This window comes from Ictidomys tridecemlineatus, chromosome 8, assembly GCF_052094955.1.
Source record: "Ictidomys tridecemlineatus isolate mIctTri1 chromosome 8, mIctTri1.hap1, whole genome shotgun sequence".
NCBI lineage: Eukaryota > Metazoa > Chordata > Mammalia > Rodentia > Sciuridae > Ictidomys > Ictidomys tridecemlineatus.
In genome coordinates this window covers 16367331-16511509 of record NC_135484.1, presented here as the reverse complement: position 1 = coordinate 16511509, position 144179 = coordinate 16367331, and the positions used below count along the sequence as shown (strand labels likewise).

The following is a 144179-nucleotide window of genomic DNA, read 5'->3' as shown; positions in this document are numbered from 1 at the left end:
TGAAATCTCAATAACCAGGAAGGATTAACCACTGGAGAAGAGACTGAACTCAAATATCAAACCTAGAGCCCAGAGAAACTTTGTCCCAGGCCACTGTCTATTCTTGGACTCATTCATTTCTCCTAAAAGAAAACCCCACAAAGATTAATATTATCTTGAGAGAAAATAATGTAATAATGTGACCAAAAAACAGAACAAAATAATATATGTTCAGAATGTACAGTTTAGCACTTTGCTTTATCTAGGCTGTAGCAGCATTTTGGACTTCAGAGAAAGTTATCTCTCTGGGCAAGCCAGACAAGTCCTCCAGGCACAAGGCCCAGTCTCACTTTCCTCAGAGAGCCAGCTAAGGCTAATACCATATCACTCATCCATTTTTTATGAGTTAAAAAAATATTTTTTTAATTTAAAAAGAAAATGGGGGGTTGGGGCTACAGCTCAGTGGCAGAGCACTTGCCTAGCATGTTCAAGGCACTGGGTTCGATCCTCAGCACCACAAAAAATTAAATAAACAAATAAAGGAAGCATTAAGTTTGATTCTCAGCACTGCATATATATAAATTTAAAAATATAGTCCATTGACAACTAAGAATATATTGAAGGAAAAAAAAAAACCCCAAGATTGTACACTATATTGTATACTACCAGAGAAATGAAAAGCTGTGCTCTATTTGTGGGGCTGGGGATATAGTAGAGTGCTTGCCTTGCATGCACAAGGCTCTGGGTTCGGTCCCCAGCCCCCCTGCCCCGACAAGCTGTGCTCTATTTGTGTACAACAAACCAAAATACATTCTACTGTCATGTATAACTAATTAGAATTTTTTTAAAAAGGCGGGGGGGGGGGGCTCCTCTGGGAGGGTGACTTAAGAATTCATTGGATAATGATCCTGGGTTGGGAGCTTTGTATTTTCCAAGAACAAAAAAAACCCAGTCCAGTCACAGAGCATCAGATGAGGAGAAGAATGGTACTAGACGAAATATGACAGGTAATCAGACTATGGAGAAGAATTTGTAAGGAATTCAAAGTCAATGAAGGCAGAGTTAGAGTATCCTCTATAAAGGATTTAAACAGCAATCATCTATCTTATTATGGACTTGATTAATAAAACTTTGTTCATTGGAAATAGGTAGATTGATTCTACTATACATTCCTAATTAGTATCCTCAAATGACTCAGCATGACCAGGAAATTTTATTATTTCTTTGGTCTCCACTATTACCATCCTCAGTCTCCTGAAATTGTCTTCTTATTCCTCATTCATGACTTAAGCAAATGAATTGATTTTCTACTTCAGAGAAAGGAGAAGACATTAGAAAGTAACTCCCTTATCTTCCCTATGTAACACAGGCCTATCTAGGCCTATGAAAGCAGAATGATTTGCTCTTTGTAGCTGATCCCCCATCCTATGTTTTTGATCCTATCTCTCCTTGGCTTCTCAGGAACCTTAACTGATCCTTCTCCCTTGAATATTTAAATTCATCCTCTTAACTGAAGAGTATTCAGGATTTTGCTTTGTTTTGTTTTGTTTTAGTGGTGCTGGGGATTGAACCCAGCGCCTTGTGTATGCCAGGCAAGCACTCTACCAACTGAGCTATATGCCCAGCCCCTCCAGTTATCTTTTAAACATGTCTATGGGGTAGAGATAAAGAGTCTGTCTGGAAATTCTGTCTGCTCAAGTTTGTTGTGAACCTAAAATTGCTTTCAAAACTAAGATCTACTAAAAAAGAAAAAAAAAAAAGGAACATGTCAAAATAAATAAACAAATAAAGACAATTCTTTCTCCACTTCCATTCAGGCCTACCTCAAAATGTTTTCTAGAGCTGGTAGACAACTAATAGTAGTCCAACATCAGTTAAGTATAGAAGAATAAGAATTGAGGGGCTGGGGTTGTGGCTCAGTGGTAGAGCATTTGCCTAGCACGTGTGAGGCACTGGGTTCGTTTCTCAGCACCACATAGAAATAAATGAATAAAATAAAGGTCTATTAACTACTTAAAAAATATTTAAAAAAAAAAAAAAAAGAATAAGAATTGAACTTTTGTCAAACATGGGGCCCAAGCCTGTAATCCCAGTGATTTATGAGGCTGAGGCAGGAGGACCAAGAAAGTGTTCAAACCCAGCCTCAGCAACTTAGCGAGGCCCTAAGAAACTCATCGAGACCCTATCTCTAATAAAATATAAAAAAATGATTGGGGGGGCTGGGGCTGTAGCTCAGTAGTAGCACACTTACCTAGTATGTATAAGGCACTGGGTTCAATTCTCAGCACCACGTATAAATAAATAAGCATCTATCAACGATTAAAAAAATATTTTTAAAACGGGGGGGGGGTGTGGGGTGTGATGGGGATGTGGCTCTGTGGTTAAGAGCCCCTGAGTCCAATCCCTGGCACCAAAATAAATAAATAAATAAGTGATCGAACTTTTACAGAAATTTGATGGAGCAATCTGATGTCTATTAAGCCTTATAATAAAATATTTGGATTTATACTTTGTCATTTAAAATTTTAATTTTCCAATTCATTTTTATTGTATTTTATAAATTGATTAATTTATAATTAATTGGAAATTAAAGAAACCAAAGCTCTTCACCACAGATTATCTGCATCTTCTGATCTGTAGTCACACACTGTACCTCACCACAGATTATTTAGGAAGCACTACTCTTGCTGATGTCTTTCCTTATTCTCTTGTCACAGAAAAATTTCTCTAAGAGTTGCTATATATTGGCCAGGCATGGTGGTGCATGCCTGTAACTCAGGAGGTTGAGGCAGGAGGATCACGAGTTCAAAGACAGCCTTAGCAACTAAGTGAAGCCCTGTTGCTAAATAAAACCCAAAAAGGGCTGGAAATGAGGCTCAGTGGTTAAGTGCTTCTAGGTTCAAGCTCTTATACACCCTCCACAAAAAGTTGCTATATTTGTGTTCTTTTCTACCTCATATCATATTGATTCCTCAGCCCTCTTCAATCTGAATTATGTTCCTACTACTGGAGAAACAAGTTACCCTATAATTATGAATTATGACCTCTTCCAAAATCCATGTCGAAGCCCTAACCCCTCATTCCCCTTCAAATGGGACCACATATGATAATTAAGGTTAAATGATGTCACTAGGGTGGGCAATATGACCTCTGTTTCTATAAAAGAAAATCTGCACAAGTGTACTGGCACATGCCTGTGATCCCAGAGACTCTGGAGGCTGAGACAAAAGGATCACAAGTTTGAGGCTAACCTCAGCAACCTAGTGAGACCCTGTCTGAAAAGTAAGAACCAGGGGTTTAAGGTTGTGGCTCAGTAGTAAAGCACTTGTTTAACATGTGTGAGGCACTGGCTTTGATTCTCAGCACCGCATGTAAATAAATAAAATAAAGATCCATTGACAACTAAAAAATTTAAAAAGATAATAATAAAAAGTAAAAACTGGATGGAAGATGTGGCTTGATGGGTTCAATTACATACACACACATACATATACACACTTAAATAACAAATAAATTTATGCATGGTATTTTAAGTGAATAAAGTAGGATTCAGTAAGAGGCCCTTCCCTTTTGCCTCAGCCACAAGAATCAAAAATACCTGTGTATTATAGATTTACTCAGATTTCCCTTGAGAAAAGACTGGGAGCAACACATCAAAATGTGGAGTTACTAACAGTAATTAGTAATTACTACAGTAATTACTAATTACTGTTAGTAATTCTTATCCAAATATTCTATAATGAATACATTTTACTTTTTTATAGTACGAAAAAATATTTAAAAAAACTTGTATAATGTTATATTGGGAGGAAATGATTCATTTAGATTATGATACAACCAGTCAAGTAGTTTGCAGATTAGACTGCTGCTTATTAGAATTACCCTTTAATTTTTAAACATGAAAGTTTCACCCTCAAAGTAATTCTGGCATAACACTATAACTTTATAGTGTTAAAATTTCAGACTTTCATTTATTGGGCTGCTTTTAAAAATGTCTAAGACCAAAGACTTGACATACTTAAGTGTTTAAAAACTGTACCATAAAAGAGACTAGAAAAAAGGTTTGATGAATCACCTGGTTTCATGTTGGCATTAATAGGTCTAGCAGCTGCTGCAGCCATCTGCTCCCGCCGAGGATCTTGGTAACTCATTTTACTAATGAATTCAATCGCTGCTTCTATACTTCTGTTATTAGTTTTCTGAAGAGCTTGTATAACCATATCCTGATATAAAGTTTAAAAACAAAAAAGAAAAAAACTTTAAATCTTATAATTAATAAAAGAGAAAGAACACTGAGTTCTACCAGGGAAATTCCTAATTATAAATGACAAAGCCCCAGTTCTTAATATCAATATTCTATTTGCAACTATTAAAAACAAACAAACAAAAAAACTTGGCATTGTGCACATTAGGCACACACTGTGCCACTGAACTAAATCCCAAACTCCCCAAAACCCCAATCTCAAATTACTAAAGTTAAACAAAGAAAAACTTTAAAACGTTTCTTGAATATTTTCAGCTTTATATAACGTGTTACTGTTTCCTTCTAGGATTAACTTCTTCAGGGTACAATTATAACGCAATTTTGACTATTTTTCATTCTTATATAAACAGAGACTACCAGAATTTTTTTTTTTTAAAGCATCAATCAAAGTACTGGAAAAGACATTTTGTATCATTAAATATTTTATCAAGCAACTTTGCCACTATGTATACTAATAAAAGAACTACAAAGTTCTGGTTTTTATCCTCTTAAGAGGTTACATTTTCAGGAAATTATATTTGTAGGGGCAAAAAAAAAATAGGAAAAATGGTAAAGAAAATACTAAACTAAATATAATAATTATGTGATGAAGATTTTAAGAAGTTAGATAGTAAAGGGGGTGACTTATAGTGGGGCAAGGAGGGAGAGCATGGGAGGATTAGATTAATTCTAGATAGGGAAGAGGGGTGAGAGGGAAGGGGAGGGGGAAGGGGATTAGCAAGGATGGTGGAATGTGATGGTCATCATTATACAAAGTACATATATGAAAACTTGAATTGGGTATCAACATAACCTTATATACAAACATACCTTATATACAGAGATATGAAAAATTGTGGTATATATGTATATTAAAAATTATAATGCAAAAAAATGTTCATATATAACGGCATAAATTGACGTGAACATAACTTTATGTAGAGATACGAAAAATTGTGCTCTATATGTGTAATAAAGATTGTAATGCAAAAAAGAAGAAGTTAGATAGTGTGATGCAACAAACAGGATTTGGAATTAGACTGATCTGAGGTTGAATTCTAGCAACTCAACATTACTGTGTGAATTCTGGTAAGTTAACATTTCAGAATCTGTTTCTTCAACTATAAGAAGTTACAGGGTTGATGTGAGGAGTAAATAAGAAAATGCATAAAGCTCTTAAGTGCAGTGCCTAGAGCTCAAATGCTAGTTGTCTTCCTTTATTACTTATCCTTTATGTTAAATGTAAACCCAAATTATACACTAACATAAAGAAAATATGATGACATGCAGTTTTCAAGAGGGAGGCAACAACATATTTGTTCTGGAGGATTTAATATTTTCAAATGATATCTAAAAAATAGGAAATGGCTTAGAAAGACTAATGGGTGAACAGGCTGCCAACAGATGTTAACATCTTATGTAAAATGACTGGAAGATGAATGTGAGACCAAACAAAGAAGGATCTGGTAGAAACCTACTGACTATTTAAGATCCATTCTCCCTTTCTTGAGAAGGTTACGCTTCTTGTTTCTGGAATAATTTTGCTATCTCTCATTCAGGTACTGGTCCTTGCATCCTGTTTCCTAGGGAGCTAATACAATACCTGCACTAGAGAATGCTGCCACTAAGAAGTAAAAGTTGACACTAATAAAAAGTCCCTGGCTCTGATCTTTAACAGTCTAAGCCAACGACAGCTATTTAAAGTGAATTGTTATCTTGTTTAAAGAGTTGTTTTGATTTTTTTTTTCATTTTTAAACTAACAAAGAATTTTAATATTTAAATGTACAATGATGGTGGAGAGTTTTTGTTTTATTTACTATTTGAACTCAAATTGTTCTCTCTGTAATTTATTTTTTTATTAAATTAATTTTTATTGTTGGTTGTTCAAAACATTACATCACACTTTGATTCAAGTGGGTTATGAACTCCCATTTTTACTCCGTTTACAGATTGCAGAATCACATTGGTTACACATCCACCCTGATTTACATATTGCCAAACTAGTGTCTGTTGTATTCTGCTGCCTTTCCTATCCTCTACTATCCCCGCTCCCCTCCCCTCCCCTCCCCTCTTCTCTCTCTACCCAATCTACTGTAACTCATTTCTCCCCCTTGATTTTTGTTAAAAGTGACCAAACTCAATCCCTAACTGAAACAAAAGTACAATATGGTCACATTTAATGCCAATTAGATTTTGCAAATTTGTAATGAGATACAAAGAAACTAATAAGTCTCATTTTGTATGCAAATCTGAAAGAATACAAATCACCTAAAATTAGAATTCCTGAGGGAGTGCTTAATTTTAAAACTGGTTAAACCAAGCGTACTATAAATATGCTATTATCTATCACATGGCAATGCCACCTTCACTGGCAAGAAAATTGGCACCCATTGTCCTTTTTCAATATGTGGAAATCATATTCTTCTTAATTGCACTGGAATTTCTGCCTATATTTTTTATTAAGCTGGCAATTATTTAGTTATGTATTTTAGTATTAGGGATTTAACTCAGGAGCACTCTACCACTGAGATACATCCCAGCCCTTTTAATCTTTTTTAAATTTTGAGACAGGTTTTCACTAAGTTGCAGAGGCTGAACTTATAATCCTCATGCCTCAGCCTCCAAGCTGCTTGAATTGCAGGCATGCATGGCTTTTTTATCTTAATATTTATTGTTATGTTTTCAACTATTTTTTCCTTCTGTAACATCAACCAAGGTTCACTGAGTAGGGGTGTAGTGCCACTATAAGAGTATCCTCAACTCAATAATTCTGGAATAAAACTCTTATGTGACAGGAAAACATTAGTGTGACATAATTATGCCTGGTTTTCATGTTTATAACCCAAAATAAAATCCAGTAGACAGTGTGATGGCACATAACTATAATAATCCCAGTGACTTGGGAGACTGAGGATGATTTCAAGTGTGAGGCTAGTGTGAGCAATTTAGCAAGACTCTGCCTCAAAATAAAATAAAAAGGAGCTGGGATGTAGCTAAATTGTAAAATCCCTTGGTTCAACCCCTAATACCATGACCCCAAAAGAAAAACCAAAAAACTCCAGTGACTGTATATTGTGTGCATGCATCAATCCTATCAATCCTGTTTAACATTTATTCCCATAAGGAAATTAATCTTGAAATATTTGAGCTTTCAATTCTTAAGAGTTACCAGAAACACATTCTCAAAAAGAAGAAGGAAAAAAAAGAACCTGCCTTGAACTTGTCATAGTTAATAAAATAGAAACTGGCTAAGAATTTTGAAGTATTAAGTTAGGCTTTGAACAGTATAAATTCTACAATATAATGGGAAGTTACCAGAATAAGCAATTCAAGAAATTAGCAGAACAGACTGCTTTATCTTAAAAAAAAAAAAAAAAATCACAATACCTTTATTTTCACATTCTATAATACAAAGCAATTATTTTTTAATATTTTTAGTTACAGATGGACACAATACCTTCATTTTATTTACTTTTCATGTGGTGCTGAGGATTGAACCCAGTGCCTCACACATGCTAGGCAAAGGCTCTATCACTGAGCCACAACCCCAGTCAATGGGACATTAGGGCTGGAGATGTAGCTCAGTGGTAGAATGCTTACCTAGCAAGTGGAAGGTCCTAGGCAATCACCAGTACTGCAGAGGAAGAAAAAGAGAGAGAATAGGACATTGAACAATGCCTTGTATTTCTTAAAAGTATCTACATTAGAAAGGACTTTTAAGTCTTTTAAAGATTTGGTCCATGTATGGTATGACTTACTACCTAGCTGATGGGTTCACACAGCTATATGATGATTTATCTGATCTAACACATTGTCACTTAAGGGCTTTCATAGCTATATGATTTGATAAACTCTGTTTATCAATATATATGATAGGAAAGAATAAGATCAATGATTCTCTTTATTCTTTTCCCTTGGCTAAATAAGAAGAAAGTACTCTGGAGAACTGCCAGAAAAACATTATCCTAGTTACTTTCCTCTTCCTATCTCTATTTTCTGGTACAAATCTAACACTTTTATTTGTTTATTGAAATTTATTTATTTATTTATTTTATTTGGTGCTGAGGATTGAACCCAGGGCCTCACATGTGCAAGACAAGCACTCTACCACTGAGCTACAATCCCAGCTCCCAGATATAGTATTTTTAAAATACCCAAGTACAAATCCCAGCAGCTCATGAGGCTGAGGCAGGAGAATCGCAAGTCCAAAGCCAGCCTAAGCAACTCTGTGAGACTCTGTCTCTAAATAAAAAATAGGACTGGATATGTGGCTCAGTGGTTGAGTGTCTCTGAGTTTAATCCCTGTAACTCACCACCCCCACCAAATACCCAAGTACAAAATTGATAGAAAATGATTAGTTAAATATTAAATAAAATGAGCCAGAAAAATAAATCCCTTTTCCATCTAGTATAATTATAAATATCCCTTTTTATATTTAGGTTCTCATTTTAAAAATTAGTCATACACCACATTTAATATTTATGTTCATAAATATGACACACAGATGGTCTCTTTAGGTATAGGTGTATAGCAGCCACACCATCTAAGATTGTGTAAATATACTCTGTATTCACTCAAGGATGACATTGCCTAATGGTTCTCCCTTAAGTCTTATTGATGTATGACTGTATAGAGATATTTAGAAATGTGATCACTTAAATATTAATACTAGTGAAGAAATTTTAAGGGTAGTTATCTTTGTATAATGCAACTAAAGATCATTTTCAGTTCATTATTTTCTAATTTTTTTAAAATTTTGCTACAGGGGATTGATCTCGGGGGCACACAACCACTGAGCCACATCTCCAGCTCTATTTATATTTTATTTAGAGACAGGGTCTCACTGAGTGGCTTAGTGCCTTGCTTTTGCTGGGGCTGGCTTTGAATTTGTGATCCTCCTGCTTTAGCCTCCCGAGTCACTGGGATTATAGGCATGACCATCGTGCTTGGCTCATTATTTTCTAATTTTTAACATAATAGGTAATACATAATCAGGAAAAAAGCTACTATTTGCATTTTGTCACATTTTATATAGCCAAATTTTATGATTTCTGACACCTAAAATATTCATTCACAAGGTATGCTATCATAGGAAACAAATTTTATTATTAACCTAAACCAAACAGGATTAAATTTGCATGCCTTGAAAAAATTTCCATATAAAAATCTGGTGCAGTGGTGTATAACTGTTGTTCCAGTTACTCAGGAGATTGATGTGGGAGAATTCCAAGTTTGAGGTGAACATGGGCAACAAAGTAAGACCCCATCTCAAAAACATTCAGAATTAAGTTCTGAAGGTAAATATTAAAGAAAAACTTGATATAGTTAGTTTTAACTAAAATTTCAGTACTTTGGGGAAATTTGATTTGGGCCTAAAAGTGATGTGTACACACATAACTATGGTATCAAATCCATGATTACAATTCTTTCTCTTCCCAGGACCAGGGTGTGTGTGGTCCCAACTTATTAGGAGGCTGAAGCTAGAGGTTTGTTTGAGTCCCAGAGTTCAAGACCAGCCTGGACAATGTAGAAAGACCTCATCTCCAAACCAACCAACCAACCAACCCACAACTTTATCTCCCTACTATAAACTTAAATGTATATCCCTAGAGCTGTCATTTCTCCAACAGCCATTAAGCTCATCAAGTTCATGTTTCATATAATCTTTCCTCTAGTTCTCTTCAAATGCACATCTACTTTGACTTTATAACCTGGCCTTTTAAATTCTAGAAACTCCAGAATTCAGTGATAGGTAGCACAAAAGAAACTAAATAACCCTCATTTTGTTATAATAATTAATGAGATTGTAAACATAACATTCTTTGTTGCTGGAGTACAAAAATTTATTACAATTAAATTCACTTAAAAAAAATACTTCAACTTGAAAATACCTAAAGTATTTTGTACAAGGTAAGAATACCTTTTAACTCAAAAATTCTTACCTCATCAAATCCAGCAGCCTGCAAATCTTGAAACATTTGTGGATTAATTTCTGAAGTACTCCGAGAGGAAGAACTTGTTTCATTTGCAAATGGTAGTAGAGAGTTTCGAATTTCTTGCAAGGCTTTATGATATGTCCCAAATTTGGGTGTATTTCTCACTTGTCGAGGATCTTCAGTTGACACTTTATTCATGTTATGCTCAGCCTTAGCAGCATCAGATGGTTTGGATAAATTCCTAAGGGATTCCCGAATTTCTTGCAACATTTGTCTGCTGCTGCCAGTGTAATTACTGGCAGGAAAGGTCTTAGGCCTCATTTGTCTATATCCTTCTGGCTTTTCACTCCTCTTCATGAAAACATCTATATACGTAACCCACACAAAAGACTTTAAGAACTACTTGATAGATTCAGAGCTTTCTCTTGAGTAGAAGTAAAAATGATCCTTTGAGAAAAGTCCCCAGGAATATTAAAGTTCTTTAAAATTGAAGTAATTAACCCTATGAAAGAAAAATAAATTAATTAAAGCCATACAGTGAAATTTTTAAAAAGTACCATTTATGAGGGGGAACCCTCACTGAGTTAAGGGATCAGGTTATAGTTCTGGCTCCACTACGGATTACTGTAGGATCAGGACAAGTTACCTAACCTCTTATTTCCAAGTCTATAAAATAGATTTACCTTATTTACCTCCAGCAATAGTTACAATGAGTAAAAAAATAATAATTTAAAGAGAACTTTAATAAGCATATAAAACACATTCAAATGCAAAGGATTATAACCAAGTGATAATATACATGATACAATAGGCAACCTCTCATCAACTTCATCTAGTGTCTCTGATTTTAGGTTTAAAAATTAGACTTCAGTATAAGATTTTATTACAAGAAAGGGTATTGCTGTTTTAAAAGTTTTCAGCTGAGTGTGGAGGTACAAACCTGTAACCCCAGCAACTAGGGAGGTTGAGACAGAAGGATTCCAAGTCTGGAGCCAGTTTGGGCAACTTAATGAGATCCTATTCCAAAATAAAACTTTTAAAAGGGCCAGCAATGGGACTGGGGATGTGGCTCAAGCGGTAGTGCGCTCGCCTGGCATGGGTGCAGCCTGGGTTCGATCCTCAGCACCACATACAAACAAAGATGTTGTGTCTGCTGAAAACTAAAAATGTAAATAAAATATTTTTTAAAAAAAAAGGTTACAGATCAGGGCTGAGAATATAGCTTAGTCAGTAGAGTGCTTTTTAAAAAAATAAAAAAATAAAAAATAAAAGGGCCGGCAATATAGCTCAGTAGTAGAGCTCTTGCACAGCATACATTCAATCCCCCAAAGTACAAGAAAAAAAGTTACTTAAATCACTGATCCAGAAGACGCTTCAAAAAGAAATATTTGGGTTTATTCTCCAAAATGAGAGACAAGTAAGAGTATCAATAATGGGATATGGAAAGGATCGCTGAAGTCAACTTTTATTATTCCCCAGTTTGACATGTGTGTTTTCAACACAGTGAAAGAACAGTCATCTAAAGTCTACTTATATGTGCCCATTGATGGGAAAAATTAGTAACTCAAGAGAGCCAGCCAAGCACAGTATTGTATACCTGTTATACCAGCAACTCAGGGGCTAAGGCAGGAAGATTTCAAGTTCAAGATCAGCCTCAGCAACTTAGCAACGTGTTCAGCAACTTAGAGAGTCCCTGTCTCAAAAATAAAATGGGCTAGGGATATAGCTCAGTGGTAGAGCACCCCTAGGTTCAATCCTACTACCAAAAAAAAAAAAAAAAAGAGTGAGCCATCCCATTTGTGATTTGTAATAATTATTAGAAATGTGTTCTTCATGAGAAGCATCACGCAGATAGCCTGATCCTGATCAGTTTAAACAATCTTGCCTGTGTTCTTATCTTAATCACCCTAATACCTCTGGCTATTTCTACCTTGTAAGTGAACAAACTCAAATTCAGTTTTGGCAAAATAGTACAAAAATGGTATTGCTGGGATTTGAAACTCTGTCATTATCAACTACTGGGAGTCTATTTCCATCCTCACTGAATATAATTATCACCTACGTTTCATAAAGATGTCTATAGCCAGATATGTCATTTAGATCTCTGTCCTGTTTCTTCCTCCAAGAGCCTTTCTTTCCTTGGTCACCTGATTTACCCGGTGGCTCACCCTCCTCCACCTCTCCTACTGGGAATTGAACCCAGGGCCTCACTTTACCTACTGATCTATATCCCCATCTCTTTTTATTTTACTTCGAGACAGGTTCAGACTAAATCATCCACACTGACCTTGAACTTGTGATCCTCCTGCCTCAGTCTCCAGAATAGCTGAGATTACAGGTATGTGTCATCATGCCCAGCTGTTTCATTTTCTTGATAGTACTTATCACTATTTCTTATCACAAAATAGTTGTACTTGTTCACTTGTTAATTGTCCATTTCCCCTCACTTAAATAAAAGCTCCAATACAGGACTTTGTTTCATCACCATTGTCTGTGCATTACCTGTGAGAGAGCCTGGCAAACAGTGAGTATTTAATAAATGTATACACACATATTGAACGAATAAAATAAACACACACATCTTAAACATCCCCAGTTCCTTTAACTGTTCTTTCATTCAAATCATCTCTTTTGGATACAATCTTCTTTGTCAGAATTCTTCAGATGCTAGAAAGGCACAGCATTTAATAACAGAAAAGCAAAAAAAAAAAAAGGGATTCAGGTACTTATTCAATTCTTTAATTAGCACTGTGGACTTAGACACAATTTGCTGCAACTGATCCTTGAGATATAATGGCTGGAGTAACATCTATCTAATCAGCTGAACAAGAATTAAGAGGAGGGCTGGGGATGTGGCTCAAGCGGTAGCGCGCTCGCCTGGCATGCGTGCGGCCCGGGTTCGATCCTCAGCACCACATACCAACAAAGATGTTGTGTCCGCCGAAAACTAAAATAAATAAATATTAAAAACTCTCTCTCTCTCTCTTTCTCTCTCCCCCCTCTCTCTACTCTCTCTTTAAAAAAAAAGAAAAAGAAACAATACAATACAACTAAAGGTATACATAAACAAGCATGTGAAGAGGTAGAATGTTCCCTGAAACATTGTCTATGATAGCAAAAGAGGACTTCAATCTAGATGCTTATTAATGGAGGAGTATTCAAGTAATTCATAGTAAATCTACATAATATTTGAGTAAGTCAAAAAGAATGATGTACTTCTATCTAAATGTACTAATGTGAACAGACACCACAGTGTTTTTCTGTTGTTTTATTTTGGCAGTATTGGAAGTTGAATCCGGGGCCTTGCAAATACCAGGCAGGCACTGAATTATATCTCCAGTCCTGTTTTTGAGATAGGTTTTTACTACATTCTCCAGGATGGTCTTGAACTTTGGATTTGCCTACCTTAGCCTCTGAAGTAGCTGGGATTACAGGCATGTGCCACCATGTCCACCCACCATATTCTTTTTGTTATGTGGTACTAGGGGTTGAATCCAGGTTCTCCAGCATGGTAGGCAAGCTCTCTGTCATTGAGCTAAATCACCAGTCCCACAATGTATTTTAAGCAACAACAAAAGAACTTAGTTTCAAAAAGTTCACAACATTTTAAAAACTATGAATATAACAGACCTTAAAAAAAAAAAAAAAAAAAAGCAAGTTCCAGGCTGGAGTTGTGGCTCAGCGGTAGAGCGTTTGCCTTGCATGCATGAGGCACTGGGTTCAATCCTTGCACCACATAAAAATAAAAAACAAATAAAACAAACAAACAAAAAACAAACAAACAAAAAACAAGGTTTTGGGGCTGGGGTTGTAGCTCAGTGGCAGAGAGCTTGCCAGGCATGTATGAGGCACTGAGTTCAATCCTTAGTACCACATATAAAGGAACAAATAAAATAAAGTCATTCTGCCATCTACAACTACAAAAAAATTAAAAAATAAAAAAAGCAAGTTTCAAAACCTATGGAAAAAATAAATATATCTCATGTCCTAAAATACAGTGATGGTTGTACAACTCTGTAAATAAGCTGAAAACACTGAATTATATAATTTAAATAGGTAAATAGTATGGTATGTAAATATTTTTAATATCTAAATAATTATTATAGTAAAATACATAAAATTTCCTTCTTTAACCAATTTTTGTAATTTATACCTTACAGAATTGTTAAAAATAAACCCTTTATTTTTAAAAATTTATATTTTTAGAAATTTAATTATATTCCACATACACACAAATTTGTAACAGGACTGAAATAAGATGAAGCCCTATTAACAGACCACCAGAAGTAGTTTCTTAATAATGTTACATGAATTTGTAAATATTTTTGTGGTAAAATAGCTAAATTAGTTATGAATCATCAAGCAACATGACAAACAGCCCATATCTATCCATTTTTGTTAAAAAAAAAAGAACTTCGTCACTATCTTACAGAACACTAAAAATTATGCACATTCTATCCAGAATATAATCCAATCTAGTGATTCATCTCACATATGAAATCAGGACATATCTTGTACTTTTATGAAGGAAGATGGTCACTAATAATAATTTCTTTTCTAAGCCTTCCCATAATATAAATTTAATAATGATTAATTTTAAATATTTAAATTATTACATTTTATATCAATTATCAATTATTAAAAATAATTATTAATTAATTACTAAATAATTTTCTGGGATTAAAATTTAGTTCAAGGGCTGGGGATGTGGCTCAAGCGGTAGTGCGCTCGCCTGGCATGTGTGTGACCTGGGTTCGATCCTCAGCACCACATACAAACAAAGATGTTGTGTCCACGGAAAAAACTAAGAAATAAATATTAAAAAAAAACTCTCTCTCTAAAAATAAAATTTAGTTCAATAACACTTGCAGAATTCACTTGTGGCCTTTTCAGAAAGTAAAGATATTTTCTGTAGCTGCTGGAATTTGCCATTTTTCAAAGATTAAAGATTAACAGTAGTTGTGCAATCTCACGTTAATTCTCTCAGTATCTGGACTGCAATTCATTTATATTATATATGACTTTTTTTTGGGGGGGTGCTCTAGAGATCAAACCCAGGAGCTCTTTACCACTGAGGCACATCCCCAGCCCCTTTTTATATTTTATTTTGAGACAGGGTCTTGCTAAGTTGCTTAGGGCTTTGCTAAATTGCTGAGGCTGTGATCCTCCAACCTCACTCAGCCTCCTAAGTCACTGAGGTTACTGGCTTATGCTACCAGTACCCAGTTCAGGTATTCTTTTAATATTATACTTATTTGGGGTCTTAACCCTAAGTTAACCATCATTTTTATTGTTGTTGTGCTGTTCTAAGTTTTGCAAAAAAATAAACATAGTTTTGCTTCTTTTTCTTAAAAAAACAAAGAACTTCCTTTTCTCTAACATGGGACCTGGTTAATAGTAGGAACCACATTACTGCATTTGTTCATTTGTTGAACTCTATTAAATGCAGGTGACTCCTCCTTCTTTTTACTGCTGAGAAAATAGTTTTATTGGGGCTGGGGATGTAGCTTAGTACAACAGTGTGTGCTTAGCATGTCCACAGAGCACCACAGGGAGTGTGTAAGTTATTTATCTAATTATAAAAAGATGCAGGGCTGGGGCTGTAGCTCAGTGATAGAGTGCTTGCCTAGCATGTGTGAGGCAGTGGGTTTGATCCTCAGTACCACACAAAAATAAATAAAATAAAGATATTGTGTCCAACTACAATTAAAAAAATATTTTTTAAAAAAGATGCATTCTCCTGGGCACAGTGCCACATGTCTGTAATCCTAGGGTCTCATGAGGCTGAGACAGAAGGATTGCCAGTTCAAAGCCAGCTTCAGCAAAAGCGAGGTGCTAAGCAACTCAGTGAGACCCTGTCTCTAAATAAAATAAAATAAAAAGATGCATTCTTTTTTTCTTTTAAATATTTATTTTTAGTTGTAGTTGGACACAATACTTTTATTCCATTCATTCATTTTTATGTGGTGCTGAGGATCGAACCTAGGGCCCCACCCATGCTAAGCAAGCACTCTACCGCTGAACCACAATCCCAGCCCAAAAGATGCATTCTATTGAAATATTTATATATTATAAATATATAAAGTAGAAGTTTCTCACAATTCACCTCCCTCTACAGAGAATCATTATAGTGGGCTGGATAATGACCCCCCCACCAAATATCTACCTCTTAATTCCTGGAACTTGTAAATGTTACCCCATTTGAAAACAGGAACTCTGGAGATGTGATTAAATTAAGGATTTTGGTGTGGACTGGGGCCAAAAAAACCTCACTATAGAGAGGTTATCATGGATTATCACAATGAGACCTGTGTACAATTACAGATGTCCTTATGAGAGGCGAAAACCAATTTGGTATACACAGAAAAGGTGGCAATGTAAAGGAGGCAGAAAATGGAGTGATGTGACCAGAAGCCAAAGAATGCCCACAGAAGCTGAAGTGCCAAGAAACAGGTTCTCTCCCAGAGCCTTTGGAAGAAAAACCATCTTGGTAACACATTGGTTTTTGACTTCTGGTCTCCAGAAATATAAGAGGATGAATTATGTTGTTTTTTTGCCACCAAGTGTGTAGTGATTTTTTAAGTAAGCCACAAGAAACAAATATAATCACTATTAACACTGCATATTCTAACATGTACTGCTACTACCACTAACCAAAATGGAATCATAATACACAAAATATAATTTTATATAAACATAAATTTATAAGAAAAGAATGTAGTATTGCCCAAATTTGCCATATTTAATCTTTTTTCCCCAGAGCATTTTATGAGATTCATAAACCTCAAAAAATGCTGGATCAGAGAGATTTATTCCAGCTTTTTATCCTGTAACTCTGTACTTTAGTGAGTTAACGCCTAATAACATTCAAGTGCATATGGTCACAGAGATATCCGAGTTCTGGTGTGTGTATAATAGTGTGTTGCGGGTTTAAGTAAATGAAATAAATAAAAGAAATTTGATGTCTTTCTTTTTTTGTGGTGGATTAAACTCAGGGGACTCAACCACTAAGCCATATCCCCAGCTCACTGAGTTGCTTAGTGCCTTGTTTTTGCTGAGTCTGGCTTTGAACTCGGAATACTCCTGTCTCAGCCTCCCCAGCAGCTGGGATTACAAGCATGCACCACTGTGCCCAGCTTAAGAAATTATGTCTTTCATGTACGTGTTGAAATACTTGTAAATAAAACATAATGTCTGGAATTCATTTCAAAACAATATAGTTGAGGAGGATCATGAACTGAAATCAATTTCCAGGCATGTATGAGTTTGTCGGGATGAACCTAGCTACTACATAAAGCTCTAATTAAAAAAAAAAAAAAATTGGGATATAAATGAGACAAAAGTGGCCATGTGGTAAAGACTGTCCCTGCTGGGGAATAGACACATGAAGAGTCAATAAACTATTCTCTTTGCTTCTCTGTTTACATCAAATTTTCCCAAATAGAAAATTAAAAAAGAAAAGGAAATGACAGAAGAATTCTGGATCTTAGAATGGTTCTACTACAAATTCTTATTAAAATTCCAAATACAGGGCTGGATATGCAAACCCTGGTGAGATGTGACATGGTTCAATTCTAGAATGAGGCAAAAAGCCAGTGTCCTTTTCTAATACTTTTTCCTGTTTAGGTGACAATGCAGATCATATTTTAAGACAGTGGCTTCTTAATATTAAAGGAATGTCTCTTGACAATTACTGGATTTTGTGTGCAAAACAGAAATCTCTGTTAAGCCACTGATATTTGGGATTATTGTTAGTAATATTGTGGAAACAAAGACTGCCCAAATAAAAGCAAGCAACGGCTGTTTATTTGGAACATGCTATAGGAAGGAAGTCATCTACTACCACTTGCACTTGGTAGATTCAAAAACAGGCAGAAGAGGGGGAAAGCTTCACAGTGAAAAAAAGAGAAGACAAGGTATGATATATATATATATATATGTATGTGATATATAGAGTGATACATATATTGATTGCTACTGTACAGTATGTTATAGATTGCTCCCAAGGGGAAGTTGGAAGTAAGATAACTAGAAAGAGGACACCTTAATTGATTGATTTGAGAAGTTTATCTAGCTTTCTCTAATTGGTACTGAATTGGAAGTAGGGATAAAAATTAGGAAAGCTGGTAGATATAGACTAAATCCAGACTATTTGGATCTACTGCTATAAAGGATATAGGTCTGAGTTGTAGTTTTATATATGATCTGACCATTGTCATCTGTATATTTAGTTTCTTATTATTCTAATACAGATATTGGTACCCAGAAGTGAGGTGCTACAACAACAAAATCCTATGCAGTACTGGCTGAGTGATCAGGCTAAGAGCTGTAGGAAGCTGATACTGGATGCTGGGAAAATGGAGAACCTTGATTCACAGTGGCAAAATATTTGGGAAAGCTGTTGCCTATAATAACTGTTCTTATAATTCTATGAAGAGTCTGGAAAAAGCAATCTTAGAAGTATATATTGATTGCTATTGTACAGTTATGTGCCACATAAGAATGTTTCAGTCAGTGAAGGGCCACACATACAAAAGTAGTCCCAAGAGTGTATAATGAAGCTGAAAAATTCCTATCACCTCGTGACATCACAACACAATGTATCTCCCCCATGTCTGTGGTGATGCTGATGTAAATAAATCTACTGTGATGCCAGTAATATAAGACAGCACTTATAATTATGTACTACATAATACTTGATAAATGACATTACTGAGTTTTTACTATATTTTACTTATCATTAAAGTGTAACCTTTACTTATAGTAAAAAAAATTTACTATAAGTAAACAAATAAGTCAAAAAAGCAGCAGCTAATTTGAAAGCAGAAATACAAGGGAATAAAAGAGTTCAAAACTGAAATCTTTTCCAGGGTTAGAAAAGCAGCTTGTTGGGCTAGGGACATTGCTCAGTTGATAGAGTGCATGCCTCGCATGAAGGAGGCCCTGGGTTCAATCCCTAGCAACACACACACACACACACACACACACACACACACACACAAACACTCTCTCTCTCTTAATAAAAATATGCTGCAATAAAAATTCTTGAGCATTCCTTAAGATAAATTCCCAGAAGTAGAAATACTGGATCAAAGTGAATGCCTAGGACCAAGGGTATAGGTCAATGCCTAGGGCCAGGGGTTTAGGTCAATGGTATAGTGCTTATTTAGCATGTTTGAGATCTTGAGTTCAATCCCTAGCACTGTGCATAGCACAGCAAGGAAAAAAAAAAATATATATATATATATTTATATGTATATGCGTGTGTGTGTATTATGTGTTAAGAGAGTGTGCATTTAAAATTCTGATATTGGGCTGGGGATGTGGCTCAAGCGGCAGCGCGCTCGCCTGGCATGCGTGCGGCCCGGGTTCGATCCTCAGCACCACATACCAACAAAGATGTTGTGTCCGCCGAAAACTAAAAATAAATAAATATTAAGAATTCTCTCTCTCTCCTCTCTCACTCTCTCTTAAAAAAAATAAAATAAAATAAAATTCTGATATTTATTATTAGATTGCCTTCAAGGTGTACTCATCTATAATCCCATAAACAAGATATGGCCAATATTAAAATTATCAAATCTTAATAATCTTTATTACTATGACATGTCAAAATTCAAATTAATAATAAAGATGAATTTTAAAAGAATTCTTCAAAAAAGCCAAGTATGGTGGGACTTGCCTGTAATTCCAGTTATTCAGAAGGCTGAGGCAGGAGGATCTCAAGTTGGAAGCCAGCCTGGACCACATGAGTCCTTGTCTCAAATAAAAGAACTCTTTAAAGCAAAACAGCTACCTCTTTAACCAACAGTACAGTGGTGCCAGATCATTCTTCCTAATTAAAAGTTCTAATCATGTCACTTTCCCTATTACATAACATTAAATTACTCTTAACTTCAATTTAGTGGTTCTGGAGTTCTACCTGGTTATGTCTCCAGCTCTGCCACATACTAGCTGTCTGACCTCGGGCAAGCTGCTTAACCTGTGTGTCTTAGTTTCTCCATCTTCAAATATGGGCAAAATTAGGTTCTATCTCATAAGGTTGTTGTGAGCATTAAATACATGTCAAATGTTTAGAATAAGCACCTGACTCATAATAACTTAGTTATTATCTGCTTATGTCTGACATATATTTTCTGTGTATCTCCATACTTGTACCTTATACTCTAACCAAATTACTGGCTCTCAGATAATATACCTTTTGCTTTTCTACTGTCATGTTCTTACTCATCCTTTTTTTTTTTTTTTTTTGGTATTGACAATTGAGCCCACTGAGCTATATCTCCAGTTTTTTTTTTTTGTTTTTTTTTTTTTAAGACAGAGTCTTGATAAGTTGCTAGGGCCTCACTAAATTGCTGAGGCTGGACTTGAATTTGCAATCCTCCTGCCTCAGCCTCCAGAGTTATTGGGATTATAGGCATGTCCCACCTCACCCAGCACATCTTGTTTATTCTTATTGAAAGGGCCACTGCTATATTTGTCTTGTAGAAATTATATCCAATCTTCAAAACTTCATTCAAATGCCTCCCCTAACAGAAACTTTCATTGAATTTCGATCTACTATCCTCTGAAAACTACATTCTATTTGCATGATTCAAATAAAACGTGCTTTTGTCCTCTTCATATTCTTGTCCTATTTTTCTTACCTGGTCAGGGATTCTAGAGATAATGTGTCTTGAAGAACAGCTTGATTGATCTAGCTATATATTTAGGAAAAAAAATTATACGTACACATATTTTTTTAAATAGACAATGAAATGAATTAAAAGAGACCTACATAAAGTCATGTAGTTAGCTGGGTAATGCTAGGAATGGACTCCACATCTAATCCAGCCTCTTTTCATCATATCTACATCTTGAATTTTCTATGGGCAAAGAGTATGTTCACTTAGGCTTTTAAGGGACACTTACATTGTTTACACTGAATAGACAAAATTTCAATTGTTTTGAAGTTTAAGACCCTCTTCAAAAATACAACAATCAGTAAACCCAAATGCTTATTGTTTTCTTGTTGAATTTAGGAAAAAAAAAAACAGGTACTATTACATGATAAGATTTCAAAGTGTTACCTTGGTCTGAATTACGTTATTATGAGATCAGCAATGATAACTGGTTGTGTTTCTCAGCAGCAGCAGAGTCTTAGTTTTTCAAAGAGCAATATTCACAAATCTCTGAACATAAACATTTTCTTTCATTTACTTTCTAAGAACTAGCTGATGAAATCCCAGTTACTAGCAAGGCTGAAGCAGAAGAATTGCAAACATGAGGCTACCCAGAGCAACTTAACAAGACCTTCCTGCTAAGCTAAATAAAATAAATTCAATAAAATAAAAAGAGTGGGAATGTACCTCGTGGTAGAGAGCCCCTGGGTTCAATCCCTACTACCACCAAAAAAAAAAAAAAAAAAGGAAAACAATCAGTATATTTTTATCTTCATGCTGAAAAATGGTAATTTCTGGACAAAGTTGCTCAATGACTAACAGTGATGTAAAAAAAGTCACCTACTAATATAAATATCATATCTAAAATAATGAGAGGAGGGACTATTCCAAGATATGTACATAGAACATACACACAGAATATGTACACAGAACAAGGACCAACATTAAAAGCAAAACAAAAACTCTGCCTATAAATGAAGGCCATTTATCATACATTAAAAAATGTAGTGGAAGTACTTTTTTTTATTGTTTTGGAGACTAGCAAGGCATAATCAATCAACAGGCACAGAAAGAATGTGCCTTTCACAGTATGTGCTATGATCTAGTTTCTTGCAGTAACAGTTTATCAGAGGAACATAATGCTACTTAAAAATCAGTCAAATTTTTCCACCGCCTTAGGGAATCAATCTGTCTACTTATTTAAAGGTAAAAGAAAACCTTGGTAAGGCAATCACAAATGTTGGTATCTTAGTAGGCAACATGCATTCCGAATATAATTGTCCTACCTTTTCCTCCTCATGGAGGAAAAATGGATAAACATTTTCAACCTTCAATAAATAATTCATAAAGGTCTGACAAGTTTCAAAATCTCAGGCATTCAAGTGCATTTACAAAACTGGAGTGATAATATTATTTGTGTTACAGAGGATACTTAGGGCTCACTAACGATAAGTTCTAGACGATGACACACATTTTAAGTCATTCACATGAATCGAAAAATATTCACTTTGTTCCCTTAAAAATGACTTTTAATTGAAGAAGTCAGGGGATGGGATGAAACAAAATCACCCGAGAGTAATTCTTTGCGCTCCAAGTTATAATAAACAAAGTTCCCGAAATTGATATACACATTCCTATTCTATAACTCCACCGCCATCGCTCCCATGGCTTCGAACTATGAACAGTGACCTAACATTAAGGCGTAAGGGAGAGATTCCCACGATTTCAAGTTATACCCAAGGATCCGGGCCCTCCGCGGTCCAAAGAACTGCGGTAGCTCTTTCAACGCAACTTTCCTTCAGAACCACCCTTCTCTTTCCGCCCCTCGGAAGCGAGTTGGGGGTGGGGTGGGAGGGGACAGTTGCCTCGAGGCCGCCAGCACGGCAGGCTCTTCCCAGCCAGACCTGCACGTCCGAGGCCGAAATGCCTGGGGCTCTTCCTGCAGCACTCGGTGCGGCCAACCCTCGCTTCCCCAGGGCAGGGCTCAGCTCAGGTCAAAGCCAAGTCAGGCCCGGACCCGGCCGGCTCAGCCCGCCGGTCCGCAGCAGCCCCTGGACCCCCGCCAGCGGGGATGGGCGTGGGCCCCTGCGGCCACCGCCCCGGCCGAGAGGACTCCGGAGGAGAGAGTGAGCCCCACCCGCTACGGCAGCCCCGGACTTACCTGCAGGGGAGAGCGGGGCTCCTGGACAGCGGCCACGGGCCCGAGGGCAGGAGCCGAGGCGGCCGGAGCACGTCCCAGGGGCCCCGAGTGTCCCAGGTGGCGCAGGGCGGGGAGAGAGGCCGGTGGGCTGCCGCGGGCCGGCGCGGCCCGTCGCAGGGGTGGCGAGGACCTGGCTCTCCCCTTAGCACCAGGCCGCCGCCGCCGCCGCCGCCATTTTGCCTTCGACTCCGCGTCGCCGCGGCCGCACTCCGCTGCGATTTACCGGATGTGCGCATTTCCCGGCGTCGCTTGCGCGGGGGCCGAGGACTGGGGGCTTCTGACTGCCCGGCCGCGGGGAGAGAGCGCGCCGCCTGCGGCCTCCCTGCTCGGGCCGGTGGCCCGCCGCCCAGCGCGTGGGTGAGCGTCGCCCCACTACGCTCCGCCTGCCGCGCCCGCTGGACCCGCTCGCGAGCGCGGCCCACGACTCCCCGCCCGAGCTTGCTCGGCGTACGCAGTCGCTCCTTCAGCCAATCGAGCTCTGCATCCGGACGGAGAGAAGGGAGTCGCGTCCCCAGGAGCTCAATTCTCTGGAAGCGGCCGGGAGTGGCTCTCGGAAACCTCGCTGTGGACATCAGGATTCGAGATCCGAGGGCTTAAATAAAATCCGATTCTAGTCTAGTGAGCTTCGAGCACGTGTGTTTTCTGAACCAGCCAGACAGTGTCGCCAACCACGACCGACCGGTGACAGAGTTCAGGTGTGTCCGCCTCATCCTAGAAGAGGAGGTCATTATTGCCACAGTTGGAATAACGGGGGCCGTGTGAGAAGAGGGCTCTATTTCTTGTTAAACTGAATTGTAAGTCTGGGATGGAGTCATTTAGTTTGTGGTGTTGGAAGATAGTGCCCGTTCTTTGCAACTAAGAGCATCTTTGCCAATTTTGCTTCTTGAAAATAGATACTATTAGTACTTTCAGATATCTCCTTTTGACATATTTGTACTAGACTAACTATAAAAATTAAAGGCTACTTTTTATCAAGTTAAATTAATTACTGGCTACTGTATCCCTAAATTCAAATGTGAATACCTCTGTTAAAAAGATTCCACTTAAGCTGGGCTACGCTTGTAATCCCAGTGGCTCCAGAGGCTGAGGCGGGAGGATCACCAGTTCAAAGCCAGCCTCAGCAAAAGTGAGGCACTAACTAACTCACTGAGACCCTGTCTCTAAATAAAAATACAGAATAGGGCTGGGGATGTGGCTCAGTGACCTTGCGCCCCTGAGTTCAATCCCTGGTACCACCCCCACCCCTTCCAAAAAAAGAATTCCACTTCAGGCAGAACAAACCTGTAATCAGGAGGCTGAGTCCTGAAGGTCATAAATTCAAGGCCAGCCTGGACAATTTAGTGAGACCTGTTTCAAAATTTGAAAAAAACAAAAAGGGTTGTGGATGTAGCTCACTGGTAGAGCTCTTGCCCAACACTGCCAGGCCCTGGTTTCAATTGCCAGTATGGCAAGCAAGAAATAAATAAATAAAACATTTCAGCTAGGAGTTCACCTTATAAGTCCCTGGTTCAGTCTCTGGCACAAAAAAAACAAATTTAAAAATTCCCATACAATCACAGAGTTTGTAGGATGTAGCGGATATGGCTTCAGGAGTGTCATTAAGAAGCTTTCTTCAAAGAAAGAAAGGAGGACTAAGTAACCTGTAGTGTCACACTTGGCCCTAAAATTCTATGCTGTATGTAAGGGCTTACTTGCTCTGTTCAGAGGTTATTTAACTGGAAGGACACACTACCCCCAGAATCTTGTCACTGTTACCAACCCATGGAACTTTTTCACTTAAGCTCTCAAGCTCTGTAAACCTAAAGGAAAATATCTCCATAAACCATTGTCTTTGGGGAAATTCCTAGATAATTCAAGGAGCTCAGTAAATTGTTTAACACAGGTCTGGGAGGCTAGTATTTGTAAGGGGTGAGAAGAATGAGGAAAGAAGAAATGATTAGGAAATGTGCAGTTATAGTTCAGTCACTGGGTGGAGTACTTGCCTAGCATGTGTGAGGCACTGGGTTCTATCCTCAGCACCACCATAAAAATAAATAAATAAAACAGATATGTCCATCTACAATTTTAAAAAAAATTTTTTTTAAAGAGAGTGAGAGAGAGAGAGAATTTTTAATATTTATTTTTTAGTTCTGGGCGGACACAACATCTTTGTTGGTATGTGATGCTGAGGATCGAACCCAGGCCGCACGCATGCCAGGCGAGCGCGCTACCGCTTGAGCCACATCCCCAGCCCAACAATTAATTTTTTTTAAAAAATGATCAGGAAAGAACAGTTAAAATGCAAAGTTGTTGGGACTGTGGGTGCTGATGGTGATAAAAGGCCAGGGAAAGACTGGATGTTTGAAAATGGCATTGCATTTAAAGGTTTTTTATTATCATGATTAAAAAAACCCTTAATCCAGCCTTTGATGCATCAGAGGAATAGGAACTACAGTAGGGAGGTATAAAAGAAGTACATATGGAATTAGTCTGGAAATCAGTATGGCCTTGAGAACATAGGACCTCCCAGAAATTAATATAATCTTGGGGGAAGACTAGCACAGCTCACACAGAAGGAATGGAGAGTTATGCTGTACCTCCTTGAGGGCAGAAAATTTCAATAAATTACTTGGATTTCTGCTCTGACTTTACTTTGCCACTCCCTCCACTATTCGTATATTTATATCATTATGGACCCCGGATATTTTATACTTCAGTTATTTTTTGCTCGAATCATTCCAGTTTTGCCCATTAGTGGCTTTCATTTGGCTTCTGTATCTTTGTCATACACCACTACAAGATACTCCACGCTATTTCATATATCAGTCCCATCCTGGAATCATCACTTTCTAATGAGCCCTGGTTCTTTTTATTGGAGAATGGTATTTAAAACCAAATCTGGGTTCTAGTGGGCGACTGCTATTGGGTATCATTGCTTCTAGGATTTCTCTAAGGGACTTTTTTTTTGGTTGCTGTTTAGTTTTTGAGGTGCTGGAGCTCAATCTCAGACTTTGTGTTGACAAGAGATTTAAGTTTACTTTATCCTATGCAAGGGTTTGTCTTGTTGAAAATTGTTATTTTATAGTCTAGTATTAATTACAATTTAGCCTCATAAATCCATGACCTATACAAAAATTAACTTTGAGAGTAAATGCATCTTTAGGGAGGAGGGTGGTACCAGGGATTGAACCCAGAGGTGCTTAACCACTGAGCTACATCCTCAGCTGGTTTTTTATTTTGAGATGGTCTTGCTAAATTGCTGAAGCTGGCTTTGAACTTGGGTTCCTCCTAATTTAGCCTCCAGAGCAGCTGAGATTACATGTGTGCTCTGTGGTGCCCAGCTGAGTTAATGCATTTCTGATGGCTTTGAGTTGTGCTGGTCTATCACCTATTGTCTGCTAAAGTTGTCATGACAGTTTGGAATTGAGCACAAATTTGTTTTTGTTTTTCTTTCAGTACTGGGGATTAAACCCAGTGTCTCTCACATGCTAGGTAAGTACTCTACCACTGAACTACATCTCTAGCCCTCAACATTATTTTTTTTCAACTTTTTTTTTATAGTTGTAGATGAACAGCATGCTTTTATTTTATATATTTGTGTATGTGGTGCTAAGGATCCAACCCAGTGCCTCACACATGCTCGGCAAGTGCTCTGTCATTGAGCTCCAGCCCTGAACATTAATTTTTGATTATTGTTTTTTAACCTGATCATCTATCTATAGTTTTTCTACTTCCCCATATCCTGAGTGGTTCCCTGCCCTCTCTCTTTTTTTTTTTTTTTTTTTTTTTGGTACTGGGGATTTAACGCAGGGGCAATGAGCCATATCCTCATCCCTATTTTATATTTTATTTAGAGACAGGGTCTCACAGAGTTGCAGGCTGCCTTGCCATAGCTGAGGCTAACTTTGAACTCACATCTTCCCGCCTCAGTCTATGAGCCACTGGGATTACAGGTGTGTGCCACCTGCCCTTTTTTTTTTTTTTAACCTTTAATGTAGCAAATGTTACTAGAAATTGTTCCAATGCTGATGACTTTTAGAAACCAGCTTTCAGTTGTTCAACATTGCCAATTCACATTAATAATGGTTCAGGATACCAACTAAAAAGAGATCAAGGAATTGCATACCATATTTTGGTTCTCCTCAGGTTTCATATCTGTAAAACATGAGCACTATTACTGCTTTAGACCTTCTGTTAGCATGGGCTCCATATTCATACCATAGGCTTAAATGAAGGCTCGCCATAACATACTGAACTTGGTATGTTTATTATCTAAGATTCTGGAATGGATTATTGAAAGGATGTTTCCACCATATATTCACAAAGGTCAAGGAATTTTTCAGTTATTCCCAACTTTTGATAGGCTGATATTGCAGTTATTGTCTCAAAATAGCCTTATGAAAAAGATAAATGGAAAGACATGTCAATAAATTAGGTTTGTCCATAAATATTTTAATACTTGTAACCAAATACCAAAGGTTTATGTGTCACTGATAATTGAATCATGCAAAGGGCCCAAGAAATTTGGTTGATTTAGCATGTATCTCCTAACAGGATGAAAGTGTAGATGGCATGTTGGGCAACTCTGAAAGTAGCTTCTTTAGAAGAGGCAAAGGAGATTGTTCTTTCTTATGCTGAAATGAAATTTGTCTTAGAACAATAATAGGTATATAATAAGGATCAGAAACCATCTGCATTAACCCAAAAATATGGAAAATGTGCTTAGAAGTTCATATGTGAAAATTTAGGGATTTATGTTCAACTACTCAGCAATCTAATTTTCAAAAATTAAAATAAGCTGATACAGCGTTCCAAAAGAATACTGTACCCAGAACAAGGATGGCAAGGTTTCTGTCATACTCTCAGCAAGGCAGACACCTCATAGAAAAGTGTTTGTTTTTTGAAGTCACACTTAAAACAGGGAGTTAGGCAAACAAGTTATTTCTTAAAAGGAAAACAAGATTGTGAGTTCTGTTTAAGTATAGTGATTCACTGCTTACTATGGATCATACTGTTAAATATGCTAATGCAACAGAAGACATATCCCCTGTTCTTGTTGTGGCCCAGTAGGGGGAGACAGTCTGCTTAAATTATGCACAATGGGTTTTTGAAGCAGAGAACAATTTAGCTCAAATTGTCAGAAGTCAGTGAAGGCTTTCTGGAGGAAATATGACACCTAAAATATATCCTAAAGGAGTCCTAAAGTAGATTGAATCCAAGAAAAATTGGGAAGGGAACCCTGCCCACAAGGAACCACTAAAAGGATAAATTAGAAAGGTTCCTCCTGAAGAAGCTACAATACATAGTTTTGAATATCTGAACATTAAGTGATTTTTTATGGCTCTTGAGATAAGATTAAAGGAAGCAAATTTCAGTTCAGAATATAAAAACTCATTTTATTTAGTGAAAATCCACATTGAGGCATCCCAACATAATGAAAATTCAAATATAACAAAATTGGCAGTTGGCTTGTTTCATAACAGAATCACAATATCATTAACCCACAACCATTCTACCATTTTACAGGATTGTTTTGGATCTTACCCATAAACTGAAACTCTGTCACAATGCTGCATCAATTAGAGCTGTCCAAATGAGAAGCTGCACAGTGAAATGGGAAACTTTTTTTTGTACTGGGCAAAAAAAGATGCCTGTAATCCCAGCGTGCACTGTAGGGATTTTACCACTAAGCTAATCCCCAGCTTTTAAAAAAATTTTTTATTTTCAGACAGTCTCTTAAATTGCTGAGGCTGGTCTCCAACTTGCAATTTTTCTGCCACAACTTCCCAATGGCTGGGAATTACAAGCATAAGCTACTATGCTCATCTTGGGATATGTTTTTAAATATAAACTGGACAATAATTTGTTGCACTTGCTGCAGAGGGATGAGCACATTTAGATTGGAAATGGCCTCCAAGGTACCTTTCATCTGATATCCTGTAGCCTTCAAAAGAAAATGTGATTAATTCCATAAATAAATTGGTAAATTACCACATTATACTAAATAAAGCTTATGTTTCTTACTAATTGGCAGAACTTGGCGGGCATGGTGGTATGCATCCATAATCGCAGTTACTTAGGAGGCTGAGGTAGATACATACAAAAAGTAACAAAGAAAAATAAAAAATAAGGGGTTTGAATTTAAAGTAATTTGAGACATGTAATAGTCTAGCCTTTATCTGTTGATAAATCAACTATAAAAATGTTCATAAGACAATCTGGGAAATTTAAAACACTGCTTAAATATTTAACAGTATTAAAGAATAATTTATTAGAGGAATGATAATGGTATTGTGCTTTAAAAAAAAAAAGAGGGTTTTTGTTCTTAGGACACATACAGTAAATGATCAATAACACATTATCAGGAATTTGCTTTAAAATGGTCAAGCTGGATGCAGCAGTACATGCCTGTAATCCCAGCATGCACTGGAGGGCTAAGACAGGAAGATCCAAGTTCAAAGCCAGCCTCAGCAACAGCAAGGCACAAAATAGGGCTGGAGACATGGTTCAGTGGTCCAGTGCCCCTGAGTTCAATCCTTGGTACTTCCCCCCAAAAAAAATTAAAATAAAATGATCCAGAGCAGAGGTGGGGTGGTGGGGAGTGAATGACATCAGAAATGAAAATTGGGTGTGTTTCCTGATAAACCTGGGCTCATTAAATGATTTTATTTTTATGCTTAAAATGTATAAAAAAAATTTTCAGGGAGCTAGATGGGGAATTTACTGTCCTTAGTGTGCATAAAGCCCTAGGTTCAATCCTTAAGACTGCCCTCCAACCAATTCTTTTTCAGATGTATGTGAGTGTGGTACATTCAACATGGGTGCTTTTCCACTGAGCTACATCCCCAGTTTATTTTTTATTTTGAGACAGTCTTGCTAAGTTACACAGGCTGGCCTCAAACTTGGTACCCTACTACCTCAGTTTCTGGTAGCTGGGATTACAGGCGTCACTAAATAAATTCAAAATGTGATAATTACACATAAAACATGAAACCTCAAAATAGAGGGAAATATAGGTAAACATTTATATAAACTTAGGATATCCTTAGATAGCATGATGCAAAGGGCATAAAGTGTAAAGAAATCAATTGAATTGACCATATACAAAATGCCTAATTCTATAAAAAGCCCCATGAATAAAGCCAAAGCTAAATTAAAAGCTGCCTGTATCATAGGACCACAAGCAAAATATTCTTCATATATAAAAAGTTAAAAGGTTAAAAATTAATAAGATGCTAAATTGCCTCCAAAAATAAAAATGGCTAAGAATACAAACAAGAAATATAAATTAAATATAGTATAATCATAAACAGTGAAAGGTGTGAACATGGAATGTAATATGCCATTAAGTAAAATATACTATTATACATTTATACTTTAGAATATTTAGTAGTTCAAAATGATGATAATGTGCTTACTGCCAGAAAATGCGCATCCACAAAGATAACATGTATATTTTCATTTTTTTAAAAAAATTTATGGGGCTACAGGTACAGCTCAATGGTAGAGTGCCCAGCATGCACAATCCCTGGGTTCAGTCCCCAGCAACATCCACTGATCCACAGAAAATAATAATAAAAATATTTGAACACAACTATAAATTTGTTGTTTTGCTCTACTCACTTTTTCCTGAAAAAACTTATGAAAATTAATAAGAAAATGTTATAGGAATAAAAATTATAGGAACTCATTGGTGGTTTAATGTTAAATCCTACATCACTAAAAATGAACAGTTGCTTCCAGGAATTGTCAATAATATTCTGTTTGAAAGCAATGTTATTTATCAGTACAAGGATCCCTCTGATGTTCTTCCACATGTTCAAAATCTTATGCCATCAGCAATCTATCAGATTCTGTAACTGTTGTGGGAATACCTAAGTAACAAATGCCCAAATTGGGCATTGATATTAACAATAGTTTACTGATACGACCCCTGTAAATATCACATTTTTCAATAATAAAGTTTTGCACAGAAGTTGTAATTCAAAGGGCTAACTATATATTTAACTTGAAATATTATAATCCCAGTATTTTCATGAAAACAGTTGTCTGGTAACATATATTGCTTCTGCATCAGTTCCACAAACAAGACAAGGACCTAAAACATCCAAACTGTTCACAGACAGAGTCCTGCTGGGAAGCAAGCTTGTGATTTCAATACGGTCTTTCGCAGGATCAGTGCTGAGCCAGGAACTTATAAGAGATTGGTGAACGTTAGCCTGGTTACTAATGCTATGAGTCAAAAAAGTACCGGTTCTTCCTCCTGAAAGAAAAAGGAGGAAAAATTCAAGACTTCAAGACTAATTTTATGTTAGTATACACCTAAACCTCTACTGATATTTCAGAAAGATAATGAGAATTAATACAAGTTAATGAGAATTAACTTGTATTAATTCTCAGAATGACAGGCAGATAATTCCATGATCACATGTTGTCATTTTTTACCAAAGACTTATTCAGTATTATTAAATACTCAAATTTCCAGGGGAAAATATGGATACCTAACTTTAAATCATCATGTAAAGCAGATAGTTTATTTTCTTTCTGTTTTTTAATGGGAAGCAACAAAAACTTGAGGATAAGTAGAATAAATATGTAAATATATATAAATAAATAATAACAAATAAAAGCTCTTGGATAACAAATAAAATGTTCACAAAAAATTTCTGTTTGTTTTGTGTATATTTCTAAGTAAATATTTCCTAATGTATTTTTAAATGTTTCTATGATTCTAAGTATAATCAATTTGTTTTAGATCTTTTATTCTTACCCTTTTGAGATAAAGGAAACTTTAGAAGGAAAACTAAAAGGAAAACTTTAGAACATGACTAGATTATAAACATTCCTAACAGTGCTATGCACTTAATATAGAACTAAATGAGGCAAAGACAGAATATCAGCTATTATTTGCAATTTTCATTCTTTTCAACTTTCTTTCAGATCATAAAAGGGAAAATTTCATATACCATTCCATCAACACATAGGTGAGTATCTACTATGTGTCAGGCTCTATGTTAAGTGTTGGTAATGTAAGACAAAATCCTGAATCCTTAAATATTAGTAGGTTTAGGGGCTGGGTATGTATCTTAGAAGCAAAGCTCTTGAAGAGCACATGCCAGGCTCTGGGTTGGATCTCCAGCATCACAACTAATAATAATAATTTTAAAATTAATTTAAAATTAACCTATTAATTTTAAATCAAATGTACAATATTAAACCTTGTGGTCCTTTAAAGTCCAGCTCAACTTTCTTCTCTGAGAAATCTTTGAAGAAGCGCTAAATTCATGTTTCTTTCTTCCATCCCAGAATCCTCAGCACTGTGTTTAACATTACTATCTTGTTAGTTCCTTTTGCCATGATTTAACTTTCCATGCCCCTTCTCCATAACTAAATCCAAGACTTTCTCAAGAGGAGGTTGCATATTTTATGTTTGTTTTACCTTTTCACAGTATCTAATATCATGCTTTGCAATAGTAGAAAACAAAATATAATAAATAATTTTACTTCCAATCTAACCAAGGTTTCTAAAAAAGTAAGATTTCAAATATAACACAGTAGAAGTAGAGAAGGGAAATAAAATACAAGTACTTAACATATGCTTAGATAAAACTATTAAGTTCCTCCATAAATGAAGTTACAGACATGCATACATGTTACATACATTCCATACCTGTCCAGAATTTTTTGTGGGGAAGGTGCTGAGCAACTGAACCTAGGGGCTTGCGTATGTTAAATATAGGATCTACCAGTGAGTTACATCACTAGTCCCCTTATTCAGAATTTTTCTGGTGAAGTTTCAGAATTTTTTTCCATCATTTTATTGTTTATCTTGTTTTGTGCTCCCAAATATTACATTGCTTTTTTTTTTTTTTTGAATACAGTTCAAATTAATATACAAGTTAAATATCCTTATCTTCAATGCTTGGCTATAAAATATTTAGGATTTTGAATATTTTTAAAATTTTGGAATGTAATGAGCTATTTTAAGGTTAAAACCCAAGCCTAAACATGAAATTAATTTATGTTTCATATAAACCCCATTCATATAACCTGAAGAGAATTTTATATAATACTTTAAATGGGCCTGCATTTTTGGTACTGGGGATTGAATCCCAGAGAACTTAACCACTAAGCCACATCCTCAGCCCTTTTTATTTTTTCAGACAACTTTCTAAGTTGCTTAGGGCCTTCCTAAATTGCTGAGGCTGGCCTCACAAATGTTATTTCTGTCAGGTGGTATCTCCGACTACTCTAGAGTCGTTCCCCTCACTCTTCCTTTATCCTTTTATCAGTACATTTGGTCCAGCTACTTTCTTTTTTGCTTTCAGTCCCTTTTGCTGTGCTCTACTATGTATTGCAAACTCCATTTTCCAGGATCCCTTGCCATCTGCTTTCCAGATGGACCCTACCATGGGAGGCACTATGTGGGTGACTGGAAGGCGTAGGAGGAGAGAAGCAGCTCCCTTCCTGCTCCAGGATTTTGGCAACAGCAGCACTGGCAGCAGTTCCAGGCTGGGTTGAGGTGGCATTTTTTCCTGCTAATCCAGAATCAACTTTAACAGCATTTCCAATAATGTAGCACCAAAGGTATTAATGATTTCTGCTTTCTGGTTATCACCTTTTCTATTTGCACTACCAACACTCCTTGAATTCCCTTTTGTTTTTCCAGTCCTTCTAACACATGTGAAACTAACTCTTTCTATATTCTGGGTAGTTTGGATTTTTCTGACTGGGCTCTTATTGATATATATATATATTTTTTTTTTTTGAGGGGTTGCAGTTCTGGGAATTGAACCCAGGGGTGCTTTATCACTGAGCCATATCCTTAGTGCTTTTTATTTTTCATTTTGAGATAGGGTCTTGCTAAGTTGCTGAGGCTGGCCTCGAGCTTGTCATCCTCCTGCTTCAGCCTTCTGACTCACTGAAATTATAGGCATGCACATCCTGCCAGGCTATACTTCTTAAAAACTGTCAGCTAGATTTTGCTCTGTATGTATAGAAACATTTTTTTCCTGCTCACTATTGTAGGCCCTAACACATTTAGAGGATAGGCATTCAGTAAAGGTTTCTGAATGAATGAACAAATGAACTTTGGAACCATAGGTAAATCCTCAAAGCTTGGAAAAGGCAACACAAATAAATAAAAAACCTAGAATACAATTGCATAGTTCTTGGCTGAGCTTTACTCACTACTGATTTTAATCAGGAGACAGGTCTTTTTGAGCTAAGAAGAAACAATTTCTTTTTTTTTTCTTTCTTTTTTTTTTTTTTTGTAGTGCTGGGGATTGAACCCAGGGCTTTGTCATGTGAGGCAAGCAGTCTACCAACTGAGCTATATCCCTCAGTCCAGAAACAAATTTCTTAATACATAAAAGATCTATTTTCTTCTTGCATGTACCTTTCCTTACCAATATGATTATAAAAGAGCTGCCTATCCTACACCTGAGGGCCCAGTTACAGTCACTCACAAAGAATCTTGGTTGAAGATTCAGTGAAGTGAGCCAGCTAAGCATTTTTAGTCATCAGGAGTATGGTAATAAGTTGCTGACAGTCAGATTTCAGCCCTATGATATTCAAATTTACCCTAAAACAAGAAAATGAAAACATTTTTGTGAGAGACCAACATTGCACGTGACTAAGTCTCACTCCTTGCCGGGTGCTGAGGCACTCAGTCACAGAAATGTGGCAGAGCTTTCCCCATCCTTCTTGGGTTCGAGGGTTGGTGTCTCATGCATGGGTGTGTCTTGCTACAGCCCCATGAGTGAAGCTATGCTCACCTGTTCCTTTGTAATATAACCCCTTGCACTGTTTAGGGTAGAATCTTCCATGGAAGTGCCTTGTGTATGTCCCTTCTCTTATTGTATGTCCCCTTGGGTGTGGCCTACCCAGATGTCAGTCAACCTGCTGACAGTGGACATCATGAAGATAAGACTCAGCCCTCTGAAACCTGACCCCTTGCCTCATTTGAATAGCTTTCCTCAATAAAAGGGGTCAGCGCATGCACTCTCTCCCTTTTGCGAACCCTTAAAGTCAGAGGAGCCGTCACAGCGACCCCAAAGAAAAAGGTATTTGTGTCTCTTGTGTGGTTATTTTGCGCAGCCTAGTTCAACTGCAGTAACCCCTGAGCCTTTTAGTCATGAGAACAGAAACCCCGGCATATTTTGTCATTCATTAATGTTAAAAATATGAGAACATCAGGTTGGAGTTGTGGCTCAGTGGTAGAGTGCTTGCCTAGCACAGGTAAGGCCCTGGGTTTAATCCTCAGTACCACATAAAAATAAAGATATTAAAAAAATATATATGAGAATGTTCAATTTAGTATTTAAAGGCATACAATAACACAAGAATTTTCATTAACATGTTTTTGCCTGAAGCTGGGGTTGTAGCTTAATGGTTGAATGCTTACTAAGCACATGTGAGGCACTGGGTTAGATCCTTAGCACCACATAAAAATAAATAAATAAAGGTATTGTGTTCATTTACAACTAAAAGTAATATTTTACCTTAGCAGTAAAAAAGCTTAGAAACAACATTGCCAAATATATCCTTAAAATTCACCACAAAAAAAAAATCATAAAGGAAATTTTCATATAAGAAAAAAAAAAAAAGGCGTTTTTACCTTGGTGAAAGAGTGAGGACTTTTCAGGCACATCTGTGGAGGCATCCCAGTGCCATAAGGATCCATCTTCAGAACAAGTAAATAGATGATCTGGATTGGATGGGTGAAAATGAACTTCCCACACTAAAAGATAAAAACCAAGAAGTTTATTCCTCTGTAGATTGCCTGAACAAAACATTAAAACCCTATCTCCGACTTCTATCAAGCTCTATTACATACCTACAAACCTCAAGTATGTAGCCTCAAATCAAAGTCTTCAAAATTCAAGAGAATATAACTCCCTAAGGTTGAAATATGTACCAAGGAAAATAAAGTCAAGTAAATAACCTTGTGGACTGGGCCAGAAAATGAATAAAATTCCTCACTAAATCATTTAACCTATTATACTTTTTTATGAAAAAGAATAACAGTGATGGGCTGGGAATATAACTCGGTAGAGTGCTTGCTTTGCATGCATAAGGCACTGAATTCGATCCTCAACACCACATAAAATAAATAAAGGTTTATTAAAAAAAAAAAAAAAAAAAAGAAGAAGAGGGGCTGCGGATGTGGCTCAAGCGATATCGCACTTGCCTGGCATGCGTGCGGCCTGGGTTCGATCCTCAGCACCATATACAAAGAAAGATGTTGTGTCTGCCGAAAACTAAAAAATAAATATTAAAATTCTCTCTCTCGGGGCTGGGGAGGTGGCTCAAGCGGTAGCTCGCTCGCTTAGCATGCGTGCGGCCCGGGTTCGATCCTCAGCAGCACCATATACCAACAAAGATGTTGTGTCCGCCGAGAACTAAGAAAAAATAAATAAATGTTAAAATTCTAAAAAAAAAAAAAAAAAAAAAAAAAAATTCTCTCTCTCAAAAAAAAAAAAAAAAAAAAGAGAAGAAGAAGAACAATGGTGGGGGTAGGGGCAAAGAAGAGTGTGGACCTGAGTTAGAATGCTAGTCTACCATGCCCAAGGCCCTGGATTCAATCCCAATAAATTCAATCTCAAAACAGATTATCAAGTTGGGTTTGTAGCCTAGTTGGTAGAGAGAGAACTTGCCTCAAATGTATGAGGCACTGCATTCAATCCTCAGCACCACATAAAAATAAATAGAATTGTGACTATCTAAACTAAAAAAAAAAAAAAAAAAAAAAAGATTTCCTTTCAAAAGATGGTACTTTAAATGATTATGAGTCATATTAAGTAAGTATAATAATATGAAATGCAGGGCTGGGGTTGTGGCTCAGTGGTACAGTGCTTGGCTAGCACATGTGAGACCCTGGGTTCAATCCTCAGCACCATATGAAAATAAATAAATAAAATAAAGGTATTGTGTCCAACTACAACTAAAAATTAAATATTAAAAAAATAATAATATGAAATGCAGCCAGGTGTGATGGCACATAACAATAATATGAAATGCAGCCAGGTGTGATGGCCTATAATCCCAGTGGCTCCAGAGTCTTAAGGCAGGAGGATTACAAGTTCAAAAGCTGACTTAGCAATTTAGTGAGGCCCTAAGAACTTAGTGAAATCCTGTCTCAAAAGAAAAAAAGGGGGGGGGGGGCGGGTTGTGCAGGGATGTCACTCAGTGGTTAGGGTGCCCCTGGGTTCAATCCCTGTTTCCAAAAAAACAAAACAAACAACAACAACAAAAGTACGAACATAGGAAATACATTAAGAATGTCCACGGAGGTCTAGGGATATAGCTTAGTTGGTAGAGTGCTTATCTTGCATACACAAGGCCCTAGGTTCAATCCCCAGCACCACAAAAAATAAAATAAAATAAAAAAAGAATGACTATGGAAAATACTGAAAATACTAATTAAAAAAAAAAAAACTGGTAAATTCTCTTATTTTTTTTCCTGTCCTTAATAGATGGTTACATTACTGGAACGACTGAGAGAAGACCATAAAAGAAAGATAAATGCAAATCAATTTCTAAGAGGCAGAATTCAATATTGGCTTAAGTCAAGATTCGGGATACTTCTGGTCTACATCACAGAAATAGCAACTAGCTCCTAGCACACCAAAACTTGGAAATGTTCCAAAAGTTGGATCCAGTTTCAGATGGAGGAATTTCAAGAAGCCATATTGGGATTGCCACCCCACCCTTCACCCCAGCTCTAAACTTTAAGGGAACTTTGTGTACACAGACACCTGGGAGACAATGAATAGCCATGATTCCCCAGAAAGCTACATATAGCATGCAGGCAAAACTGTGAACAATGGTTCTGAATCTGAGATAGGTCACTTTGAAGAATCAGTATAGGAAGTATTTGAATTATGACATGAAAAGAATGACACAGATTTGTGAGGTGGCAACTAACCTTCATTCTGACAGTTATATACTGTCACAAAAAGGAGGGAGGGAGGAGGAGAGAGAGAGAAAGGGAGGGGGCAGGGGGAGAGGGGGGAGGGGGGTAGAGAGAGAGGGAGGGAGAGAAGAATGTTTTCTAGAGGTGTTCCCATAAAGTGAGAACTCTTTCATTAAAACAAAGTGGGAAAGTAAATAAATAAATATGACACACAATACCCTGTGTAGAGTCATGAGCAGATTGCCCAAATCTACATTTTTTTTCCAAAGAGAGAGTGAGAGAGGAGAGAGAGAGAACATCTTCGTTGGTATGTGGTGCTGAGGATCGAACCCGGGTCGCACGTATACCAGGCGAGCGCGCTACCGCTTGAGCCACATCCCCAGCCCCCTAAATCTACATTTTTTATGCATTTATTTTCAAATTAGAAAAAAAAAACCCTATAATACATTTCATTTCATTACTAGTTAGGAGGTAGGATAAATTCAAAGCAAAACATTAAAAGCCACTGCAGTTGTGTGTACATTGCTTAACTAGGCTGCCAATTAAAGAGGGCTGGAAAGTAGAGAAAAAAGGGTCAGGGGATATACCTCAGTGCTGGAGTGCTCTTGCCTAGCATGTGTGAGGCCAGGCCCAAGGTTTGATGTCCAGCACCACAAAAGAAAAAAAAAAAAAAAAAGCCAGGCTTGGTGGTGCAACCCTATAACCCCACTGACCTGGGAGACTGAGGCAGGAAGATCACAAGTTCAAAACCAGGTTCAGCAACTTAGTGAGGCCCTAAACAACTAGGGAGACCCTACCTCAAAATAAAAATAAATAGGGCTGGGGAGGTATCTCAATGCTTAAGTGTCCCTGGACTCAATTCTTGGTACCAAAAAAATAGATAAATAATTTTTTTTTTTTTTTAAAAAGGGAGATCAATCTGAAAGCTTGTGAGTCTTCCACCAGGTTAGCCCAAATCAGAATGTCTGAGGGCATATCTTATTCCTCTTTTATCCTTTTGTGTTCTTAGGCAGAGTTATATAACCTGGGAGAGGCAAACAACTTCCTATCCTTTTATTTGCTGGATGTTTTTCTTTTCTTTTTTTTATGAGGGGGAGGGGGATATCAGGGATTGAACACATAGGGACTTTATCAGGAAGCCACATCTGCAGCCATTTTTTTGTGTATTATTTAGAGACAGGGTCTTGCTGAATTGCTTAGGGACTCGCTAAGTTGCTAAGCTGGCTCTGAACTTTCGATCCTCCTGCCCTAGCCTCCCAAGCTGCTGGGATTACAGGTATGTGCCACAACACCTGGCTATTTGATTCTTGAACATAAAGTCATTTCTTTCCAAGGTAATAATGTGACTACTTTTTTTTTTTTTTTTTTTTTTTGTACTGGGAATTGAATCTAGGGGTGATTTACCACTACACTACATCCTGAGAACTTGATAATTTTTGAGACAGGGTCTCACTAAGTTGCTTAGGGTCTTGCTAAATTGCTGAGGCTGGCCTCAAACTTGCAAATCTTCCTGCCTTAGCTTCCTGAGTCCCTGGGATTACAGATGTACAGCAATGCTCCTGGCAATAATGTGAAACTTATTTTAACAGTGAAGTTGCAATATTAACTTTCTCGTATTTTTATTCAAGCAGAATCTAATAGAAACTTTTTGAACCAGAATTTTTAAATATAATCTATTTTATTATGACAACAGCTATGTATTGTTCTTATTTTTAAAAAAAGATGCAATGATAAATTGAGAAGCACAAAAGATTAGTACATATGAAAAACAACAGTCTCTATTTGATTAGGAAAAAAGGCATTCTTACACACTTAATGACAATATAACCTATTTTTATGTAGGTTTGACAACATGCATTATAGCTTTAAAATTATGCAAAAGTTTTAGCCAATCAATTCTACCTTTAAAAAATTATCCTAAGCAGGGTAAGGGTTGTGGCTCAGAGGTAGAGTGCTCACCTAGCAAGTGTGAGGCACTGGGTTTGATCCTCAGCACCACATAAAAATAAAAAAGATACTGTGTCTACCTGTAACTGAAAAATAAATGTTAAAAAAAAAAATTATCCTAAGAAAATAAATGCATATGCTGGGATTGTGGCTCAGCAGTTGGGCACTGGCCTTGCATGCCTGAGGCACTGCATTGGAATCTCAGTACCATATAAAAAACATAAATGGATAAAATAAAGATATTATGTCCATCTACAACTAAAAAATAATTTTAAGAAAAGAGAGAAAAAGAAATGCATAGGGCTGGGGCTGTAGCTCAGTGGGAAAGTGCTTGCCTCGCATGTGTGAGGCACTGGGTTCAATCCACAGCACCACATAAAAATAAATAAAGATACTGTGTGGTCATCTACAACTAAACAAATATTTTAAAAAAAAGAAAGAAAGAAATGCATAGATAAATACCTAAAGATATTTCCTATGGTTTTGGAGCTTAAATATGCCTCGGGCTGGGGATGAGGCTCAGTGGTAGAGTCCTTACCTACCACTATGTATAATACCACTATGTATAAGGCCTCAGGTCCAATCCCCAGTAATCCCCACCCACTAACATTCACATAGCTTACATGTCAAAATATAAGGGTATTAAAGTTTTACAATTCAGACATTAAAACCTATGACATAAAATGATCTATGTGTACCATTATGCCAAGGTGCTTATGTCATATAACTCATATAATAAATACTTTCGATATCTCCATAATACTTACTTTCAGCCTCATGAGCCTTCAGCAAAGATACAGGCATAGTACCTTGTCTAACATCCCAAATACTCAGCATTCCATCCTGGCCACCAGTAGCTACAACATGCTGCTGGTTGGGATGTCTGTCAACACAGTGAAGTGGCACTCGATCACCAGTCCTTTTGTGGGAAATACAAATATATCAAATACAAGGTAAAGTACAATTCTGTGTAACCCAACAAACATTTTATTCTAATAACTACAATACTATGCTAGTTAAGTGGCTTAATGATGCCAAGCTGGGTATGGTGGTGCCTACTTGCCAGAGACTTGGGAGGCTGACGTAGGGAATCTTGATGTAGGGAATCACAAGTTTGATGCCAGCCTCAGCAATTTAGTGAGATCCTGACTCAAAATTAAAAGGTAAAAATGGCAGGGCATGTGGCTCAGTGGTAAAACACCCCTGGGTTCAATCCCACTGCTAAGACTGGGGATACAGCTAGTGAGAGAGTACTTGCCTAGCATACATAGACCCTAAGTTCAACCCCCAGTACCACAAAACCAAAAAATAATAATGCCAAAAAAGTAAAGAGATTAAATGTATTTATAAATGTTAAAAAAAGCTCATTTTTACATTTATATGTAATTTTAAAATATGTAATTTTACATTTCAATTTACAATTATAGGCCAAAAGTATTCATTCTCTCTTCAATGTGGAAATGGAGAAACAAGATAATCTGATGGTAAAATGGACAAAACCCATTTCCATTTTTAGGGTTTTAAGAAAATATCAACTATACTCAAATATTCCTTATTCCTATTTTATTTAATGCTTATTTTAAATAACTTTTATTCAGTCTGACAGACTCCATTTTCTTTAAGAGAGAAGTGAATGTTACACACCTAGAAATGGGAATTTCTGCTCAGAAAAATGTTTTGGATTATATTTTCCACCTATAACATCTAGAGTGTATTTTATCCTTTATTGATAAAATCATTTGATAAACAGAAATAAGTTCTCCATTAAATAATAAAAACTTCAGGGCTGGGGATGTGGCTCAAGTGGTAGCGCGCTCGCCTGGCATGCGTGCGGCCCGGGTTCGATCCTCAGCACCACATACAAAAACAAAGATGTTGTGTTCACCGAAAACTAAAAAAAAAAAAAACATTAAAAAATTCTTAAAATAATAATAATAATAATAAAAACTTCAAAAAGATGAAGACTCTGAATCAATTCAGCAAATATTTACTAAATAAAGCATGAGAGTGTCAAGTCCACCACATAATTCTTTCTTTGTCAAATTTAATTAGGAATCACTACCTCAAATGCAATGGAGAACACTACACTAAGTGAATTAAGGCAGACTCAGAAAATAAAGGGTTGAATATTTTCTCCCATATGTGGAAGCTAGATCAAAGTAAGGGGGAAAAAGGGGTAATGGCTCAGATATAAGGATTCAGGAAAGATCAATGGGTTAGAAGGAAAGGAACAGAAAAGGGGAGGAAACATGGAGTGAACAGGACAAAACTATACAATGTGAATATATAAATAAACCACAATGAATTTCACCTCTATGTATATCTATAAAGCACCAATTAAAAATAAATAAATAGAAAGCGAAGAGGATGTAGCTTAGTGGTAGTGCTCCCCTGGGTTCAATCCTAGTACTGAAGGAAAAAAAGGGTTTTTAAAGACAGCTGTCATAACCAATTGGACAAATTGATTTTGCATTGCATTACTGAAATAACAAATCAAAACTTACAATGATAATATCTGAGAAGGTTCATTTCCTTGTTGTCTGAAGTCCCATATTTTTAACTGTCCAATTGAATTAACTGTAAGTATCTCAGGAGTTCGAAGGAAGGTTACAGCATGGAGTGTACTGCTATCTGCATTGTCTACAAATTTATAAAATGGCAGTGTGTTTAATAGATCCCTTTTTTCATGAAAATCTTAAATTGCATTGCATCTATTTATCAAAATATTACAAATGAAGTTTCCAATCAGTCACAATTTGACTTCTATGGAAAAATGCACAGTAGTGTACGCATTCAGGCAAATTCTCCTCAGAGAGAAAAATATCACGCATGGGACATCTGAATTGTTTTCTAAATGGAGAGCTGAGTTTTCAGGTACTCCTTTTTGTATTTCCCCTCAAGACTGTTACCCTGAAGATAGTGATAACGAAAGCTCAACCTTAGGCTGACTTCCCCATAGCCGTGGAAGTGACTTCTCCAGTTGTCAAGGCAGTGCATGCACATTGGGGTTACCTTCACCTTTTTTCTTTAAGTTGTAACAAAATATCGACTTATGTTCTTTAATTTTACCATTCCTTTAAATAAAAAAGTCTGGTACCAACCCCCCACCTCAAAAAAATTGTTACCATGCATTTCTGAGATAAATGTTCAAGCTCCTCTATATTCAATCTTATTTCCCACTAGTCCTTGATGCAAAGCTCTATGGGTCCAAAACCCACTGATCCAACAGAGCTACTCTGACCTTGTATTATACTGCTGACACATCTCAAATCTATTCACCCTCATCAGCTTCCTCTTTCGCCACAAAGTCCTTCCTCATTGTTATAAAGGTCCTTTTCTTAAGTGTCCTGGAGGGTTTAGAATTTATAGAACATAACTTAATGTATACTTTCTTTGAGTCTTATTTTGTGCCACTCCTTCACACTGCCATCAGGCAACAGTCCTTAACTAGCAGCAAATGATATAACTCAAAACTAAAAATCATAATAAACAACACAGAAAACTGATTCCTGGCTCAACCCCTAGAGATTCTGGTCCAAAAGATCTAGGGCAATGGACTATTAGAAATCTCAGCAGACAAGTCTGTGTGAAGCATAGTTTAGAAATGCTACACTAGACTAATCATTCTAAAGCATGACACAGAGAATATCGCTCCACTGCACAAAAACTTACAATGGCACCTTAATTTTTCACCACCAAAATGGTTCTGCATTCAAGATTCTTTGCAAACTGGTCCCAATTTACCTTTTGGATTTCATCTTTCAATCTTTCCTATAAAATACTAATGTCAGGACAAACTTTTTTTTTGTCATTTCCTGTATAGCTTCACCCTGTCTCCATGCTGTTGCCAATGTCTGGTATTATCATTTTTTAGTATTACTTATCATCTACAACCTAGATTAAGTTGTCATCTCCTTCCTGATTCTTTATCTAATAAAGAATCCCTTCTAGCTGGTCCCCCAAAATAACAAAAGAATCCATCTCTTTCTCCTCTGTAGTCAGTCACTCACTCTGTCCTCATGGATATGCTGCCTTTGACCAAGGGATTCTGCCTGTATGTTTTTAATACTCCTCAAACACTTCATCCTGTACTTACTCTGCATTTTTAGTGTTCAATTACTATATGATAGAAAAAATAAATATAATGATTTTTCTTACCTATTGTTCTTACAGCTTCCTTGTGATCAACCCTGAAGAGATTTATTCGACCATCCTCTCCAACTGTGACAATTTCTGGGTTGTCACACACAATGCCTGTACATGGGGCACTGCTATAAGAAGGACTGCCAGGCCCCGTGTGGTAGTGGGCTGCTGTCCACTGCTGGTTGACTGACAGAGTCTAAGTATTAGAAATGAGGATACTTTTTAATCAAAGACCAAGCATTTTTCCTTAAGAGTATTTTAAAATTCTATCTTGACTTTTCTAGAAAAAGAATAACTCTTTTTTTCATTTGTACTTTAGATTAGTAATGTCTAAAAACTACTAGAAGCTCCGTACACAATGAATTAGACTCACAAAAAATGTTGTCCAATAATGTGACATATTCATCTTAAAGCAAAGTAATCATTTTTAGATATCAAGCAGTTCAATGTTCAAAAGCAGCTATTTAAATTCTTCTTTTTTCCCCTTGGTATTGAGTACTAACTCAGGATCTTATATAGGGTAGATAAGCACTTTGAGTCAGGGTCTTACTAAGTTGCCCACTAAGTTACATCCTGAGATCTTTTTGTTTTTTACTTTGAGACAGGGTCTTGCTAAGTTTCCTGAGTAGCTGTGATTATAGGCATATAACATTGTGCCCTGTTTACTCATTAAATTCTTTTGGGAATGATCTTCTATTTAAGAGCCCCTGAATTTTATTCTTAAATAAATCTCTTCAACTTTAAAAAAATGACTTCATTAAGAAATACTGAGGCTGGGGTTATGGCTCAATGGTAGAGTGGTTGCCTCACACATGTGAGGCACTAGGTTTGATCCTCAGCACCACATAAAAATGAATATACAAAGATACTGTGTCCGTCTCTAACTAAAAAATATTAAAAAAAAAAAAAAAGAAACACTTAACAGGCACGTACTACTGCTTCTGGCTGCTATTATTTATTCTTTGTGAAAATACTTTTACTTATATAGCAGTTTTGACTCCATTCAAAAAATACTTAACTGGGTTTTACATTTACTACTTCATTGCCAAGGGTGGTCTCCAACTCCTGGGCTCAATAGATCCTCCCACCTCAGTCTCCTGAGTAGCTAGAGCTAGATACAGACACATGTCACTACACCCAGCTCCCTTCACGTTTTAACAATGTTTTATTTCTGTTATTATTAAACTCAATCTTGTTTAAGCCTTCTTAAAAATAACTAAAATACAAACTTTTTTTTCAAATAAAAGTTCTTTACCTGGTTATTTGGATGATGGAGAAAAACTGTTACACATCCTGTTGATGAAGCAGCTACAATTCTTTCCTGGTCAAAAAACTAAACAAAAAGTTCCAGCTTGTTATAAATCCAGAAACAGTAGTAGGGAGAAAGCCTATTATTCAACTCAATTAGTAACAGACTCTACCATAAGCAAAGAGCCTATGAATTCTAAGCAAATGAAATATGTTAATAAATCTAACAGTCAATACTGCTTTATATGTAAAAATATTTTCACAAAGAATAAATAATAATAGCCAGAAGCAGTAGCACATGCCTGTAATCCCAGTGACTGGAAAGGCCGAGGCAGAAGGATCTTGAGTTCAAGGCCAGTCTCAGCAATGTAGTGATACACTACCTCAAAATAAAAAATAATTAAACAAAACAAAACAAAAAAGCTAGGGATGTCACTCAGTGATAAAGCACCCCAGGGTTCAATCCTCACTACAAAAAAAGAGTAAGTAATAATGTTTTCCTAAGCTCACTCACCTAAAATATATGCAATTTTGGACCACAGCAATGCAACTTTAGAAAAGTATCATTCCTAAGGTTAGTACTGTTTCTATAGAGTAAATAAAAGAAATGAAGTAATGAAGAACCGGATTTGAAAACTCTCTCTCTTTTTTTCTTTTTTTTGAGACAGTGTCTCTGTATTGCCAGACTGATCTCAACCTTCTGGGCTCAAGCACTCCTCCTGCTTCAGCCTTCCAAGTAGCTGGGATTCAAACATCTACCACCACATCCAACTTTGAAAACTTAATTTCAAACTCCAATTACTGGGGCTGGGGATGTGTGTGGCTCAAGCGGTAGCGCGCTCGCCTGGTATGCGTGCGACCCAGGTTCGATCCTCAGCACCACATACCAACAAAGATGTTGTGTCCGCCGAGAACTGAAAAATAAATATTAAAAATTCTCTCTCTCTCTCTCTCTCCCCTCTCTCACTCTCTCTTAAAAAAAAAAAAACAAAAAAAAAAAACTCCAATTACTATGGGTTTTGAGATACTTTTTAGGGAACTCAAGTTCACAGGTTAGGGATGTGGCTCAGTGGTAGAGCTCTTGTCTGACATGCAGGAGGCCTTGATTCTGATGCCCAGCAAACACACACACACACACACACACACAAAGAGAGAGAGAGAGAGAGAGAGAGAGAGAGAGAGAGAGAGAGAGAGAGAATGAATTTAAGTTCTCTAAGTCTTCCTAACACTTTAAAACAGGAGTACTGCCAGGTGCAGTGGTGCACGCCTGTAATCCCAGTGGCACCTCTGGAGGCTGAGACAGGAGGATACAGAGTTCAAAGCCAGTCTCAGCAAAAGTGAATCACTAAGCAAATCACTGAGATCCTGTCTCTAAATAAAATAAAAAATAGGACTGGGGATGTGGCTCAGTGGTTCAGTGACCCTGAGGTCAATCCCCTATATCCACACCAACCAACCAACCAACAAACAAACAAAAAACACAGGAGTACTAATAATTCAAAAGTCAGGGCTGGGGACGTGGCTCAAGCGGTAGTGCGCTCGCCTGGCATGCATGCGGCCTGGGTTCGATCCTCAGCACCACATACAAACAAAGATGTTGTGTCCGCTAAAAAATTAAAAATAAATATTAAAAATTAAAAAAATAATAATAATTCAAGTCAATTCCATATGAACGTTCCTGCACATTATTTGCCACATAATATATGCTTCAAAGATTGTAGTCTCAGCTTTTTTATTGATAAAGAGAAATAACAAGCTAGACATGGTGACACAGGCCTGCAATCCCAATTGCTTGGGACACTAAGGCAGGAGGATATTACTTATGTATTGTTTGGCGATATCTACTGTCCAACAGTCCAGGAACCTGTGCTTTTGGTTCCTTCTGTACTATTGGTAATGTCTGTAATAGCCTTCCATCCCTCTCTACTTCTCAGAGAGAGACAGCCTCAGTAAATTTGTGAGGACTTAGGCAACTAGGCATGACCCTCCCTGTCTCTAAATAAAATACTAAAAAAAGGGGGATGTGGCTTAGTGGTAAAGCACCCCTGGGTTCCATCCCTGGTACCTAAAAAAAAAAAAAAAAAAAGGGCAAAGAAAAAAAAGCAGAAATAACAATACCTGAGGGATGGGGATATAGCTAACTGGTAGAGCACTTGCCTAACATGTGCAAGAGCCTAGATTCAATCCCAAGCACCTTACTGCAACAAACACACAAAACATAAACCAATGCTTGATATGTGGAAATGCAATGAAAATTATGTTAACTTATATAAAGCTCCAAAACATTCCTTGGTGCATAGATTAATTTTTAAAAACTAGGATTAAATCTACAATCTCTTTCCCAGTTCTGATCCTGCCACCAAGTGGCTAAATGTGCTGACAAATCATATTTACTAGGAGTGTGACTAGACAAAATTTTAAGATCCCATGCATCTCTAGATATATTATTTTCAGTTTTTAAAGTTATCTTTTGGGTACAATACAGATTTACCTGTAAATCCATGACATCACCATGGTGTTTGATATCACACAATAATTGATGGTCTCCTTCAAATCCTCCATCAGAGTCCAAATTTCCAAAATCTCCAATAGACCACAATGAAACATAATTTTCCTGCAAAGATAGCGTAAACGTCAACTAGAGGAAAGTAAAATCCGTATTACTTTCAGCCAATCTTGATTCAGAAGAACCTCACACGAATGGTATGGTAGGTAAGAATTTAAAAACACAAGGAGATACGAAGCTCAACCATTAATGGCTGTGAACTACAGGCAACAGAACCGCGACGAGGGTTCAGGGGACAGAGAAGGGCGAGAGGAGCTAGAAGGTGAGAGTTCGCGCTCGGCCGGCCCAGGACACCCAAGAGGAAAAGAAAGAAGGTACGGGCTCCGCTTCCCGGGAACAGCGGCACCTCATTGTCCCAAGAACCGGTAGCGAAGGTCTCTGCGGTCTGCAGGCTTCCCGGGGGCACTGGTCGCCAGCGGGTTTTGCTGATTTTCTGAGACACAAACTTGGCATAAATTTCCTCCATGCTGAAGGCGACCACGGCAAACAGTGCAAGAAGCACAACGCGCGCCTTCCAGCCCCGCCCCTTCCACGGAGCCTGATTGGATGAGATCTCAGAGGGAGACGGTGGCTGCAGAGAGCCAATCTTTACCGGAACCTTCTGTGAGCGTAGCTAGCATCTGAACTGAAGGAACCCTTCACAGAAGTGGCTTTAAACAAAGGTGAACGGACCTACGCCCTTGTGCAGTAAGACCAGCACAAAACCTGCAAAATCAATATAGGAACATTGAGACAATGTACTTTTGCAATAATTGCAAAGTATGTAACAAAGAGCTAAAATAAAAACAATGCAGAGAAATCACCTTGTATCACAACTAAGCATTCAGTTGCACATCGCTGCATATAGAAAACAATTCAAAATCCTTAAGTTCTCATAGAAGTACCTCGACTAACATTTAATCGTATTATCTTCCTCTTTTTCTCCCAGATTCTTTGCTTCAAAATTAATACACATAATGTCAGAGCCTAGAGTTGGAATTCTGAAGACTCTAATTTTAGTTTGACACTCATTTCCTTCCTGCCTAACTTTGCTCAATTTAGTTATGTATTGTTTGGCGATATCTACTGTCCAACAGTCCAGGAACCTGTGCTTTTGATTCCTTCTGTGCTATTGGTAATGTCTGTAATAGCCTTCCATCCCTCTCTACTTCTCAGAATCCTGCCCATTCTGCAAGGATAGGTTCCTTCCTTATTCCTTTTTCATGATGATACCAGCCAATGATGATATAGATAAACACAGTGCTTGCACTTGCTATCTAGACCATTAATGGCACTTATATTCTGCCCTGTTAGATTTCTTTTGATGTAGACCCCACCCCCAGCCCAACCAGAATGTAAATCCTACTGACTTAGTCATGTTATTTTTGCACTAAGGATTGAACCTAAAGGCACTTTAGTCCTGAACTACATTCCTGGCCTTTTTTTTTTTTTTTTTTAAGGTAGAGTCTTGCTAAGTTGCTTAGGGCCTTGCTAAGTTGTTGAGGTTGGCTTTGAATTTTCAACTCTTTTGCCTCAGCTTCCTGAGTCACTGGGATGGCCTGTGCCACCATGCCCAGAGACTTATTCATATTGCAAATTTTCTTATACTATATATACTTACAACCGCATGTTGGTTGCTTCCCCACCTTCATCCTGCTCCCAACTTGTTGCATTACTGGGGGTTGAATCTAGGAATCATCTACCACCAAACTACATCTCTACCCTTTTTTTTTTTTTTGAGACAGGTACTGCCTCAGCCTCCCAACATCTGGAATGACAGACAAGCATCACTACACCGAGATCTTGGTTTTATTTTATTTATTCATTTATTTATTTTGGTACCAGGGATTGAACCCAGGAGCACTTAACCACTGAACCACATCCCCACCCCCCTTTCAAAATTTTGAGACACAGTCTCATCAAGTTGCTTAGGGCATTGCTAAATTGCTGTGGCTGGCTTTGAACTTGAGATCCTCCTGCCTCAGCCACCTGAATTGCTGGGATTACGGGTGTGAGCCCCAACATCCAGCCCTGATTTTGATATTGGTAGTGTATGGAAGCACTGCATGTAAATGTATTCCATCTATATCAGTTCTGGAAAGCATTATCAAGTTCCTACTAAGAACTCAAATTACTGAACCAGGTTCATTTTGTCTGCCATGCAGTATGCCAAATCATCAACATGATGAGTTTTGTAAAAGGGGATTTACTCCTTAGGTAAGTTCCAGGAGGTGGAAAAGCCTCCTGGATTGGAGTTATTTATAGGTTGAGATGGGGGAAGGTGATTGGGTCAAACTTCATCCATTTCCAGTTTTGGCCACCCATCACAGATGTTATCTGTATTCAACTAAAAGCAAGTAATGAAGAGCTGGTGAACCAGGTTTAGTGTAGAAGAGCAAGTGACTAAAAGCAGGTGAAGTCTGGAGGGTTTAATCAGCAACTAAGTTTCATTTATGATCACAGAATTCTATAAAATAATAATATATATTTTTAATTGGGAACAAGTTGAGTGTCACATGTGACAAAATCTGATACAAAAGAGAATTGGGAAGTTGCTGTCCGCATAGTAGTATAGATGTCTGGACTTAGCCATTTCTTTCTTAAAAGTGTACTGGAATAATGGATGGCTCTATTCTGTCAGTATCAGTGATAATTAGGACTCAGCAATATGGATGCGACAGGCAATGTTCCCTGTCAGCTTTTCACTCATGGTCCTGCAGAACTGATAGCAATAAAAGTTGGTGCCCAATCTAAGAGTGGAATTTGTGAGGCTTAATTAGCTGAAAAGTCACACTTGCATTGGGAGAACAACACATTCACCACAGGAAACCGAGGTATTTTTTTTTTAACAAATTATATCTCTTCACGTTTGTTTTGTTCTAAAGGCGCATTCTCCCCCACTCTCCCCCCATGTGATGGCATTCTTACACTCTGTATTTGCGCTTTAGAGTGAAGAACAAATCGGGGTCCTAAAGTCTCTGTTTAACCAAACAGTGACGTGCTTGTCACTAAGCTAGAGGCTGGTGTACACGATGAGAGGGGCTTTGCCCTTGGGCTCCATTAAGATTATTTTTTCGGCTCCATCCTTGGGAGCCTGGACTCCAACCGACCTAAATATGAGTCAACAAGGTTGGGTGAGACAGGACGGAGGAAGCCCACCGTCTAACAATCTGGACAGCTATAGGAGCAGACTGGCCGCTTGCAACAGCTGACCCGGCGGCGACGGCGGAGCCACCTGCAGTCGCGGTACAGATCGGCCCTGCTAGCCCGCCGCCACACATGGTGACAGGAGCCACAGGCAGGAACGCGACCCACAGCTCTGGGGACCATCGGCCCGGCCGCAGGGCGAAGTCAGCAAGGGCACGCGGCGGCGGTGGTGCTGACTCAGCACAACCTCCCCGGGGTCGCCCAGCAGCAGCAGCAGCCACCCGCAAGCGCCACAGGGCAACGGGCCTCCCCCGCCTCCGGCCCCACCCGGCCGCACCCGAGGGCGCGCGGCGTCACAGAGCGCATGCGTGCCGCGGGGGATGCCGGGAGCGCGCAGTGGCGGCAGCGACGGCGACGGCAGTAATATCGGCGGCAACAGCGAGGACGGGAGCGGGGCGGTGGCCGTGTGGGAGGTGGTCTCACTCTTGGGAAAGCTGCTGGGCACCGTCGCCGCGCTGAAGGTGGTTCTGTACCTGCTCCGGGTGTGCTTAGCGATGGCCTGGAAATCCGGCGGCGCCAGCCACTCGGAGCTTATCCACAATCTCCGCAGTAAGTGCCACCCCCGCCCGGTGTGGGCCAGCTTGGGTAGCCTGGGCCTGGACTGGGTCCCCCGAGCCGTCCGGAACGTTCTGTCTTCACCCCCGCGCCTGTTGGAGGGCTTCGGTGCTTGGTTGCACCGGTATTCCGGAACGGCGTGCGCTTGCGATCGCCTCCCCCGGGACCTGTCACTCGTCGGCGACGTGGACGGGAAGGGGAGAGATCAAACTGGGGCTGGCTGGTGGTGGGGCAGGGGCAGTCGTCTCCCAGCGGGGCCAGGGTGCGGCGCAGCTGGTGGGGCTGTCACTGGAGCCCGCGGTCGGGCAGGCGAGGGGCGTGACTTGGGGGTGGGGAGGTGTGGGCCTGGGTTCCTAGGGGCTGGGCGGGCTGGGACCGAGGATTCTGCACCCTCGCCCCCCGCTTTTTCTCACCTTCCTCCTCTTTGATAGCCCTCAAGCTTTCTCTTATTCTGCCTCCCCCGCCCTCGGCTTTTTCCTTTGGAGGGAGATGCCACCATCTGATACCGGCGAGGGGAGGGAGAGGAAGATGAGAGAGTATTGCCATTGCGGATACTCGGAGAAATTTCTCGGGCGGCTGTCCACTGGAAAGCTCCGTGAGGGGCGAAAGAAGAGAGGATGAGGGGACACTGTTCCTAAGAGACTTGTATTTCTGGCACCTTTATAAGTCCTGAATCCAGGAAACGGTTGTGCCTGTGGAATGTGTTTTTTTTTTTCTACCATAGGTTTAAAAAACCTTGTATGAAAGTTTCCTTCTGTCTTTCATTCTTTACCTGATGATAATTTTAGGGCGGGGTGAGTGTTGTGTCACATTCTTTATTTTTAATATTTTTCTCCATCTCACTAAATAGTTTAGGGCCTTAATAAGTTGCAGAGGCTAGTCTGGAACTCGCGATTCTCCTGCTGCAGTCTCTCAAGTCACTGGAGAGACCAAGCAGGGGCCGGCTGGTGGTGGGGCATGGGTCATTGCACCCGGATACTCTATAGTTGTTTTTTTTTTTTTTTTTTCATTTTTGTTACACTAGGAATTGAATCCGGGACGGTTCATCACTGAGCCACATCTCCAGTCCTTTTTTATTTTTTATTTTAAGACCGGGTCCTCCTCTAAGTTGCTGAGACTGGCTTTGCACTGGAGTTCCTCCTGCCTCAGCCTTCCTGGTCTCTAGGATTACAGGCGTGCAGCCTCCGCAGCGCCCAGCTCACTATCATATTCTGGAAGGGTGACCGGAAGGACTGCAGTCCATACTAATCTCATTATGGTCAGAATTTACAGCTCTTTCTGCCACTAACTTTGCAAATAAACATATCTTGCCAGGTGGCAGTTTTAATTGTCCTGTTTTTCAGCTTTTCAAGAATTTGTCTTGTCTCTCAATTCCATTTGTAATTCCCTTGAGGGCTGAAATCATTAGGGGAAAAAAATTGTATCTGCAAAGAAAGTATTCATTCTCCCCCCCCCAAACCCCAAGTGTTGCTATAAGCCTCAATCTATACTAGGCATGCAGAAGTGAATGACAGAAATAAGACTGGTTGGTACTTAATATATTAATTATTTGACTTTTAAAAAACAATACTTAGAATGTTGAAATTGTGTCCTTAGTATTAGAGTAATAAAGAGTGTTTAGATGTCAAAATTTAGATGGGTGCAGTGGCACTCACCTGTAATCCCAGGGACTGGCGAGATTTAGGCAGGAAGATCACTACAGCCTCAGCAAGATACTATTTCAAAATTAAAAAAATATATATAATATATATTTATATTTATGTTTATATTTTAAAGGACTGGCTGTAGTAGAACTCCCCTGAGTTTGATTCCCAGTACCACAAAAATTTTTTAAATAGATGTCAAATTTTTGTTAACCATTGCCACCATTCACTTTATGGAAGGATATTTGGAAGCTGATGTTTATGTACTCAGGCAATAGTATGAAGTATGATTTAGCTTCTCATTACACTTAAGTTCAATATGTTGTAAATATTTTCAATGTTGTAAACATTTCTGTTGCTTTTACACTACACAAAATTCTGTACATGAATTGTGACTAAGTAGTTTTCCACCACTACGGTATCAAAGTAAACACTTGGCTGTAGCAGAAATTTGTCATCTACTGGGCACTTAAAGTCTCTCCTTTTTGAGACAAATTTGTGGTAAACCAAGATGAGATCTTTTCCCAGTGATTTCATTTTAATGTATTACATAGTGTTCTTAGCTGAAACTTCTAAGGATGTTTTTCTGTCAGAAAATTAAATAAGGAATATTTAACATACTTGGAAGTCGATATTGCAAATAATAGTTTTCTGCTAAATCTATGACTGGTAAGAGGAAATTAGGAGTATTTAAATTGTTTAGTTTCTTTTGTAACAATTATGCAACTTTAGTTTTAACTTCTTTTTTGTTTGTTTTTGGTGGTGCCAGGGATTGGACCCAGGGCCTGTGCATGCTAGGCAAGCATTCTACCAACTGAGCTTTATCCCCAGCCCCTAGTTTTAACTTCTTGCTGAGGTAATTCTTGTTAATCGATTTTTATTTATTAGTTTATTACAAAAGTAATATTTGCCCATGTGAAAATTACAATTTGAAAATATTTCCTTCTTCATGTTTCCCCTATGTGTATTTTTTCTAAATTAAAGTGTTTTTTTTTCCCCCCTTCCATACAGAGGATTGAAGTTGGGGCCTTGTGCATGTTAGGCAAGTGTTCTGTCACTGAGCTAGGCTCTTATTCTCTAAATTAAAAGCATTTAATTGTAACCTTAGGAAAAGATGGAAATGTGATTATGCTGTGGTTTAAAGTTTTAATGTTTTTTTAAAAGATATCAAGTTCACAATTTATTCAAATGTAATATTATAACTTATTAAAGTGTATACTGAGTTTTTTGGTTTGTTTGTTTGTTTTTGTATTAGAAGACATCATAATAGCTGGGTGCAGTGGTGCATGCCTGTAACCCCAGCAACTCCAAAGGCTGAGGCAGGAGGATCGCTAATGCAAAGCCAGTCTTAGCAAAAGCAAGCACTAAGCAACTCAGTGAGACCCTGACTCTAATTAAAATGCAAAATAGGGCTGGGGATGTGGCTGAATGTTCTAGTGCCCCTGAATTCAGTCTCTGGCACTCCTCCCCCAAAAAAGAAGGCCTCATAGGGATATGATTGTATCTGATTTCATAGTTGATAGATCATTTATAGTCTATAGCAGTAGATTTCTTGTCATCCAATGGCTTATTTTCTGTTAGAACAATGACTCTAAAACTTGAACATGATTTAGAATTCTCCAGGATCACCTGGGGAGCTTGGTAAAATAGATGGCTAGGGCTTGAGAGTTGATATTTCTAAAAAAATTCCTAAGTGGGGTTGGTACTGGGATCATGTTTTGAGAACCATAGATATAGACTATAGAACTGGAAATTACAAGGTTGTATTCTGCCAATATCTCAGCTAAATCAGTTTTATGCATTAAAGTGAAGTTTTAGAAAAATTTTATAGCAGTTCTACCCTATAGAATTCTCTGTGGTGTTCTGTATTTATGAGGTCCAGGATGGTAACTTCTAGCTACTCATGGCCCTAAGCATTTGAAATGTGGTTAGAACAACTGACAAATGGACTTATATCTTATTTAATTAACTGCAGTAACTATATGTAGCCAGTAGTTATCATGTTGGACAGTTCAGGTCTATAAAAATGTAACAGTTTTTTTATGGATTGTAGATTGATAAAATGTGCTCATGAAACAAATTAGCTTAATTTATAACAACTGTGAGCCTGCTTAACCCAGGAAATATGACTGTTGAATACTTATATTAGAGGTTTTTTTCCCTAGTTTTATTGAGGTAACTTCAAGAGTACATGAGGTGGACATCTAAATCAGAAGTTTTATAGAAAGTTAACTCTTAACTAATAGATTTTTTTTCTTTTTGAGACAAGGTCTCTCTAAATTACTGAGGCTGGCTTTGAATTTGCAATCCTCCTGCCTCAGCCTCCCAAGTTGCTAGGATTACAGAGTTGTATTATAGATATAAGCCACCATACCTGGCTGAACCTAATAGATTTTAAATACTATAGGCACTTTAAAGCAATGCAAACAATTGTTTCAAATGCTTTTTTTTTTTTTTTGTACTAGGGATTGAACTCAGGGGTACTCAGCCACTGAGCCACATCCCCAGCCCTATTTTTGTATTTTATTTAGAGACAGGGTCTCACTGCGTTGCTGAGGCTGGCTTTGAATTGGTGATCCTCCTGTCTCAACCTCCTGAGCAGCTGGGATTACAGGTGTGCACCAGCATACCGGGCACTAAATGCTAATTTTTTACCTGTTGATATTTGTAAAAAAAATTATCTACTACCCTAATGCATCAATTGTTTTTACTTGTTTCTTATGCATCCTTGATTGTGTCGTTTTGCATATCAGTCAAGTACTATTTGAGTGCCCTCTTTCTTTTTTTTTAAATTGGGGTCTCACAATGTTTCCAGGCTTGCCTCTGACCCCTGGGTTTAAGCTATCCTCTTGTCTCAGCCTCCTGAGAATCAGGTACCACCACACCCAGCTAAGTACCTTTTATATTCTAGGCACTGTGGGGATATAGCAGTGAACAAACAAACATTCACTTGCTTTTGTATCTACTTACAGTAGGAGCAGCCAAGTAAAATGTATAGTGTGTCATATAATGCATCATAATTGGCAACACAGGGAAGGATGGAGATTATGGGATAGTGGGTTTATAGTTGTAGGGGAGAGAATTCTCATTAAAGTGTCATTTGAGCAAAGATTTGGTGGAGGGAAAGGGACAAGGCATGCAGGTAGAGCTAAGAGACAAGCTTTCCATACAGAAGACATAGCACGTGCTAGACTTTTATCTGGGGAATTGGAGACAAGAAAATGACACTTTTGTGTGCACCTGGGATAAATATAACCAGCTAGTAAAATCCTAAGAAATTGGAGCTTGCTTTGTTTGTTTAGTGGTGCTGAGATTTGACCTAGGGTCTCAGACATACTAGGCAAGTGCTTCACTTCTTACTATAACCCCAGTCCCATGAAGTCATGAAATCTCATTTAGAATCTAGAAAATATGCTACTTAAATTTAACTTAACTAAAACTAAATGAAATAAAAGATTCTGTTCTTCAGAAATACCAGCCACATTTCAAGAGCTCAGAAGGCCCAAGAAGGTAGTAGATACCCTACTGGACAGTACAGATATAGAATATATCCCTATCATAGAAACTTCTTTAGGATTTCACTAGGTCTAGATACTTGGTTGTGTTGTATTTCATTTAATGTGATCTTTGGCTGTATGAGGGGTGAAAGGCTCCATTGTACTATTATACATATTTTTATTTGTGTTGTTTTTTGCTCTTGATGACATGCTTTAAGGGTAACAATCAAAAAACCAAAGATTATTACACAAGATGATGAAGATAAAAAGAGAATCAGCATTTTATATGATGCTTTATCAGGATTGAAGCTGTTTGGTTTAGCAGAGAGGTTTTAGTAAACAATGGTGTTTAAATATTTAAAGAAATGTTGTGTAGAAAAGGGTCAAACCAGGACAAATGGGAGGCAGATTTTGGCTCATTATTAGGAAGAATTCACAAAGCTATCCTAACAATCAAAGAGTTGGCTTTGAACATAGTGTTTTCTGTCATTGAATACACTGAAGCAAAGAGTGGTTGAACATTTCACTATAAGGGATATTGTAGATGGGATTTTTTTCATCAGATTTGAATATACACTAAATCTCAAGGATGATTTCAAATCAGATTCTGTGGTTTTTTTAAAGTAATAATATTATGGATTGCATACTGACTGCTTATAGGGGGTAGTATGTTATGTTTTAGGATCAGTCCACAGAAGTTAATAGTTTGCCGCTAACTTCCTTTTTTTTTTTTGGTACTGATGATTTAACCCAAGGACAATTTACCACTAAGCTACAAACTAGCCCTTTTATTTTTTTTATTTTGAGACAAGGTCTCACTAAGTTGCTTAGGGCCTCACTATATTTCTGAGGCTGGCCTTGAACTTGCCTCAGCCTCAGCCTCCTGCCTCCTGCCTCCTGCCTTAGCCTCCTCAGCCACTGGGATTATAGGCGTGTACCACTGTGCCTGGCATTTGACTCTAACTTCTAATGTTACCTACATTTTAGAGTTTTGGATAAGATGAAAAGGAATCCATGGAACATATCCTTCTCCTTTGAGAGGCAGCATCAAAACAAACTTTACTTGTATCTATCAATTAAAGGTGATTAAAGAATAGAAGATGTATGATATGGTTTTTTTAATCACATAAAATTCTTCTTTGATTGTACTATGAACTTAAATCTCAGCCCTTTATACTTTTTTTGCTTGATGTGTCTGGAGCTTTACCATGGTGCCTACTCATTCTAGATGTGTAGTAAAAGTTGAATGTTTGTTAACTTCTCATTATGGATAGTTGAGAAGAAATATAGGATAAATGATTAATAACTATTAAGTCTTTTAAATTAATATAATAAGGTATACTTCTATTGAGTTATAATATTGTAACAAGTTTTAAAAATAGTTTCTGTGTGTTTTGAAAACCATCTGCTTCATTCCAGCACTGGCCCTCTCCTCTTCATTTCTGCTGGTGTTCCTTCCATTCTACTCTCCTAGATCAAAAGTCTTGGAATAATTATTGATTTTTTCGGTAATTAAACTAACTCAGTAGTTCTTACAAATGTCTTTCATGTCCATTCACTTATTTTCATTGGTACCATCTGTGTTAGTCAGTTTACATCACTGTAACAAATGCTTCAGATGATCAACTTATAAAGATAAGAGGTTTGTTTGGCTCACAATTTTAGAGGTTTCATTCCATGATCAGTTGGTCCTGCTGCTTTATATATCTGGCGAGACTACACATCATAGCAAAAGAGCTTCTTGAAGCATAGCTGCTCTCCTCATGGTCGAGAAGTGAAAGAGGAAGAAACTGGGATCCCATAGTCTCTTTCAGGAACATACCAATGACCTCTTACTAGGCCCCACCTCTTAAAGTTCCTACCACTTCTACTAGTACCAAGCTGCAGACCGAGCCTTTTAACACATGGGTCTTTTGGGGGCATTCCAGACCCAAACTATAGCCTTCTGTCCCTGGCCCCCAAAGATTCATGTCTATCCCACCATCTAATCATTGTGCTCTCATTTTTCTTCCCAGTTCTCACAGTAACTTTGACTAAAAGCAGATAGTAGTACTCATGCCATAGCCTGAATGCTTTGCTGCCTTGAAATTTCCTCTGTCAGATAAACTAGTCTGTCACCTTTAAGCTCAGCCTCCCATAAAGTCTCAGGGCATGGATGAAATCAGGTAAATTCCTTGACACAGTATCGTAAGGATGACCGATTCCCAATAGAATGCTTGTTTCCATCTGAAGACTCATCAGCATTGCCTTTACTGTCTGTATTCCTGTGAGCATTCAGGTGTTCTGAATCTCCATGAGTCATCTGTTAGACTCTGCTTACAGCATTTTAGGCTTTCTCTAGGTTATTTCTCCAGACTTCCAGATTGTTTCTGGAAGTCAATTCCGAAAGGCTTCTCTACATATTGTCTCAGGTATAGCTAGAGTCAGTAGCCCCACTTTGCAGTACCAATGTTCTGTGCTAATCAGCCTTTTGTCATTAAACTCCTGAGATAATACACTTAAGAAAGGTTTATTTTGATTCATAGTTTTGGAGTTTTCATTTCATGATCGATTGGTCTTGCTGCTTTGGGCCTATGGTGAGGCAGCACATCATGACAGAAGTCTGTGGTAGAACAAGCTGACCAGCTCATGACCAAGAAGTGGAAAAGCTGGTTGGGGAGGAAGGAAGAGACCAGGGTCCCATGGTGTTCTTCAAGAACATGTCCCCAATGACCTGAGTCACTAGGCACCGCATCCTAATAGTTTGCATCACTTCCCAGTACTGCTACAGGCTGGGGACATATGAGCCTTTTGGGGGAACAGGCCAGATCCAAACTGTAGTACCATCCCAGTCTAGGTTCCTAGTTCATGCTTAGAGTGATGCAGCTGTCTGGTTGTCATAGTTTTTAACTTACCTCACTTAGGTTCACTCTGCCCCTTTTACTAATTTTCTTAGCATACTGTTTTATGTCACATTAGTTTTCTTCTCAGGTTTCCAGGTGCTTTCTGTATCAAGTGTAAACCTCAGGCTTAGTTTTCAGACCTCTTTAGTGTCTTATATGACCTACTCCCGTGTTCTATCTCCACTCTATTCTCATATTCCTTCTTATATGTAGTGCACTAGGGTACATGTCCAACTGCTGTAACAAAGACCCCAAAACAGTGACATAAACAAAATAAATATTTCTTTCCAATAACAACCCACATGTAAGCATTTCAGGGCTGATACAGTATTTTCATGGTGTTGATCTGGCTTCTTCTCTTTTGTTGTGCTTTTCTTTCCCACATCTGCAAAGTTGAAGATAGTTTATCTCCACCATTTCCACAGTCCAACCCATAGGGAGGAAAACAGAAGAAAGAGCAGAACACCCACTTGTTTTAAGGGCATGATCTGGAAGTTGCATGCGTAATTTCTGCCTGTGTTCCATTGAGAAGAACTTAATTGTAAGCTTACACGTAATTACAGGGAGGCTAGAGAAATGCCTCCAGTTAAAATTCTGTCACTGGAAGGAAACGGAGTCCTTGCTTCATATTGCTAAGCATAGAGGGTGTGTGTGTATATGTGTGTGTGTGTGTGTGTGTGTGTTTGCACATGGGTGTTTATACATATTACATACTCTATGATAGGGACCTCTGTCTCTCTGCAGGTTTTAGGAGATGTTAGGAGCATTGAAAAGGTAAAATTTCAGTTATGTATGTGCATAGTTAAAAGATAATAAAAAGCAATAGTTGCTTATCCTGTTCCTCCCTACCTCAAATTCATTGCCTAGAGTGAGCCACTTGTAACTGTTTTTGATTCTTTAGGTGATTTTTTTTTTTTTTTTTAACCTGAAGACTTGCTATGTTGCCCAAATGTCTTCATCCAACTCCTGGGCTCAAGTGATCATCCTACCTCAGCCTCTACAGTGCTGGGATTGGAGGCACACAACACTGAGCCAAGTTTACTATTTCTTGTTCTATCAACTTTAGACATCATCTGCTGACCCTCCTTCCAAGATGGATAAGTATTACACAGTACAAACCCCTCTTCCCCTACATTGTTATATCATAATTTTTTGCTTCCTTATTTGTGGCTACTATTTTTTTTTTTAATGGCAGTGGGATTGAACCCAGGGGCTCTGCTATATTTATTGCTTTTTTTTTTTTTTTTGGTACCATGGATTGAACCCAGGGACACTTAACCATTGAGCCACATCCCCAACTCTTTTTATTTTTTTGAGACAGGGTGTTGCCAAGTTACCTAGGGCCTTGCTAACACTGAGACTGGCTTAGAACTTGTGATTCTCCTGCCTCAGTCTCCTGAGCCACTGGGATTACAGGCATGTGCCACTGCACCCAGCTTGCGTCTATGTTTGGAATTTGTTTTTTCTTCTGCACATTGATCCCAGAGTCTTAGGCATGCTTGCAAGTACTCTACCACTGAGCATCCTAAGCCCTACTTGTGTAACTCTTGAGTTATTTACTTTTGTTTCTTGTTCCATAATGTATGAACAGGCATTAACTCTTAATCTTAACCCTTCTACTTTTTAAGGGCAGTAGGGAACTCCCTCTGTCATTTTCCAGTTCACTAGCAATTCTTTTACAAAAGTTGATAGCATTTATATTTTATTCTGAGCAGTAAATAAATATTCTGCACTTTGCTAATTTTAAAAAGTTGAGAAGCAGTAACCATTGTTAATATTTATGACTGTTAACACTGCTGAGCTTGTAATCTTACAGGTTTTGAAGTAAACTGCCCCTCTGTTTGCAGATAGCATAATCTTTTACACAGGAAATCTAGTGGAGCCCACATTCTTTGTGTCTCATGTCACATATATCTCTGCTATTGAAGAGGAATGTCAAAAGCTTTTCCTTTTTTTAAAACACTTTATCAGTTGCTTGAAACCCTGCCATGTTTTAGTTTTCTAATTTTTCCCCCTGAAATTTGGCTTATCCACTGAGATAACAGGCATGCACCACCAAGTTCAACTGCCTCTCAAGTTGGATAGAGAAACCTTAGGAACACACTGGTTTTTTTTTTTCAGACATTTAATTATTTGGTTTATGGTTTGGATTCTGTTATATGTGCCTTTTTGAATCCTACTACTCATTTATACCAGTTGTATATTTGGACCATTATCCATTACTATAACAATTTAATTAGGGTCCTCAGAACCTAGGGCTACAAACAGATTGCAAATGGGTGGTTCTCAAGCTGTCAGTATTTCTGAAAGCCTAATGATATTGCACAATTACCTCTAATTTGGCTATACATGCAAAGTAAAACATCAAATTACTTTATTGTTTGATAGAAACATTTGAGGGGAATAATAGTTATATATATATATATATATATATATATATATATATATATATATATATATATATCATAGATGACCCAAAACAGGAAAATGATTTAACAACTTAGTAAGTGTAATCTTCTTTGATTTAGGCATCTTTCAAAACATGGGGTCATGGGTTAAAAAATATATATAAAAACAACCTTGTGATGAAATTTTGGAAGACACACAGTGATGGCCCAATAGAGCTCCTCCTCCTCCATCATCATCATCATCATCATCAATCATCATCATCATCATCCCAGTACCAAAAAAAAAAAAAGATTTAATCAGACTGAATTTTATCAATTTTTATTTTATATTTTGATACTGGGGATTGAACCCAGAGACAATCAATGAATCACATGTCCATCCCTTTTTTGTATTTATTTAGAGACAGGGTCTCACTGTGTTACTTGGGGCCTCACTGAATTGCTGAGGCTAGTTTTGAACTTAGGATCCTCCTACTTCAGCCTCCCAAGCATCTGGGATTACAGGAATGTGCCACTGCATCTGGCTTTTTTTTTTTTTTTAATTGTTGACTTGTGCTTTATTTTCTGAAAATGCTCATTGCTCTTAAGAAACTTAATAGTTACTTTTTTTTTCTTTCCTTAGTACTGGGGATTAAACCCAGGGCCTTGCACATAGTAGGCAAGCATTTTTCCACTGAGCTACACCCTCATAAAAAATCAAGACAGGGTCTCACTGAATTGTTCAGACTGGCCTGGTACTTGTGATCTTCTTGCCTTAGCCTCTTTAGTAGCTGGTATTATAGGTATGAACCACCATGTCCAGATGTTTTTGGTCTCTCTGAATTTGTTGATTCTAGACATTTCATTAAATAGAATCATATATGTTCTTTTATAACTGACTTATTTCACTTAGCATAATCTTTTTGAAAGTTTACCATGTTGTAGCATAAATTAACCTTTTTTTTTTTTTTTTTTTTTTGGTAGCGGGGATTGAGCCTGGGGCACTCTACTACTTAGCTATATCTCCTTTTTATTTTGAGATAAGGCCTCTCTAAGTTGCCCAGTCTGGCTTTGAATTTATAATCCTTAGAACTTAGTTTATACAACCTTTACCAGAGGCCATTCATCTTTTGATGAATATTTCCACCTTCTGCTTATTCTCTTTTTTGTGGTTCTGAGGATTGAACTCATGCCCTCATGCATGCTAGGCCAGCACTTTACAGTAAGGTACATCCCTAGTTCACCTTTTGCTTTGTTTTTTTCTAAATTATGTTGCCGGGACCATTCATGTACAAATTTACATGTGGTCATATGTTTTCACTTCTCTGTATGTCTAGGAGTGGAACTATTGAGTCATATGGTGACTGTCTTTAGCAATTTGAGAAGCTGTTTTTCCAATGTTACTGCTCCATTTTATATTCCTACTAGAAGTGCATGAGGGTTCCAGTTTCATCACATTCTTGCCAACACATTTTATTTAAGAGACAGGGTCTTCTTATATTGTCCAGATTGGCCTTGAACTCCTGGGCTAAAGTAGTCCTGGGACTACAGGTTCCTACCACCACTTCTGGTGTATTATCTGACTGTTTATTATAGCTAGCCTAGCAAATAGGAAATGATATCGCATTGTGGTTTTAACTTGCATTTTCTTTTCACTAATGATGTCTAGCTTTCATGTGCATATTGGCTTTTTGCATTTCTTCTTCAGAGAAATATCTGGTTAGATCCTTAGCATGTTTCTTAATTTGGGTTATTTGTCTTTTAATATTGAATTGTAAGTGTTTCTTACATGTTCTAGCTGTAAGCACCCTCTTAAATATATGAGTCACAAATATTTTTTCCCACTATATGAGTGATCTTTTCACTTGCTTGCTTTCTTTGTTTTTAATTTTTTGGTACTGGGGTTTGAACCCAGGGATGCTTTACCACTGAGATACATCTCCAGTCCTTTATTTTTATTATATTCTTTTTGAGACAGTGTCTTCCTCAGTGCTTAGGGCCTTGCTAAGTTGCTGATGTTGACCTCAAACCTGCAACCTCCTGCCTTAGCCTCCTGAGTTGCTGAGATAATAGGCATGCAGATCTTTTGCTTTCTTGAGTAGTATCTGTTGAAGTACAAATTTTTAATTTTGATGCTTTTGTTGCCACATGTAAGAATTCATTGCCAAATCTAAGTTTGTGAAGATTTACTCCAGTATTTTCTTCTATGAGTGTTATTGGTTTAGGTCTTATATTTAGGTCTTCAATAAATTTTTAATTAATTTTTGTATATGGTATGAGGAAAAAGTTGAACATCATTTATTTGCATGTGGCTCTTTGTCCCAGCACTATTTGTTGAAAAAGATTATTTATTATTGAGTAGTTTTGACACCCTTTATTGACCCACTGACTTTTTTTAACACAATAATCTGTTTTAAAAATTTATTTATTTATTAAACTGTATTCTATTTATATGCAATGCTGAGAATCAAACCTAGTGCCTCACAGTATATACTCTAGGCAAATGCTTTGCCACTGAACCACAACCCTAGCTCCTGACCCACTGACTTCCCCCCATCCCATTACTGGTGATTGAACCTGAACCTAGGGATGCTTCACTGAGTACATCCCCATCCTTTTTTATTTTCTATTTTGAGACTCACTGAGTTACCAAGCCTGGCTTCACATTTGTGATCCTTCTATCTCAGCCTCCAGAGTAGCTAGAGTTGTAGGAGTGTGCTTCTGTACCAGGCTCTTAGAAACTTAAACTTGAATCCCCATTTTTGCTGTCTGTGATCACAGGTGTTCAACTGTAGCAATAGTACTTTTTATTCTATTTATAGATAATTTAAAGTCTGGATATTCTGTCTTTTAGTAATGTGATGGTGTAGATTCTGTGTGGTTTTGTTTGAGCTCCTTCTTGATCTATGTTTAGGTATTTTGAGCAACTCTGTGGAGAAGTTCAGATTCTGGTGACTGCTATTACCTTCGAGATTGAAAGTGCTGTAATTGATGAATAAGTTGTGTTAGTTTGTATAGCATTTTAGACTTCCCATGATTCTTTTCCTGAAGAAGTCTCATATAAAACAGTCATTCATAATGTAGTCAAACTAATCAAAGCATGTTTTGATTGAATGTTTTCATTCATTTTTGAATTGTTAAAGTCATGTTCATTTGTTTTTTCTTAACAGATTTTAAATCTGTGATGACAGAATCTAGGCTATCTTATTTATTATAATCATACTATAAGCATGTTGTGTTGTGTCTGATATGTCATTGTCAGCTAGCATATTGAAAAAGTCAATGAGAGCATTAATTATTTGCATGGTACCATGAGGATTATTGAAGTTTAACATTTATTAAATCTCAAAGAACTAAATGTTGGGGAAGCCAGATGAGATATATATATATATTTTATATTCTTGAAAATTTTACTGCTTTTGGACTCTATAGCAATATCAGCCAGGTTTTTATCCTGCCTCTGTTGTGGTTCCTTTCCATTTGCTTTCATATCTCAAGTGTTGGCTTTCATTTTTCTTCTGTATGTATTCTTCCCTGGATACTTTAACTTCACTTTCATTACTTCAGTTGCCATCTATCTAAACAGAAACTTATACCTCTATCCTAGATCTCTTTCCTGAGCTCCAGATCCATGTGCCCAGCCCGTTGCTGAATACTTTCACTTTGTATAACCTTAGCCCCTAACTGAATTATTTTCCTATTTCTCCTCAACTCTGATCCTTCTTCAGAGTTTCTTAAATCATTGGATGACTTTATCTCTACCATTACCTCCACTCTCACCACCACCTTCTACTTTTCCCCATCCTGACTGGTGTTATTAAAGACCAGGTTACACTAGTCCAGTCCTACAGTACAGCCAGAGTAATAAATCTAAAATACATATGATGTCACTCTTTGCTTAAAATATTTGCCCTATTCATTTCAGAAAATGGAATCATCAAGACAGATAAAGTATTTGAAGTAATGCTGGCTACAGACCGCTCGCACTATGCAAAATGTAACCCATATATGGATTCTCCACAATCAATAGGTAAGCTTTAGATTTCTGAAAATGTCACATTTTCTTTTACTCTAATTTTTGTAAGACTGGGACACATGTATTTATAATCATATTGCCAACTTGAGTTTTATGACTCGGTAACTCTCATAATCTCAAACAAATCCATTTTAATGAAATTATATATCTTTTTCTGATTTTTCCCCCAATGTATATTGGTAATAAAGAATGAAAAAAAATATTTAGAATTTTTTAATGAAAAAGAAAACTTTTAATGAAAATTTAGTTGTAGCTGAGTACTGTTTTCTCCAGGGGCATTAATGTTGAGTTTTCTTTCATTTTAGCCTTAATTTTTAAAATCAATAATTAAGAAAATAAGTGTAATTAATTTATTAGTGACTTTTCTGCTTTACTTTCCTGAATATTTTGGCTTGTGTTTGTTTTTAGAAAGTTCCATATTTAACTCCTTCTCCTGAAGCAGGTTTTGCTGAACTGCTGAGCCTTGGCAGTGGGCGCCTTTGAGGCTTAGAAGTGCCTCAGGATTCTCTCGGCCAGCTGCCATTCTGTCTTCTTTTGAAGCATGTGACAGTCAGCAAGAAGATCCTGGGGAGCTTCTGAACCCCGAAGGCACCTGCTACCACCGCTCAGTGAAAATTGCTTCAGAGGCAGAGCAGGTAAATAAGTTTTGAGAAAGTAACACTGGAAGAAAAGAAACTAAGAGCCAAAAATGAATATGAATTAACATTAGGTGATAATACAGAAAGTAAATTGGAATGGTTTATTAGTCTCTTAAACTACTTTGATTATCTAGGATTTGTTTGTTTGTTTGTTTGCAGTGCAGAGGATCAGACCCAGAGCCTTGTGCCTATTAGGCCTAGACAGGAGCTTTACCACTAAGCTTTATCTCTACCCTAGTTATTTTTCAGTTGGTTTAAATTTGAAATAATTTAGTTTTTCAAAATTTTTTGCATATGTATTATATATAGAAGTCTTTTTTTTTAAAAAAAAAAAAGGGTAAATTTAGCTGGGGGCACAGTGGAACATGCCTGTAATCCCAGGTTCTTGTGAGTTGAGGCAGGAGGATCGAAAGTTCAAAGCCAGCCTCAGCAAAAGCAAGGCACTAAACAACTCAGTGAGACCCTGTCTCTAAATAAAGTATAAAATAAGGCTGTGGCTCAGTAGCCCAGAGCCCTTGAGTTCAATCTCCAGTACCCCCCACCACCAAAAAAGTAAATCTAAAGGAAAAATTAAGTATAAACTCTATCAATTCTCAGCTTACTGAAAAAACAATAAAGAAGCTGGGCACTGTTGTGCATACCTGTAATCCCAGTGGCCCAGGAATCTGAGGTAGGAGGATCTCAAGTTCAAGGACAGTCTCAGCAACTTACTGAGGCCCTAAGCAACTAAGCAAGATCCTGTCTCAAAATAAAAAGGGCTGGGGATGTGACTAAGTGGTTAAGTTCCCCTGGGTTCAATCCCCCCCGTACCAAAAAGAAAAGAAAGAAACAAACAAAAACAACAACCAAAAAAAAAAAAAAACTACAAAAGAAATAATTTTTAGAAATAACTTTTAGAGGGGCTGTGGCTGTGGCTCAGTGGTAGAGTGCTTGCCTAGTATGTATGAGGCACTGGGTTCGATTATCAGCACCATGTATAAGTAAATGAATAATAAATAAAGATCTACTCATCTAAAAAAAAATTTTTTTAAAAAAGAAATACTTTTAGAAATAGTGTGATCTCTTTTGCTAGATGAGCCTTTTCTCATGATAATATTATCTGATTTTAACTGCTATGTATCAGTACAAATGTTGGGTTTTGTTTTGCTTATTCTAAAAATAAAAAATAATTTTTGTGAAAAAGAACGTATGGATGTTAGAAAAGGAACTACATGAAATATTTGGTTATGTTTTCACAACTGAATGTATCAGTGGTTCTCTTCTTGTTTTTGCAGGTTTCCAAGCAACAATCAGTGCTCCACACATGGTAAGTTGACTTTGTTCATTTAGTTACCAATGGATCACATTTTTCTCTGCCATTATTTTCTTAGGGGAAAAAGCTTTAAAAAGTTTTTTTTTTTTTTTTTAAAGAGTAAGAGAGAGAGAGAGAGAAGGAGAAAGAGAGAATTTTTTTAATATTTATTTTTTAGTTTTCGGCAGATACAACATCTTTGTTTGTATGTGGTGCTGAGGATCGAAACCGGGCCGCACGCATGCCAGGCGAGCGCGCTACCACTTGAGCCATATCCCCAGCCCTTTAAAAAGTTTTTAAAAAATGTTTAAATTTACTTTGTCTTCTGTGAATTATGTATTATTGTATTATTGTAATTATTATTTTATTCATGATATCTAAAAGGAGCTCTTCTTGGTAGAATCTTTCATATTAAGTTTTTTGCATCTCTCATTAGTATCTATGACATTCACACTAACTTAACTGGTTATTTAGTGATGAGTTCATTAAGGGAGAGAATAATTGAATAGTACAGTGGGCATGTTCTAGAAATCTCAAGTTGAGTATTTCACATTTTATTTGGAAAAAATCACTACGGAATGGTTAAGTATAGCAACTATGAAGCCGTGTAATCTTGAGAAGGAACTGTTTTAGTGATCTGGCTCTTTTAATCTGTTGGGAATTTTCTTGAGTTTTAAATGTCAGTTGTTTGAATGAGTACTCTGTTGGATTTTGGTAGAGAAAACAATAGCTTTTCTGATTCTCTTCAATTATTTGGGTTGGAGAAGCTTTTTTTTTTTTAATTTTTGCAGTGCTAGGGATCAAACCCAGGACCTGGTGTATGCTGAATAGACTCTCTACCACCACTGAGATACACCCCATCCTTGGAGAAGCTCTTAAATTTTATCCTAAATAAATTTTACATATACATTTATGAACTGATAATAATACTTTAAAAAGTATATTTATTTCTAAAAATTGTATTGAGATGACTTTTTATGACAAAAACACAGAAGCCATTAAAAAAATAGTGTATTTTTTTTTTTTTAGATTCATGGACCTTTATTTTATTCATTTATTTATATGTGGTGCTGAGAATCGAATCCAGTGTCTTACACATGCTAGGCAAGTGCTCTACCACTGAGTAGAGACTCAGCCCCAAATTAGTGTATTTTTGCAACACAAAAATTTAGGATTTTTGCTGAGTGCAGTTACTCCTACCTATAGCCTCAGCAACTCAGAAGGCAGAGACAGGAGGATTGCAAGTTCATGGTGAGCCTCAGTATCTTAGCAAGACCTTGTCTCAAAATAAAAAATAAAAAGGGCTGCAGATGGGACTGGGGTTGTAGCTCAGCGGTAGATCTCTTGCCTAGCACATGCGAGGCCCTGGGTTCAATCCTCAGCACCACATAAAATTAAATAAATAAAATAAAGGCATTGTGTCCAACTACACCTAAAAAAAAAAAAAAAAAAAGGAGAGAAAGAAAGAAAGAAATTCTATCCTATTAGAAGTCATTTCTCATCCCCTGCTCTGTACATGTCCTGGCAACCACTAATGTAGTTTCTGTTTCTGAAGATTTTCCAATTCTGGACACTTGATAAAGATGAAATAATACAATATGTGGCCTTTTGTGACTGACTTTTTATATTTAGCTTAATGTTTTCAAATTTATCCATGTTGTAATATATATCATTACTTTGTTCTTTTTATGGCTGAATAATATTCCATTGTGTAGGTATACCACATTTTGTTTATCCACTGATGGATTGTTTCCACGTTTTGATTATTCTGAATAATGCTGCTGTGGACATTCATGTACAAGTTTTTATCTAATTGTATATTTTCATTTCTCTTGGTTGCATACCTAGGAATGAAATTGCTAAGTCATATGTTAACTGTGTTTTAACATTTTGAGGAACTATTCGTCTGTTTCCCAAAGTGGCTATACCATTTTTGCAATCCCACCAGCAATGTATGAGGGTTCCAAATTTTTTCTTCCTTGTCCACATTGTTATTTTCTATATTGTTTATTTTGTCCATCCTACTGACTATGATACAGTATCTTGTGATTTTTATTTGTATTTCCCTAATGATTAGTGTTGACCATCTTTTCATATGATTATTGGCTATTTATCTCATCTTAGAAGTCTATTCAAATCTCTTACTCATTTTTTTCATTTTTTAAAATTTTAACTTGTTATATATAACAGCAGAATATATTACAATTCATATTACACATATAGAGCATAATTTTTCATATCTCTCTACACAAAATAGAGTCACACCATTTGTGTCTTCATACATGTACTTAGGGTAATGATGTCCATCTCATTCCATTGTCTTTCCTACCCCCATGTCTCCTCCCTTTTTCCCCCTTGCCCTATCTAGAGTTCATCTAATCCTCTATTGCCCGCTACTCCACCACCACATTATGAATCAGCATCCTTAAATCAGAGAAAGCATTCGGCATTTGGTTTTTTGGGGATTGGCTGACTTCACCTAGTATTTTATTCTCCAATCTGTCCATTTACCTGCAAATGCCATGATTTTATTCTCTTTTAATGCTGAATAATATTCCTATGTGTGTGTGTGTGTGTGTGTGTGTGTGTATCACATTTTCTTTATCTACTGAAGGGCATCTAGGTTGGTTCCACAGTTTAGCTATTATGAATTGTGCTGCTATAAACATTGATGTGGCTGTGTCCCTGTAGTATGCTGTTCTCTTATCCATTTTTTAAGTTTGTTGTCTTTGGTTTTTAAAAGATTTAAGATTTTTTAAAATATTGGTAGAATATATGTAGCATGAAATTGATCTTTACCATTTTTTAAGTGTTAAGTAGTATTAAGTATATCGATGTTGTTGTGCAACCGATATTTGTTATCTTGCAAAATGAAAACTCTGTGCCCACTCAAAAACAATTCCTCATTTTACCATTCTCCCTATTTTCTTCGTTCCCCAGACTCTGGCAACCACCATTCTATTTTTGGTCTTAATGAATTTGATTACTCTTGGTACTCACATAAGTGCTCATATAAGTGAAATTATACAGTACCCGTCTTTTTAAAATATTTTTTATTTGTCAATGTATCTTTATTTTATTTATTGATATGCAGTGCTGAGAATCGAACCCAGTGCCTCACACATGCTAGGCAAGCGCTCTGCCACTGAGCCCCAGCCCCTTGTCTTTTTATGACTGGCTTATTTCACTTGTATAATATCTTTAATGTCCATCCATGTCATAGCTGGGTCATAATATCTTCCTAAAAAGGATACATTTGTAATCATGCACAGTTTGAATAACCTTGACTTTTAATAAGCAAAACGTATTTATGTGTGTATATAGTCACATAGTGCATCTGAATTTATGTCTGTATATGTTCATATGCAAATAGTAAGCAAACAGTGTCCTTTGGTGTTTGCTAAACCAGAATGGTAGTAGGATATGATAGTATTAATTGTATTGTATAGACAAGCAGTAGTGATCTTTCTTTTTCTTTTTTTTAAACCAGTGCTGGGGATCAAGCTGAGGGCCTGTACCTGCTAGGCATATGCTCTGCTAGGAGCTACACCTCTGGCCATATACTGTTGTGATTTTGTATTATTTATTCCATAAGTCTTAGAGTTATTAAAAGCAGAAAGTGAGGAATCAAAGAGAAATGAATCTGCATATAATGAACCCTAAAGTCACAGGCTTGGAAGTAACTGTAGTCCCTGTGATACTTTCCAAAGTCCTAGTTAAAAAAAAAAAAAAAAAAGTGATGTGCATGGTAGGCAGGATATTGAAAGCAACATGTTAATATGTTAAAACAGCATCCTGGTAGCAGTAAGTACACTGAGCATTAAATTTGGGGCCCTAAATACTATTGCTCAGTAAAAGACTAGAGCTGCTTGGAGAAGTGCCTGACACCAGTAAGTGAGGTTGTACTCAAATGGTAATACATTGATGTTAGAAGGCATAGAAGCAGGAGAGCCTCCAAGAGACCAAATTTAAAACCATTTGAGAATCAAAAAGAATATTGAAGATAACAGGCATAATACCAGTGAAAAATGCAAGACAAGGAAAAAACCAAAAGCTCTTTTTACAGATAAATGCCAGTTAATATATGTGGAAGGAATAAGGGAATTTTACAATCATTATTTTGTAATCATCAGTGTAATAATTGAATTAGACAGAGATCACCAAAGAATCTGAAATCATTAAGAGGAAGACTGTTGGGAATAAAAATATTCAAGTACTATCAAATTACTACTCCACATATTATTTATTAATTACAAAGAGAAAAATATTCTGTGAAAAATAATGTGATCCGTAAGTCACATTTACTCAGTGGTTGAGCCTCACATGTCTAGTAGTGAGATGGCCCAACATCATGCTCTTCCTCGTGTGTTACAGTGGGAGGGTCACACGAGAGCTGTGTAATGGTGATGTTAGAAGTCTTTGATCTGAATCTAACACTCAGGAAATAGACCCATCTCCAATGTGGGGTGTTATATGAAGGGACAACTGAACAGGACTCCTTTAAGGAGTGAATGTTCTGAAGAATTAGTGAAGTGGTGGCAGGTGGAGGAGAGTTGAGGGGAGAGTGTTCTGCATTGACCAATTCAGTGTATGAACCTAGAATAGATTGGGGAAAGATGTCTAAAGAACATGTGAGAGATGATTAAGAAAATTTTTGTGGTGAGTATGTTGGATAATACTGTTTTGCTTTTGGTACTGGGGATTGAAACCAGGGGCACTTTACCACTGACTTACATCCCCAGCACTTTTTATTATTATTTTTCAAGATAGGGTCTCACTAAGTTGCTGAGGCTAGCCTCAAACTCATGATCCTCCTGCCTTAGCATCCCAAGTCTCAGGGATTATAGGCAAGAGCATGATCGAAGGCCTTGGCATTTTAAATTTGAATGGAACTTGTAATAGTAATTTAGCACACTCCCTGTTAAAAAGAAACAAGGGTGGGGCTGTGGCTCATTGGTAGAGCACTTGCCTGGCATGTGTGAGGCACTGGTTTGATTCTCAGCACTGCATATAAATAAATAAAATAAAAATAGGTCAACAACTAAAATATATATACATATACACATATATATGTAATTTATATATAATATATATGTATATAATATATATATGTAAATTATATATATATAAACATCCTGCACAAGTGTAGTACTGAAAAAAAGAAGAGGAAAAAATTCCAGAGTTTCTTTTGAAGTTTTATTGGGGCAGTACTGCCTATAGAATCTTGTACCTTGAGTCTCTTCTGTTTCTTTGATTTCTAGATTCAAGAAAGCTAGTTATAAGAGTTATTTTGGTTTTTGATTTATTGTATTTTCTTATACAATACTTACTATCTAATTAAATAGAAATTGTTTAAGCTTTCAGGGGCACTGAAATAACATTACTTCAATCCTAAATACTTTAATATAAATATCAAGGATTTTAATAACACACTCCACAATGCCATTTTACCTAGTAATGTTTCTTGATATTAAACCCAGTCCAGGTTTATATGTTGCCATGTATTTAAAAATTTTTGGGTTGGTGGGGCGGGCTGGGGTTGTGGCTCAGAGGTAGAGCACTTGTCTAGCATGTGTGAGGCCCTGGGTTCAATCCTAAGCATCACATAAAAATAAAATAAATATATTTAAAAAAATTTTTTTTTACTATTAATTTGGGAATGGGATGGGGATTTTTTTCCCTTGTAATTCCTTTTTTTATCTTTTGACTTTGTATTTTAATTAAATTATTAAATTTTAATAATTCATACAATGAGTATCTAAAATTACTGAAATGTAATAATTCTAATCCGAGTTTTCTTGTATAGAAATTCCTTATGTAGAAATAAGTATATATAAGTATGTTTTCATTATGTTAATTTAAGATAATGGTAGAAAGACTGGTTTAAAAAAAATGGCAACTTTGTATACCATGGTATATAAGAGTCTTGAAAACATTTGGATTGTTTTTTCTTGGCAGCATGCATATGCACTAGAACTTCTATTTGATCAATTACATGAAGGAGCTAAAGCTCTTGATGTAGGATCTGGAAGTGGAATCCTTACTGCATGTTTTGCACGTATGGTAAGAACTTTATTTTTTATTCTGATCCTAACAGAAGTATATTATATGATTATATTTTTTTTTCACCAGTGGATTTGATTTCTTTGCTTTTTGTTCCATTAACATAGCATCTGGAATATGTATCTCTTAGGATTTTTGTTTTTGTTGTTGTTTTTACAAGTAACAGAACATTTAACCAAACTGGCAGAATTGAAAGGAAATTTACTTTGGTTATATAATGGAAAGTTGAGGGGTATATCTGGCTTCTTGTGTGGGTGGATTTAAAAGAAGACCAGATGTAACTGACAATGGGTTTCTCTCTGGTTCTTGCTTTGCCTTTGTTTCCTCCATATGTTAGCTTCATTATCAGATAGTACCCCCAGTGACCCCAAAATGGCAGCTGGGAGCTCCCAAACTACATTTTTCCAAGTTTACATCTGGCAGAAAGGAGTAAAGTCAATTCAGTTTTCAGATACTCCTACAGGTTTATTAGAAATGAAGGTAGAGCTTCTTTTATAATAGGGAAAAAATGCCTTGTTTATGGTTCTTCAGCTTTAGGGTTTTTTGTTTTGTTTTGTTTTGTTTTAATTAGTTATACATGACAGTATAATGTATTTATGCACTTTGATATACATAGATGGGATATAATATTTCATTTTTCTGAGTGTACATGTTGCAGAATCATATTGGTCATGCAGTCACATATTCACATAAAGTAATAATGTCTGTTTTATTCAGTCTTTCCTATCCCCATATCCCCTCCTCTTCTCTCCCATCACTTCCCTCTACCTAATTTAAGGTTGTACTTCAGCTTTTATTACCATATTTTTTCTGATAAATGCCTGTACACAGTGTAAGTTGTGGTTCCTTTAAAGCACCATAAAGAATCATCAGTGCTTAGATAATCAAATCAGATTGGTTATATGAAATCTTGTGGCCAGAGACTAGGTAGAAGATTTGGGTCTTGTTGAAATGAGGATTTATGGATCTGTCTTGAACTAGATTCTGTGTAACTTGCCATAAGTTTATAATCATCAGATCCACTAGAATGTGAGCTCCAGGGAGATGGGAATTTTGTCTGAATTTTTTTTCTTTTTTTTCTTTTTTTTTAAAGAGAGAGTGAGAGAGGAGAGAGAGAGAGAGAGAATTTTTAATATTTATTTTTTAGTTCTCGGCGGACAGAACATCTTTGTTGGTATGTGGTGCTGAGGATCGAACCCGGGCTGCACGCATGCCGCGCGAGCGCCCTAAGGCTTGAGCCACATCCCCAGCCCCTGAATTTTTTTTTTCATTGGTGTATCCTAAGCATCTAGAATCGTACTTGGCACATAATGAGATCTTGTATATTTTTCAGATGTTGTTTTGTGGAGTCGTGTTCTTGCTATGAGATATTAGAGATTTTTGTTCAAAAGGTTAGAAATAGCACTTAATTAGTGACGTGTTATCTATACTTGACATGTTAATGGTTTTAAAGGAATATTCATTTTTTAAATATTTTTATTACTTGTTTGTTAATGAACCAAAAAAATTATATGTGATGCTAAGAATTGAACCCAGGGCCTCTCACATGCTAGGCAAGTGCTCTATCACTGAGCCACAAACCCAGCCCCAGGAATATTCATTTTTTTAAATATTTATTTTTTAGTTGTAGTTGGACATAATACCTTTATTTCAAGTATTTATTTTTATGAAGTGCTAAGAATCCAACCCAGGGTCTCACATATGCGAGGTGAGCACTATACCGCTGAGCCACAACTCCAGCCCCAGGAATATTCATTTTAAAAGTTTAAATTTGAATACCTTCTTTTAAAATGATGTCAATGTTTTTCACACATGCTAAATAGTGTTTTAAGTGCTTTTTCTGTATTATTTTTCTAATCCTCATATCCTTTATAGGATATATACTCCTTTCTTTCTCATAGTCAAGGAACCTGATTCATAGAATGAGAGGTTTATTTGTTAAAGTTACGTAGTTTTAAGTGGTGAAATGTAGATAAGAACCCAGGTTCCTATCTGACTTCACAGGCTTTGTTCAGTTAAATGTTTTTACAGGTAATATTGATACTCAAGTCCTTTTCATATTTTTATGTGTTTTACACTTTCCACTAAGAGCAGTAGAATCAGGTGCAGGAATCCCTTCTTAGAAAATTTCTATATAAATTTTAATATTTAAAGTTATACTTTTAGGTTAATTTAAGTAAAAATTATTATAGTACCATTAAATATTGGTAGTTAAATCTTACTTCAAAATTCTGGATTTAAAAATTAGATATCCAGCCAGGCACAGTGGCACACACCTGTAATCCCAGCAGCTTGGGAGGCTGAGGCAGGAAGATTACTTTCAAAGCTAGCCTCAGCAACTTATCGAGGCCCTAAGCAACTTAGTGAGACCCTGACTCTAATAAAACATAAAAAAGGTGTGGGGATGTGGCTCAGTGGTTAAGTGCCCCTGGTTTAATCCCTGGTACCAAAAAGAAGAAAAATTTAAATTTTCTAATATTATCAGCTTTTGTAATTTATTCCAGCTTCTTTATTGATTAAATATAATTTCTCAGTGAGGTTCGTAGTTGAGAAAGTTGATGTGACGAATAGTTTATAATAAACTGAATGTTGAATAATCTAATTGGAGGATTAGTTCATTTTTGGTTTCTCAATGCAGATTATGACTTTAAGGAAACATTTCAGCGATACTTTAGAAATACAAATGTTACCCAATGAGCTGTTGAATTATTTTCTCTTTTCTAGGTTGGATGTAATGGAAAAGTCATAGGAATTGATCACATTAAAGAGCTAGTAGATGAATCAATAAATAATGTCAGAAAAGATGATCCAACACTTTTGACTTCAGGGAGAGTACAACTGGTTGGTGGGTATCAGAAAAGTTTTTAATTTCTTTTCCAGAGGATTTTTTTAAAAATACTTTTTTTAGTTGTACATAGATACAATGTATTTATTTATTTTAGGTGGTACTGAATATAAGATCCAGTGACTCACACATGCTGGGCAACTGTTCTACCACCAAGCCACAACCCCAACCCAATATATTCACTTTTCTTAAACTAAGAAAACAATTACTTTTTGGAGATTTTAATTAATTAATTAATTAATTATTTTTCTTTTTTTTTAATGAATAGCATTTTATTTTTTTATTTTTTTTTAATTGTTGGTTGTTCAAAACATTACATAGTTCTTGATATATCATATTTCATACTTTGATTTGCAATCTGTATACAGGGTAAAAAATGGGAGTTCATAACCAACTTTATTTTTTATTTATAAGTCTTTTTCCTTTTTAAATTTTTTTTAAACCAGGGATTGAACTCAGGGGCATTTAACTCCTGATCCATGTCCCCAGCCCTTGTTTGGGAGAGAGGGGCGGGAAACTGGGGATTGAACTCAGGGGCATTTGACCACTAAGCTACATCCACAGCCCTATTTTGAATTTTATTTAGATACAAGGTCTTGCTAAGTTGCTTAGGACCTCCCCAAGTTGCTGAGGCTGGCTTTGAGATCCTCCTGCCTCAGCCTCTCTACTGCTGGGATTACAGGTGTGTGCTACCGCACCCAGCCTGATTTACAAATCTAAAGACTAGCCCTTTGTTGGTTTATGTATATCATAATCCCCCCCCATCATGATGTGCTTTTTTGTCTTATTGGTCCCCTTTTAATAAATAAAAATTCTTAATTTTTATTTATTAAAAGGGGACCAATAAGATGAAGGTAGTAAAACTTACCAGTGTTTCCGGTGCTTTCTTTCTAAGGCTATCTGAAATCATGAAGATAAATCCTTCTATTATTATTTATTATTTTAGCTCTTCCTGTTTGGGTCTTTGATCTTCCTGACATTGATTTTTGTGTATTTGTGAGGGTAGGGATCCAATTATATTATTTTTCATATCAACTATTGCGGTTTCATTTATTCAAAAATCTATGTTGATTCCCCTACTTAAACCTCCTGTACTTTAATTCTTTATGCCAGGTTTGATGTAAACAGATTTTTGATGCACAACTTGTTTCTCTTTCAGTGGGAGATGGAAGAATGGGATATGCTGCAGAAGCGCCTTACGATGCAATTCATGTTGGAGCTGCAGCCCCAGTTGTGCCACAGGCAGTAAGTTGGGATTTTTTTTCCTATTTGTATGTTTTATTCAACTAGAAATCTAAAAGTTTTATATAGAAATGGCTTCTGGATGATGCTCAAAATATGCTGAAACTTTCATTTTGTGCATTTTGTTTACAATTAGCTGAAATTCTTTTTATTTTCCTCTCCATGTGTAAATAGTGGTATACATGACATGAAAATTACTAAACTATAGCATATGGATATCTTATTTGAAGCAGTGTTTAATCCAGGAAAAAACTAGGACAAAAGTAGACTGGGAAAATCCCTCAGGATTCATGACATGATAATCAGTTTGGTGTTTTCTTAAATACCAGACTAGCAAGATTATGTTTGGCTCAGAAGAGATACCAGAAGATACTCGTCATACATTATATCCTCAAAAAACATTCTAGAAGTATATTTAATAGAGAAGTGAATCCTATGATAGCATAGCATATATATATGTATGTACATATATGTATATACAGACACATATACATGATAGAAAAAAGAATCTTGGGTTAGATTTACTGAAATACCAGGTTTCTATTACACATAGGTTTTATGTAATTCTTGGTTGGATAACCAGGGTCGAAAGGTTTTATCCACTCTCAATCTAGAAAGGGTTGTTTTGTTTTTTCATGTGTATTTTATTGAATCTAAGGGAACTTTACCACTGAGCTACATCCAGCCCTTTTTTCCTTTCTTTTATTTTTTTTGGTATGGTGCCTGGGATTGAACCCAGGGTTTTATACATGTTTAGCAAGCGTTCTACCAACAGCTATATTCCCAATCCCTTTTTTCTTTTAATACAGGGTTTCAATAAAGCTGGCTTCAAACTTACCATCCACGTGCCTCAGCCTCCTGAGTCAGTGAGATTTACAGGCATATGCCACTGCACTTGTCTCATATTTAGATTATTTAGAAGATGAAAATTGGGGCCAGGGTTGTAGCTTAGTATAGTAGAGTCCTTGCATAGCCTTGCTCTGGTTCCATACCCCACCCCCCCACCCCCCCAAAAAAATGGTGAACACTGGGGGATTTATTCTGGTCATTGATTTACTGCTTACTGACTGAATGACTTTAGGAAAATCACTTAATCTTTCTGGGTATTATCTGTTTAAAAAAAGTACTAAACCAGTGATTTTAACACATTTTAATTGAAATATTTATATATGTAGAAATTATACGTTGTAAATGAATAGTGCAAGAGTTTTAACATGAACAAATGAAAATTTTTTAACTATTCTTTTAATATATTGGCAGCCTCCAGTGAAGAGTTAAAATCTCAAATAGAATTATGTGTAAATGAACGGGATGGGTATAGTGCTCATCTTTCACATTAAGACCTGAAATGATCTTGAAGGACAGTTCTAGATTTAGCTCAATGTGAATTTAATTGTTGTAGCACTTGAAGTAGTATAGGAATCTGTAGACATCTGATTAAACTTAAGAGATGTGCTAAAGGGGCTTTCCAGTTTTAAGTGAGCAGAGTAAAATGTTTATGCTTCCCCTGAAATACCACCTAAAACAACTAGGAAAACAAACAGAAACACAAATTCCATACTCCTTTAAACAGAAGATCATAGCCTGCAATATGGACTCCGTACTGTATGTGATAGAAACAGATGTAGTTATAGCTGACTCAGAAAGGTAGAGGAAGCAGAAACCAAGCAGATTACAGAGAAGACTATCAATGCAGAAGCAGTTTGCTCTGCACAGTCTGAAAAGGTTTAGGAATTGGATCCATTGGGACGTTGGATATCAGAGGAAGCGTAAGTCTGAAAAGAAGGTTTGCAGGGCTGGGGTTGTGGCTCAGCAGTATAATACTCGCCTATTACATGTGAGGCCCTGGGTTCGATCTTTAGCACCACATAAAAATAAATAAAATAAAGGTATTGTATCCAACTACAACTAAAAAATAAATATTAAAAAAAAGAAGGTTTGCTGCTGAAAACTCTTGAGAAACAGCTCCCAGCCCTAAGTAAGAAATTTCACCAAAACAGAAAAAACATAATTCTATAATTTGGAAAGATCTACCGAAAGCCCCACTAATGAATTTTTAAAATAAGAAAGAAGAACCACAATATCATCACAGATTTCAGAATAAAAAGAAGATTCTAAAAGTTTCCAGAAAAACAAAACCAGATACCTGTTAAGGATTGGCCAAGCAAAAAGACTTCAGACTACAAAATAACAGTGTTAGAATCAACATGTCAGAGAAGCAAACCATCATATTTGGAGCTAAAAATGATTTCCAACCGTGACATCTCTTTGAACCCATTATCACCAAATGAATAGAATAAAAAATGGCTTTAGACTTGGAAAGCTCAATCTGTCTCACATTTTATGCACTATTTCACAAAATGCTTCTGGAGGAAGTGCTTTAATAATTTCATCAAAAGATGAGGAAATGATGGAAGAGAGAGACAGTAGGGAAAACCAAAGAGAGAAAGCCATAGGATCTGAGAAGTAGAGTATCTTGGTCAGAGGTAATAGGAGTTCCCAGGATTATTGTACAGGCAAGTCCCAGTAGATTTAGACCTTTCTACAGACAAGACCAAAAAAAGCACCTCTTAGAAGTGAAATTTTCATCAAGAAGTTGTTGAAGAATAGAAAGATATAGAGACAGTTACAAATTAAGTAAATGAAAAAGAAAAGACTTCAATTTTAGTTAGAGGGAAAATAAAACTATTATATAAGAAAGGAAGCAATCACTGGGTACCTCATGGCTCAGGAAGAAACTGTATGTACACATAACTCAAAATGGCTTTAAAGAAAAATTATGATTGGTTAAATTGGAGGAAGGAAATAGACTGTATATTAAATCTCAATCCTTATCTAGCATGTATTTTGAAATATAAAGGTAAATACTAGAAGACCAGACTAAAAGGATTTAAAATGACTGGATTTAGGGAATAAGACTGGGTCTGGGGAGAAACCATCTGTGTTTTTACTATAAGTTTTAAAATTTAGTATTTCTTTGATAAACTTAAAATGAAAAAATTAAAATAGACTTTTGTCAACCAAAGTTTAATTGAGGGCACCTTCCCTGGGGTAATTCTATCTAAAGTCAGTCTTCTTTATTGTTTTTGAATAATGGTGATCTGTAAGGCTATAGTCAGATGGTAACATATGATTTAAATATTTTCCACCTAAAGGAGCTTTTCAGTTCTTCCTTGATAGAGATGTCCTCATTCTAATGCAACAGAACTCTAGCCCTACCTGCCCTCCTAATGGTGCCAGTAATCCTAAATTCAGTCGTGTCACTACAGCTTCCTTATCTTTGCTGCAATGATGCCCTAGATTCTACAATAATAGGACAGGATTTCTTGCTGATTTTTCTATACTTAATACCCCCTTCCAACTCACAAAGATCTGAAACAGGCATACAATCAGAATTTTCGGCTTTGTCCTTGGCCTTCTCAAGAGGCTAGCTCTATTATGTGGTTCAGTTCAGACATGTTGAGCACTGCAGTTGTACCAGGTGCTGTTAGGTGCTGGGCCAGAGGCACAGTCCCTATCCTCAAGGAACTTGTAGTTTAGTAGGGGAGGCTGAGAGGTAAATGAGTGAGTTGTGTCGTGGTAAAACACTCCAAGTATGTATAATTAGCCCCTCTGTATCTGCCAGTTCTGCATTCTCAGATTCAGCCAACCATAGAGAGAAGAGAAAATATTTGGGGAAAATAATGTAAACTGCTAAAAATCAAAACTTGAGTTTGCTGTATCCCAAGTACTATTCTGAATCCATGCAAATGAAGTGGTATGTGGGCCTTGGGTTAGGTATTATAAGTAATTTAGAGATGATTTAAAGTATATGGGAGAAGCTGAGCATGGTGGCACACACCTGCAATCGCAGCTACTTGAGAGGCTAAGTCAGGCCAGCGTGGCAACAAAACCATGTCTCAAAGAAAATATTTTAAAAGTGAGATAAAATATAAGAGAGGTTGTACATCGGTTATATGCAAATACTGTGCCATTTTATATAAGGGGCTTGAGTAATGTGGTTTGATATACATGAGATGTTCTGAAACTAATCCTGAAGGATGCATGCTAAATAAAGCTCACTTCTGCTTTCTGCACACTGAACATTGCTTATAGTGATGTCAAATTACTGTTAACATAAACTCAAGTGCTTATTTTTTTTTTCTTTTAGCTAATAGACCAGTTAAAGCCTGGTGGAAGATTGATATTGCCAGTTGGTCCTGCAGGTGGAAATCAAATGTTGGAGCAGTACGACAAGCTACAAGATGGCAGTGTCAAAATGAAACCTCTTATGGGAGTGATATATGTGCCTTTAACAGATAAAGAGAAGCAGTGGTCCAGGTGGAAGTGATTTTCTCTTCTGCTCTTACTTCTTCCACACATGCAAGGTGAAAGGGTGTGGATTTTAAGACTATTAGAGTACAGAAGCAGTTTTTTTGATTGCCACCTTCATGCTACTCCATTAAAACATCAAAAAATCATTACATTAAACGTGAAAAAGTTTGCATGGTCTGCCCTTCTTTTGGTTTATCTCATATCTTTGGAAGCGATGGGTGAGACTTGATTGGCACATGGTGTTTCTTCTTTCTTTTTATTTTTTTTAAGAGATGTTCAACCCCAGCTCAGTACTTTCTAAGGATATTTTATTCATTATCTGCCATTCTGTTTCTATATGTGTAGATCATTTATACATATATAAAACATATATAGCTGCTGTGTGGGCATGGAAACAGAGGCTTTGGTCTGGAAAAAGAGGACCATCATTTCCTGCCTCATTCACTCTCTGTTGCACTGTTGCAAAAAGAAAGGAGAAAAATATAGTTATCTCAGTTTTTGAAAGTGTCAGAATTCCAGAGAGGACATTCTAAGTTTTGGCTTGATTTCCTTCTTTCATTCAATTCATAGATGTATGAGAGCCTGTGTCTGTTTCACATCCAGCCATCATTTCAGATTCACCATTGAGTGAAGTTTTCACTGTTCTGTATACTAGACCAGCCAATTTTTAAGCTATTCTGGCTATATTCCTGGGGAGGGGAAGGATTCGATAGAAGCTGTTCAGTAAATGCCCAAGTCTCACAAACCCACCCAGAGGCCAGCCCCATACAGGGCAACCGTCTTCATGGCATGTGTGAAGTTCATTGTGAAGATAATACCTGCTTTTGTTCAGTCGTGTTTTTTGGTTTTGTTTGGTTTTGGCATTATTGGGGATTAAACCGAGGACCTCTTGCATGCTAGGCAAACACTCTACCACTGATCCATACTGCCAGCCCATTTTAAATTTTATTTTGAGACAGGATTTACTGAGTTGCCTGGCTGGCCTTGAACTTTGTAGCTGGGCTACAGACATGCTCCCACAGTAGCTGGCCCTGCTTTTAATTTATGTTACAGAAAAATCTGAATATTCTGTTTGAGGCCAAAACTTTTCCTTCTCTTCACCTTTCTTCCCTCCCTCCTCCCTTTGGTGAGAGGGAATGCAACTAGTACATGGGAGTGCCATTAACTGAATGCTTGAAGTTGAACTCCAGCTTATAAGGAAGGCTTTACATTTTCCTTGTCTTAGAATCTATTTTCAGTTGACAAAAATATTCTGTTTTTAAGATAACTGTTTTCTTAGTAAGTAAATGATAATTTAACCTCGGTAGACCTCGATTTGTTTTCTATAAAGAAAGCCATTTTTTTAATGAATGTTTAATTGCAAAAATGATAATGAATCTAACTCAGTTGTTAAAATAGTGTTTTAACTAAATTCAACTTGGCCTTTTCTTAGATATCTTACTAAAAATTATATTTTATCCTCTCCTTTTATAGCTTAGCTGCTTCCTTTGAATTCTGTTCTGGATTATGGCTATTTCTTAGAAAAATAATTTTAAAAACTACCAGTCTTTTTGGTTAGCATCGGATGTAGTTATTAACAGCTAATAACAACCTGCCTTCGCTTTGCTTCAAGTATGCTTAGAAAATTATATAATTGTATAAACATTACCATTGTTTATAAAAGGGACAGCTATTTTACTGAAATAACTGAAATTTGATATCAAGTAAAAGATCAGATTTATAAATTTAAAATGTTTCAATTTATAAAGTATTGAGCACATCTGACCTAAAATTTAATGAGGAATGAATTACAAAAAAGCATTTTATCTTTATAACCAGAGGTGGATTTACCATGAAGCTAATGTAGTTGAAGCTCCTGGGCCCTCGCTTGTTAAGGTCCTTCCTGGCCCCAGCCCTAATTCTATATATGTATTTTTTTAAAAAAATACATTTATTTATTTATTTATTTAAAAAACTGCATGTTTTAATTTGGGAAATGAGAAAGTGTTCACAAGCAACCCAGAACAGGTGCTAGCAAATTCATTCCCCCATCAGTCACACTTGTGGCAGAAGTTCAGGATCTGCAGAATCACTTTGTCTAGTACCTCCTGAGATGCTCTTTCAACTGAGGTATGGTAGTTACTGGCACTCATGACAACGAAGGGGCAGTTTCAAGAGCTCAGACATCCCATCTCAAACAGTCACTCTTGATTTATTTTTAAATGATGCTGCTGAGGATTGAATCCAGTGCCTCACATGCTAGGCAAGTGCTCAGCCGCTGAGCTGCAGCCCCAGCCCCTATGTATACACTGTTTTCTTTTTTCTTCATAAAGAGGTTCCCCTCCCCTCCCTTCCCTATCCACTCCTCTCCTTTTCCTTTATGTAGTCTCCCTGTGTTGTCCAGTCTTGCCTCAAATTCAGTTTCCTTCTGCCTCATCCTCCCAAGTAGCTGGGATTACAGATGTATGCCACTGTACTTGACTAAGGACTGACTTCTTCCCCACCCCCCTCCCCAGGTAACACATATGTATTTCAATGGCAGATTTTTATATGTTAGTGCTAAGGACATTCTGAATAACATTCATGAATTTAAGTTTTTACCCACTATGGAAGGCACTGAGTTCCAGGACTCTTTCATTCTAACATTGAAGCTTATAGAGCTTATAGTCACATAATCCAAACCAAGACCATGATCAACAGGCAGTTACAGTGTATGGTAGGAAGACTCAGCAGAGAGTAACTGAAGTGTTTAAACCAGGCAGTGAAGTTATCTGAGTTATATTCCAGAAAAACAAGTCTGGCTGTTACATAGAAAGTAAATTGGAAAGGGACAAAACTAGTCAGAAACAGATGTTCATAGCAATTCAGGGGTGAAATGAGATGGCCTGAATCAAGGTAATGGTAGTAAGGATAAAAAGAAGTGAATTGATAGCTACAATATCAACACTATTTTCTAAATGCCCATCTCACATTTGAAAATTGTTACAAAGTTTTTTGGTCAGCTTCTTGCCAGGCTATATGATTTCTGTTGTTTGCTCAGGTTTAATTAATAATTCATCATAGTGTCTTTCTGACACATCACCGGCGTGTCCTCTTCCTTTCCAGGGCTAGTTTCCAGGGCTAGTTGCAGTGCTTGGATGATGGTGAGACCCAATTTTTGCCAAGGAAATATGACAAACTCTATTTTAAAAATAAATTGTACACCTGTAATCCAGTGGCTTGAGAGGCTGAGGCAGAAGGATCACAGGTTCAAAGCCAGCCTCAGCAACTTAGCAAGGGCCTAAGCAACTTAGCAAGAACCCGTCTCACAAAAATTTTTTAAAAAGGTGGGGCTGGGGATATGACTCAGTAGTTTAATCCCTGGTACAAAAAAAAAAATAAACATAAATTGAAACAACTATAGGCATATTGAATTTTTGTATCAAATAGAGCTCCAAAAGTGAATAGGCTTGTGTCTCCTTATACTTGGAAAAATGTTGCTTGTAATTTTTGGGATACTAATAGAAGGAGAGAGAAATACAGATCTACAGGCCCGTAGATCTAGAATCTGTGGTCATGATGGTAGATATGTAAAAGTTGTGTTAATTACTTAAGGAATTTAATACTTTTTAAATATGCATTTTAAGTAAGTATGTAGGAATCAATATTTTGTTCCTCTCCTGGTAAATGTTTTAATAGTCCCAGAGTCAATGCAATAAGTCCATCTCTGATTTATGAAACTGAGGAATGCATCAAGGTTATCCTTCTGTAATCATTTTATTTATTGATGTCTTCTTAAAGTGCACACATAAATGAAAAAGATGTTGTGATGAATTGTGCTTTTTTGTTTCGTTTGGTGCTGGGGACGGAAACCAGGACCTTACGCATGCTAGGCAAGCACACTGTCACTGAGCTGCAGCCCCATCCCTGAACTGCACATTTCTTAAGATTGAGAGTATAAGTCCTAGAATATATATAGTCCTTTTTTATTTCTCCACATATCCTATAGCATTATGACATTTAAAAAATATTTCTCATAATAACTTCATACAAAGTTTATATTACCTTAGAAAATTCATTAAATTTTTAGGAAACATTCCTAGATTTTGATTGTTATTTCCTGATATACCTTTTTATTTGCTCTTAATAAAGAATAAGACTAGCCTGGCCCAGTGGCACATGCCTGTAATCCCTTTGGCTTGGAAGGCTGAGATAGGAAGATCATGGGTTCAAAGCCAGCCTCAGCAATAGCAAGGCACTGAGCAGCTCAGTGAGACTCTGTCTCTAAATAAAATACAATATAGGGCTGGGGATGTGGCTTGGTGGTTGAGTGTTCCTGATTTCAATCCCCAGTATCCCCCCAAAAAACATTTTTTTAAAAAAGAAAATGACTAGATATTTAGGGTGAAGTAATTTAAACCTAATGTAATAAATTTATACAGTTATTAATATATTTAGCACATATTTGGTTATACTCTTTTTTTCTTTTAATTTTTTTTTTTTTTTGAGATGGTAGTCACACTGTTGACAAGGCTGGTAGGCTGGTAATGTACTCCAGGCTTTAGTAATCATCCTGCCTCAGCCTCTTGACAGTTGGTAATATAGGCATATACTGCCACACACAGCTCAGTACTTTTTTTTTTTTTTACTGTAAATGACCCATGCATATAAGTCAAATTTCCATAAAGAAATTTATAGCTATGCAGAATTTTTAACATTGAGTTTTTTGTTTTTTGATTTTTTTTTCTGGTGCTGGGGATTGAATCCAGGGCCTTGTGCATGCAAGGCAAGCTCTCTACCAGCTGGGCTATATCCCCAACCCATTAGGAAAAATTTAATAGCTTAACATTGCATATGGATTTTGGAGTATTGGGATATGACATGCTCTGGCAACAAATATTTTGGCTTTTCCTGGTACCCTAAATTTTAAAATTTGGTTCTATAAATCTAATTTCCTTTCCTTTATTAAATAATTTTTTTTAAAGAGAGAGTGAGAGAGAGGGGATATATATATATATATATATATGAGAGAGAGAGAGAGAGAATTTTTTTAATATTTATTTTTCAGTTCTCGATGGACACAACATCTTTGTTGGTATGTGGTGCTGAGGATCGAACTCGGGTCGCACGCATACCGCTTGAGCCACATCCCCAGCCCTAAATAATTTTTTTTAAAATAAAGAAAATTATTTGGGGACTGGGGATGTGGCTCAAGCGGTAGCGCGCTCGCCGGGCATGCGTGCGGCCCGGGTTCGATCCTCAGCACCACATACCAACAAAGATGTTGTGTCCGCTGAGAACTAAAAAATAAATATTAAAAATTCTCTCTCTCTCTCTCTCTCCTCTCTCACTCTCTCTTTAAAAAAAAAAAAGAAAATTATTTGGAAACAGTAAATACTAAGTTATTGCTGGGACCTTAGAATTTATATTATCTTTAATGTCTGTAACAGGTAAATAAAATACAAATTATTTTTTTAAATATAGTATGCTGGGGCTAGGGTTGGGGCTCAGCAGTAGAGTGCTCACCTAGCACGTGGGAGGCCCTGGGTTTGATCCTCAGCACCATATAAAATAAATAAATAAATAAAATAAAGGTTTTTTTATCCAACTTCAACTAAAAAAAAACATATAGTATGTTGAATGAGAGTGTAGTCAGTGGTAGAGCACTTGTCTAGCATGTATGTGGCTTGGGTTCAATATCCAGCACTGAAAAAAAAATCATATTTTATAAAGCACAGTTAATTTATTTTAGTTGGTAAACAGAACAGTTTGCAAGTGAACTTTTTGTATACTAACTATTTTAATGTTAGTATGAATCTTAAGTAAAAGCTGTTTTGTGAGAATTATAAGCTGTTATTAGGACATGTTATAAGAGAGACAGAATTAGTATATCATGTAAAAGATAATCCAATACTGGTCAGGCCCCGTGGCACATGCCTGCAATCCCAGCAACTTGGGAGGCTGAGACAAGAAGAAATTCTTAAAAGTTGAGGTCAATCACAGCAAATTAGCAAGACTCTGTCTCAAAAATAAAAAGGGCTCTGATGTGGTTCAGAGGTTAAGCGCCCTTGGGTTCAGTCCCCACCCCCACAAGTAAATAAAGGCAGCTTATGGGAGTAGTTATTTTTAAGATATTTTCTTGTACTATTTATAAAATTTAGTTTAAAAACCAAATAGACCATTTAGCCTATGAAATATAAACTGTTCAACTTCCCTTCAAATTCATTTTAGCAATTTTTTCAAAACTAAACTTCTGAATGTCCAGAGTCACTGACCATTTATTTCCATTTTTCCACTTGTGCCTTCTGACCCCTCTTCATTTGTTATACATGTGTATGTAAGGGTTTTTTTCCCTGAATCATTTGAGATGTAATTGCAAAGAGAATGTTTCTTTACCCCCTAAAGTACTTGAGTGTTTAACATTGTTTTTGTCACTCAGATTATTCTCAAATATGAGGTTTTCAGGCTTTTCTTGATGTTTTATTTTTTTACTTTGAATAATTTTATTGAGGTAGAATTTATATACCATTCAATTTATTTTAGACTGCATTTTTATTCCTTCCTTCCTCTCACTGGCAGTTGCTGGCACAGTGCTCCACCTGGCTGAGTGAATGGCTTCTTTTGGAGCTGATAAAGCTGCCTTATGAAGTCAGCTGACAGGTATACTATACCTACAGATGATGCACTTTCTCCCAGAGAGTTTGGGTTGATATTGACCCACTCTGGAATTGCTAACAGACATTCTAAGCAAAAGACCACACTTTTGTCCACTTTTGTGAATGTAACAATAAAAAAATTCTGAATACTCAAATTGTTATTTTATGACAAATAGCATTAGTAAAATGATCCTAGATCTAGAAGTCATAATTTTTCTGAATTTTTTATCTTGAAGGAAGAAATCTATCTTTAGAAGTAAAGATAAAGAACTCAGGCTCTTTAGGCTTTGTACTTCATTTTGGAGTAGCATGAAAGATGTTTGAAATGACTGACTTCCATTTTTGCTTTGACTTGGTCGTGTTTGTGCTTTTATTTCTTTTACTACATTGCTTGGGGATCGGTGCATTTTTGCTGACTTGAGTGTTGTATCTAAACTATTAGAAAGCCAAATTTTATAGTATGTGACTTGTACTTAACCATTTTTGTTCTCTTTTCTCCCCCTAGGGATGAGCTGTAAAGCAACATCAGCTTGACCAGTCTATAATATTGCAGTGGATCGCTCATCTCAGTCCTTAAAGCTTTTTGAAAACCAATAGCATCACAGCTTGTTTTGGACTTTGTTACACTGTTATTTTCAGCATGAAATTTGTGGTTTTGTAGGGTCTTCTAATTCTTCAAAGAGGCACAGAGCCAAATGGTAGAGGAAGGATACAAAGTATAAATCTGTGTGTTATTACTTAACATGCCCACGTTTTACTTTAAAATATTAAAAGAAGGGTTTCTGCAAAATGAAACAGTTAGTTTGTGAATTGATTTTGAGGAGTGAATTTTCTTTTCTTGGACACTTAATTCTATTCTGATATTAATTTATGAGATTTCTTTTGTGCATCAGATAACACCACCATTCACAAGTTAAGATTCTTGGTATTTGGATGTCTATTAGAGACTACTAAGAAAATAGAGATGAGCTTTCTTTTTAAAGCTTTTGATGTGGTATCATAGAATAGCATGTTGTAGATACAATCAGCTGCTTTGTTACCTTAAAACTAGGCATTGTAAATACTGAAACTTAAGAAGATGGCAGGTAATGTCCTATCAACGCTCAGTTGTTCAGATTGGACATAACTGACATAGTTCCCCCCACCCTTTCTCTCCTCTCCCCATCTCCCTCTCCCTCTCTCTCTAAAACCAATAGGAGACTTGTAGTTCAGTATTGTTTTTTCTGTTTCTAGTTTGCTGCTGATAATGTATATGAATCTAACATGCTGTGTAAGCTGTGTGCTGGATTCTGCACAGCTTATGCAGTGCTGCTTTGCCAAATAAAGTTAAAAGCAAAAGAGGCATTGGTGGTGTTTGACTCTAGAAGGGAGAATGTTAGGTCTACAAGATCCAGAATGTTGATTGAGACCAAGAAGGAAAAATTGCTTCTCTGATTTGTGAAATCTGAATAGGTAAATAGCACCAATTCTTCTGTACATTGTGGAATGTGACTATATTTCTTTAAGGCAAGAACCACATTGTATTCACCATTTCTCTCTGTTGGTCTAACCCAGGGCTCATCTTGCAGTATTTAGAAAATAAATGCCAAATCAGTGAGTGGGTGAATGAATTGACTGAATTGTCAGGGAGGAATACAGTGGAGGGTAAACGTACTAAAACCCACCTCTCATATATAGATTTATTAATATAGTGCCTATGAAATGTGTTTCTAAGAAAGTGCCGGCTTTTGGGGATCTTGTTTACATGTTGTAGTTTATAGATATATTTATAAGATCTTGGTTTTCTTAGTGTTCTAGAACTTGAGAAACTATTACAAGCTCTAGAATGAGCAGAACCAGAATGTCCAGCAGTGCCCTCTTGTGTGTAAAGTATGCATACTTTTGCCAAGGAGATCCTGAGTGAGCATGTGACTCACCCTTCCCTACTCTTAAAATGTTTATTACTGCTTTAAAAAATGGCTTTTAAAAATTATTCATACATCTTTTCACAAGTGTCTCCTCTTGGCTAAGGCTTTAGACAAGGAATCTAGCATTATTTGATGCCCCAAAATGTAATTTTACCATTGTCTTCGGTTTACTGTTGTCTGTCACTTCTAAGCCCTTGGCTATGGAAACCTTCACGTCCAGGACTCAGTGTTACGTGAGGTGTTTGCTAGTCTATATCATATCCATTATACCTACATTTTATTCTATATAAATTTCTGTGTTAGGTTTTGGGGATAGAAAAAGACCCTTACTATCAAGAAGTCTGCAGTCTAATTGCAGAGACAGTTTATGATAAGACAAAACTACTACCCAGATGGTACAGACCAGTGCATTTAAGCATTGTTCAAGCATCTTGGACTTTGTACTTTTAAGAATTAAAATTTCACGGTGTTGAATAAATAGGATGAATTTTGAGGGAGTATTACTAAATAGGTAGCCATGGGAATAGTAGATTTTAACTAGGTCTTAGAACTTTTTTCTTTAAGAGAGCTGAATTATATATGTATGTAGTCAACATATAAGAAATGTCTCGTTAATCTTTAGTCATAATTTGGCATTTTATTTTTCCTTAATAAAAATGATGTATTGTGGAGGGCAACAATGAAAATATTTCAAAAAGTTCCAGTGTAATGAGATATGTTGAAACAAAATTTTGTCTATTTTTCTAACCTTATTAAAGACAAAATTCGCTGCCAAAACTTATGTAATAATTAACTGGGTGCAGTGGCACACACTTTTAATCCTAGTGACTTGGTTGGCTTAGGCAGGAGGGTCACAAGTTTAATGTCAGCCTCAGCAACTTAGCGAGGCTCTACCAAACTTAGTGAGATGCTGTCTGTAAGTAAGAAATAGAAAAAGGACTGGGATGTGGCTCAGTGGTAAAGCACTCCTGAGTTCAATCATCAGTACCAAAAAAAAAAAAAGTAATAAAAAGCATGAGTTTCTATTGAGGGCTTTAACTCTTTCCCAGAAGAAAATGACATGTGGAGGAAAATAATTTATTACTATTGTTCATGGAAATATTCAAAATCCCATTGCCCTAATTCTAGAAAATGTCATTGTTTAAAATTTAAAAAGGCAATGAAACTTTTTAAATTGGCTACAATGTACCTATATTAAAGCATCTTAAAAATGCAATGATTCTAAAATAGGATTTTCTTTTGTAATAAATGAATTGTCATGAATTCTTCAAAGCTATTCTTGGTATGTGATTATTAGCCAGGAAATAACTCCTTTTTTGTTTATCTTATTAGAAAGGTAAGCATTTTTTGGTTTTCAATTAAATGTTAACAAATTTTCCAGTAGTTTGGCATGCCACTCAAAGAACTCATGTGAATATGGTAACTAATATTAAAAATGAATAATAAACATGGGAAGTTTTAAAAATAAAGTTCTAAGTGTGGTTCAGTGGACCAATAACTTATTTTAGGTAAGTGCTAAAATTCTTGAGGCATATAATTCATTATTATTCTGCAGCTCACTCTGTCCTTGAACTATATTCAGTAAAACAAGTGAGTTCTGATTGAATTTCACTTGTCTCTGGATTTCTTAGAGCATTTTTCAGAAAGATAACAGTGTTTTGTCCCTGCTATACATTAAAGGGTGGCTCAAATAGAGTGCCACTGAAACAATCCCTCTTGAAGAAAACTGGCTCAAGAAAGTTTGTGTTTGTATATTGTAATAAAATAAAAAGAAATCAAGTCCAATAATTTTCTTATTATTAATTCTTATACTCTCATTACTACAATGGTAGTTGTTGGTTCCCCCCCCCCTTGGGCTTCATTTTTTTTTAACTGACTTTGTGTTTGGGCCAGGACTCTTTATGAAGTGTCCCCTTGCTTGGTGGGAGAGAAAATTATCACTGCATTCATGGTGCTGTGCTGGGCTAGTGAATCCCTGAGAGTCTGCGATGTTTTCTCTCCTTCCCTTGTTCCCTCCCTTCCTTCTCTTTCAACATGAGGGGACACTCAGGGACCGCTTCATTTGAAGGATTCATTCTCACTTTGGTGGTATCCCAGTAGGATAGGGATCACAGGAAAACCACTTTTTGTCCAAAGGTCAGTTAATGGCAGTGCTGAAGACATTGTGTGAGAGGGCAGCAGTCCAGGGGTGTGGGGTACGTGGGGACCTTTGGGTTTGAATTTCCATACCCTGAATACTTTGTGGATCACATCACATAAAATGATTTGCTGCCACTATTTGTTTATATAGGATTTTTCTCCCCATTGTAACTATCTGATCAGGATTTTGCCTAGAAATTACATTTTAAATCAAAGGGACTGCACATGTGAACACTTATATCAGCTTGAAATTGGTTTTGAAAAAAGATATTTTCTGGGGAAAAGAGCTCTCATTTCTTTAGGACCTTGGCCCCTGTGAGCAATTAGGAGGTGGGACACAGTTGGATAAAGCAAGCCAGGGAGGCACAGGTGGGGATTTGAGAATTTTTAATATTTATTTTTTAGTTTTTCGGCAGACACAACATCTTTGTTTGTATGTGGTGCTGAGGATCGAACCCAGGCCGCATGCATGCCAGGCGAGCGAGCGCGCTACCGCTTGAGCCACATCCCCAGCCCCAGGTGGGGATTTGAGCAAAGGTCAGACTTGCTGGGTCATCTACTGATACTAGCTAAAAAAAAAAAAAGAAAAAAAAAGTGCCCTCAGACTGGATAGTCCATAGTTCTGATTTCTTTATTCTTCAGTACACAAACCTCTGAATAATAAATACATTTAGAGACAGATAGTTTTCTGAGTCCCTAGTTTCACCTGTGGAACTGTTCTTTAAATGTTAAGAACAACACTTTTTGATTTATTTGAATCATTGGATCTTTAGTCATGTGTATGTACACATGCTATACTCTGCTACACGCCAGTCCCAAAGAAAACACTTTTTTAAAAGACCTTTATATTCAAACTTTCTATTTTTTTTTTTTTTTTGGTAAATGTTACCTTTCCATTAAATTATTTTGAGACATTTCCTAAATTTAATATAACTTTATAAGAAGATGCTTAAGTGAAATAATGTTTATTTCTTTCATGTGTTTTTGCATTTATGCCATACAAGAATAAAAAACTTATATGATTCAAGAATTAAAATAAGTAGGAACGAAAACACACTGATACCTAAATAAATATAGAAGGCTCGATTCTAACCATTCAATCCATTCATGAAGACATCTAGCCTTATTTTCAATAATTGGTGGTTTCATATTTAGCCACTGAAGTAGCTATAACTTAAAATATTCTCTTTATCTGAAGAATGTACATTTCACTAGGGCAAAAGAGCTAGGAAAATGGGGCCAGGAGCCAAGAAGTTCACAACATGTTTAAAAAGCCAGTGAGATGAGGACATCTATGAACGACATACTAAGCTTTTCCTCTTTATTTGGCTTGAGCGGTTATTTGTCAGAAATTCTCATTCAACTTTAATACAAAAAAAAAAAAAAAAGCTGTAGAAAACAAATTATTAGAGTAGTTCTGCTAGGAAAAAAGTGGTATAATCCCCAAAACAAGATGTGAAATTGGGGATGATGTAATTTAACAGTGACCCTAAATTACAGCAGTTCTAGCTCAGATTCTTGAATACATCATATTAAGGAATGTAATTGATATGATGTTTAGGGAGGATCTGTAGGTAGGCTGCTTGTATTCCAGGCACATGTTTCTGTGTGGTGGGTGAGTTTCCATAGGAGAGATTGAGTTAAAGTCATCAACAAGGTCTGAACAGCCAAAGTGAGGGACGGATGGAAATGTGCATCTCTGGGTTGATGGAAAATATACTAAACAAAACAGTCATCAGTGACTGAAAGAGGGTGTTGATACACATGATGGGGGATTGTGGGGCCAAATCCCAGGTTTCAGAGTCACTCAGAGAAAGATGAAGAAATTCTCTTGTCTTTCTATGGAAAAGACCATATTTGGTACTCAGGTGACATTAAACACATAAATGCTTTTGGAAGGCTGGAGAAGTAGCTGTTGTCTACTTGTACTGAGCATGAAGATAAAGTAAATGTCAAGTTTTTTAGGAAGATGGTTTCAGTGGGCCTTAGGAAACAAGATGTGAAATATAAGGACATGGTGTGAGAAGTGAATTGTAGACATCTTCTTTCCCTTTAAAATTATTTTTGAATTATCTTAAACGCAGAACTCCTTCAATCAGATAATCACAGGTAAGGTGACTTTAAAAAGTCCTATTCAGTCCATCTGTTGATAAAAATACTTTGTACACTTTCCTTTTCCCTAACCCCAAATATTTTATATGACTTTAAGCAAGTCACTTTTCTCCAACCCTCAATTTCCCTTTTTGTAAAATGGGGTTGAAATGATTAAACCCAAACACTATAGCAACTTACAGACTATAATAAATGATTTTCAAAAGGCTTAAGAATAAAATACAATTTATTAAAGGAATATTGTTTATGTAATATGGGACATTATGGGACATCTTAAGTAAATCAGTACTATAGCAATCCTAAATTATTATTAATTTCTACATGTATAAAAGGTTTGGTGATAGATGCATGCGTTGTCAGTTTTATTGGGTATGGCTATAGGTGACGTCCTTCTGTATAAAGACACTGCACAGCATCACAGGGAGTACACACATATTAAATTCATTCACACAGTCCATTTCTCTTAAACTGCCACTGAAATTTAAATCATTGCTCAACTCTTAAACATTCTACAAAAACATGAGTTTCTCAGGAAACAAAAATGATTATTGGTTTTTCTAGATCTTTCCACTTGCTAATGTGTTTTGATATATTTCCCACCCAAATTAAGTCCTTTTTAAAAATAAACTACTAGACTCTAGAGTATTTTTCAAGTGTTTTAAAAGATTTGTCTTATGGTAAAAAATATATATATATATAAATAGGAACATCATGTAAGCATAGACAGGCACTGCATCACACATTCCTCTCAGTGGGATAATTATTCTAGAGTGTATCTAATCCTGGCATTAAATGTGTATGAAATAATTTGTCTTTAAATACCTACAGATTTAGAAAGGAAAGATAGAATGCCAGTTTTCTCTAAGGATGAATTTGTGCAAACTGCTTTCTACTCTGGAACACATGAGCCTGGCCCTAGCTGACTGACGTCATAATAATATTGGATAGCATTTTCAAAATGGAAGAAAAAAACCTGGCTTGTTCCATTAGATCAAATGACCTGCTGTCACTTAAACATGGTGACATTTTTATAAAAGCTGTACCCCCAAATCCATTTAACATCCTGTTGTTTTTCTTTCATCAAAAAATACTCATCTTGAAAACTGGTGACTGTATGAATGGGCTACTGTGCTGGACCATGGAACAGTGGTGAGCAGAAATCACAAAGTATTAATTATCCACCTGTTGATAAAAATACTTTGTACACAATGTTTAGAGTTGACCTCGGGTAAGTTTCTGTTAATTTTTTTGGCCACCAGAATTACTTCCACCTTGATTTCCTATCTCACTTCATAACCATCTTAGAGGTGTTTTTAATCCAAAGTCTAGCTTTTTTTTTTTCCCCTCTGAAGATCAGCCTAAGATCAACTACATTACATGTCAAAGGCATTGGGAAGAACCCACCTTCCTCTCTCCTCAGGCTTCACCTGTTCTAAAGATTTGTAAATTGTATATATATCTGCCATAGGTAACATTTCATTGAGAGTATAAACTTCCTTGAAATCCATCCTAAGGAACATGTTTTTCAGAGTAAAAGAAAAATGGGGCATTGGAGATTAAAGAAGACTAGCGCCACAGGAAGCTATTCCTAAAGTGACCCAGTACTATCAGGGCCCAGTGGGCCACATCTCAAAAGCTAAGGGTGATGCCACCACTCTGAGGCCATCTTTGGGGATACTGACAAAACTGCCTCAGCTGACTACAAATTTCTATTTCTAGGGACAATTTAGTAAATCAGATCTGTAAAAGTCTTTAATCACATGAATTTCTCTCTATTGAAATATTTCATGTACTTAAGGACAATCTTTCTATAGTAAATAAAGGTTTGTGATTTGCCAATTAAAAACAAAAGAGGCTGTAAATACTAGAACCTAATAAAAGAATAAATTGTACATGAAACACATTCTTCCCCTAAGTGCTTACATTTGCTACAGATACATCCCATTTATGAGGTAATCAGATTCCTCAGATGTAATGGGACGAGCTTTCTTCAGTTTCTGTTTCACCAGGCGCAGCCGGCAAGCAACCATGAGAAGCAGCAGAGCAGTGATGGCCAAACCCAATGCCAGGGGTAGCACTGCACCTGTGGAGGGTTAGAAACAAACAGGGCGATGAGCAACAGCGATAGCTACTGTTGATAGCACAATGAGTGCTTTGCATGCACTAGTTAATCTGAACAGTTCAAGTTAGTATTGCCATCATTCTGCACATTAACTAAGGTGCACAGAGGTTAAGTAATTTTTCCTAAGAGTGTTTGACTTGTATGCTGAGGATCTATCGATCTAAGTCTCAAATCCAGACTTTTTAACTACATCTACCAGGTTACTACTAAATCTGTATCTTTGGTTACAGACATTGCAGTAAGGTCACCCTCAAATCCCCCTGTGAGAGATATTCCAATTATAGAAAATGTTTTCACATATACATTTCACACATGATCATTCCCTCTTCAGCATGGATTAACTTCTACTTTCTGGTTCTGGTTAGGGCTTTCCTGAGTCAAGGGAATTTACCCTCAGCTAGGTAGAACTGTGTTTTTTTTTTTTTCTTGGTACTGGAGATTGAACATAGGGATTCTCTACCACTGAGCTAAATCCCATGTCCTTTTTCAATCTTTATTTTGAGACAGGGTCTTGCTAAATTGCTGAGGTTGGCTTCGGATTTGTGATCCTCCTGCTTTAACCTTTCAAATCTCTGGGATTATTGGTATATGCCTCTGTGCCCAGTTAAATCAGTAGAACCTTGTTGAAAACTAACTTCAAAATACTAATATAGGGGCTGGTGTTGTAGCAAAATGGTAGAGCGTTTCCCTAGTGCGTGTGAAGCACGGGATTCAATCCCCAGTGTCACATAAAAAGAAAGAAAATAAAGGTTAAAAAAATTCTTTAAAAAATGCTAATGTAAGTTTAGTTATGAGTAAGTAAGGAAAACATCTCTTTAGTTTTTCCCATGTAACTGGAGTAAGACACCACACTATAAGCAGGTTTTAAAGACCTGCAGAGTCTGGAAGGGGCACAGTATGCCCCAGATCAGGCTTCTGTTCAAGCCCAGTATGCTCTATTCCTAGTCTGCTGTGCTCTGCAGTCAAGCCAGGGTTGGAGATGACATGGGAGAACTATTTTTAGCTGCACTGTTTTGCAACAGGTGGAACTAGAGACACAAACATCTTCATGGTGTAAGCTGATTCCGTAACATTTTTTTCATCATTTATTCATTCATTCTGTATTAATTGATAGCTCTCCATGTGCCAGACATGAAATTAAGTGCTGAAAATAAAATAAAAGCATTTTTTTCTTTTTGGTACTGGGGGTTCAAACTTGCTATCCTAAGTCACTGGGATCACAGGAGTCCCCTCCCCATGCCCACCTAGCAATTTTTGGTAACTAAAAATAAATAAAACTATCTCCCAAAGATAAGCTAATCTAAGAATGCCAGCTTTATAACTCAAATCATTGAATTCTTACAATTACCACATGTGCTGGTACTATTATTTTATCCATTTTATAAATGAGGGAACTAAGGCATCAAGAATTAAATGACTTGTCTAATATTGCTTATTAAAGTGGGGAGCTAGAATACCACCCCAGACAGGACAACTCTAGAGCCTACAGTTTTCACCACTGTGGTACCCACTTTTCCAAAAGGGAAATAAAACTGTTTCTGAATTATATTAAGTCTTTATAGACAGATATATAAATGAAAAAAAGAAATCCATAATAAAATATTAAAGTTACCATGACAAAATTACACATGAAGTACTGATGTAAAAAGGATTAATCCATCTGTCTGGTTGGTAAGATTTTTGATGTAGTGACTTGGACATAATGATGGAGCTTGTCTGAGGTGGGTAAGGGAGGAAATTTTGGTTTTTGACATTTTCAGGTTGACATGCCTAGATATGAGGACATCTGGCTAAAACATCTGTCACCCCGTTAATTGCCTGGATTGATTCAGCTGATCTGGCTGGCTAGGTGGCTGTCCCCTTCCTCCCTCATTGCTTCCAAAGCTTCAGGCTCAGTCTAAGAGGACAACCTTCCCCAATAGAGGAGGATTGTCCTTCAGTCAAGGGTATATGAGTAGCTGTGCTCCCCTGCTAGACCAAACAAACTCTCAGATTGACATGCCTATAGGTGATCCAGATGGAATTTTCTCCTGGCTCTTGGTTGATCTGGGTCTAAATATGTGAAAACCTTTGGCATGAAGATGGAAACCTCAGCCATGAAACTGGATGAGATTGCCAGTGAGCAAGGAAGAAAGGAAGGCCAGCAGCAAGGTCTTGGGAAACTCCCACATCTTGGGGGAAGACAGAAGAAGAACAACACGAAGAATTACTAAAGGACGGGTTGGAGAAGTAGCATGACAACTGAGAGGGAAGGGTATTGGGAGCTGAGGGAAAAGACAGTCCACAAAGAAGGGCTCCGTTGGGTCAAATGCTACGAGAGGTCAAGTGAGGCGAAGCCCAGAGAATCCGCTGGATTAGCAGCTTGTAATTCACTCCAGGAGTCTGTAGACTGAGGGATGCTATTTTTTTTTTTAAATAAATGGAGAGACTCTGAATGTGTTTTCAGACTTGTTTGGAGAAACATATTAAAAGTACCAAGAATTACTAGATGATGGAGAAACACACTTGAGGAAAGAAGGGATACATTAAGAAAGGGGAGAGACTGGCCTTGGAAGGGAGGGACACCTCTTCCTTCAGTGCTGGAGGAAAAGGAAGGAGGGGGATGCCATCATAAGAGTTGCTGTATTTAGGGGTTGGTGGCTGAGGGAGCTCACTTCAATAGCCTGATTTTTCTGGGCCTAAAACTAGCCCCAGGTATAGCCAGCCTCCTCCTGAAGTCAGGAACTTAGAACTGGTGCATGCTAATAAGGGGTTTTCAACCTCTAGGGTTGTTGCAGAATCCTGAGTAAACCTGAACACGATTCTCAAGAGCAGTCTGTGTCTGGCTGCAGGAGGAGAGGATGTGCAAGTTGCTTTAGTAATTGTTAATTACCAAATTTTTGGCCAGTGTTCACCCAGAGAATGATGGGGGATGAAGCCCTCTGTGGTAGGGTTAGGGTACAGCTCAGTGGTGAAGCACTCACCTAGCATGCCCAAGGCTCTGGGTTCCAACCCCAGAACAGCAAAACAAAACAGAACAACAAACACAACAATAAAAAACCCACAGGAATATGATTAGAGGAGGCATCTGCGGGTGTCAAGAATCTGTCTCATTCCTCCATGATAAGTGTTCGGGGCTGTGTTTTTGTAATGATTTGGATCTGAGGTGTTCCCTCAAGCTCCTGTGTTAATGCAGGAATATTCAGAGATAAAAGGACTGGATGGTGAGAGTTGTGATCTAATCAGTCCATCTGAGTTTGAATGGACTGGCTGGGTGGTAACTAGGGAGGTGGGGCATGGGTAGAGAAGTTGTGTCACTGGTGGTGTGTGCCTTCGAAGGGCTGCTTTTCCCTGTGGCCCTTTCCCTTCTCTCTGCTTCTTGGTCAACATGTCCTGAGTAGCTTCTTCTGCTATGCACTTCTGTCATGGGTCCATATTAATGGAGGCATCCCACCATGGACTAAACCTCTGAGACCATGTGCCAAAATAAACTTTCTCTTCCTTTAAGTGGTTCTTATCAGATATTTTGGTCAAAAGCAAATTAAGTCAGTCTCCTAATGGCCACTTCTATGGAAGTAGTTTTGCAAGAGTTGAGTGATGTGTCAGTTCTCCCCCTACTCCATCTTCCTGTACGTGCTACACTAATTTGGTTATATTACAAAGGAACAGGGAAAAAAAGAGACTATGGTCAATGCCCACAGAAATCTCAAGAATCACAAACCATTTTCTATAAGCTAGAACAACACCCAGTCTCAGTTCTGCATTTTATGGGCAGAAAAACAAAGAGGCTGCCTGACATCAAGATGTGTCAGACTTGTTAAAAACTGAGCATGAATGCATAGGCTAAAACATAAGTGAGCTGAAGGTGAAGGTCCCAACTCCAACCTTGGGGTGCCAAGTTCACTACCTTAGTAAAACACAGACATACAATCAAGGAAAATATCCTATTCACCAAGTCAGACAGGAGGTTGCTGAACTGTCAAATCTGATCCGTATTTAACGCTTTGATGACAAGGAAAATTAAATCCCCCACAAGTTGGTACTTCCTAGAATATTGAAAGTAAATCTCAATGTGTGGGTTTTTTTTTTTTTTTTTTTTTTTTTTGGGGAGGGAGGGTGTTTGGTTTGGTTTGGTTTTGGCCTTGGGGTTGAACCCAGAAGTACTGTTTCACTGAGCTACATCTCCAGTTTCTTCCTCTTCCTCCTTTTCTTTCTTCTTCTTCTTCTTCCTCTTCCTCCTCCTCCTCTTCTTCTTCTTCCTCTTCTTCTTTTTCCGCTTCTTCTGCTTCTTCTTCTGCTTCCTCTGCTTCTTCTTCTTCTACTACTTCTTCTTCCTCTTCTTCTTCTTCTGCTTCCTCTGCTGCTGCTGCTTCTTCTGCTTCCTCCTCCTCCTCCTCTTCTTCTTCTTTTTCTTCCGCTTTATCTTCTGCTTCTTCTTCTTCTTCCTCCTCCTCCTCTTCCTCCTCCTCTTCTTCTTCTCCTTCTCCTTCTTCCTCTGCTTCTGCTTCTTCTACTTCTGCTTCTGCTTCTTCTACTTCTGCTTCTGCTTCTTCTGCTTCTGCTTCTTCTTCTGCTTCTTCTGCTGCTGCTGCTTCTTCTACTTCTGCTTCTGCTTCTTCTGCTTCTTCTTCTGCTTCTGCTTTCTTCTGCTTCTGCTTCTTCAGCTTCGGCTTATTCAGCTTCTGCTGCTTCTGCTTCTTTTGCTGCTTCTTCTTCTTCTTCTTCTTCTTCTTCTTCTTCTTCTTCTTCTTCTTCTTCTTCTTCTTCTGCTTCTGCTTCTGCTTTCTTCTGCTTCTGCTTCTTCTGCTTCTGCTTCTTCTGCTTCTGCTTATTCAGCTTCTTCTGCTTCTGCTTCTGCTGCTTCTGCTTCTTCTGCTTCTGCTTATTCAGCTTCTTCTGCTTCTGCTGCTTCTTCTTCTGCTTCTGCTTTTTTCTGCTTCTTCTTCTTCTGCTGCTGCTTCTGTTTCTTCTACTTATTCTGCTTCTTCTGCTTCTGCTTCTTCTGCTTCTGCTTTCTTCTGCTTCTGTTTCTTCTGCTTATTCTGCTTCTTCTGCTTCTGCTTATTCAGTTCCTTCTGCTTCTGCTTCTTCTGCTTCTGCTTATTCTGCTTCTTCTGCTTCTGCTTCTTCTTCTTCTGCTGCTTTCTTCTGCTTCTGCTTCTTCTGCTTCTGCTTATTCAGCTCCTGCTGCTTCTGCTTTTTCTTCTGCTGCTTCTGCTTCTGCTGCTTCTGCTTCTTCTTCTGCTGCTGCTTCTGTTTCTTCTACTTATTCTGCTTCTTCTGCTTCTGCTTCTGTTTCTTCTGCTTATTCTGCTTCTGCTTATTCTGCTTCTTCTGCTTCTGCTTATTCAGTTCCTTCTGCTTCTGCTTCTTCTGCTTCTGCTTATTCTGCTTCTTCTGCTTCTGCTTCTTCTGCTTCTGCTTATTCAGCTCCTTCTGCTTCTGCTTTTTCTTCTGCTGCTGCTTCTTCTGCTCCTTCTGCTTCTTCTGCTTCTGCTTCTTCTTCTGCTTCTTCTGCTTCTGCTTCTTCTGCTTCTTCTTCTGCTGCTTCTGCTTCTTTTGCTTCTGCTTCTTCTGCTTCTGCTTTTTCTTCTGCTGCTGCTTCTTCTGCTTCTTCTTCTTCTGCTGCTTCTTCTTCTGCTGCTTCTGCTTCTGCTGCTTCTGATTCTGATTTTGATTCTGCTTCTGCTGCTCTTCCTCCTCCTCCTCCTCCTCTTACCCAGATTGGTCTAGAACTTGTGATCCTCCTGTGTCCGTTTTCTAAGTTGCTGTGATTACAGATATGTGCTACTTGTTTTTGCTTTTGACCATTTGATTCTTAGTTGAATTCACAAGTGTGCACCATAGCACCCAGGTATTATCCACTTTAAAATAATTATTTGGCATAGTTTCTTCAATACTGTCAGTTTGGGCAATTTGAGATTTAAAATTTTCCAATCTTTTCTAAAACATACCATGATAGAATTCTTGGTAGCCAGCTAAGGTGATGAATTATATACTTGAATTATGTATTCTGCTCATATGAATGGGAACAGCATTTGAAATATCTAACCCATAGAATGGACAGCAATCAGTTACAACTAAGCCTCTGGATACATCTGGCTGTGGAACAAGAAGAAAGTTGGTATCCTTCTAAATGTTGATGAGACTCTTTCATTCAAATTTCTTGGGATAGGCTAAGTTCAGTAGGCCAGTAGACCTGACTGAAGTTGCATCCAGGCACTTGACATCTGGATTATTCTCAGGCAGATATTGCTTAAAAATTATATATATATATATATATATTTGTTTATTTTATTCTCCTGAATCTCTTCCTACTAGTTTATAGAAATTAGGACTAAAACCTGCCTTTCTACAGGACTCTGTCCAAAGTGTCTTTTTTCTAATTAAAAACAATCAAGAGTATGGAATTATGGTATTTTTCACTTAGTTCATTTTCCTTCCACCTCCTATATATACTTCCCTGTTCCTGAAGTCTTCTGTCGTTGTTGCTGGAGCACTGGGAGAGAGCATGAGGTCTCTTCATTCTTTTTATATTACAAATAACTCAATAATAGCCATGATTTTATATTTGGCTCATCACCTGAGCCAAGCAGTATGCTAAATGCCCTATATAAATTGTCCCATTAATTCTCCTAATACCCTGTGAGGCAGGCATAGCTACTGTCCTCATCTCACCAATGAGGAAATTGTGATCCAGAGAGATAAGAACCTGCCCAAGGTCACCAAGTTCAGTGGTGAAGCCAGAATTTGAACAGTGGCATCCAAGCATAGAGTCTAAGTTCTTGGCTACTATGCCACAAGTATGACCATTCCCTAGAAGAATCTATAAAAGAGAAAGCTGAGGTCCAGAGACGGTGAGCTGCTTCAAGAGCACCAAGAAGCATTGTGACACAGAAGATGAGGAGGCACTTCTGGTTCACAAATCAGCATTCCTGCCTTGAACTCTCTCGGCTTCATCTCACAGTCTCCATTTGGGCTCATGGAGTTCTACAGGTGTCTCGACTCTGCAGTGCATTTTCAAAGGCACCCACTTACCTGTTTCTGGGGCTGGGTGTTCTCCTCTGCCTTGTTCACTCTTGGATTCAAAAATATAGTTTTCCTCCTTTCTGTTGTTGCTTGAGGAATGTCTACCTACAGAAAATCAATAGAACATATTGTGAGGATATATCAGAAACTTTAGGAAACAGCCTTATTTATTTTTAAAGATGGAATTAGACAAAGGAATTGCAGGATTTATTTCACTAATAATCATAGGCCTATGTTTGATACTAAAACACTGGATATCTAATGTGACCAGTTTAATGAAGTAGAGTGTGTGACTAGTTAAAAGACATGGTCAGTCAAAGAGGTAGAAACACACTGGACCAGAACCTCCACCATCACCTCTGATGGATGAAAAGATCTCACTTGGAAAAGTCCAGGACAGTCTCTGGACATCATACCTGGGAAGTGGAAACAGTCAAAAAAAGATTTTCTTGTAAAAATTAAGAATGAGCCGCTGGGCACTATCAGGCACATCTCTAATCCCTGCTACTTGGGAAGTTGAGACAGGAGGTTTGAAAGTTTGAAACCAGACTCAGCAAATTAGCCAGATCCTGTCTCAAAATGTAAAAATAAAAAAAGGGCTGACCCTTATTTTAGAGGCAGAACACTCTACTCCTGGGTTCTATACCTAGTACTGGGGATTGGAGGGAAGCACACGTAGGTATTTGGCCATGCTATGGCACTATTTCACTGTGACCCTGCTGGGCAGGTAATAATAACTCATTTTTTTTTCTCTTAGGCTCAGGCTTAGTTTCCTATCAAGGTTCGCACAAGTAGTGAATGGGGCATAGGGCAGACAGTAAAGCTCACTGGTATCTGGCTGCTTGTTGGTGAACACCAGAACTTCTGGTTTAGTGATATATTATTTAACTTCACTATTCAGTTATTGAGGGAAAATATCAAGGAAGGACAAATCTCAGGATTTTTACCATAGGTTCTGATAGAACCAGGCTGTGTTATTTTCTCATTCCCCATCTAATAATTGGCAGCATTTGTGTGTTTATTATATTGACAGTTTAATACTTAACAAGTTGATGAGACATTCTCATACTGTGTGTGATTTTAAGTGAGATTTTTTTTATTATGCTTTTGTTTTGTTTTATTTTATTCGCTGCTGGGGTTGAACCCAGGGGAGCTATTCCACTGATCTCCATCCCTGCCCCTACCCCTTTTTATTTTTTTTATTTTGAAACGGGGCTTCATTAGTTGCTGAGAACCTTGCCAAGCAGCTGTGGCTGGCCTTGAACTTGCAATCTTCCTGCGTTGGCCTCCCAAATCACAGGCATTACAGGCACATACCACTATGCCCAGCAAGTGCTATGCTTAATGGCAATAAATTAGAAATGTTCTTCCTACTTGCAGAATTTTATTGAGAAATAATAATTTTAAAGCTTTATGCTTACATAGAATCAACAGAAATGGTCATAACTCCTTGAATTATTATTGAGGCAATTTAAAGGTAGTAAAATTCTTTAGTAACTTGTCCTGAGCAATCTTTGTGAATTTCACAATTATCATGAAATCAATTGGATAATGCAAAATTGTAGGTCAGTGAAGATATCTACTAGAGCCTAAAAGCAGTGAGTTAAAAATGATCATTACATCCCACGTTGATGCTGTTAAACAGAAGGGACAACAATCACTTAGTTCTTTAAGGCACCCTTAACACTCCCTTCACCCTGTCAGTCACCATATCCTGCAGACATTTCCTTCTCACCTCGACAGCCCTGACTGTGGCCCTTCTCTGTCCTTGGTCTTTAAAACCTTTGGCTGGAGCACTCCAGGCCCTTCCTCCCACATTTCTGCTTTCAGACACTCCTCCTGGAGTGTGTCTGCAAGTGTGGCTCAGCCACACTCACCCAGCAGAGTGACACTGTGAGGTTGGCACTTTGCTGCTCTTGCAAGGCCACTGTAGGCCACCATGTTCTACTGTGCCTCCACTTGCTACTCTAACAGGACCCAGGCATGCCGTTCTATATAAAGCCAATGATTTGAGGGTTTCTTCCATAAACCCTAAGCTCAGACGGGATGAGGATGAGTAAAGCAAAAGCAGTTTCTGGTAGGCTGGAGAAGTAGACCTTCTGAATGGATTTCTTGTTTCTGTTCATCCACTTTGCTGCAGTGGCGGAAGCCCCACTCCCTCACCAGAACAGTAATGGAGGAAAGCAAGAGCAGCCAAGAGGACCCTGGGAAAAGAAGGCAGTATCCACTGTGGAATGGAGGAAAGGAGTCAGCCAGGTAGCAGCTATGGGAGGAAAGAGACTGTCACCTCCACCATGGGACCTGTGTGCCAGTATGACTAACCTAAATGATGTTCCATACACAGCCTGGGCTCTTCTCCACAAGGCAAGAGATTTCCCAATACAGTGACTTCAACATTTCTCCATTTTGTGGAACCATAAAACTTCAAAATAATTTTGAGGTTGTTGATTTTTTTTTGTCAAGAAAAGACATTAAAAGAAATAACCATCTACTAAAACTACCACCTACACTTCATTATAAATTAAGGAGGTATCTAAACCCCCTAATTATGAAGGACCTAATTATGTAAAAAAAAAAATGACAGGTCTTTAAATTAACCATGTAAAATACTTATTGCCCTTATTTTCTTCATTTAGCCATGACTGGGTGAAAGTTTTATCAAGGATGAGAACTGACCCTTCTTCAACTGGCGTTGGGTCCAATTCTGCCACTCCCCTTTCTGAACAGTTCTAAGATCCTGGATTTTCAAGGCTTTCCTTATCATCCTCGGTTCCCAACAAGCACCCTTCACTTTCAGCAGTGGGGGAGTCCTGGTTAGATAATTTTCATTCCCAATTCCATTTTCCCATGAAGTTAATTAAAATCCTTCTTTTTTTTTTTTTTCTTATTCGAACCCTCTCTACCAATTCTTCCGAGTACCACTGAGTTTCCATGCCCCACCCCCCCAGGGCTGACTCGTCCACCAGGCACAGTGGACACACAGTCCGGTGTCCATGGAACTCACAGGGGCCCACAAAAATAGTTTAGTTCAAGTTATTTTAAAATCACAAAAAAACTAATCAAAATGAAGATGAGGAGGAGGAAGAGGATGATAATAAAAATATATAATAACAAATTTAGTGTGGATCACACTTACCTTCATACCAATATAGTCATAAAATATACATTTAAGTTTTTTGGTTGTGTTTTTATGGAGGAGGGGCCCATGAGGCAAAGGTGCCTGTGGCCTGTGAAAGCCATAATGGATCTGACCTACAGACTGTCCACTCCAGTGCTTGTATACCTCTCCTTTCTGAACTTCTAAGGCCCTCATGGTCAGGGTCTTAGGGGAGCTGTAGCTGTTTCCTATCTCTGCAACTAAGACAGATGGTCTTTGAACACACAATGAGGCTTGTTGCACAACCACCATTGTGCTCAGGTACATCCTAGCTTCACCATTTACTGTGTGACCTTGCTTAAAGTATGTGTGTGTGTGTGTGTGTGTGTGTGTGTGTGTGTGTGTGTATTTTAATTGTCAGTGGACTTTTATTTTGTTTATATATGGTGCTGAGAATCAAACCCAGGGCCGTACCCATGCTAGGCAAGTGCTATACCACTAAGCCACAACCCTAGCCCTTGCCTAAAGTTTTTAACTTCTCTGTGCCTCATCTATAAAATGGGGACAATGTGTTCTACATAGCATAGGTTTGTTATAAAGACCAAAGGAGTGCAGAGTGATAGTCAATGCATGAACACTATTACTATTTTAATTAAAATATATTTAAATCAAACCCAGATTTGCAGAACTCAGCCAGGGCATTGGTCATCAAGAATTTCTGCAGATACAGAAAATTTCTTATTTATGCTTGATCCCAAGCAAGGGAGTTCAGTGAGCTCTTATTGTATGTTTCTAGGCTAATAAGCTATTCTATAAATATTGTAAATAGCAGTTGGGATAGAAGAGCACTATTTAATTTAAAGAAATAATGATGACCTTGTAGCTTATTTTATTACTTTTTTCTGCTAGCAAACAGACCAGAACACGATTTTTTTGATCACTAAATATTTTGAAACTTTTTTCAGGATGTGTTACTGAGTACATATTTCATTACTAATTTGAAGATGCAAATCTCGTGATGTTGGTATATATAGTGAAATCTGAGTACCTTCAATAATGTCTTGCAGATTCAATATAAGCCTTGTTTCGGTTATTTTATTCTTACTCTCACCTGTAGTGAACTTTTGCTTGGCAAAAATATAGAAAACTTTGCTGTGTTTTAGAGTTGGTTGTGCCTAATTTTTCCAAATGTCATTTGCTTATGAATCTCCAAATGAAACATACTATTTATGTTGTGGAGATAAAAATCACTGACATACAAAAAAAACTTGCTCTGCTCAGTAACTGTGCACATAAAACTAGCAGCCCTGACAACAGTTTGGAAATCAAATTAAAATCTACTGAGTAGCACTTTTCCAATCCTTTCTTCCTCTCCATGCCTTACTGCCAAGTTTGTTGCAGAGACCTCTATGTATTCTTTTTAAAAAAATATTATATTTTAATTGTAGTTGAATACAGTATCTTTATTTTTATGTGGTGCTAAGGATCGAACCCAGGGCCGTGCACATACTAGGCAAAAGCTCTACTGCTAAACCACAACCCCAGCCCTCAATGTATTCTTTATCTCTCTTCCCAATGATAAATTAGGAAGTCTAAAGATCACATGGTTAGGAATTCATGTCTTCATTTAAAAAAAATAATGATCCAGGACTACACATAAAATGCCCAAATTTACTAAGCCCTTAACCCCACTTTTTTATCTCCAGAAGATTGACAAGCTTTTGTGTGTGTGTGTGTGTGTGTGTGTGTGTGTGTGTGTGTGTGGTGATTGAATCCAGGGCCCTGTGCATGCGAGGCAAGCACTCTACCAATTGAGCTATATCCCCAGCCCGACAAGATTCTTTTTGACCCAACAGGAAAATAGGATAACTGCACTTATATTTTCTTTCCCCTGCCTCCTCCCAATAAAGAAGTGAGCTTGTTCATCTGAATTCTGAAAAGAACTCAGTACAGGGACCACCATTCTACTATTTTTATTTGAAATAACCATCTTATAGACTTGCACAGGTCTCTTGACCTGGTCTCCTAATGAATACTACTAAACTTGAATGTTCTAGCAAAAATTCATATGGTGCAAGCATTTACTGAGAGATAAAAATCATCTACATATCTCATGCAAATATTATAGCTCCAGTATGAGAAGATATTATTTTTCCCTCACCAGTGAGGAAATACAGTTCAGAGAATTAATTACCTGATAGGCAATAATTGGTGATGCTGACATTTGAACCTAGAACTGCTCTAAAGCATCTTTCCTGTGACCCTATGCACACTGTTCTCAAAGTCACAGGGACCAAATACAAGCTTTCCACTCCAAGAAATTACATATGATACCATGTTTATTTATTCACATCCAGGCACAATCACAGAGTTAAACATTACCTTAGGAAGGCCTGGGATGGTGTTCTATTGAGGATGCAGTAGAGATATGGTTCATCTGTACTTGGAAAGGGGACCTAACCCTGAAGTAGGGGATGTTAAAAACAACTGTTCAAGTTGTTCACCTTGAATTTTCAGTTGTCAAAATAAAAGAGTATTTTCTTAAATGCACTCCTTCCCTGGGGAGAGGAGAGGCTCAGGGGACTTCAGGAGGCATACCTGCCATGTATGCTAGAACTACCCAGGGGCTTTGCCCTGCCTTCTTAGTATTTGAAATGTACATTTCTGTTTTTACACGTCATGAAGAAATTCACTGTAATTTTCCAGACCTGTGATTCACTGTTCCTAGGCTTCCCATGTAGAACACCACAAGGAATGCCTCACTCCCACACATCTGAGCTCAGGCTCTAAGCAGTGAGGGGAATCAGACCCAAACAACTACTTCTCTTACTGTCAGGGGCTAGAAGGAAGTTCTTCTTCTAAGAATAGCCTGACCTTTATAAGAAACAGCCTGCGGCCATCTTGCGGATTATCTCGCCTCTGGCAGTTTCACAACCTTCGCCCACCAACTGCCAATAGGAGAGCTTCCCTATCCCCAGCATATAAATACCTCTGTGTGAACAATAAAAATTTGCAGCTTGATCAGAACTCCTGTCTTGCTGTCATCCCTCGTGTCTCTTGTCCCTTCATTCCTCCCCGCCTAGGTTCGATGCCCTCGTTGATGTCCTGCCGGTTGGGACATCTTACTTTGAAAATGATTCTGTTTGTGATGATCCTTCTAGAAGAGTTACTGTCTTAGGAAAGTTTTTCTTCTCTTTTCTGGATGACCTATTGTATTATGCCTAACATGCACAGCTGCACGTTCACTAAGGAGTTGGCAGCTGGATGGGAGTTGCTTTAACTTCATTTTCAGTCTCCATAGAACATGAGGGCATGTTCTGGAGGAAGCTGGAAACACCGGCTGAGAAAGTGGCTACCATATGGGCCTTCCTTCCAGAAGGCTCTGCAGCTTCCTCTGATCACCTGCTAAACCAGCCCAACCAGCCAAGACAGCAGCATTCTCCTCTCTTGCTGTTCAGTGCATGTCTGCAAAGTCAGAGGGAGCTCTCTTCAGGAACCCTTCAGTCACTGCCAGCCAGGAACTCGGGGTCTGTGTGTCTGCTCTTACTAGAAATGTTATGTAGGCCTCATCATAACCGGACTACTCCTCATTGACATTCTCTTTGCTTATTTTCACACTGAGTTACCAGTAAGCTTTGAAAGGACCTCTACAATTCATCTAAAATTAGTTAAAAAAATAATTCCAAGTTTATTCATGTTATTATCATCTTTTCTCCATTGGTAAAGGCAGGATAATAAAAATATCACTTTTATGAATATATTTATATATGCCTACAGGGCAATGTTTTAATCCTATTAGAATGCAGGCAGTTCTTCAACTAATTTCTAGGTAAAAGAACCATGTCATTTTGTGTAAAAAGTAAGTGGTTCTTTGGGACTTACCCACATGTGGGTCATAGGTTACAAATTGACTGTATAAAACATCTATAGGTTTTAAAAAAATAAAAAAATATGGAACAAGACAAGGATGCCCTCTCTCACCACTTCTATTCAACATAGTTCTTGAAACACTAGCCAGAGCAATTACACAGACGAAAGAAATTAAAGGCATAAATATATAGGAAAAGAAGAACTTAAACTAGCACTATTTGCTGATGATGTGATCCTATACCTGGCAGATCCAAAAAGTTCTACCAAGAAACTTCTATAACTAGTAAATGAATTCAGAAAAATAGCAGGATATAAAATCAACACCCATAAATCAAAGGCATTCCTGTATATCAGTGACAAATCCTCTGAAATGGAAATGAGGAAAACTACCCCATTCACAATATCCTCAAAAAAAAATAAAATACTTGGGAATCAATTTAACAAAAGAGGTGAAAGAACTATACAACGAAAACTACAGAACCCTAAAGAGAGAAATAGAAGAAGACCTTAGAAGATCAAAAGATAAACTTTTGCTCATGAATAGGCGGAATTAATATTATTAAAATGGCCATATTACCAAAAGCACTCTACAGATTCAACGCGATTCTGGTCAAAATCCTAATGGCATCCCTCACAGAAATAGAAAAAGCAATTGTGAAATTCATCTGGAAAAATAAGAGACCCAGAATAGCTAAAGTAATTCTAAGTAGGAAAAGTAGGTGGTATAGCTATACCAGATCTTAAACTATACTACAGAGCAATAGTAACAAAAACAGTATGGTACTGGCACCAAAACAGGCTGGTAGACCAATGGCACAGAATAGAGGACACAGAGACTAACCCACAAAATTACAATTATATTATATTAGACAAAAGTGCTAAAAGGATGCAATGGAAAAAGGATAGCATATTCAACAAATGGTGCTGGGAAAACTGGAAATCCATATGCAACAAAAAGAAATTGAATCCCTTTCTCTCACCATGCACAAAAGTTAACTCAAAATGGATCAAGGATCTAGGAATTAAACCAGAGACTCTGCGTCTAACAGACAAAAAAGTAGGCCCTAATCTCAATCATGTGAGGTTAGGCCCCAAGTTCCTTAATAAGATGGCAATAGCACAAGAATTAAAACCAAGAATCAACAAATGGGACGAATTCAAACTAAAAAGTTTTTTTCTCAGCAAGAGAAATAATATGTGAAGTGAATAGGGAGCCTACATCCTGGGAACAAATTTTTACTCCTCACACATCAGATAAGCTCTAATCTCTAGGATATACAAAGAACTCAAAAAGCTAAACAACAAAAAAACAAATAACCCAATCAACAAATGGGCCAAGGACCTGAACAGACACTTCTCAGAAGAGGATATACAATTAATCAACAAATACACGAAAAAATGCTCACCATTGCTAGTAATCAGAGAAATGCAAGATACCATCTCACTCCAGTAAGAATGGCAGCCATTATGAAGTCAAACAACAACAAGTGCTGACGAGGATGTGGGAGAAAAAGGTACACTCATACATTGCTGGTGGGACTGCAAATTGGTGCAGCCAATTTGGAAAGCATTGTGGAGATTCTTTGGAAAGCTAGGAATGGAACCACCATTTGACCCAGCTATTCCTCTTCTCGGACTATACTCAAAAGACCTAAAAACGGCATACTACAGGGACACAGCCACATCAATGGTTATAGCAGCACAATTCACAGTAGCTAAACTGTGGAGCCAACCTAGATGCCCTTCAATGGATGAATGGATAAAAAAATGTGGCATTTATTCACAATGGAATATTACTCAGCACTAAAGAATAACAAGATCATGGCATTTGCAGGGAAATGGATAGCATTAGAGCAGATTATGCTAAGTGAAGTTAGCCAATCCCCCAAAAAACAAATACCGAATGTCTTCTCTGATACAAGGGAGGTGACTCAAAATAGGGTAGGGAGGAAGAGCATGAGAAGAAAATTACCTCCAGATAGGGAAGAGAGGTGGAGGGAAAGGAAGGGAGAATGGGAATTTCATGGGAGAGAGAAGGAGACCCCCTTCATTATATAGAATACAGGTATGATGAAGTGAGGGGAAAAAAAAAAGAAGTGGGTCACATTAGATTGGGTAGAGAGAAGTGATGGGAGGGGAGGGAAGGGGAAGTGGGGAATGGAAGGACAACAGAATAAAATAGACATTATTATTGCTGTGGGTATATACGTGACTGCATGACCAATGTGATTCTGTAACCTGTACACTCAGAAAAATGAGAAATTATATCCCATCTGATTCAAATGAATGGTATGTCAAGATCATTGTACTGTCATGTGTAACTAATTAAAACAAATAAAAAAATTTTTAAAAATTAAAAATATGTAACCCCATTACAGTACCCCAAATTTTCAGACTGAAATCCTGTAGAAGGTCGAGGGTGCCCTTTTCAAAACCACTAAGTGCCTCAGAATAATAGGGTATGTTTGAAGGCATATGCAGATTATAGCCGGTTAAGTGACATTTTTCAAACAAAAGTAAGTCAGTGAAAGAGGACGTACTCCCTCACATAATTTCATGGAAAGAACCACTTGAATATCCTTGCTCATAATAAGTAAATTTTCTTACATCGGTTCTTCCAACCATTTGAGAATGTGGTTGATGTCTGGCACCATGTTGGTAGTGAGCAAGCTTTATAACTGTGCTATCACATACTTCACCAAATTCACACTACCTTTCTAGAACCGTGATCTTTTAGTTTCCAAATAGTTCCTCCATATAAAAAGAGATTGTCAAACTCCATAAAAGGATGAAACATGAAAAATCTAGAGCATGTGGAAAAACCCTTTAAAAAAATACTGAGGGCCAGGGGTAACTCAGTGATAGAGTGCTTGCTTAGCATGCATGAGGCCCTGGATTCAACCCCCAGCCACCTGTGCCTGGGGCCAAGCCCACCCCAACACTTAGAGCATCTGGGGTGGGAGTATGGACAGTGGCCTGTGTCTAGATTTTTTAAGGTTAAAATTGAAGTCAACACACTATCAAATACAATATGTTCTGTCCTCTTACCTTGACCAAAAAATAAAATACCTTCCACAATAACACAAAGATTGAAGTCACTCATTTTAGTTACCTCCAGAAATATGCTAAACAATAAAGCTTTGGCATATTTAGCAATGGAACCCATGAAAATGCACGAAGAACTCCACACCTCCTACAGAAGCGTGCATTCTCCTAGTCCAAGCTTCAATCCAGCTCTTTAAAGAATCGGCTGACCTGCAGGGCTAGACATGTGTTCTCAAGTTGCCCAAAACCAGATCCCATGTGAATGCAGATACCAGATCCCATGTGAATGCAGATACGACACTATTCTTTCATCATTTTGCAGGACTGGAAACCCGATTTCTTTCCTCTTGCTTGATCAGACACAAGAGGACAGCCTAGTTAATGAATGACTTGGACCACACAGAGAACAGGCTTCATAGCTGCAACCACATCTAACAACAATCCCCCCAGTGTGCCATTAGGTACTAAGCAAAGAGGGGCCATAGTGGAGCTCTGTGTTCCTCCCTGCCAGAGATCAGAATGTCCTGAGTGTGCATTCACTAGTGTAACCAAACATTTGTATGTGCTTTCAGCTCTTCCCTGGTAACACGCTTGGGATAAGTCTCCAAGAGTGGAATAAGTGGGTCCCCCATAGAAGACCATAATTCCCACTGGAAGTGTATGAGACTCGTTTCCCTTCACCTTTAGAAACTTAATTATTATAATTTTCACCATTTACAATGACTGATAAATGAAAATTCCATTTCCTCATTTCCTTTACTACATTATTAGTATGAATCTTAGTGTCTTGTTGACATGCTTTCTATGAGCCATGTCTTACTTTGCCTTACCACATGCCCTAGGGGAAGGAGACAGCAGATAACTTGTCCATATTTATTATATTAGCTAATGATCCTTTTAAAACCAGGCATATGTCACAACTTGTTTCTAATATGCTGGGTCTTTAACTCATATGGATTGGAGGTTAGGGACACCAGTTTTGATGTCTTAGGGACAGCAGAGGGGGAGGATGGAGAAAACTGCTATCTAGTCAGAAACCAATCTGGGAAGGCTCCTTCTTACAGTTTCAAAAATCTGTTCTTTTCTTCTCACTTCATTCATCTATGGCCTTTCAAAAATCTTGTTTTTGATGACCATTTAATAATGTGACAATGCTCATAAGTGAGAAAAATACAAGTTCTATAAAATATTATCCCAACTTTGTTAAAAATGAATAAGTGTGTGAATCCATACATAAATACATGTGTTTATGTATATAAATAAAAGTAACCTGAAGAAAATACAACAAAAATTAATAGTAAGTTTTGCTAGATGATTTTAATTTTCCTCTTTATATTTTTCTATATTTTCCAATTTTTCTGGAGCAAATCTGTGTTGCATCAATAATTAGGAAAAAGTTCCAAAATGTTATAAAGAGTGACTGGACATGTAATCTCTGCATATATATAACACAACACTTTTTCCATCTTTATAGTTAAGACCAAATTCATTATCAAAAAGGACACAGAGAGGGGCTGAGATTGTGGCTCGGCAGTAGAGCACTTGCCTAGCACATGTGGGGCCCTGTGTTTGATCCTCGGTACCACATAAAAATAAATAAACAAAATAAAGGTATTTGTCCATCTACAACTAAAAAAAAATAATAATAAAAATGGACACAGAGATTACAAAACATTTCCAATTGTGTGCCAAGTCCCATGAACTGCTGGCAGCAATATAGGGCATGATTTTCAAAAGAATTTTGAAGCTGAGTCCACTCCTTGGGGACAGTTCTGTGATTGATATCTAGCATAGGCTGATGGAGCAAAGTGTGAGCATCAGGCTTTTAATTCATCCTGAAAGACTCAGTGCCCGGCAGGACATTAGAGGGTGTCTGGCTGAGATCCCTCATCAACAGACGAGGAAACAGGGGGCCAGAGACTGGAAGCAACTTACTCAGGGTTCTAAAGGCAGAGCCAAGCCCAGACCTACTTAAGAAACCCTGGGCTTTGGTCTCCACTCTACCTTTGGCTCATTCATTCATGCTCACGGTCTTCTCTCCCAAGTAACAAAACACGAGTTCTCTCTCCTTGCCTGAGAACATGGTTCTCTCCAAACTCTCCTTCCCATCCCCACTTCTGCCAAGAAACCTGGTCTTCGTTGAGACTATTTCTTAGGTGGTGGCTCTCTTCTCCACACAGGTTTGTTCAGAGAAACCCTGCAAATACATACTGAGGCTCATAAGTAGTGACTGCTCTGTCCAGTACAGTTAGTACCAATGGCACATGGACCAGGAGCCTATGTCCAAAGTGTGTTAACCAAAACTGTCAGAGAGAAAGCCCCTCACAGTGGATAGAAAGGGGAGGTGTGGGGAATGACATGGACCAAATTACATTATGTGCATGTATAAATATGTCAAAATGAACCCCACTATTACGTATAATACATAATTATAAAGCACCAATAAAACAAGCCAACAAACAAGAAAGCCCATCATAGAATTCAGTGTTTTGCAGACATACTTGTATAGAGGCACTCAAAATGTACAAAGTATACAAAAAAGTTTGGAAGGAAATATACCAAAATATTTTAAAAGGCATTTTTTAAATAAAAGGTGGTATTTTAAGTTATTTTGCATCTTTCAAGTCTTGTACAAATGAACACATTTTTTAAATAATAAAAGTTATTAAAATAGTGAGATTATTTCAATAAAATGAATATTCAGTTTAAGTACTGAAAAAGACATTTACAAAAGCATATAAAAGTATAATCTGGGGCTGGGGATGTGGCTCAAGCAGTAGTGCGCTTGCCTGGCATGTGTGCGGCCCGGGTTTGATCCTTGCACCACATACAAACAAAGATGTTGTGTCCGCCGAAAATTAAAAAAATAAATATTAAAATTCTCTCTCTTTCTCTCTCTAAAAAAAAAAAGTATAATCTGTATTTCTGTCTTGTATGTCACATAATCATGTAAATATAAAGTTGTACAAAATAAATTTAAAGTGATGGAATCCTGAAACATGTTAATCGTACTTCATTTATTTGTTTAAAACAAATTTTTTTTCAGTACTAGGGATTGACTCCAGAGCCTCATGCATGATAAGCAAATGCTCCACCACTGAACTACACCCTCAACACTTTTTAAATTTTTTCTTTTGTTTTGAGACAGGGTCTTGCTAAGTAACCCAGGCTGGCCTTAGATTTGTGATCCTCCTTCCTCAGCCTCCTGAGTAGCTGGGATTATATGTGTGTGCCATGAGGCTCAGCATATGAATGTATTTTAAAATCTCATTTGCCTTATTAAAATACAAAACAAAATCCTAATAGATTTAGTTAAATTGGAGGCATACACTGAATTTCTAGTATGTGCGACCATTGCAAGATGACATGTTTTATTTATGTTCCCTAGCTTGGGCTGTAGAGGATTTACAAAATTAGGAAGGGGTTATGCTGCTTTATTTCAAAATAACCTAAAGTTTAACACTTAGGGTATTAATTTCTTTAACCTAAGTGTTGAAGCCTTCTAATTCTTATTCACAGATAAATGTATGTATGTGGAGCTGGGGTTACGGCTCAGCAGTAGAGTGCTCGCCTTGCATGTGCAAGGCCATGGGTTCAATCCTCAGCACCACATATAAATAAATAAAAAAGTTAAAAAATGTATGTTTGTATATGAATGTATAGTCAACCTTATATGTCTGTGGGTTCTGTATCCACAGATTCAACCAACCTTGGATCCTTGGATTAAAAAATACTAAAAAACAATACTTGCTTTACCACCAAGTTGCTGGAGGTGCAACTTGGTGGTAAAGCAAGTGTTTAGTAAGTTGCAGGAGGCCCTGGGTTTAATCCCCAGAATGCATAAAACATTGTATCTGTATTGAACATATGCAGACCTTTCCTCTTGTCATTAGTCTGCAAACAGTCTAGTGTAACAACTATTTACACTTATAGTATAGAGGTATTATAAGTAATCTAGAAAATAATTTAAAGTATACAAGAGGATTTTTGTAGGTTATATTCAAATAGAATGTCATTTTATTTAAGAGACTTGAGCATCAATGGAGTTTGATACTTCAGGGGTCCTGGAACAAATCCCTTATGGGTATGAAGGGACAACTATATTTAGTAGGTGTTCCTTATTACAAATCAGTACAAATGTCAAGTCTTTTTTGTTTATTTATTTTTTTTGGCCAAATTCTTCATTTTAATTCTTTTCTTTCTTTTGAGATACTTCCTTAATATTCTTTAAACATAACTTAATTTTGAACCACATTTAACTGTAAAAAACAAGACTTTTGGGGCTGAGGTTGAGGCTTAGTGGTACAGCACCTGCCTCACACATGTGAGGCACTGGGTTTGATCCTCAGCACCACATAAAAAAAAAATAAAATAAAATAAAGACATTGTGTTCATCTATAAATAAATAAACATATATATAAAACAAGACTTTTCACAGAGAACTCACCAGGTGTCCTTACCTGGCATCAGAGGAATGATTTGGCTCTCTGGTCCCCAGGAGGTGGAGTGAATTCTCTTCTCTGAGACTGATGAGGTGACCAGCAGGTTGGGGGCAGTGACTTTCTGGGACTTTTCCAACAATGAGTGCTCCCTTGCATGTTCACTCAGGCCTGTTGTGTCTGGCTGGGCAGGACTAGCTGGCGTGTGGCTCACCATCTTGTGGTCAAGGCCCACTGAAGTATATAAGAACTCAGTTAGTTTCTAGATTTCTGAACTTTTGTTTTTAGTACCAGGGATTGAACCCAGGGTTGCTTAATCACTAAGTCACATGCTAGCAGCTCCCACTCCAACTTAAAAAAATATATTTTATTTACAGACAGGGTCTTGTTGAGTTGCTCAGGGCCTCAGTAAGGTTCTGAGACCGGCTTTGAACTTTTGATCTTCCTGCCTCAGCCTCCTGAGCTGCTTAGATTACAGGTATGCACCACCAAGCCCAGCTTCTTTTCTGAACTTTAAAAACCACTACCTTTTCAGGTGATTTAAAATCATGGATATTTGGGACTAATAATCCACGCATCTAACATGTAAAAACCACCACAAAAACTTCTTTTTAGCTTTCAATGGGTAATTTGGCTTTCTCTTCTTCCAGTAATTTAGCTTTCCAAATATTATTAAAAAATCAATAAGTATACAACCAGAGATATGAAAAATTATGCTCTATATATGTAATAAGAATTGTAACACATTCTGCTATCATATATAAAAAAATAAAAAAATCAAAAACATAAGAAATGGACACAGACAAAACTTAAACTTTATTCTTTGTGACTCTCTTCTTCCTCAAACCAGTACTTCCTTAACCCATGTTGTTCCATTATTCCAGATGTAGGACACCTATAAAACCTTAAATATAGGGCCACGTTTTGTAGTGTATGTCTATAATCCCAGCAGCTCGGAAGACTGAGGCAGGATTTCAAGTTCAAGGCCAGCCTCAAAAACTCAGCAGGGCCCTAAACAAAATAAAAAATAAAAATAAAAAGGGCTGGGGATGTGGATTAGTGGTTAAGCACTCCTAGGTTCAACCCCAGTACCAAAAAAAGGGAAAAAAAATCTTAAATACAGTATGTAATATATATAATCATATTATAACAATTATAATGCTAATGAATATTAACCAGTATAATAGTACTTATTGTTATTATTATTATTTCCAACCTATTTTAATGCATCTGTATCAATTTTTTCACAGTGAAAAACTTGGGATCTAATGAATCAAACTTTTTACAGCTCTTTTTTTTTTGCATGCATGTGACACTGTAAGACTCAGACATACTCTAGTGCATCACGAATGTTCTTTAAAAATGATCAACACAAAAATGTTAATTCACTTCAGTTTTTTTTTTTAAGTCATATGTTATGCTGTATTTTTAGGATGGAAAAATCTTTGGAAAATTTTAAAAAACATACGCAATACCAAAAACTTGGCATTTGCAACTCAGACTAGAGACTCTGTGAATTCCCACTTACGGCAAAGCTTCTTCACATAGTTACATGGCACACCAGGCAGGAGGAGGAACACTGCGTTCCATTTATCCTGAGAACACAGACAGCCCTATTCCATCCCTTCAGCCCCTTGCCTGGCCAGGCAACCTGGTGGACTCACAGTTTTGACAGAAAGCCTCGTCAGACCCATCAGGACATTGCGGCTTGCCATCACACGCCAGGGAGATATCAATGCAGCAGCCATTGTCACAGAAGAAGTGGTAGCGTGAGCAAACATTCAAGCACCCTGTTTGTAAACAAGTCTCAAGTCACAGGGGTGCAGGAAAAGTTGAGACTTCCACCGTGTCCCGATGAACAGATGCCAGTGAAAGGGGAAATGCATTCAGGTTAAGAGAGTGGACAATGAGGAAAACCTAACAGAGCACAGGCCATGGGTTCTGGAAAGGCTAGAGGGTCTCTTGACCCCCTGAGTGAATTCCCAGGAGTCCCCATGGCTCTCCGCCTGAGGGCTGTTCTGCAAGACAATGTGGCCGAGAAGGCGGAAGCTGAGGAGCAGCAGCTTTGGCTCCTTGGGCCACCCAGCCATCCTCCCTCAGCTGTCCCACTCTGCATTCATTGTTCACCCATCACTGAATTCTCTTCCTCTATAGGACCAACAGTCACCAACAGTGTTCCAGCACTTGGCTGTTTTGATAGCTGCCCTTTTTTTTAAAAATGCTGAGTCTTACACTCTTGTTTCTTAAGTAATGCTTCTTACTGATATTATATTTCTACTGTTGAATCCCATTTATTGACAACATAATGTTCTTGGTGCTATAGAGAACAACAGAATCTTTAGCTACTGGTTTTATAAATTTATTTTCACAATTACGACATTTTTCTCTGCTTTGGAGTTCTTAGGAGTATTTAATCTATATTACAACTACAAGGCTACAAATATTTTCATGAGAGGCATTTCTCTTCACCCTGGATTAAGCCAACTTTACTAGACCTACTTACACAAGAATCAGGTGACTGTCTGGCACTAATAATACAGGTGAAAGGTATCCACCTAGAATTAGGTCATAAGGTATTCCACAATTTCATAGGAAAGAAATAATGGAATAGATAATTCTCTCAGGAACAGGGAGAGTGGCAAATTAAATGATATTCCACCAAGGATGGAATATCATTTAATTTGCCACTGAGCAGAGTTCACATCCCCAAGTTAAATCTTAGACACATATTTTATTGAAAAGCAGTTAAACTAAGAGGTGGAAATGGAGTTTATCTGGGAGCAAGGCAACTTACAGACATCTTGGAATAGGAGGGAAAAAAGGAAAAGAAAAGAAATGGTGATAGGAGCTCTGCAGGAGGCAGAGGAAGCCAAGAGCCTGCAGCTATCACAGAAACTTGGGCCTGCCAAAGAGTGTCACCTCCAGCCCCTGGGAGCATCAGGACAAAAAGCAAAGGGGAACTCTGACCAAGTAGGATGCAGTTACTTATCATGTTTCTTTAATTCATGATATGAAAATCCTAGCTATCTAAAGGTTTTACTTACTTGGAGGTAGTTTTAGAATTAGATCCATATTTAAAATTTTTGTCTATTTCTAGATTAGCAATCTCCAAACTTTTTTGATCATATATCATGATCAGTAATATATTATTGAACACACATCTAAGATTTATTTATAAATAATATGCACACAGAGTTTCAGAATCTTTCCTACCCTTAAAATGTTCTGAACATCTCTGAAGGGTCCAATCTGGAGACCACTGATCTAGATCATATTGGAAGTGCTTTCTGGCTTGCTATTTGAATAGAAAGATTTTTCTACCCAGACATGAAAAAGGTATTAAAAGGGCTGGGGATGTGGCTCAAGCGGTAGCATGCTCGCCTGGCATGCGTGCGGCCAGGGTTCGATCCTCAGCACCACATACCAACAAAGATGTTGTGTCCGCCGAGAACTAAAATAAATAAAAAAAAAAAAGAAAAGAAAAAGGTATTAAAAATACTGATGTATTCAAAATTGAACCTGGTTACTATCATATAATTAGGGGTATATGCTTGTCTGTTTTTAATGCTAGTAGTGCCATTCTTAGTTACCATAACAATGGGGACATTAATCCCAATATTAATACATATAATAAAGAAAACAGAAACACCACTGCCTCTGCTTTTCACTATTTAAACCAGATGTTCCCTCAACTTTAATTCATTGCATGTTCTTTTAATATAACCAGTAAGTGATTGCAGGTAGTAGTAGCACTACAATGATATTTTAAAATTTCCTAAATAAAGTTACATACACAAGACCTATACCAAAGTGGCCTTTCTGTAAATGATTCACATCACTCTCTGTCACTTCAAATATATTTTAGTATCATCTTGGAGAAGGACCAGAAATTTACAACTGGTCATTTACCTGGAAAGCTGGCCTGAGTAAATAAATCAGCCCAGGCCCTTCTTCCCTTGTAGGCACCCAGGATGTGCAGAAGCAATCCTCTTCTGATTTCTATGCAAATGACACACTATGTGCATCTTCTTCCCAAGCGCACTCTCCTCCCAGAATCAGAACCTGCCTCAGTCCCCGCCCAGGTGAGCCCCCCTGGCCTTGGGCCTGTACTGGAGAGTTATGAACATCCTGGTGCTGAGCTCCTAGGGGTCTTCTGCATGCCCAGCCTCCAAGGTACTCAACAATGTCCTCCATAGCTGGCAGGGTCTCCTTTATGGCCCAATAAATCAACAGTTTGATCAAATCTGGACTGTACTGGATGGACTCACTATCCCCTCTGACCTTATGGTCCAGTGTAGGCAGTGTCTGATGTCTGGCCTGTCCGTGTACAGCTAGTCCTCCTTCCTCACAGTAAGCTTAAACTTGGCTGGACAAGGCTCACATGCCAATCAAAATTTTAATGCTGCTTATGAAAATTATCAAGATAACCAAATCCTTAGGATTCTAATATCTCTAGCTGTCTATAAAACTTCATTTCCAATATGTACACTTAACGCTTTTAATACAAAACCACATCCACAACATAGAAGTAAATCACAATCTTATTCCAGTTCTTGTACCCTTATTCTTCAAACTGCTGGCTCAATGACCATCCAGATCCTGAGTGTTGAAGACTGCATTTAAGCACATCAGAGACTTGCTGCAGTTTGCTAGACCTATGGCTAGTGAAGGCCAAGTTTTGTGAAACTAGATGCTTCAGGAGGAGGGTGGCCACATCACCTGAGTGTAGTGCTCTGTTCCCAGTGCTTAGTACAGTTCCTGCACATTGGAGACACTAATGTCTGCTGACTGAATGGCAGGATCCTCAAATGTACAGTATCTCAGCACTTCTCCAGAAGTGAGTTGTGCAGGACTTCCCTCTGCAATACCACTGTATCTTCAGCACTGAAAAATTTCAATGTAATGTAATGTAATATATATATGTGTGTGTGTGTGTATACATATATACACACACATATATTACATTTTATATATATGTGTATGCATATATATATATATATATTTGAACTTGATGAACTAATCTTAGAAATGCAGATGTTTCAAAAAGAAGCATAGATGAATGAAGTAAATGAGTACTATATTGTTCAACAGAACATGAGAACCATCAAATATATTTTAAATCGTATTGTTAGTGCATCTATACTGTGGTGTAAAGTGTGCATGAAAATTTTTAAGTAATGCTTTTTAACTGACCTTTGTATTTTGCATATATTAAGTTGTTTTAACGGTACTCCCCAGCCAGACTCTCTTTTTCCTTTCCTAAAGTTTCTGAAATGAATTATTCTATTAGCAATTGATTGATCCCAAGTGCTAAGTCTTTCTTCTATCATGTGGTATCATGCCCTCCCCATCCCCATATTTTACTTTTGATTGACAAATAATAATATTACATATTTATGGGATGAATAATAATATTACATATTTATGGGATGACGTTTTATTTATTTCTGGTGATATGATGTAATTTGATGTAAGTATGCACTGTGGAGTGATTAAATCAACTAATTAACATATGTATAACTTCAATTATTTAAAAAAATCATTTTTTTTTGTGGTGAAAACATTTAAAATCTACTCTTTTAGCAATTTTGAAATATACATTATTGTTAACTGTAGTTACCATGCTATACTAATAGATCACTAAAACTTATTCTTTCTGTCTAAATGAAACTTTAACCAATGCAGCCTACATCACCCCGGACTCTAGTAACCACCATTCTAGTCTCTGTTTTTGAGTTGAGTTGTTTTAACTGTATTCATAGCGGCATACATACATATAGCTTTGAACATACATATCCAAAAGACCTTCATATCTTTGAACAAATCCTTCTCCTGGAAAAGCCAGGAATTGTCTTTTATGAAGGCCAGTGAGGAAAGCTGAAATATAATCTATGAGTTCCAGGAGCTCATACCTTCTATTCTCATCCCCTGGGAGTATTTCCTCCATCCCAAACAGTTATCCCAAAATATAATGGAGCCTGTGTTTTTTTATTATATTCTTAGTAAAAACTCTGTCATCCAATAACCACCAAAAATAAAACAGAAGAGCCCATGGAACGCACAGGCAGAATATAAAATGCCAATGTGACCCCACCTTCCAGTTGGCTGTGGTAAACTAAGGGAAACATTCTCACCTCTTGTGGAGTAGGTCCTGGGAAGCACTGTCACGGACACATTGTCGGAGCTTCTCTGACCAGCGGTGTCAGTCACGGTCAGCTGGAAGGTGTATGTTCCTTCCTGTAGGTGGGTCAGCTTCAGGGTTCCTGGTTGAGGCACCTGGTGCACAAATGGGATGCTTCATTTTAGTGAGGAGGTCTGAGCATGAAGTCCATCATCCTCATGAGCTGGACGTCAGTGTGGTCCTAGAAGCAGTTCTCTGACCTGCCCCTCTACTCCAGGTCCACAGCTGCTGAATACCAAGTCCCAAGCTATTTGGCCCCATCTTGTAGCCACCAATGTTATCCCAACTGACAACAGCCTTGACTGACCACTCCATTGTTTGCCCTTAATAGCGGCTGTTCCAAACCACCAAGCTCCGTATTCAGTATTGAGTCTCTTCCCTCTCAGCAGGTTATGTAATCTACTTCAGGGAGAAAATCAGAACCATGACTGGCTGCACTACCCACCTCATCCTGGGCATGTCCCTGTACCCACTGCCACCTCCTGCCTGACACCTGTACAGGATGAACTGTCCCTCCTGTGCTGGGGCTCAATTCTTCTTTTTTAGTCCTTGACTTCCCTTCTGTGACCTTCAGAACAATGACCCACCCAATTAATTTCTCTTTCAAATCCCTCTACTATTACTATGGATTCCCGACAGGCTTCTGCACTGCACCTGCTGCTTCCCTAGGCTCATGTTCCATTTCATCTTCACCCACCCAAGTGGCCACTCTCCCCAGACTCCCCTGAAACCATCACCTAGTTCTCGAGATCAACAATAGTTATTTATGTTAAAAATTTCCTTCCTCCCTCCCCTCTCTTTTGGACAAGGTCCTTTTTTGTGGCCTAGGCTGGTCTCAGACTCATGAGCTTAAGTGATCCTTCCATCCAGCCTCCCCAATAGCTGGGACTATTACTCTATCTAAAAAGTTGGTCACTCCTGTCTTTTTGAACCCCTTGCAAGGGGTCCACTGCTTTGGATGAAACACTGGTGAAATGGTTCAAAGCACAGACAATGAATGCCATGAAACCAGGAGTTGGTTGGGCATCAAAGCTCAGAGTACCAACGTGAGACTAGGCCTGGGGTGTGCTTGGAAGCCTCTTTTCCCACACTGGACTGGAAGGACAGAATATCCCTGTGCAAGGGACCAACCCCTCCATTTAGGCTTGGCATACCCCCAGGCACATCATCCCAGTGCAGGAAACACTGGATCCAGACTCAGACCATAACAATCACCTTCAATGTCCTGGGTGCACTAAAAAGTTTAGATCTATTAAGATTACATATCCCTTCCCTGGCTCTTCGATTCATTTAGATAACAAAAGCTGTCTTGCCTCGAAATCAGATATTTAGATGGACACTTTCCCCTCAAGGCAGCAAGTCCTCTTCTAAACATTTCCTCATATTAATGTGACACTAGAAAGAGGATTCAAACTATGTCAAAAACATGCTCCAAATTTCAGGATAAAAACATAAACATATACTCATGTACACACAACATATCCCAATTTGGAACTCGAAGAGAGATATGCTTTACCTTTAATAAAGCGAGAGGTGAGATCTGCTTGAGTATGGTGGTGTATGCCTATAATCCCAGCCACTGAGGAGGCTAAGGCAGGAGGATCATGAGTTCAAAGCCAGCCTCAGCAACTTAGTGAGGCCCTAAGTAACTCAGTGAGATCCTGTCTCTAAATAAAATATACAAAAGAGCTGGGAATGTATTTCAGTGTTAAATGACTCAGGTTCAATCCCTAGTACCCACCCCTTCACCCCCACCAAAAAAAAAAAAAAGTTAGATCCTCTATTTGGCAGTAGCAGAGCCTTTCTGATACAACTTGATTTCCTTAACTGAGATTTCAGTGGCTAGAAATTCATGTTTGGGAGAATACAAAATAATTATTACCGTTTTAAAAAAATTATGTCCAGCATGTAAGCTAGTAGGCAATTGGTTCTGATTTAATGACAAAGTTGTTAAGGTAAACAGAATTCATCCATTAGTAAGCTTCCTTTACACCTGGCATTCTATAATTGCGATCAACTGAATGTTTGTGTCCTCCAAAATTCATATGTTGAAACCTAATCCTCAATGTGATGGTGTTTGGAAGAGGGACTTTTAGGAAATGTTTAGATCCTAAGGGTGGTACTCTCATAAATGGCATTCAGCTCCTCATACCAGAAAGTTCTTTTGCCCCTTCTGCCATGTGAGGACACGGCAAAAAGATGCTGACTGTGAACTATAAGGCAGATCCTCACCAGATATTGAATCTGATAGCATCTTGACTTTGGACTTGCTAGTACCCAAGACTGTGAGAAATAAAATTTCTGTTTATAAACCACCCAGTTATGGTGTTTTTTTGTGGCATCCCAAGTGGATTTGATTACTTGATTATTAACATTTGATTAATATTAATCAATTCACTGATCTGTGATCCCAAATCTCCCTCAACAACATTGTTCATGTCCCTACATGAAAATACTCTGCTGTCGTGTTCCTAAAGGTCATATTTTACATTCTGACTTCGGATTTAAACGTGATGTTTAATAATAAATAAACTCAGTGTCATCTAATGTGTCTTTTGCATTTAATAATGTATTATAGGTCAATATTTATTAAGTGGACGTAGAATATCATGCTCAAGGGAAGAAAATAAGTAACTTTTTAGTCTATTGTACAGCTCTTTGTTCTGACCATAAATGAAGTAAAAATGTCTGGAATATGAGTGTTCCTATATGCTTAATTCAGGCAAATTATTTTTTTATAGTACTGGACACATACTAGATGCTAAGAAAAGGTTAGCTACTAATTTTATCATAATGAAGTTGGTAGTATAATTCCTTTAAGGTAAGAACCTCATTGGTTTTTGTTTTGTTTTGTTTGTGGTGTGGGGATTGAACCCAGGGCCTGTGCATACAAGGCAAGCATTCTACCAACTGAGCTATATCCCCAGCACCCTTATTGGCTTTTGTCACTGTTTTTTAAACACCCAACTGAATCACTTGGATGTGAAAAGACAGGTCCTTAAACATGATCTAAAAGTCTCAGGATAAAGGGAGGCCTGACTACTACCCTAGGATGGAGAGGGAGTAAAGAGCCTGTACACACCCAGGCAAGACGGGAGGGGAACCAGGGAGCGGTCAAAAGGGGTTAGGAAAGGGGTGGGGTTGTGGCTCAGTGGTAGAGCACTTGCCTAGCATGTGTGAGAAACTGGATTCGATTCTCAGCACCACATATAAATAAAGAAAATAAAGGTCCATTGGGTTGGGGTTGTGACTTAGCAGTAGAGCACTTGCTTAGCATGTGCAAGGGTTTGATCCTCAGCAGCATGTAAAAATAAATAAAAATAAAGGTACTGTGTTCAACTACAACTAAAAAGCAAATATTAAAAACAAAAGAATAAGTTAGAAAATAAAAAAAAAAAAGAAAAGAAAGGTCTATTAACAACTAAATACACACACACGCGCACACATAGGGTTAGGAAAGGCCCTGGAGGGAAGCCTGGTGAAGGAGTGCTCCGGGTGGTGGGAGTCAGGGAACTTAAGAACAAGGGTACCCAGTGTCATTATGCTCTAATCACCTTCCCCCATTCCCCAAAACCTCCCACATTAGCCCCATTCTGCAGCTTGAAGAGGAGTACATTACCATTCCTATCAAGCTGGGTATCACTCTCAGAAAAAGGGTGATTTTATCTGAGTCCCAATTTTCCTGTTAGAAAATTCGGAGTGTGAAACCAGGCTGCGTAAGCTCAAGGAATCAGAGTGGTAGCCCTTAAGGATGGTTATTTACTGTTAGGGAAAAATTCTCAAAATGGTAAGCCATGACTCCTACACAAATGTAATATGAACATGTGTCCAAAATTTTATTTAACTCATGAATTAAAAAAAACTAATAATATGTTAAACTGATTAAGATGATAATCTAGAGAATAGACATATATAATAGTCATGAATGCAGATACAAAGTTGCTAATAGATACAAAATAGAAATGAGTTTATTAATAGGTACTGAAATAAGTTTATTACTAGATGGATTAGTAACTACAAGTACTAAAATGTCATGTGGAAATCCTCTTGTCTCCAGAGTGAAAATCAATTGCATCTATATATGAAAAAAATGTATTTTTATTTTTACAAACAAGAATCATTTGCATGACAACATTCAAATGCTAACCATGGAAGGATCCTTGAACCAACTCCCAGTGTTCCATTGAAAGGTGCTCAGTAATCTTTTGGCCGTTTCAGGGTCTTTTATAATTTTCTTGACAATCTTAATCCACACAGTGTGGATGAGTCTACATGGGAAGTTGTTCTGAGAATTCAGATAGGTCTAAATTGCCTAGCACTGAGTCAGGCTCCTGGTAGCTACAGTTAGGATGATGTCAAAGTAGGACAACCAGTATTTACTTTGGGGGTCATTTATGAATGTACACCATTGTAAGAGAGAGACAATTTGGTATCAGAAGACTCCCATAATGTTGGTTTGTCACTTAGATGATGTTAGAACTGCCTGCCACTGTTGTTATATACCTGGCTGGGGAAATGGTCCAGTTTCCTCTTGATGACACAATAATCAGACTTAAATGATTATACATAATATCTAATTTTATTACTCCTTTAGAAATATCTTCAATAAATGAAATACCAAATCATTAGCATTATTTTTATTTAGCACTCATAGGTGCAATTTATCACTCAAAGAATAGTTTTCAATAGCAAGTATGAAAAGCTAGAGGATGATGGAGGCATAATTTGCAGCTTCTTGAACAGATGTATCCCTAGAGTGCCAAGTCATAGTCAGTGTTCATCCTGAGGAAATTTTCTAGTGGTATGATTGATGGCTTGTCCATATATCTTTCCTGATTAACTTGAATTCTCAAAATTTCAATTAAGATAAATTAATCTTAATAAGGGGGGCACTAGGAAAGAATATAGTTACTTTGTATTAGGCAGAGGGGAGTGAAGGGAGGGGAAGGGGTATGCAGGTAGGAAGGATAGTAGAATGAATTGGACATTATTACCCTGTGTGCACATATGACTACACAATCAGTGTGATTCTACATCATGTACAACCAGAAGAATGAGAAGTTATACTCCATTTATGTATGATATGTCAAAGTGCATTCTGCTGTCATGTGTAACTAATTAGAACAAATTAAAAAATTGATAAAAAGATAAATTAATCTTGCAGTTGACACAAGCATAAAAAACAATAAATATGATGGGACACTCAAAATTATTTCTGTTGTAGAAAAAAACTCCAAAGTTGAAATGTAAGAAGGATAAACAGAAGGTTATATGCTCAGGTTCAATAAATCAATTATAGAAACACAGAAAAGGGGAGGCCATATAACAGCAGTCATGTGGAAAGATAATGGGAAAAGATTCAGCAAGAATCTGTTGTGGGCTGGGGATGTGGCTCAAGCGGTAGCGCGCTCGCCTGGCATGTGTGCGGCCCGGGTTCGAACCTCAGCACCACATACAAACAAAGATGTTGTGTCCGTGGAAAAACTAAGAAATAAATATTAAAATTCTCTCTCTCTCTCACTCTCTCTCACTCTTTCTTTAAAAAAAAAAAAGAATCTGTTGTGTGATGTAGCTATTAAAATAGTTAATGAAAATTAAACTTCACTAATAGCAGTAGGGACAATGACTAGACAACAGGAGGTAACAGGGTATCAGGGAGAACCACAGCATGAATATCGAATTCAATTGGGGGTGCCAGACTTTAAGAAGGGTGTGGACTAGTCTAAGAAAATCCAGACTAGGCTGGATGCTGGATGGTGTGAAAATGGGCTGAAGGGATTTTCCACAGAACAAAAATAATATATTCAGTGTTTTTCCATAGAGAAGGTCCCGCACCAACACATACTGATAATGAGAGGGACATCCTGTCTGCCTAATAATTAGTCATAAGACATGATGTGTAACAGTGAGCTTCCATTACCGAAAGAGTCAGGCAGATAGTGGATGACCCTTGGAAGGGATACTGTAAGAAGGGTTCTTGTTTGAGTGACAGGCACAGTAAGATGCTGAGCAGAGGTCCAGTCCAATTCAAAGCCTATGAGTAAAATCAGTGCATGCCAGTGTTATGTGACTGGCTTATTGTCATTTTTGTGTTTGTTTCACTAGAGCACAAATTGGTGTTTTGTTCACCTTCTTCCTCCAGCTCCTCTCAAGGGAGTGGTCTGGATGAAGTTTATGTGCCTCAACCAGGATACGCTCCTATCTAGAAAGGGTCCTGACTTGTCTCATGACTCAAGACCCAGTGTGCGTAGGCAGCCCCTGGACAGACAGCTCTGTCAGTGCAGCAAATCCAGCTGTGCCCAGACGAACCTGATGGAGAACAGCACGGGGCACCTGAGCAGGAAAGCCTGACACCATGCTTGCTCTCCTCACAATGATTGCAAACAGTGAAACCACCAGGTACAATGTTCTCTCTCTGGATCTTGTAAAGAATTAGTTCATTCTATTGCTATTTTTCTCTTAATATTCCTTGATGTTTTTCAAACTTTCTACTTGAATCTTGAAGCAAGAAAAAAGAAAAGCCTTTAAAAAGTAATCTGATTCATTGAAACAAAACATATTTTCTTCTTTGAAGTACTCTTGTCCAGAAAAAGCAGAGGAATGAGGCAGGCTTCAAAATAAATACTCAAAAATCACTGAAAAAAATCAAGGAAAGTAAATGTATAAAAGCAACCATGTTTTCTACAATCAATCCTACATTTTCTCCATTTTATAGCTCTTCTTCTAACTCACAGGCATTGGGGGAACTTGAGCAGAAGGACACTACAGAAGACCATTTTCCAGAAACCTCAGTTTTCATTACCAAGGATGACACGAGTTACCTTCATGTCCACTGATGGGTCACCCTGCAGCAGTGTCCACTCATACTGGATGATGGCGTGGTCATCTGTGCTTTCACGGCCATCCAGAATCACGCCATCTGTGGGCAGATGCAAAATCACATCCTGCCCAGCCTTGCTAAGTGGAGGTTCATCCTTGTCTGTGAAAGAAAATAAACAATCATAAGTCTGTTTTTTCTAATTTATGAAGAGTGGTTTGGTATTGACTAGATTTGGTCCAGCAAAGAACTGCTGAGAGAATGAATAACTGGAATTTATTTTCCTATTGATTTTCATTGTGTTCTCTTTACATAATAAAGAAAAAATTATGAATATAGAAATTTGGCTATGATGTATGCAGAAGGTAAGGTATGGCATGCCGGCTACTAGCAGTAGCTGTGGACAAAGTAGAAAGGGAAGAAAATGTGCCAAGGCCCACCAACCTGTAAATCTGGAGAAGTCATTATATTCTCTGAATTTTTCCCTTATTTATAAATGATTTAAGTTCAAAGGTCTACTAAATGAATTGATTTAAAAAAGAATTCCTGAAACTAACCCCAATGAAACCAAATTTACTTCTAGTACAGATTTTATTTTTTCTTGTCTTCCAGTTTTTAAATGTACAAGTATTATTAAGTGTTCAATGGATGGGAAATATATTAAATTTGGCAAATTAAGACAAACTTGGATCCATACTAAGTGAACACTACAAAGAAGTCCTCTGGAATCTAGTTTACCATCCAGGACAATAAAAGAGGTTTAGAACTTCTAATAACCAATTTTTATTACAGAAGCAGCACACTGAGTTTCTTTTGGGATGTTCTAAAACAGCAAAACATGTCTATATTTGCCTTTAATCTAGGATGAAACTAAATAATTTAAGGCTACAGAGAAGAAGAACAGTTGCTTACTATATGCTATTACCAAGAGATACACTATGTCCATTGAGAAGATGAGACCCTTTTTTACAGTCTAGTTTGGATGCTAAGTCCTCCAAAGTTCCATATATTAAAGGCACAGTCACCAGGGTGGTGCTACTGGAAGGTGATAGAACCGTCAGGAGTGGGGCCTACTGGGAGACCTTAGGTCATGGGAGTCATGGCCTTGAGAAGGATTACTGCACCCTGGACCCCTCTCACTTTCTTTCACTTCCCAGTTCATGATGTAAGTGGCCATTTCTCCTACATGCTCCTGCCATGATATGTCACCTTGGCCAGAGGCCCAAAGCAATAAGACTACCTTGGACTGGAAACTCTGGAACTGTGAGCAAAAATTAAACCTTTTCTTCTTATGACATATTTCATTATAGTGACGGAAAGTGGACGAATACAACCCATAACTGATTGAAATAAGCCAAGTAAACACCTCCCTACCTAAGGAAAAACCTGTTCTTCTCCCTTTTCTATCTCTGAGCAAAGACTGAACAACTGATGTCTTTAATCTGCATCTCGCCACGAGGACAGATGTGATACAATAGGTCTTTTCTAGAAGTGTTGACTTCCCTTTGGTTACAAAAGGTTCATAGTTTTCACAAAAGGTTTCCACTGTATAATTCTGAAAAACATTTTATAATCTAGCAGTTAGACATTATAGTTAGCAGCTATTTGCATTAAAATTTGCTTTAAAATGCTATTTTCCCCAGAATAGTGGCTCATGCCTGTAATCCCAGTGGCTCAGGAGGTCAAGGCAGGAGGATTGCAAGTTCAAAGCCAGCCTCAGCAATTTAGCAAGGTCCTAAGCAATCTAGTGAGACCCTGTTTCTGAATAAAATATATATTAAAAAAAGGGCTGGGGATGTGGCTCAGTGGCCCTGGGTTCAATCCCCAGTACCAAAAAAAAAAAAACAAACAATAAAAACAAAAAACTATTTTCAAGTAAATGAACTACAATATGCCTAAATGATATAAAAAGCCACAAACACTAGTAATTTTTAAAACCATCCAAAGAGTTTACATCAAAGATCTAATATGGAATGATCAGGTAAGTCTGAAATATCTCACATTATAAAACCAATTAATCTTGCCTCTCCTGAAAGAAAGAAAACCATTTTAGTCATTTACTTTCACTTACATCAATTTTAAGATATGATTTAAGATATGAACATAATGAAATTCTCTTTTTTTAATTTTTTTTTTTAGTTGTAGCTGGATACAATACATTTATTTTATTTTATGTGGTGATGAGGATCAAACCCAGGGCCTCGCAGGTGCTAGGCAAGTGCTCTACCACTGAGCCTCAAGCCCAGCCCCCATAGTGAAATTTTTATACCCACTAAATTGTCCTGTGATATGTTTGGAATAACAGAGATAATGTTCCAGTGATACCATAAAATGTATTTTAAAATAAGCCAGAGCTTATCTACCCAGAAACAACCCTTAAAGTAAGTAAAAGACAACAGGAAAAGGTGTGTGCTACCACTTAACAATAGTTGATCTGTTAATGAAGAACAAGATAAATATAATTTTGAGTTTTCCTCATAAAAATGTAATAATCCTATGTTAAATACTATGGAAATATTGATTGTTTTTTAAAAACTAAACAGTTGGTAAGACCTACAGAGGTAAAATAAGACTTGCACCAATTTAGACTGAGCATATCAAACTGGGATTTTACCCAGAGAAGAATAAGTTAGCTGGCCTCATTCACAACACACTGCTGTGAAGAGCCTTCAAGACAAGGAAGATGTTTGGGTGTGAACACAGACTAAACTGAGAAATTAGAAAGACCCTGAAGTGAGATATAGAGGCAGGGCCAGACTAAGGACAGAGGCTTGGAAATGTGGTAAAAGCCATCATGGGATTTTTAAGATGTCACACTTTAGAAAAAGCTTACCCACAATCCCAATATGATTATTGTTATTTTTGGTCTGTACTGTTCTAATTTTTCTCCATAGCATGCTGATGATCATATATACAATATATATAATTATAGTTCTGTAATTATAATTGTTGCCATTTATTGGGTGACTTCTTTCTGCCAGGAACCACACTAAGTGCTTCATAGGCCTAACTTCACTAAAACTCTGAGGTAGGTACTATGATATGCATACTACTGATAGGAACCTAGGCTCAGAGAGGCTATTGGTTGCTGAAAATCACTCATGCAAGTGCTCAGTTTCTCAGCTCAGATGTCAGCCCAGATATTTCTAACTCAAAGGCTCCTTCTACTATACTTTGAGGTACCCTAAATGTATCCCAATTACCACAAATATAATTTCACATTCAGAATTGAATCTACTAGCTTATGGATATATATTTATTCCACCTATTAATATTTATTTACACATCCTAGCACTGCCCATGTAATTACAGAAATTTTAGAATTGTCATTTTAATTTCCTAATTCTTACTATTGGACACTTAATTTGTTACCCAATTTCTCCCACCATTATAAATAATGCCATACTAGACACTTTTTTCTTAATTTTTTTTAGCATGGATCAAATAAATGAATATTGTAATAGTCTCTGCTAAGTATTTCCCAATTGGTTTCCAAGGGGGGTGGACCAATTTACAATCTCAGTGACTATGTAAGAGTTCATAAAGTTTTCTACATTCATGCCAAGTTAAGAATATACTTATTTTCGCAAATTTCATAAGTCCGAGTGTTGAGAGCCACAGCCAGTGGGGCCCCAGCAAACTTCCAGTTGCCAGCAAACTTCTAGCTGCCAGCTGCTGATTGGCTCACAGCGGCCCCAGCAACTTCTAGCTGCCAACTGATTGGCTCCTCTGCGATGACGCTCATTGGGCTGTTTCCCCGGCCCTTTCAGACCATGGAGCTGCTCATTGGGGGACTTTTTTTTGGCTCCGCCCATGTGACCCAGCCAATCCGCCTCAAGAGCAGGAGGAGTGGGGGAGGTTGAGAGGCTTGTGGGAAGCCGGTGGAGGCAGTTGGGCTCTGAAGGTTTTCCTGAGGAGCTGTTTTGTTTGGAGTGTGTGGTTCTAAAAATAAAGTTAGTTTCTTTTTACAAGTGGCTCCTGAATTGTGCCCAGCCAGACTGTGGCACTGGAGCTGGCATTATTGATTCTGTGGCTGAATCTTTTTATATGCTCATCAATTATACTTCCTCTTTTGGAAACTGCTTGGTCATGTCCTTCACACACTTATTTTTGTTTTTCTTACTGATTCATATGCTCTATTAATAAATATTTTAACCTCATATTTTCCTAGATTCTGGTTTGCAATTCCTTTTGTTTCTTGACATAGTTTTTATGAATATGTCCATAATGTATCCTTTTCCTTTATCATCTCTTGAATTGACTAGAAAGTTATATTTCTTACAGATATGTAACAATAGTTTTATTTTTAAGTTTCCTATCTATGGAATAAACTATGGCTTAATTTAGAAAAAGATTCTTTAATCCAGCTGGAATTCATGTGTGGTTAGGGTTGAGGTCTAAAATGTGTTTCCCCAAACATTGCTAACTAGTTATATTATTTATTAAATGTAAACATTTATTTATAACAAGATGAAAATGTGAGAAAGTAAGGTCCTTGGAGGAGACTGGCTACCAGCTGGGGAGGGATTAACCTTGACAGGATGGCCAATTTCTTCCTCTGCTCTTGGAGCAGCTGAGAGACAGGCTGCGGGTAGCAGCAGGTGATAGGCAAAGGGGAGAGCAGAACTCTGCCTATTTGCTTTGAGTTTCCCTGACACAGAAGGGGATGACTTCCCAAATTCTTCCCAGAGATACTGGATTTCAGGCTATACAGTGGAACAACATTAAAGTTCTGGCTCTGAGTTCTGGGAGGTTACAGTCTTAGCCTCTCCATGAACCAAACTGCTCCAGTGCCCACCTACCCCTCCTTCCCTCCTCTCCTCACAGTCAGTCCTCCTACCCCACCAGCCTACTGCACAACCCAACCAAGGTCCTATATTGATATCATGGACATGTGTGCCACTTTGATCATGCACAAAGTATGTCTATCCTTGATCCTCATGACAATCTGAGCTGGAAGAAAAGTACATACACCAGTCCCAAGGGGACTAGCAGGGACTTATATGTGGAAGAGCCCCATCTCAAACCTGCTCTGCTCTTAGGATGCCCTACCAGGTAGGTTTGGTCACTTCAAGAGATCTCTCCAGCATCCTCCACTTATTCCTGCATCTCGCATCATCCCCTATAGGCCCTAAGTTCCAACCCAGGAGCTGCTGGAGAAAGCACATAGCTGCTCTATGTCTCAGCTCCAAAACCCACTTGCTGTGTGACCCTCAGGCAAGAGGCTTTCTTTCACAAAGTTTTCTTTTACACTAGGGATTGTAATAGAACCTAGATCTTGAAGTTGTTGTGAGTTGTGAGTTCATGTGTGTGAAGAGTTTAGAACATCTCCCAACACCAAATTCAATAAATTTGGGCAACAAACAGGTTGATGCTATAAATTTGTGCTATCCCGTTCCACCTAATCCTTCACTATTTCTTCCTAATCCTTTATCTGACTTCAAATAATCCTTTAACAACTTTTCTTTTCCTAGAGCTCTTCTAAACCATTTTGAATGTCATTGAGACTTCAATTCCAAGTGTTCATAAGATTTGGAAAAAAAGAAAAAGGAAAAACTCGGTAGTCTCAGAAGCACAAAGAACTCCACGTAAAGCATCTGGGTAGGGAATCCCAGGGCCCTGGAAAAAACCAATCACCATCCATGCAGAGAGACAAGGTAGCCTCTGAGCCTGGCTGCACCTTGCACTTTCCCTGTTGCTGGGGACTGAAGTCTGAGTATGCCAGCATTCTCTCAGAAATGAAGATTAACCCAGTGGTTACCTCATCTTGTCTCCAAACATCTATAAAATGAAATTTCTAGAAAAACTCTCCCTAGAGAAAGGAAGGGCAAAGAAGGAAGAATGAAGAAAAATGACTTGGAAACTTTCAGCAACTAAAAGTTTTTGTTGTTAACTTCCCTGGACCTACTCTCTTCCTCTTTAGTTTCCTTTCCTGTGGTTTGTAGGAAGGCTCCCTTTGACTATGTCACTTCCTCTCAGATCAGTAGTGAGAACCCAGATACTTTGTTCCCTCTGTGGGTAGAGAGGAAGGACAGCAGCCATGGGGTAAGGCTCAAGGAGGATGGTAGGGGTCCAAGTGCAGGTGCTGCTTGCTCCATATTTAGACGAGACCACCAGGTCTTTCCCAGCATCTAGCTCAAGGTTGAGCAGTAGCAGAATGGTCTTTTGATGTCTGCTCCCCTGACAAATGTTCTAAGTTTCATCTAAGTGGAGGTGAGGGAGGGAGGCAGGGCACCATAAACAAAGATTTACAGACCCTTCTCATTGAAACCACATGGAGAAGCCAGATTTCCAAAAAGGCTGACACTACCCTGCTCCCCAATATTGCTAATGATGTCATTTGTGTTATAAATCAAACATCAACTTATATGATGAAACATTGAGTCTGATGCGGGGGACTCAATCAAGGTCTTAATCCTTCAGTGATGTTAATTTTCCAACAGCTACAATTTTTGTGTCTCCTGTGTGTGTCTGGACTCTCATTTTTAGGACTTGCAGACTGTAAAGCCATGGAACTGGCACCATTTTTAGCTCTTTTAAAAAAAGACATGCTTTAAACGTTCTTATTTTAAGCCACAATCAAGTCCCTTCTTTTTACTCTGTATTAAAGTGAACAGTAGTTTTCCTTCCCATTTTTGTCTGTTGAAGCAATTAAGCACAGGCAGAATCTTGCGTCCTGAGAGTCATACCAAGAAAAAGGGTGGGTGTTATGAGCAGGTTCATATGTAATTAGATTTTGCTCTTGCAATTAGCTAACACAAACTGTGCCTTATAAAATCTGAGATTAAAATAAACCTTTTTCCCCCTCTGAGCTTTTCTATTTTTTTTTTAAATCAAATTTCCACCAATCCTCTTAGATCAGCTACCCAAACCTAGAAAATTCCATATGGCAGCCCACCACTCCGGCTTCTTCCAATCTACAAGGGTTCTCAGGAACCATCGATTAGACTAAGAAATCAGCGTCATCCTTTCGGTTACCTGCAGTTTAAATTACTTGGAATTTGGAGTGAGTTGGCGAAGGGAGGCTAGTCTTTCTCCCCATGAGGGTCTCCCATGTTTGGAAAAGCACAGCCACCCACCAGGTGAAAGGACAGAGGTACCCAAGCAGATTGGCCACAGCAGGCCCTGCAGTCGCGCTTACCCAGCCGGGGCGAGGACCACGCGGTGGCCAGAGCGGGGTCTCCAGCTTCCAAGTCTCCTAGCCCGGTGTCTGGGGCGCGGCTGAGACTGTAGCTGCTGAAGCCACGGTGCGGCGCGAACTTGCAGACACTGCGGCCGCGCACAGTGCAGTTGAAGAGGTAGCAGCCAAGCGCGACCGCCGGGGACACAGGCAGCCTGGGCAGCTCCACCACCGCCACCGAACAGCGCGGCTCGGAGCAGCAGGCCGCCACACACTGACGCCAGTCCCGCACGGCCGCCGGTGCTCTCAGGAAGCTGGCACCTGCCGCGATGGAGTCCTTGGTTCGGATGATGGCGTCGGGCATGGCGCTGTAGCCGTCGCCGCCGGGGCCTGGACAGCCTTCCCGCGGGCCGATGCCAGCTCGCAGCTCCAGCTCCAGCTCCTCCTGCGGCCGTTCCTGCTGCAGCTGCCGGCGGAACTCCTCCAGCAGCTGCTCCACGCCCGAGAGCTGAGCGTGCAGCTCGGACAGCGGCGCCGCCGGTGGCACGGCAGTACGACCGCTGGGCAGCCACAGGCAGAGCAACAGCAACCCGCGCAGCGCCTGGTGCCGCCGCCGCTGCCGACGCCCCGAGTCCGCGCCCTCCTGGGCGGCGAGGGCCATGGCAGCCGGCAGCGGAGGGGAGCGAGCCTAGGTCGGCCAAGTGACTAGGGAGGCAGGGAGGCGGGGAGGCGGGCCTGGGCCCCTCCTGCGGGGCCGCGGCGGGCGCTAGGCCCCGGCCTCAAAGCCTGGTGTCCCTGGGGCCTGGCTGCTCCCCAGGGGTCGCGGGCGCCCGGGCGCCGGCGGGAACCGCTGCAGCAGGAGGCATAGCCGGCGGGGCCTGGCGGGGCTCCACGCTCTCCGCCGAGGCGCTTCCCCGACCAGACCCCGGCGTGCTGGGTGGAGGCTGCCGGGCTCGACGTGGATCAGCACCAGGCTGGTGAACAGTGCCGCGGCGGGGGTGGAGCCGCAGTGAGCCCAGCCCTCCGCGCGCGGCTCCGCGGAGCCAGCTCCTCCCCGGCTGCGAGAGCCCGCCCCGCCCCGCCCCGCGGGCGGAGGAGGTGTGGACTGGCAGCTTCCGCCGACCTCCCCGGAGGGCAAGGTAGGAGTCTGGGCCCGCGGGGTTCAGTAACGGAGCTGACCTGATCAGGGCGACAGGTTACCGGGGTCCAGCACGAGGCCGGTGGGTGAGAAGGGACGGTCTTTCCACAAATCCTTGTGACTCAAGGACAGAGAAGGGGGCATGCTAGGGACAACTCAACGGTCCTTCCCATCCACGTGAGGCTCTGGCTATTCTGTGCTTGGGCAGCACAAGAGAGGTGGGGAGGGGAGTAGTACCGAAGGCTGTTTTGTCTGTTTGAAAATATAAAAAGCAGTAGTACATTCGCTCAAATTTCCACAAACATAGGTAAAAAATCTGAACCCAAGCCCGTGGCGCACGCCTGTGATTCCTGCAGCTAGGAAGGCTGAGGCAGGAGGATCCTGAGCTCAAAGTCAGCTTCAGCAACTTAGGGAGGCCCTAAGCGAAGGACTGAGGCTGTAGCTTAGTGGCTAAGCGCCCCTGGGTTCAATCCTCGGTAAGTACGAATGTATGTATAAATCAATCAATCTGAACCCAGCAATCTCTACAGCCTGTTAGATCATGTCAAATCTAGTGGTGTGATGCTGTACATGACTTAAGGTATATAAAATGCCCAACCCTGGGCCATACAAGTTAGAATTCGAGACATCTGTGAGCAACTTTTATATCTTGTTTATTTTTGAATGGGTTTCTGTCGATTTGTATCCCCCCGCCCCCCGCCCTGCCCATTACGGGTCATATTTTTCGTTTTTTAGCATGTGTTAACATTTTTTGCCTGGAAGCTGGACATTGTGAGTTGAACATTCTTAAATGTATTTTTAAAGAAGAGAAGGATGATTATTGGATAGGAAAATAGCAGTTTCTGGTATATTTTTTATTTCTAGAGCTGACATTTAGTAATACATTGCTTTTCAGGCCCAGAACAGAGTAGGAGGCAAAATTAGAAGGTAAAAATAGAGAAAGAAAAGGGGGAAAAAATAGCCTGATGTTTCTTGCCATTCTAAGAAAAGGAGACATTGTAAAGTTTTAAGAGAGATGTTTCTGACTTTGAGGTGAAAAAAACGTGCTAATCCTGGGGAAAAACCTAAACAAACCATGTAGCTTCACTTTTCTTAGTTGACTTAAAAATCACTAATTTTGGAGGTCACCCAGCTGGGCAGTGCATATTAGTCTCTGGTTTTGCTGTAGATGATACCTCTGAGATGGGTTATGATGGTTACTTCCCTAGGTTACTCTTCAGGGATCTGAAGTCCCCTTTTGCTGAAAACACTGATTCTTCTCTTGGCCCCACAAAAGTCTGATGCTGACTGGAACAGTATGGAAATGATTGGTTTCTCTGTCTTCATATTGTGTCTGTCTCCTTTGTTGCCTAAACCTTTGGGTCAGAATCTGAAGCATTTGCATGTATACATGTTGATCATTTGAGAAATGTTTTGTCCAAACTATAATAGAGGATTAACTTGACCTAGAGTTGTCTAGTCTCTTAAGACTAAAGACACCTACTAGCCACCATAACCAGAAACAGCAAATGACGAAAGGGGTGGCACCTGGGATCCTGGAAGATCTACACTTACTCCCAGAAAAGACATGAATATTCATCCCTTTTATTAGGCTATCTCTCCTCCTCATTATTGCTAGCCTATATCTGTAACTCTTCTACCTACTGGAATTAAGAAGCAGATTTTCTTCTTTCCTTGGTAATTGAATGAAAACTTCCTTTCTTCCCAGCACACTTCTCTTGGACAATGGTTTTTTTGTTGTTGTTGTTTTTGGTTTTTAATGGGATGAGTTTCTGGATGTAGGTTCAGTAACAGTGCCTCTTTGTGCTAGAGGTTCTTCCCCTTATAGGTATTTATTCCACACAGCTATTGCCACTTTAATATGATCTTGAAACAATATAAAGATTATTTTATTGGGCTGGAATTGTAGCTCAGTGGTAGAGCACTTGTCTCACAAGTTTGAGGCATTAAGTTCAATCCTAGCACCACATAAAAACAAAGGCATTGAGTCCATATACAATTAAAAATTTTTTTAATTAAAAAAAGATTATTTTATTGCCATAGGCCTTGGAGAGTTCAACAGGCTTTTTATGAAGAGAAACATTCACTTGTGATAACAAATTGCCACAAGGGTATCGTCAAACCTTCTAATGGCTTGTTATAATAATAATTACTGGAGTGAAATGTAAACATATGGTAATGATGTATTATTAACTAACAATTGTGTATGATTTTAAAGTTTGCTGAATACTTTCATATAAGTGATTTCAAGTGGCTTTTACAAAAATTTTGAAATGGACACCTGACCCTCATTCCCATCTTTTGGAGAGAGTGAAAGAGAGATCAATACAGGATGAATGGGACTAAGTGAGTCACTGAAGTTGATGTGAAGTTAGGAATTATGGCTATAAGTGTCTCCAATTGTCTGGGAAGGAAGATTCCTTTAGTAGTGCAGGCACATTAAGGAAACTTCTGACCAACTACTGACCCCACTGCCCACATTAACATAGGATTGACTTGTAGATGAAGCCCCCCTAAAGAGAATGGCCACCATGACAGATCCGAAGAGAACCAACTAAGGTAAAAATCTCCACTGCCCCTACGTGAAGAAGAAGTTGAACACTTGATTGGCAAAAAGAGTACAGAAGGTGGTCCCCAGTTCTCCTGGTAAACATCAAACAGTAATAAAATTTGTCATTCTCTGCTTGGAGACGGCCCACTCTCTCTCATGAGAGTGCTTTTTGCTTAAACCTCACTTTTCTTTTGCTTTATTTTCACTCCACTTTCACTTGTAATAAAGTTCTCTTTAGGACCTTGGTGTCTGACTTTAAATTTTCTCTTGTTGGAACATAAGAGCCGAGGCTTAGAGTTTCAGCTCCCTGCTTTCCTGTGACATAGTGATCAATTAACAGACTTTGACCATTCCATTTTTTCCTTGAGGATTGCTCTAAACCTATACCTTGTTTGCAACAGGTATAAAACTTGTGGTAGGGCTGGGATTGTGACTCAGAGGTAGAGCCCTCGCCTAGTATGTGTGAGGCATTGGGTTTGATCCTCAACACCACATAAAAATAAAATAAAGATATTGTGTCCACCTACAACTAAAAAAAAAATTTAAAAACTTGTAGTTAGTATCATTCAATAAGATTCATATCTGTACACATATCAATATCATAAACCTTTAAAATAACTTGCACCAATAATATTTTGGATAAAAAAACCCCTACTCACTGCAATGGAAACATTAAAGTGAAAAACACAGTCATTGTAGATTTTTAAGATGGCTACTGACTGACATAAATCCAAAGTTCTAAATAGTCCAAATTCTAAAAAGTTACCTTTATATCTGTCTCCCCTAAATACCAACTCTTACTATTTATATGTTCATGTCTTTAGGTAAACTAAATTTTAAACACTTGAGCACAAAATCTGAAAGCTACATTGAGAAATGTCTTTATCAAGCATCTCTTGAAAGTCTACTAAAAGTTACTCTCCACCGATTAAAATTATGGTCTGTAAAAATGTAGTAATATTTACTTTGTCAGATTTTAGGCTTTGAAGTATATCTAGATTTAATGGTGATTTATATAGGCAACCCCCCCCCAATACTTCTACTTTCTAAACTGTAAATAACACACCTCAACTTCACTGAACTATTGGAACTTCTAAAATGTTACTGCCAATGTAAAATTCGAAAAATGTTATGACATTGTAAAAATTGAATTTAAAATAGAGATAAATTCCAAAGCAAAAGTACCTACAAATTTAGAACAATAATGCTGGGCTGGGGATGTGGCTCAAGCGGTAGCGCGCTCGCCTGGCATGCGTGCGACCCGGGTTCGATCCTCAGCACCACATACCAACAAAGATGTTGTGTCCGCCGAGAACTAAAAAATAAATATTAAAAAAAATAAAAAAAAATAGAACAATAATGCTTTTATTAATAGAAGGTATAAACACAGATTCTTTTATAATTCTGCAACTCTGCCTCAAGTTTACACAGGGTTTAAAAACAATCCATCTTTTAGATTTTCATAAAATCCATTTAGAGTAAATGTGATTTTTTTGGGTTATTTTTCAGGATTGAATAAAATATTTAGTTCTGATGTTCAGATTTAATAAAAAGAAATGAGTAAATTTGGGCCTAAGATAAATGTGGTAAAGACGGAGCACAGAACTCTTTATTAAGTC

The 144179-nt window shown here is 38.0% G+C and overlaps 5 protein-coding genes and 1 long non-coding RNA gene across 17 annotated transcripts in view; 2 read left to right on the top strand and 4 right to left on the bottom strand.

Annotated features, from left to right (window-relative positions):
* Lats1 (large tumor suppressor kinase 1) overlaps positions 1-10517 on the bottom strand; it is a 31486-nt gene extending 20969 nt beyond the window's left edge. For all 6 annotated transcript variants that reach the window (XR_013424784.1, XR_005733029.2, XM_005321361.5 and 3 more), the window contains exons 1-2: positions 10167-10517; positions 4055-4202 (exon numbers count right to left, since the gene is read on the bottom strand). Coding sequence is in view for 4 of the 6 variants with exons in the window: in XM_005321361.5 (XP_005321418.2) it covers positions 4055-4202; positions 10167-10517 (499 nt within the window). In the remaining 2 variants the exon portion in view is untranslated. The remainder of the gene's footprint in view (positions 1-4054; positions 4203-10166) is intronic.
* Positions 10494-23739, bottom strand: LOC144366004 (uncharacterized). Its single transcript, XM_078018923.1, has 2 exons — positions 22983-23739; positions 10494-10662 (listed from the first exon to the last, which is right to left on the bottom strand). Exons 1-2 carry the CDS (start codon positions 23591-23593, stop codon positions 10632-10634), a joined length of 642 nt encoding a protein of 213 aa, XP_077875049.1. The 5' UTR covers positions 23594-23739; the 3' UTR covers positions 10494-10631.
* A 4636-nt stretch (positions 23740-28375) lies between these two features.
* Nup43 (nucleoporin 43) lies at positions 28376-48356 on the bottom strand. The gene is made up of 8 exons (XM_005321362.4): positions 48168-48356; positions 47747-47869; positions 45263-45340; positions 44023-44203; positions 42369-42504; positions 40632-40783; positions 35620-35742; positions 28376-31263 (listed from the first exon to the last, which is right to left on the bottom strand). Exons 1-8 carry the CDS (start codon positions 48285-48287, stop codon positions 31034-31036), a joined length of 1143 nt encoding a protein of 380 aa, XP_005321419.1. The 5' UTR covers positions 48288-48356; the 3' UTR covers positions 28376-31033.
* Positions 38024-44703, top strand: LOC120889159 (uncharacterized). Its single transcript, XR_005733030.2, has 2 exons — positions 38024-39193; positions 44038-44703. It is a non-coding gene; the product is annotated as an uncharacterized LOC120889159 (long non-coding RNA).
* Positions 48357-51034: 2678 nt separating the features above from the next.
* Pcmt1 (protein-L-isoaspartate (D-aspartate) O-methyltransferase) lies at positions 51035-90352 on the top strand. Of its 5 annotated transcripts, none has more exons than XR_005733032.2 (9): positions 51035-51556; positions 65897-66001; positions 67920-67951; positions 73895-73999; positions 76724-76844; positions 78004-78089; positions 82237-82406; positions 88938-89018; positions 89520-90352. XR_005733032.2 is itself a non-coding variant. In XM_005321363.5 (8 exons), exons 1-8 carry the CDS (start codon positions 51328-51330, stop codon positions 89530-89532), a joined length of 861 nt encoding a protein of 286 aa, XP_005321420.2. In that variant the 5' UTR covers positions 51036-51327; the 3' UTR covers positions 89533-90352. The 5 variants fall into 5 exon arrangements, 2 of the variants coding, with proteins under 2 accessions (XP_005321420.2, XP_005321421.2); XR_013424786.1 differs by lacking the exon at positions 51035-51556 and adding an exon at positions 54043-54061; XM_005321363.5 differs by lacking the exon at positions 88938-89018 and having other exon boundaries at positions 51036-51556.
* A 3078-nt stretch (positions 90353-93430) lies between these two features.
* Positions 93431-139897, bottom strand: Lrp11 (LDL receptor related protein 11). 3 transcript variants are annotated; one of them, XM_078018917.1, is made up of 8 exons: positions 138893-139893; positions 131756-131913; positions 124888-125029; positions 120418-120543; positions 118775-118987; positions 104312-104407; positions 97096-97255; positions 93431-93629 (listed from the first exon to the last, which is right to left on the bottom strand). In XM_078018917.1, the coding sequence occupies exons 1-7, from the start codon at positions 139530-139532 to the stop codon at positions 97101-97103; spliced, it is 1530 nt and encodes a 509-aa protein (XP_077875043.1). In that variant the 5' UTR covers positions 139533-139893; the 3' UTR covers positions 93431-93629; positions 97096-97100. The 3 variants fall into 3 exon arrangements, with proteins under 3 accessions (XP_077875043.1, XP_021579579.2, XP_077875044.1); XM_021723904.3 differs by lacking the exon at positions 93431-93629 and having other exon boundaries at positions 95381-97255; XM_078018918.1 differs by lacking the exons at positions 93431-93629; positions 97096-97255; positions 104312-104407; positions 118775-118987; positions 120418-120543 and adding an exon at positions 120550-122204 and having other exon boundaries at positions 138893-139897.
* Between the last annotated feature and the right edge of the window lie 4282 nt (positions 139898-144179).

Bases quoted from the DNA above. Each gene is read 5' to 3' on its own strand.
- Lrp11 (XM_078018917.1), bottom strand. From the start codon at position 139,532: ATGGCCCTCGCCGCCCAGGAGGGCGCGGACTCGGGGCGTCGGCAGCGG. The intron at 125,030-131,755 runs GTAACTCGTGTC...TTTGTGCACCAG, and splicing joins ACCCATCAGTGGACATGAAG to GTGCCTCAACCAGGAACCCT. The intron at 104,408-118,774 runs GTAAGGACACCT...GATTTTCTGTAG, and splicing joins AATCATTCCTCTGATGCCAG to GTAGACATTCCTCAAGCAAC.
- Pcmt1 (XM_005321363.5), top strand. From the start codon at position 51,328: ATGCCGGGAGCGCGCAGTGGCGGCAGCGACGGCGACGGCAGTAATATC. The intron at 66,002-67,919 runs GTAAGCTTTAGA...TTGTTTTTGCAG, and splicing joins GGATTCTCCACAATCAATAG to GTTTCCAAGCAACAATCAGT. The intron at 76,845-78,003 runs GTGGGTATCAGA...TTTCTCTTTCAG, and splicing joins AGGGAGAGTACAACTGGTTG to TGGGAGATGGAAGAATGGGA.
- Nup43 (XM_005321362.4), bottom strand. From the start codon at position 48,287: ATGGAGGAAATTTATGCCAAGTTTGTGTCTCAGAAAATCAGCAAAACC. The intron at 45,341-47,746 runs GTAAATCTGTAT...CTTTTTGTTTAG, and splicing joins GTGATGTCATGGATTTACAG to TTTTTTGACCAGGAAAGAAT. The intron at 40,784-42,368 runs GTAAGTTTTGAT...TTCCCACAAAAG, and splicing joins CCTTCTCAGATATTATCATT to GACTGGTGATCGAGTGCCAC.
- LOC144366004 (XM_078018923.1), bottom strand. From the start codon at position 23,593: ATGTCCACAGCGAGGTTTCCGAGAGCCACTCCCGGCCGCTTCCAGAGA. The intron at 10,663-22,982 runs GTAAGTCCGGGG...TTTCTTTCATAG, and splicing joins AGCCCCGCTCTCCCCTGCAG to GGTTAATTACTTCAATTTTA.